Genomic DNA, 106,015 nt, shown 5'->3' with positions numbered 1-106,015 from the left:
ACTTAGGGTAGTCCACACGGGAACGCGTCCAGGTAGGTTTTCAAATTCTCCAGAGAAGGAGACTGTGAACCACTGAAAAGAGCCTGGCCCCCTCCACTTGACACCCACACCTCAGATATTTAGACATTGATCAGATCCCCTCTCAGTCTTCTCAAGACTAAATAGCCCCTGAGATCTCAGTCTCTCTTCCTAGGGGAGATGCTCAAGTTCCCTAATCATCCTCATAGGTATTGTTGGTAGGTATTACTGTTTAGGTAACCTGTCCTATGACTTAAAAGTAGGATCTGTTTGAGGAACAGAGCAACAATTAAAGCAAGCACCCTGGCTCTTACACTACGCATCTCTATACTGTGGTGCTGGAGTCACCATCCCTGGAAGTGTTAAAAACCTGAGTAGATGTGACACTTGGGAACATAGTCTAGTGGACGTGGAGGTGCTGGGGAGGAGGTTGGATTTGATCTTAGAGGTTTTTTCCATCCTTAATGATTCTATGAGGTGTTAGCTGTCCTAGCTAGTTTCTTTTACCTCTTCCCATTTTACTGTCTATTCTAAAATTCCACTGATTTGCCCCAACAGTATTTTTTACTCATTTTAAAAGACATCTGGAACTCTGCATACATATTACATAATAAGCTCTGTCACTGTACAGAACTCTAAAGTAGTGCCAGAAGGACACCCTAGTACTCAAGGTACTTGAAACGAATCAATGAGTTGAAATACAAGCCACAAGTCCCTACCTTATCTCCATACTGCAGGATAGATATTAAGCTTTCACAAAGCATAGAAATGCCTGCTTGTTATTAAGCATCATATTCTTTGTACCTATCATCTAAACCTCTTGTCATAGGACTTTTGCCTTCTTTTACATACTTGGTAATCTAACCTCTGAGACCAAATCCTGACCTCAACACAATTCCTAAACTGTCTTATTTACCCTAATGGCATATGAACCCCCCCACCTTTATCTTTACCAGCCACTTTTGGGATTAATATACAATTGTGGTACAGCAGCTCCCAGGGCACAAGTAAGACAGTGTATTAAGTTTTATTTAAATTTATTAAACCTACTTCTCAGATGGAGGCTTGGTAACCAGGACATCACATGGAAAGGACACAGATGGGAACATGAAAGACCACAACGGTTCTCATCCTCATTTCCTTTTAGCAATCTTACTTGGATTGTGTCTATAGTATTCTACTCACAGTCATTGCATCTCATTTTGTTTCCACCTTAACCTCTGCTAAAGTGAACATTAAAGGAAACTAAATAGTAAGGTGGTAGTTTTACAACTTCATGCCGCTAGCTTAGTAGGCCCCAACTCAAGCAATCTTTAAAGATTTTTTGCTCTCTCAAGAGGAATTTAACTAAAACTTTAGCTTCACAGATATCTTCAGTCATTGGCTAAAAATCAACAGAAGTAGCAGCTCAACCTGTATTTAGCTGTTAGGTGACTGAAGTCACTGAATGCAGTTCCGTTGCTGTATATGCAGCACTGCAAGACTGCATTAGACTAAGGAATGTACAAAAGGTAAAGAGATATGACTTGTAAGCAGGAGCAGCAGATCAGTGGAGTAAAGTTGTCCTGGACAGGTTCAAGCAAGAACACAACACATTCAGAAAAATGTATCAAGAGCAACAAGAGGTTTGTTTTGCAAGCTTTACTTCCAAATAATTACACCTGGTACAGACTGAACAGATGCATTAAAAACTTTCTGTTACTGTACCCTTAGGAAGGACCATTCTATTGAAACGAAAGAGCTGCTGTACAGAAAACTGAGTCTGCATAGTTTAGTAACATGCCCTGTCCTCAGACTCCCTTTTGAAGTCCACAAGGTGTGCACGTGCATGCCTGTGTTAGCAGTCAGATTACACATTGAAGCAATAGCACTATCAAGTTTGCTGTTACAAGGACAGTGGGTACTCTGAGAGTTCAGCAGCTTCTCATACAAGTAGTCTCCTATTTAACTGCAATGAAGAGCCTCAAATACCCCACCTGTGGTTTCACCTGCATTACACAGAAAGACCGCCCATTAAATACAGAATTTGCTTCTGTTCATGACCACGTAACGAGTACAATAATATAAAAAGACATTGTCTTGAATGTCTAAGTCCGCATCCTAAGAGAGTAATTTAAGGATCAAATTCAGGTCAAACACTAGCTGTAGGTATTTACTTGTATTAGGGCAGAAAACTATCGCAAGTCAAGAGCTTCCTGAGTTCTCTACGTATTGCCAGTCCTTAGTTTCACAGTGCAGAGATTACTGGTAAACACATTCATAGCTCAGGTTAATAGTAACAAGAAGTTTGGAACTTTAAGGCTGTATACTAAAAGTTCTTCTACACATTTGTCATATTGTGGATCCCTTCAAGTGCTATTAAAGCTGACTGAATAAAATATATCTTTTTCATAACTAAAAATAGTTATACTTCAGGTAGTCAGATTTTTTTTTTAATCTTGTGGGTAATTACAGGACTTAAGGCAAAGACGCATTAACTTAACAAAACGATAATCATGAGTGTCTTGCATCAAACTACTGGAAAAAATTATTACTGCATTAGAATAGTAAGTGAAAGGAAAACGGACTTCAAAGAAGTAGGAAATTTATTTCCTACTTAAAAACCTACACAAATTGTAACAACATTAGGCAAAGAAGTCCTGCAAGTTATTTATATTAATTTAACACATTAGAGATGAAGTACCACTCACAGCAAAAGGAATGTAGTGAGACTGAAGTTTAATATCTAGCATTAAGAAACTGACTTCTAGAGAAACAGAAATGGAATGCTGATTTCATAAAAATATACATATATAAAGTAATCTTTGTGCCTGAATTCCAGAACAGTTTCTCCAAAGTAGTGCTTCTAGAACTTTCAAGTTTTAATTATATTCAAAGTATTTATCATTTGAGTAAAGTTGGCAAATTACATTCTTATATTAATGTTTTCACTTGACACCTTCCTAAATAGAAAGTGTCACTAATTCAGTAATGGATCACTCAAGAATGGAAATTTTTCTTTTGCTCTCCCAAGAAAGCAGCGGAATTGTTACAATTTTAATATTAGAGTGAAACCCATCTGTTATTTTTTTCTACTACACTTTCCTCATCCTTTTAATAGAGCAAGCTAGTCAAAGGTAATTTGGCCCAAAAAACACCATTAAGTCAACAACATGATGAACTGGGTTTCGGTTTCCGATGAAGGTTTACTGTATCTGTTTGAATAAAATGATCTGATCTATCTTCAGAGGCTAGAACTCTTCTAACTGCTTCTTCAAAGGCTGCTGCAACGTTAGTGGCATCTTTTGCACTGGTTTCAAAATATGGGTGGTTGCCATTATTCCTGCACCAGTCTTGGGCTTCTTCTGTAGACACTTGCCTTTCGTCGATATCAACTTTGTTACCCAGTATCACAAATGGAAAATTTTCAGGCTCCTTGACATCTGCATAATAAATGAATTCTTTCTTCCAGTTGCTTAAGTTTTGGAAGCTTTGAGAGTCATCCACGCTGAAGGTTAGCAGGCAGCAGTCAGAACCTCTATAGAAAGGAGTCCGCAAGCTCCTAAAACGTTCCTGACCTGCTGTGTCCCATATCTGCATTGTAACAAAATGTCCATCCACTTCCAGCTCTTTATTTAAGAATTCCACACCTATAGTATGAAATAGCTGTGCATCGAACTTGTTGGTGACGTATCTGTTCATAAGAGAACTTTTACCAACTCCACCATCTCCTAGCAGTATTACTTTAAGGAGCGATGACTTTGCTGCCATTTTTATAGGAATAAATCCTCCTGGCTTCCCAGACCTGTAAAGATGAAGAAAAATCACTTAAAAAGGAAAGAGCTGTAAGCAGAAAATTTTACACACAAATATCCAGAAAGTGTTGAAGCTCAGGTTACAAAAGCAGTAAGACTATGTTAAACAGGTGAAGCAGATATTCACAGTAAGAACACCCACCCAAGAATATCGTGTGTTTAAGAGGTGCCTCTGCCACAGACTGCAGTCTAAGCAGTACACTGCATGAATTACTAGTCTGCCTCTTGTAACACCTAAAACCCTTCAATGTTTGTGCAGAAGAAGGATCGTATCACGTTCAGTGGGGACAGTAATTCATTTGTGGTCACTGAAGCGATCCACGGAAGAAAGTGGAGCAAGACAATGCTACAGAGCACATGCCTTGAACTAGTCATGCTTATGCCATATTTCTTTAGCAAAATTATTTAACATGCAAACTTGAAAAGGAAGATTTAGGAATAAAGCAGGACACTATTGATTACACTGGAGTAACTGCAGAACTTCACTAAAACTTGCAACCAGACAATGTATTTCAAATCAACTCAAGAGGGAACAGACTTACGTACAGAACAAATGTAAATGCTGTAATTTTATTTTAAAAGTCAAATGACTAGGTGTTGGTACACAAACATTCGGTATTTTACAGTTTACTCTTTGCAGAACAGCCATGATGGATGGAATACTTTTACAATTACCACAAAAGAAAATTCACTGTTGCTACTTCAAATGGCACTCAAGATGCCAAACACCAGTGCCAAGCCTACACTTAGTAGGTGTCAACTTCCCGTGGTAAAACTGTCAAAAAGCTTGGAAGTGCCAGTGAAGAGCCTGGCTGCCAGCACAGGGATGGTGAATTAGTGGCATTAATGAACCTTTTAAACTGTCAGAATTTAGTGTTAAAGCATTCTTTTCTTTCTTCTTTTTTTTTTTTTTTTAAGAGTTAGCTCATTAGTGCTTTGTGCCAGCCCAAGGTCCCCCTCCTTAGAGTAATGCCATCTAATACTGTAGAAAAAGTGTTTTACTTACTTGGGGGTAATGCTCTTAAAAGAGCCCAAACTTATGTTTCTGTATGAGGAAAACTGTGGTTCCTATACCTACCCGTTACTGAAAGAGCTCGAAGTACTCAGCCAAAACAGGCTTCTCTGAAAATAGCACCTATTTAAAATGGAAATGGGTCATAGGTTGCCTAGTCTGTCTCTTTCTCCGAAGGCAGGAATGCTGTCTTTCTAGTTGTAATTAGCATTACTGGCATATACATCACCCACAGAGTATGGTTATGGAATTAACACCTGATACAAACTGGTGTGAGAATCATATGACTCCTGTGCTGCCTTAGAATCAAAGCCTACAGCGGAAACAGAAAATTTCAGGAATTTTTTGTCTTCAGCTTTCCATCTTTGAATGCTCATTTGTTAGACAATCTACAACTGAAGCCTCAACACAAAGAAATCTAAAAATTAAAAGCAAGATCAGCTGCTTCTATTAAAAATTTCTTCAGAAAAAAACCCAATCCATTCATACTAAGTAACCGAAACCAATATTTATAAATCCTTAATATCTCTACAGGTTTATATCACAACAACATTACAACTGCTTAGGAGCTACAAGTGGATTGTTCACTTAGTTTTCACAGAGCTATCAGATACTTGCTATAGCTCAGAATATGCACATACACCTCCTTACGTACATGGAAAGTCTTAGAGTCACCAGCCACCCTGCACATGATTTTCAGGTTAATGCTGACATATTTTAAATGGTCCAGTGTCTTCACTTACCTCCCTAATTCCTACTATTGGGTAATAAATAAGTTATTTGAGCTACATCATTAGATAGCAGCATCTTCTTAATAAATGCATTCATGAGAACAGAGAGTACCAAGTTTTTCCTTGTTCTTCCACTGCAGTGTTGCAACAAGTTACAATTTATTTTTTTCTGTCCTACTGAAATCACAAGTTCCCTAGAAGACAATATGAATTGAAAAAACTGACTTAAGTACATTTATTAAATGCAGGGGATCTAAGCTATATTTGTTTCATTATCTTCTGCAGTTGGAAGAACTGCAGTTATCACGGAACTCTCCAAGAAGCCACATTTTAAACAAAATACAAGGAAACTCTGTTGATACTATCTTGCACTTTTGAGCATCCAGAACCTAAAAAGTTAATTCATAAAATTTCAACTATGTGGACCATTACAGTAAGGTCTAGGAGACTGATGACCATAAAAATACTTTCACTGGATGGACAATATTAGATCAGCTGCAAACCATTTTCCACTAGAACCAAACTTGTCCTTCTACACAAAGGCTACAGAAACAGTCTTCCAAGACTGATAAGCAAGTATCTCAGTGTGGTGTTGCAGGCAACATCACTCTTCAGGACATTAAGTTTCCATAACAGAAGCTGTCATGCTTAGCTAGCAGTTAATTTTTCTGTAAACTTTCTTATCCAAAATATAGTTACTTACAAGCTGGAACTGAAACAGCAAGAAACTGTGTTTAAAGGCATTAAGAAGCATTTTTGTTTGGAAGCAGCTGAGTCTTGTATACAATTAGTTTTCCTGATTATATAAGGGACTCATCTGTAGCCCCACTGATTAAGCAGTTTAGAGTATCTGCAGAATCAGGATGGTAGCTTTCAACAGTAGGCTGCTGGGTTTTTTCCAGTTGCACATCATAAAAAAAAAAATCTTACCTTATTTAAAGAGAACAGTTTTTGTAATTGTTTTGGTTTTCCCTCTAAGTTATGAAGCCTTAACACTTCAACAATAGAGTAACAATAAAATCCTTAAGACGCCTGGAGAATTAATGTTGTATCTCCTATTACATACTTTGAACTTACCTATGTAATGTACTTTTTGACAATGATTTTGAAAGGAACAGTCAATATGTTGCTGGACATGAGCCGACAATGCGCACTTGCAGCCCAGAAGGCAAATGGCATCGTGGGCTCCATCAAAAGAAGCATGGCCAGCAGACAGGGAGGTGATTCTTACCCTCTATTCTGGCTCTGGTGAGACCTCATTTCAAGTATTGTGCCCAGCTATGGAACCCCCAAAACAAGAGGGACATGGACCTGCTGGAACAGATTCAGAGGAGGGCCACAAAGATGATTAGAGGGTTAAGAGTTTGGGCTGTTCAGCCTGGAGAAAAGAAGGCTCCAGGGAAACCTTATAGCACCATTTCTGTATCTGAAGGGGACCTACAGGAACGATGAGGAAGGACTGTTTATAACAGGACAAGAGGCAATGGTTTAAAACCAGAGCAGGGTAGATTTATGTTGGACATAAGGAGGAAGTTCGTTATAACTAGAGTAGTAAAATACTGGAACAGGTTGCCCAGCGATGTAGTTGAGGCCCAGTCCCTGGAGACATTCAAGATCAGGCTGGCACTGGGCAGCCTGACCTAGTTGGAGGTGTCCCTGCTGACTGCAGAGGGGGTTGAACAAAATGACCTTTGAAGGTCCCATCCAATGCCATGCTATCTGTGAATCTATGATATAATATTTCTCAAATTTATTACCTTAACAGTTCAATTTATATCACCACACAGCATCTAAAAACAAAGCAAAAACTTAACTTCCAGTATGCATCTGATTGTTTTAACCAACATCAGGAACTGCAAGACACCAGAGAAATACATATAACTATTTGCTCCAGTTATTTCTTACATTAAAACTAATTGTGCAGCACCATAGAGTACTCTCAACGTAGTACATAGAGGAGTCTGCAAAGAAAAGAGTTTTTCCCTCACATCCCTTTAATATTTCAATATTCAAAGAAACTTGGAGCAAATAAAAAGCAGCTCCTCAATGGCCCACTTTGATAACCACCTCTGAATTTCCTTGAGGGCTCAAGCTCTCAAACCACTGACCTGGAGAAGGAAAAAAATCCAAGGTAAAGCAGATTCAGGTCTGTTCCAACTAATCACATCCATTTGTGGACTAACATGTTTTCAGCCAAGACTTTGTTAAAAAGAGAGGCCACTTTTGTTGAAGATTTAAGAAAAAAACCCAACAAGTAAGTTTCTGACAAGCAAAATTATTAGTTCCATAACGAGCCTAACAGTAACACTGACCATGTTTTGTAACTTCCTATCTTCAAATGTACATACACAACACATCCAATTCAGCTATGAAGCCTACTCATGTTTTTTTTAATTTTTGCTAAACCATCTTATTTTGTTAAACCACAGGTACCAGACATTCACAGTTTTAAAAGGCACACAAACACTTCTAATATTTTGTCTGACAAAAACACTGGCCTTTCAATAACAATGTAAATTTACTCTCTGATAAGTATTTTTTTCTTAATACCAACAAAGCATTTAACAATATTTAGCAGGCTACCATAGAAAAATATTGTTTCCTGTGTTGCAGTGTGTAACAGTGTGAGAGCTGAAATCCCTCCACACAGACAATGACCAGGCTAGCTCAGTATGAAAGCTGTATTTACAAGCAAATCTACAATCTATGATGAAATGCAATTAATATGTACAAATATACATTATTCACAACATTTACAAATATATACAATCAACAGAAAAGCACAACCAAGCTCTCTTTGCTTCCCCCAAGGGGTCTCCCCCCCCAGCCAGAAGGAATCCCCCCAGGCCCCTCTGGCAGAAGGCAGAGAGTCAAGAAGCAGAGAGGCTGTTAGACTTAGCTTGTCAAGGTCAGTGTGTTATCTTCAGCCAGAAAAGAAGCAGCAGCCAGACAGAAACTGACCAAGCAAGCCGAGTCCCAGACTGCCCAAACTCCCCAACCTTGTTTTGAGTAATAGTTCTTAAACATTTCTATCTCTCCAATGGAAGTGTTTAGAATAATCATTATTTTGCTTTCTTTCACCCAATAGTGACTTATTTACATTCCTTCACCTTCTCTGCTTGAACTTTGCAAAGAAAAAATTAAAAAGATAGTCTTAAAACCATCACACAGCGGCTCATCAAAAAGTGATGTAAACAGCTTCTCTGTAAGATATTTGAAAAAGGGGTTCCCCAAACTATCAAAGTTGCAGAACAAAAGGCACAATTCAGAACTATGTAGATCTGAACACTTAAACTTACTGTTTGTTGAGTTGTTACATGTCTCAGCCTTCCATCACTACAGAGTTGTTGTAAATGTCACCTAGAGCAGAACTGCCAAGTTTCCAGAAATCTGAAAAGGAGGGACAGGTGCAGATATTCTCCCTTTTCTCTGCTTAGCCAATCCTCGTTTGTGTATTTAGAAGGTACTGGTTTACACTCTGGCCAATTAAGTGGCACAAAAAAATTACTTTTTTGTTCATAAGAGGCCACAAGCTTATTTGACCTTTAAAGATTTTGCTCTCGATTCAAAAAGAAACATAGAGATACTGAGTCAAGATGCTACATGCTTTGTACTTAAGCGCAGTACAAGCTTGGACTTTAATCAGCCTTCAAACTGACTCTCCCCTCCATGGGGTACTGACAAGAGTTACGGGTTAAGAACACCCCTTTACTGACAGCCATCTGCGAACTGCATAGTTCCACAGAAGCCTGGAAGCCCTTCAATCATATGGTTCAAGCTGCTGAGATCCTAATCATCTTGTAAGTCTTCCTCCCTTTACCTATGATTTCATCATTGCACTGTGAGGGTAGTTTGTGTTTTCTGTTGGGATAGATCTTTGATAGCTTGATGACCGGTTGTCTGAAAATTGTCTCCAGTAGCAAGCAGCTTAGACACACTTTGCCTAGCATCTAGCACCAGAATATCACTAGTTTATTAATTTGTAGTATGAACACAACCCAAACTGAACTGACACGCAGCTGCTGCCACTCATTTGTGTACCAGAAAGTTGTGGTTTGTAATTTCCTTTATACATTTATAACACCTACATAGTTCAGGGCTCTAATTCAAACAGTTCCCTGGCATGACTCAGGACTATGAAAGTAGCAGCAGCCAAGGGAAGGAATCCTTAAGTCTGCATAATCATGAAATCATTCCAGTACCAACTGCCAGAATCACTTCATTTATTCTAATATATCTAGCCACAAACTCAATCAACAAAACTTTTCCGGAGAAATATCTACAAGTCTGCTAGTTTAATCTTGCAGAGACCTGGCCCTCACTTTCCATCTCCAACTATTAGTTACGCTGATTTAATCAAAGTTGACATTTCTCAGCAGCTAATAGTTAAGCATTTCTCACCTTAAATATTCTATTATTTTCAGCCAATTTCTTAGGTGCTGCTGCTTTTGGACCAACATTTCTAACAATTCATAAGTTAACTGACATTATCCTTGCAATCTACTTCTGCTACTGCTTCCACTCTTTCAATAACTTATCAAGCAATTATTTCTGCTCACATGTTTTCATCTTTCTCCCTTTCATCAGTTGCATTTTTCCTCCAGGGACTCAGCGATAACAGTGTCTATTGGTCAAGCTACATTGTGCATTCATATTCTCCCAATGTGACTATGTGATCAAAGCCCATCCCTAAGGGATTAAGTGGGTTACACTGTACCAGGCCAACAGACTGTCTACACTATTAAAGAATGAAAACAAAAACCAGAACATCATTGATAATGAAAAACAAACTTAAACCAAACAAACAAAAATTAAAGAATTCTTACTAGCTTCTTTACTGGGAATTTTTTAATCAGTGTGAAACATTTATGTAAAATTACAATCCCAAGGAACTGAAGTATTTGTTTCTCGTGATTCATTATTCCTCTCATTATTTGCCCAGAGAGGTTGTGGAGTCCCCTCTAGAGGCTCTCAAAACCCACCAGGAAGCATTCCTGTGTGGTCTCTCCTAGGTGCTCCTGTTCTGGCAGAGGGGTTGGACTAGATGATCTCCAGAGGTTCCTTACAACCTCTACCATTCTATGATTACTAAATTGACACAGAACACAACTTGACATCTAAATACCTTCTTTGACCCTCTACAATTTTTTCCATATATTTTCAATTTAAGGAAACTGGGTTTTTTGAGCACTCAAAAGCAAAAGAAGAACTGAGAGCATTTTTGTTTGTTTTAAACTACACATTCCCTATTTTCAGCATAACAAAAAAGTCTTTACTAACATTAGCGCGAACACAAAGAAAAACAACATTCGTTATAAATTCTGCAATGATACTGAAACACATATAGCTGCACCATCCTTTGATTAGATTTCTCTAGAAAAGGTTTTAATTTATTCTGGGTATGTCTGAGAAACAGCTGTGTCTCCTAACTGCCATTACAGCTTGTTACCTTACAAGTTACTAAGTAGTCACCAAAAAAAAAACAAAACTCCCAAAACCTCAGCTACACACAACCACCCTTGCTCTAAAAACAGGAAGCACTGCCAACTTCAGTGTTGTACAACAGTTTAAAAGTAAAAAACAAATAAGCCCCACATGCTTATTTAGTAGAGCTGTAAATTACTGTGGACAAGAAGGAAAGAGGGAACACACAAAGTGGCAAACTGCAGTACAGTTTTTGGAAACATGAAAACATTTTAATTCCAAAATCTAGCCAAGGAGTTCTCTCCTTGCCTATCCCACTCAAGTCAATAAAATTAAGTGCTCTCCATGTATCTAGTTACGTGTGACCTTGCTATAAAGGCCACTAGTATAGTGGGGTTTTAACACTAGTTTTATTGCACTCTTCTGTTATTCCTTCAGTTATTTTGCACAATTTACATTTAACATGGAATACTTACACTGAAAACTACTCATTAACGACTCATTAACCACTCGGACGTAAGCAGTTCTACAATCCTAACCTAATCCTTTTGGTTCTCCAGCTATCACCACATCTGAGTTTGCACACCCATCTGCTATGATTAAAGAATCAACCGGCCGTTGCCGAGCAGAGCTAAATCAAGTCATTGGTTTAAAAACGAAGAACTAAAAACTACACCGCTCAGGGTCCTTCTTCAGCAGACAGCAACATGAAAAGGCGATAAGGGCTTCTGGTTTGAAAGGTGTTGAGGGTACAGGTAGGAAACCAAGTTTCAACCAAATAGATCACATACTACTACTACTATCAGCACTATGGGGAAGGAGACTGCCCATGCGCCGGCTGGGGATGGCCTGGCAGGAGCAGTTTTCCAAAGCAGCCACCGCCTGCCCCGAAGTCACGGGATCCCCGATCACGCCACACTTTGCCGCCCGCCCGCACGGGCTTTGAGGAGCGCCCGCGGCCCTCTCCCACCCCACAGCGGCCCCAACGAGGGGCGCTCCGCTGCGGCGGGGGCAACGGCGGGGTCTCCCTTCCTACTCCCCGGCTGCTTCCTGCTTGCAGCCGGCAGCTACCGAACAAGCACCGGGGAGCTAGCCCGGGAGCCGGCAAAGCTCAGACAGCGGAAGGGGGTGGAGCAGGGAAGGCAGCAATAAGCGGTGAGTGAAGAGGAAGAAAATAACAAAACCCCAGTCAGCAAAACACCGCTTCCCCCCTCCCCCGCCAAGGCTCCCGGGGTAGCTGCGCGGCGCCGAAGAGAGCGACCCCCTCAGACCCCAATGGCGAGCGAAGAGAAAGCCTTCGTCCGGGCCGCCATCCCCAGGACACTAGCCCCGGAGCCAGCGGCCATTACTGCGGAAAAAAGGAGAACGCGATTCCGCCACACCAGCCGATACCTGCCCGCGGGAAGGGAAGTGCCGCCGGTCCCGAGCCCGGGCTGCACCGTCGCCCGAAGTCGCCGCTGGGCGCTGGGGAAGGAAGAAACAACATGGCGGAATGGGTGGGGGCGTGGCCGGCGGGCACCCAGCCCCGCCCCTGGTGTGGTGCACCTCCCTTCTTAGGCTCCGCCCCAGCCGGGGACGTAGGTGGCCCCTGGGGACGGAGACGCGCTGTGGTCGCTGAGCACTGGCGGGGAGGGGGAGACAGGGCTGTGTTTGTTCAACCACAAGGCTGCGAAAAAGTGTTAGAGCTGGGAAGCAGATAAGGGGAGCAACCGGCGCACGGCATCGAGGCGTCCGCAGAGGGCCGGGTTTGTAGCGTATGTGTGAAGAATCAGGGTTCCGTTACGAGAGGGTTAAGACTTGTGTTTGCTTTAGAATGCTCTAAACTATTACGCGCTAAAACGCCCATACAGAGTATCTGCAGGTCAGAGTTATTTATTAAAGGCAGTAGTCTCACTGTGCTTCACGTCAAGGGCCCCACCTAAGCAAACTGATGACTAGAAGGCATCTTCTCTTCACCAGTAGGGACATTTGAAAATATACATGGATTGGTAAAGAAACCAACATAAAGTATCCTATTTAAAAAGAGCATTCAAACACCTTTTTTTTTCTCTGTAGTAATTCAGAATAACGCTAACTTGATTGTTTAAACAAGATCACAGGAAAATAAAAAGCCTAAAGAAGCTCGAGATAAGAGTCTTTTCTGTGCTCTTAAAACTCATCACGAGGATAGGGCAAAATGTAGTTAAAAGAGCAGAAAGTATTGAAGTATACTTAAAGAGGTTCCCACATCAAGAAGAATAGATGATGACAGGCTTAAGGAAAGAGCATTTGAAATACACCCATTTGCTTGAGCAGTCATCACATGTTTCTCATCATAAGGGAGATGCAATCAGACTGGAATTGGCACTTGCAACGTCATCTTGGTTTTGGATCAGATTTACCACATGGCCCAATGAATGGGAAACAAGATCCTAGTATCACCATAAGAAAATGCCTCCTACTGACAGAGAAGGAATACTAAAAGGCAGTCCATGCTAGAAGCAAATCTGATGATGCTAGACCCGATCTTATTTAACAAAGATGGACTTTGAACATTTTTAAGTACTCTTTCTTGGGATGTGCTTTCCTCCAGTGCTAAAGCAGACTAGAAGTGCATGCAAGAGAGGTAGAAAAATGGCCATTTGAAGTTACGGTAATTCTAAGATATAAATTCTGATAAGTTATTACATTATTTTGTGATTTTAAAAGAAAAAACAAACAAACAAACAAACAAAAACCCCTCCCCCCCCCAAAAAAAAAAAAAACCAAAACCAAACAACAAAACAAAAACAACCCTCCATTTAGAAATGGAGGAAAAGAGTGGAGGAAATAATTACTCTGTTGTGCACTCGATACCTTGTGGCATGCACTACTATCTTTTATTTTCTTGAGACAAGACAGGTTATAAGACATTTGGATACATTTAAGGAAATTTAGAATCATAGAATAGCTGGGTTGGAAGGAACCTTTAAAGGTCAGTGAGCAGGGACTTCTTCAACAGGACCAGGTTCCTGAGAGCCCTGTTCAGCCTGACCTTGAGTTTCCAAGGATACAGCATCTCTGGGCAACCTTGGTTGGTGGTTCACCACTTCCATTGTAAAAAATGTCTTCTTTATATCTAGTCTAAAACTACCCTCTTTTAGTTTAAAACCGTTAGCCCTTGTCCTGTCACAATAGGCCCTACAAAAAAGTTTGTCCCCATCTTTCTCATAGGCCCCCTTTAGGAATTGAGACTGCAATAAGATCTCCCAGAGCATTCTCTTCTCCAGGCTGCACGATCCTAATGCTCTCAGCCTTTCTTTAGAGGAAAGGTACTCCAGACCTCAGATCATTTCCATAGCCTCTTCTGGACCTACTTGAGTAGTTCCATGTATTTCTCTGTGCTGAAAGCTGTAGAGCTGGACACAGTACTACAGGTAATGCCTCATGAGAGCAGAGTAGAAGTACGGAATCAGCTCCCTTGACCTGCTTGCCACAATTCTTTTCATGCAGCCCAGGATATGGTTGGCCTTTTGGGCTATGAGTGCATTTCATCCAGCTTCTCATCTACCAGTACTCTCAAGTCCTGCTCTCAATCACATCCTCCAACCTGTACTGATACCAACGTTGCCCCAACCCAGATGCAGGACCTTGCATTTGGTGTTGTCCAACCTCAAGATGTTCACTCAGGCCCACTTCTCAAGTTTGTCCAGGTCCCTCAATTTTTTAGACTTCTAGTAAGAAACAAAATTCTTAAAACTTCTAAAATGTAGTTTTATTTCTTTTACATGGGACCATAAAAGAAAATAAAGAAGGACCATGCTGTAGCCATGGCCTATTATGCTTATGATTTTATAGGCATAATGAATAGACTTAGTCTTATGGTAAAACACATGCACATGTGCTTTAGAATCAGGAACCGAAGGCCCTTGTCCCCATGTCTTGCTTCTGTTATTCATGTATGTAACAAAGTCAATAGTTGTAGAACAATCAAAACCTTCATAACAAATAAAGCTTCATGTCACATGAAGCATACCTGCCAGTTCTTAGGAGCACACAGAAAATATGCCCAGCTGAGATGTAGTTTGAAACACATACACTGAAATCACTCCTGATGTTAACTCTGCAGGCAGCAGTGTCCTGATCATGAGTGCTGTGGGCTGTGCCCCTGCCCTGTGTTGCTTGCTTGACCATCCTGGTGAGTGGTGACCATGCTGGAACAGTGCTACTGGGGCATCTGTCTCAGTGTGTGCATGCTGCCAGCAGAAGCTACGTTTTGGCTTCATCTCTGTCGGAGGCTAGTGGCCCCAGTCCCACACCCCACCTCAAACCCCAACCCCTCTCTGACAAGCAGACTCATCGTGGCATGGCCTCTCCCCACAGAGCTGACTGATGCTTACTGGAGTTTTAGCTAAATATTTGTCACTGAATCTCCCCTGCTCTACTTGTTTGGGTGCTGTGGGACAGTGAACTTTTTTACTGAAGTCACTGTGTTCCTTGTCACCTACCCTCTGCTCCTGGCTCACTTCCTCTTGTACAGCAACCCACCCTTGTTGCTCCTTCATGTGCATATTCACCTGAAAGCTGACTTTGCACCTTAAGGATTTTATTCACAGAGCTATATTCATGAAGACATAGTTGTTATGTTGTGTGCTAAGGAAAGGCACAAGTAGCATCCTGATGGCAAATAAAGAGCAATTTTTTGTGTCTGTGTATGAGAAAGTTCTGTATCCGCAAGGCTCATATAACAGGACTTGTGAATAATGCCTTTTACTATCTGTGGCTGGCAAGGAGACTTTGTCCCATCCTGGCAAGTGATGACATGGCCTCAAATAAAACATGACTTTGTCACCTCCTGGATGAATTACAGCAGCACAAAATAAGGGGATATGAAGTCATCTCTGCCTTTATGTCTTTGTTAATACCAAAAAGCAGCAAGCCAGCCCCCAAGCAATCCAAGAAATTATCAAAGTGCTCTTGTTTCTTTCCTTATCTTCCAATGAACTCAATGAACTGGGTCGTTACACTCTGAAGATTCCCTGAAGAACGGTAATTCAGTGTTTGCTCCTTAACACAGCCTGTTACCAGGTAACTTTGCTTTTTGTCAGAAAAAGAGATGCTATTTTTTTTTCATTTAAAGAGTTGCAATTATTGCCTTTAGTAGCAAGACTGAAAGGAATACGTTTAAAATAAGCAACAAACAGCAACAATTTACTTTTTGATTGGAAAGGAAGAAAGATTTACAAACAACAAAGGGCAGATGAGTACCTCCCTGAAACCTGCTATGTGCTAAGAAGGTTTTGAAGGAGATACAAAAGGCCTACAACAAAACAGAATTAAATAGATCCAGCAGTGGATTTCCAGGAACCAGATGAGGTTTTGTCACTGGTGTTAAGGTAGCAACACTGACTCCAAATAGAGTACTTCTCAAAATAATATCTTTGCTTTTACGTTGAAAGATGTGTGACATTTATTTTTAATTTAGCTCTCACCTTCTTAAGACACATATTACAAGTTCTGCAGCTACAGGATGCTTGAGCTTTGGGTGCAATCTATGTTTAAGACCTTATTGCTACTATCTAAATCATAGGATTCAAGAAGCAGCTGAATTTATAGCATATTTGGAAAACCCAGTGAAAACAAATGCATGCCTTATTTAGCACACGTTTGTCCTGTGTCTGTGTGGGTGACTTCTAATGTGATGCTCTTTTGTGGACTAGCATCATGGATATGCTAAACATTGTACCAAAACTCATTGTCTCTGCTTATAAAAAATTGAGGTATCTTTTTCCCATATGGAACAAACTGGGAAAAGAGATGACTTCAGCAACGTAAATGAATCTTACTTCTCAAAGCATTGCTTTTATTCTTGTTTCTGGACTCTGATGCTCCCTGTACTTCAGTAATCCAGACCCTCCTGCTGGTGCATATATGGTGTATGTGTAGTTGCAGGTTGACTTTTCAGAGCCATTTTGAGCAAAGCACACAGTCTTATCCAGTCAAACATTTCAAACCTGCACAGTTACACAATCTAGGTAGGGGAAATATAACCCATTAACGAACTGCAAACTGGAGCAGCAGCAGTTTGCTTAGTGAAACCATGATCACACTTTTTTAAGAGCAATGGTTTTACTTGAATGCCTCTCATACTTGGCACTTCATGTCTGTAGACTATTCTGATATATAGTGACACATGACATCTGCTTTCTACTAAACCTTTGAGCAACAAAGATTGGATACAGACACAGACAACGGAATGGCCAAAGTGGTAATTAACTGTGGTGAAAATAACCAATGGCTTAAGATAATCAACAAGGTAATACATAATTCATGATTTTGTAGAGAGTTGCATCAACTGTTAAATTTGAAGTTATGGGCATAATTAGGAATACAGTGAAAATTATCCCAGGCAAGGAACAAAGCTTCATTTCCTATAGATTTGTGTCTTCAGCATACTTACAACAGGCTCTGTTCACTCTCCCTGCCTCCCAATCCTTTCCATTCCTTTCTTCTCCTCCTTGTCCCATACCATTATTCTGGACAAGCAGGAACACATTTTGTGCCCAGCTTTTAACTAAAACTAACAGCCTAACAACTACGAGTGTATTGAACGAGAAGCTAGCAGCTTAGACTAGGTAACTCCTAAATAAAAGTAAGGGCTTCCTCCTTCTCTTTCAATAGGAACAGAAAATCTTTTTATGATTGCTGGATTTTACATTCACAAATATATTCTCAGCTTTTTATGTCTAGCTTTAACTAGATTTGTTACAAAGTCAAATATTTGGTTAGGTTTTATTGGGAAGGAAGGCAAGGGAGGAATGCCTGCTCACAGTATATTACCATTGAAAACTACTTTAAAATGGTGAGTTTACAAATGCGAGGGTAGTAAGGATTTGCCCTAGGAGTTTTGACTCCTCTCAGTTTAAAACAGATGGAGGAATATTAACAGATAGTTGAAAAGGGCACATGTTTACAATATTTTTTTTTTTAACTATTTGTAGTTACTGACAGTTGTATTTATACTATGAGTTGCAAGTACAATTGTTAGTAACTGGATTTTATTATTTTCACATCCTAGAAGAAAGGGCAAGATGTGAAAGGTTAGAACCAACCTTGATGCTGCAGGCACAGCTCACTCAGATCTGCAGCAAGGCAGAATTGTGCAATGATTTGAACAAGTTTTAAGATATACACTGTTTACATTTTCTTAGCTGCTTGGTGAATATTGGTCTGTAGAAAATCCCAGTCATGTAGCTTAGCAGTATACATTAAGTGATGGGCAGTTCAAAAGAAAATGGTGTTACACAGTGTCACAAATGTAGTCAGTAACATGGCTACAAATTTTACCCTTGAAACATATTCTGTCAAAAACACTGTCCATGCCTTTAGGATTTCTCTTTGCCAAAACAAAACTTGGGTGAGCTGTACATTACTGGAATGACTTCAAACCATGTGCAGGCAGAAATTATTTATAAATGTCTGCTGCTCGTAGCTAAAATAAAGTCTCTTACTACACAGTGTTCTGACACAGCACAGTACTGGCATGCAGCTCTCCTCAACATGACCATGACCTCCAAAACGAAAGCACAAACATTGTGGTTACTGTGAATCAGTAATACAGAAGCATTTGCTTTCCCATAGTTTTATTGAAAGCTAAAACTAATAATTTAAAAAGAAGTATTTCCAGTTAAATAAGCAGAACTACATGTAAGCACCAATTCCACCACATGGGTAAGGGCTGGGAAGGAAAGTCAGATATTAACTGCTTGGTTACACAGTTGAACACCGGGGGCTTGGCCTAATGCCTTAATATTTGTTTCACATCAGTGCACTTCTACTAAAACACACATTTTCACGTGACAAAAATATAGGTAATCCCATAGTAAATCACAGCTCTGGAAGTTACTGTTAACATTTCACAGAATGGAAAAGTGCTTTCTTGTCTTTTTTTTCAGTAGGATAGTAAACGTGGAGAGGGACCTGGGGGTCCTGGTGGACAAGAGGCTGGACATGAGTGAACAGCGTGCTGCAGTGGCAAAGAAAGCCTACAGGATGCTGAGCTGCATTAATAAGGGTATCACAAGCAGGGATAAAGATGTCAATGCTTCTCCCATTCCACTCAGCACTGGTCAGGCTGCCCCTTGAGTACTGTGCAGAGTTTTGGTCTGCACTACACAAGAAGGGTGTGGACAGTCTGGGAAGGGTCCAGAGAAAGGCCACAGAATGATCAGAGGACTGGAAGACCTGTCATATGAAGGAAGGCTGAGAGAACTGAGTTCAGCCCTGAGAAGGCTTAGGAGAGACCACACAACCATGTACAAGTACATAAAGGGCAGTTATCATGAGGAGGGAGACTCCCTTTTTTTAAAGAGTCACATAGTAAAGACATGGGGTAATGGGACAAGTTAATACTGGGGAATATTCAGACTGGATGCCAGAATTTTTTTTTTCACCATTAGAACTATTAAACATTGGAATAAATTCCCAAGGGAGATGGTGGATTCCCATACATTAGACATTTTCAAGGCCCAGCTTGACAGGATGCTTAGCCATCTCATTTAAACCATATTCTTACCCTGAAAGGTTGGACTAGATGATCCTTGAGGTCCCTTCCAACCTGGTATTCTATAAATCTATAGATTTATAGAGATAAAACAGAACAGAGATTATTATTAAATGCCTGTTTGTTACATCAGGTTACAGAGGTTTCACCATATAAAGGCCTTTTTTCAGTCCTGGCTGGCTTTTAGTTCACCAACAACTGTATTTTCTCATCTCATGCCCCAAACTCCTTTCTCTGACAGGTCATGTGGCTGGGGAGCTCCAGGATAGTGCCTTAAGCCCAGGGAAGCTGACCAGCTTCAGCTGTGCTAGAACTAGGTGGGTGCTGGAACTGTCCTTAATTCCTCCAGCAAATACTCACCAGGTTTCCCTGCTCAGCTAATGCATTTTAGCCTTGAACTGGAAAATGACTGTTGTTCATTTGTAAAAGATATCTCCATTAATGCCAAATACGCAGTTTTATTGTATTTAGACAATAGGGTGAAACAAAACACTTTGTGCCTAAAGCATGATTCTGGAAAGTTATGGACCCATTTCACCATCTTGCCTGTATTGCAACAAACTTATTATGAAGGCTGTTTCAAGCAGCACTACTGCTTTGCTGCAAGAACCCAACCTCTCAGGCTGGGCAGACTTCTTCACAGCATTTCCTTAGATTCCTAAGCCGACACATTTGTGTGTTCACAAAATTAAAACTCAATGCAAGACTCATTTCCTCTCATTTAAACATTTACAGTAACTCAAAGCCAGTGAAGAAACCAAAACAGGGACACAGCAGGATGAACAGAAGTCTTCCACAGACCAACAGATAGCTGCAGGAGATACCCAGACTCAGATGGTTTTTCAAGTTCAGCAAAGAATACCTCCTACATTCAAAGTACTCAGCTGATTCTGAAGCAATTTAAGTTTTCCAGTAAAACACAATTGGGCTATTACTTAAGTGAGAAGAAAGCTAAAGTGGTGTTTTTGTTGTTGTTGCTTTTATAAACAAATGCTTCGAATATTTCTAGTACACTGGAATGAAAATGTGTATAAGAATTGGATTTCCTTGTATTAATATTTTTTCTGGGTAATTCGCTCTATCTAAAAACATCAATTTGCTCAGTTCAGGACAGGTGTCCCAGTTCAAGAGAGGGTATCCATTCACAAAGTGATTGACTCCTGCTGACTTCATATCTTTATTTATTAAGTAAAGATAAATTTAACAATGTATTTATGTAATTTTCAGAAATAAACCATTGTCTGATTCTGCATTAATTTCTTAACAGTTGCAGGACACATCATCTTGCCTTGCAAATCTGAACTGCAAACTGTCACAATCCTATTTTCCTCCCAAAAGCAAAAGCAGGATTTCAATTTTGCTTTCATTTGGTAGCTGTCTTCTCCTCATTTTTACACTCTATTTTTCATTCTTTTTTTGCTGTTAGGTATTACATCTGAAAGCAGCTTCATAATCTAACAGTTACTTGCAAAACATGAATCCATGCCGAGCATTCTGTAGTGCACACAAGTATGTGAACTGTGGTTTTGGAAACAGTTTGTTTATTGTAAATGAAACTTATGTTCGGTGAAATAACATCCACTAAAGATAATGAGAATTCCAACTACTCAGTACTTCGAGGTGAAAAAAAATGCATCACTTGGCATATTTTTAATGGCTTTACTAGTGAGTATTCCTCTCTTGGACACAATGTTACCATTCTCCCCCCCCCCCATGTAAATTCTTTACATATGGACATTACCTAAAAACACAGATTTATTCAAGGCGTCTCCTAATATAGCATTTTTTTAACTCATTTTGCACTTTTCAGTGGCATCATCTACATAATATCAACACATGATTTCATGTTATACAGTTTCAACAGAGATACCTTCTCATGTCTGTGTTTTTTAACCATTTATTAAAGAGACATAGCATTACAAACAAATCCATCTGCTGTGATACCACTGTTCCCCACATTTATTACAAATCACGTAAGTCAACATTTGTTCATCTGGATTTGTGCTTCGCACCCACCCTGGAAGAAAGAGAGTTCCTCTGGCAATCATTGTGACAGTGCAATCAAATTTTTCACAGCGCCTACATTTAATTTTGTTTGTCTGTGTGCCATTAATAACTTGTGGAAGCTGATGTTCCTGAACAGATGATTCTGTGTACAGAGCCCTGAGCTGTTTCAGTTCATCACTGGCCATTTCCATTACTGTCATCTCAGCAAAAGCCTTTGGGCTCAACATCCCTGAAATAAGATTATGCTTTAAATGGCAGCTTTTAGGGTTCTTCAGGTTAGAAATTTTGCTCCTGATGCAATTTTTATACTTTCTTTCACTTTTAGCATGAAGAACAAAAATATGTACTTCAATTTCTTTAGCTAGCTCTAGACATTTACCAGTTTCTCCTTCATCTTTGGCAGAACTAGTCAAAGCTTTATAAAGAAGATCTGTACATTTACACCTCAGAGCTGTCACTGGATCCTGCTGCAAGCTTGCTTCATTAACAAGAGGTTTAGAATCTTCATTATCAGTGTGCTGTTCATCTAAAGAAGAAAGCTGTTTCATGTTGCCTTCTGTGTCATTACATAAGTCAACATTTTGAACAGTCTGCAATGGGACCAACATTTTGTAACTTGTAGCATCCGATGGCTCCTGCTGACGTGGTCCTTCAGACAGTGACTGCTCTCTGGGGATCACACTGAGATGTTCTGTTTCCTCTTTCACATGCACAGAAGCAGACTTTTTAACTTGTGTTGACTGAACACAATTATTCTTGTAAAGTGCTTTCCACCTTGATAATAACTGCTGTGCTTTTCTTTTCAACTCTGCTGAAGGGCAGCTCTTGAGTACTCTGTATACAGCCTTGGCAACTTCTGTCCCCTGAAGATATTCGACAGTCATGTGAACATCTTCAAGTTCTTTAAGATGATCCTCGATATCTTGGAAATTGTTCTCAGACAGCAGTTTTTCAACACAATGGACTCTGTGTACAATAGTTTTCTGGTCAGACATTTTTAAACCTGAAAGCAAAAAAAAAATTATTGCAGTTACAATATTCAATAATTTTCTGCATAGTCTCAAAATACTTTAATTTTATGCTATTTTACACTATGTATACATCACTGGTTTTGCCAGCTTTTTCTGGAAATGGTAGTAGAGTAATGGGTAATGGGTAGTAATGGTAATGGGGTAGAGTTAGTGGAGCAAATATGAAACGTAGAGGAACCTGGATCCTGGAAAAATGGAAGTGTGTATGCTAGTCTAACTCATGCAAGACTAACAGTGGCTGAAAGGTAAGTCCACAGGGACCTCTGCTAGGATAGAGTTAACAATTTTAGAAGTATGGTGTGACACCAAGTTTTAAGGAAAAGCACAGTGTCCTGCCAAAACCCACACTAACAAAGACACTGGTAGCATAATAAAAATGTTTGTCACACTTGTTTTTCTACACATTCATAACACAACAGAAGCTCACAGGGAGAGTCTCAACCACTACAAGAAGGTAGATTGTTACACAACCACTCCACTGTATGAGATTACAAGCAGACTTTGTAGTGTTTGTGCTTTAGTAGACTCTAGTACCAATGGACTACCAAGAAGCAATGAGTTCTGAAAATCCAAATTTTTCAGCAAAAGCACCAGGTGATCATCTGTCAATGTTTAAAATCTAGACGCTGTTATCAAGTTAGATACTTTCAAAAAAACTAAAAGGAGGTTTTATAGGCATCCTATCTCTCCCACCTCACACATACAGAGAAACAATAAAAACATTGGTAATGTTTTTACAGTATTGGTTTCATCAAATAGATTTCAGTAAGAATCCTGTTTTCAGAAAATCAGTTTGGTTTTCCATCACAGAAAATGAAGTGTATTAAAAACTGTATCTGGGACTTCCTGCTATGGCAGGTATTTGAATAACATAACAATCTAACACTGTTCAGTACGTAGCTTCCTGATAATGTCCACAGGCAGACTTGTAAGGAAACACTGCACTAATTTAATCTGAAAGTTGCAATGACATGGAAGTTTACTGCAAGACTCTAAACCTGGGAGATCATTGCTGTCATCTTTCCAGAATGCATATGCAAAATAACCTTCCTTGGAAAAAATGACTTGTGTCTCAGTTTTTGGAAACCTGTGTTTTAAACTTTTTACTCCTGTTTTTCACAGTTTTCAAACATCTGACTAAAAGTGAACTTGGTATGATACAGAACAGAATCATAGAATCGTTAGGGTTGGAAGGGACCTCAAGGATCATCTAGTTCCAACCCCCCTGTCATGGGCAGGGACACCTCACTCTAGGTCAGCTTGCCCAGAGCCACATCAAGCCTGGCCTTAAAAACCTCCAGGGACAGGGCTTCTACCACCTCCCTGGGCAACCTGTTCCAGCGTCTCCCCACCCTCATGGTGAAGAATTTCTTCCTAACATCCAATCTGAATCTACCCATTTCTATTTTTGTTCCATTCCCCCTAGTCCTATCATTACCTGACATCCTAAAAAGTCCCTCCCCAGCTTGCTTGCTTTCTTTAGATACTGGAAGGCCACAATAAGGTCTCCTTGGTACAAAGCACCTCCACATTATAAGGTGCTTTATTGCTTGCTGGGTCTGGGGGGAAGGGGTTTTGGGGGAATGTTTGTTTGGTTGAGTTTTGTTGGGGTTTTGTTTGTTTGTCTGGGGTTTTGGTGGGTTTAGGGTTTTTTGGTGTGTTTTGGGTATTTGGTTGGTTGGTTGGGTTTTTTGTTGTTGGTTTTTTGGGGTTTTTGGTTTGTTTTTTTGTTTTGTTTTTAAAGCAGTCATTCCTATAACTATACCCTAACTTAAGATTTTTTCACAAATCCTTGTAATAATTGCTGAGATGTTTGGCTATCTATGGTTTTGTTTTTAATAAAATCTGCAAGTTTCCACTCAGTTTCTCATAACAAACCATTTAGTGAAAATCAAATACACGTGTTTTGGTATCAGAAGACTAATTTGGAGTAGGCAGCAATATATAGCACAGCTATGTTTTTAACAAATTTGTTAGGTTTTGCCACTACATGCAGTTGCCTGTGTAATGGAGAACCATAGACACATGCAAGAATTAGATACAGGCATTAAGAATGACCCACACAAAGTTAGGAAATTTAAGAAAACTTGTGTACTCATGTTAGTTAATTTTAACTTATACAGCACACAGATGAGATGAATTGTTTTTTCTATTTCAGACTTGTCCCTCAAGTCTTTTTTACTTCAAAAGAATAAAATTAACCAGCTAACAGTATCTAACCAAAACCCACTGACTTCAGTGACTTTTTTAAACACTTGGAGTTTGTGGAGTTGTCAGTTTTCAAGCCTTCTGAGGAACTTTGATATTAGGGATTTCTTCAATTACTACATGAGTTAACACATTCAACTTACTAGGTTAAGTAAATGAGCCTGACATAACTTAGTGGATATTAAGGCCAAAATGTCATTTCAGTCCCTACACGACCCTCAACCTTCCACTGGCCATGCAAGAGATCACATTGTATCTCTTGTAAAAGCTTCTTTTTATAGAAAGAGAAGGCAGAAGCAAGCCAGACTAGGAAACTTTTAACTGAGGTCCCTACAGCTACCCTTCCCCTTGCTAGCTCTGACATTGTATTAGTTTGATTATCAAGCTGGAAAGTTCAAAAATAGTGAAACCTACAAAACAGTTTCAAAACAATGACCTCTACAAACTCCTAGTTGCTATTTTCTGAAATTTGTAAAGCATGCTCCTATATATTTTGACACATTAAATGAAAAGAAAAAGTGGCTTGAACATGACTTCCTTCTGATTTCTTTTTTATCAAGCCTTTTGATTAAAAAAAGCTCCGTGCATTGCTGTGTGCAAATTTATATACAAAAAACATTAATACTGCTAACATTATTCTCCTGCTTGCTGGTAAGGAGAATTAAATGTAGAACGCAAAATTGAATGTTAAGTGTTCATCTTTTCTTAGGATCCTGTCAGTCTCCTAAATTTGTTCACAAACCCAGTGTTCTGTGTGAAGATGCACACATCCCAATTCTACACCAGAATAAACTCACCTGCCTGATAGAGACTCATACAAGGCCAGCTACTCATGTCCATATTTAAAGAACTCGCAAGCAGATTTCCTGCACCATCCCTGCATGTGTTCCATGACGAAATCTCCCGAGAATGGAGGGAGAAGAGGGACAAACTCTTCTTGGTTACTTTGCATGTTTTGTCAGCCAGCCCAGCTAACTTACTTTCTGCGTGACAGAAATAAGTTCCAACTTTAGTAGTGCTTCAGAGTTCCGCAAAGGCAGAGAGAGCAAGAGCACAAATCTTCGTCTGTTTCTATAATACTGAACCACAGTCCAACCTGACCACAGTGAATGCTCTCTGCATTCACTTAACCTATATCATTCTTGACTGACATTTTGAAGTCCTGCAGCATCTCAATTCCAGGAATGGATGCACTACTCAAAGTTTCAAAAGAGAAACAGGATGAATTTTTTCAATGCTTAAGTTGAACTTCATGCATCGTCATATTGAAAAGCACATACAGTTGCATCCACTCTTCTGTTGCTGGAACACACAGAGGCTGTCAGAGTGAGAAGAGGTATTTTCTTATGTAGGGCAGCCACTACTATAGCAGAACAATTCTGTCTCCCAAACACTGGCTGACATTCGACAATTATGGTCTGCTTATTTACTGCTTTCCATGCAATCTAGGCTCAAGTAATCCTATGCTCTAGAATCTCTTTCGCTCCTTCAAACACACTCCGAAATAATTTTCTTCATTTCTTATACCTACCTATGTATGTACTGCATTATGCTATACATACCATAAGATATATTTATCAAAATGCAAGATGTCTTCATGATTTCTCAATATTTAGTATGCAGGACTGTGGACATGCAGGGAAATCACTGCATGTACAGTGTTTTGTTGATAATTTCTCATGCATATACTTTTACTCTGTAAAAAAAGGTGAAATATTTTGATCCTTCACTGAGGACTATGCTTTACAGAAAGTCTCCTAATATTGCAGGGTAAGGATCTGTATATTAGAAATGGTGCACAAAGTCCATGGAAATTATCTGCTTTATAGTAGTGGTCCTTGCTCATGGTTATCCACCTGTCCCTAGGCAGCCCACCAGGATAGTAAGATGAAGACATGCCCTTCTCTGTGGTTAGTCTGGCGCAAGAAAATTATATGGCTGAGACAGACTCCTTCAGCTCTACAGCTCTAAGTAGGCATTGGCAGCTGTGGTGACTAACAACAAAGCCTCTGTGAGGAGCTGAAGCCCAGGTGTTGGCATCTGCAGCAAGAACACAGCCACACATTCACTGTGAACTACCTTATGCTTACTAGACACCTACAGCTACTGAGAAGGAGCTGACATGCTAACTCATCATACCACCACGAAAACTTTTTTTTTCTAACAGGCAGACCTAAGAAAATCTGTTTTGTTTTTTCAACCCTCTAACAAATATGTAAAAGCCTGGTTTAGACTAGATTAAATACAGTATATATGCTCTGCTTTAGGACTTTTTCCACACATTCACTAAGTCAGGAAACTAAATAATTAAGAAATTTTAATGTCTTCTTAGTCATGCACTGAGTTTCAAGTTTATGTAACACTAAATACATCTACGTAAGTGTAGTGGTAGCAGTTACCTACACTGAAAACAGAATATGAACATCAAAATATGAACAACAATTTTAAAATACTTTTGGAATTCCAACCATCTAATAGACTACTCACATTGAAGTCAAAACACTTCTAAGAGAATGCTTTCCTCAACACATACAACACACAGCAAGAGATAGGACCGAGTGTCTCCTTTCAAACTTATTAAGCACATCTAGGTAAAACCAACAGGGAAAAAAAAATAACAAAAAATACATGACAAGAACAAAACCAAATCCGTAATTAATTACTTTGATGGAGTGAGACGTTCACTGGTAACTTGCAAAAGCACAAGAAACAGCTACCAGATCCTTCAAGATGAGAAGAAAATACATTTTCTAGGCAAAGTTCATTGTGAATCTAAATATAGCAAACCCGAGTTCTTCCTGCTAAAGCTCCTGTTCCTTGAAGCTCCATGTTTCTGCTCTAAATGAGGGTTTTGTGGAATGATGGCAAAAGCTCCAGGTATGTGTATGTTTTACTATGTTTCTTTGAGGAAAGAATACTGGAAGTCTGTGATAGCTGAGACAGCTGCCAGATCTCTGCCCACTGACAAGGGATTTTTAAGTTTTCTGCTATGTCAGATAAGCAAAATCATTGACTAAAATAGAAGTTACTTTAAAAATAATTTAGAAGTAAGCTTTAAAAATACTTTAAGGTAGTTTAAAAATATATATCATTCTAGTTCTCAGATGACACAAGTGAGGCTTACAGCATGAATTGATATGACCAAGATGGTTCAATAGGTCAGCTACAGAGCAAAGATCATAACCATATCATTTAACTCACAGCTTTACTTCCCCGATAACCCCACAGCCCTATGCAGCTGTCCATAATGTTCAACATTTGAGGAAAACCAAACCAAACCAAATCAAAATTTTAAAAAATGGGAAAAAAACCCCCAAACCTCTCACAAACAAAGACAAAGCTGGGGAAAGTTGTTTTGAAATTTTCTGAAGCGAAAGCAAATGTTTGACAGAACATTTCCGTATGGGAAATCACTTTACCATGTGAGGGAGCTGTAAGCAAAGCAAACCTATGAAAGCTTTTCAAATGTGCATAATGAGAAACTCCAGCCTGTTAAAACAAAATAATTTTCCTAAAACCTTTAGGAGACTTCTCATTTTTAGGGTATCTATTTACCTAAACTAGACAAAAAGTCCCGGTAAGTCCAAAGGTGCTGGGATACAGAAAGGATGGAAAGAGCTTGTCCCTTATCCAATCATTGTCCTCTACACTGCTCTTTTATTTAACCTTTTTTTAAATTTGGAAACTGACCACTTTTCTACCTGGTTTAATGCTATTTGGCAAATGCTGCTGAACAAATATTTGTGAAATTACCTGACTGTTCTGCTGCCTTCCTAGTTCAAGGGCAAGAAATCCAATTAAATGAATCATAGATTGCTGTTATTGTAGAGATGCAAGAACAAAAGTACCAATGATAGTATCACAATTTTGTGCAGTAGAAATTAAACATGCTAATTTCTCCTACAACTACACAAGGCGTTTTCATCCTGCTTAACTTCAGCAATGCAAGAGAACATTCACTTCAGTTCCAAGTGTGTATTGAAGGTTACAAGGTAGAGGTTGACTCTTATTTCCAATGAGACTCTGTAACATTGTGCTGGTATTTTCTTGCCAAATCATTAAAAACTCTTACACTGACTGCACATGTGTATACAAGAATAAGTGATGGTGATCAATAAAAAATTCCTAAGTCAGTTTGCTCCTAAGGAAAAAAAGATCAGGCTACCTCAGGTTTAAAATATGGTCATCCTGTAGTAACACCAAGTTGAATCAGAACTTTTTTAAATAGTAAAATGACTAAGGGGGAGCAAATAAACTAACCAACCCGCCCAGCCAGAGACAATTGCTGCTAACTGCAAAGTCAGCACCTGGGAAAAAAAACGTTTTGGGTAAACGCCTTGTCTCTGCTACATGCCTTATCTGGTTCAAAGCCACAGATAACTAGCTCCCACTGACAAACCAAGAGAAACTCAGAATGCATACAAGTATGTGCTGATGAACGTCTTGGAAGAGTAGAGAAGGCTGAACATCAGTCCTCTTTTCCCATATCCTCAGCCAGAGATTTTTTTTCTCCAAGGAACTCTATGTAATCAGAAGAAAATCCAGACCACAGCCAAAATAAATATCAGAACTCATCAAGTACTTCTAACAGTGCAATAGATTTTTTGCCAAAGAAGTGATTAATACTATAGCAGAGACAGTGCATAGTACAGTTCTGGGAACACCAGATTTTTTGCTCTGGGCAACCTAAATTCCATATAAACAATGAAAGTACTTAAATGCTACTTTAAACTCAGAGCCTAAGAGCACATCAAGAGTTCTCACAGCCAGCATCCAAACCACAAAAGACATTCCTTTATCCTATCTACAGTGGGAGAGACAATATCAAAGATGTCACAAAAAAAATCATTTTGGGGGGCTTTTATTTAATCTTGGCAAAAATTCTCTCAGCAGGATATCCTTCTGTCTGTAAAATGTTCTGAACTACACAGAAAATCACCTTTGAAGAATAGCCACAAAAGCTAAGTTACCACAGTAATAGCTGAGAAAATATAACAGTACTATTGCCAGATGTCTGTGACCACTGATGCCTCTCTGAACAAGAGAGTCACCTCAGTCACAGATCCAGAAGCAGTGGAGTACCTGAGCTCAGGATTACTGATATCATTCCCCCAAAATCTCTACTTCACCTATAGAACATTATCACTGTAGTGCCAGAGATAAAATGCATCTTTCCTTCTCTGCATGTAACAGAAGAGAGCCACAGTAAGCAAGGAAAGGAAAATTAGGTATGAATACTACATAAAACACTGTTTCAAGAAATTTTCCAGGACAACATCTGGTGGAAGACTTCGTGCATAATGGAAGATTGTCTAATAAAACCATACCTTTGTTCTGCATCTTTATTTATCAGTGACTGCTTGAACTGCAGTGCTATTAAATAATCTGGATCTACACTGTGCTTCTCACTGGAAACATTCTCTCACAGCTTTCTTCCCAGGAGAGACAGGAATTTTGCAGGGGAGAGAGGGCAAGGTACATTGCATTTATGTGTAGCCTTTTTTACAAGGCATATTTTTAATCCTGATTTGGAGTTAATTCTCCTAGAAGCGACTTCCTCAAAAAATAATTATATATATATAAAAAAATCAATACACTGCATAATGAAGCTATCAAGCTCCAGGGATCGACCCCAAAGTAGAGTCATCAGCACATTTTTCTAATAAGATCAAACAAACATGCATGGATTGAATAAGATAAGCTGTCGCCCTTAGCAGACTCCTTACCCACTGGCTTCATTTGACCTCTGTACATAAGCTGGAGCTCAGGAAAAGATGCACCAAACAACCTCTTTAAATTGTCTCATGGCGAAAAGCTGTGAAAATTGTTTATTAATTGAACAGCTACAGCTGTTTTGAGTTCTAGGAGGTCCAGCTGATGTTATAGTGGACAGACATATCCCAGCAAATGTTACCTTGATAACAGTTTCTTTTAATAATTTAGTTTAGAACTAAACTTATTCTCACTGGAAGATATTGTAGCTTTTCTTCTATCTTGTCTACCTTACCTATGTAAATTTTTCTACTGAACTGACTGGTTATCCAAGTTAGACAAACAACTTAAACCTTAACAATGTTAAAAGTAATGCATTATTCCACTGATGTGACATCCTTATTTCTACTGGTACAGCTGACCTTTTTAATAAAAAACTTCTAAGGAGTCAAAAAAAAGGACAAAATTTAGTGTTAACAAGTTACAGATGGCAAGCATCAAGTGAAGGTATTAGTTTTGCCCACTATAGGATAATGATGCAGAATCAAAATACATTGTAATGCATTGTTATTCAATGCATAAATGCATAAATCATTCAGTGAGAATTGTCATTAACAGTATCATTTGAAATGATGTATAAATAACATCTGCTTCTATTTGCTTTAAAATTTGGACCATTTCACATAAACAGTTAACACAATTTCTCTCATCTACAGCCAGATGATTTTTGAGTGTTAAACAACTTTATTCAAAATTACACTTTCAAGTTTGGGCACAAATTTCCCATGGAGCTCTCTTTTCAGATTTTTATAACAAAGCTGGCAGAGTATGTTTTCTCTCAGCCACTTCCCCACTACTTGCCAGTATAAGGTTCTAGCTGGAGCATCCAGCAGGGCAAAAGTCAGGCTTTGATCACACAGGGTACATTTTCTAAACATGAACCAGCCACAAGTGACAAGGACATATAAAAAAAAAAAGATTGCTGAATGACATTCAAGTAGAAGATTCAGATGTGAATTAATGCTGCTTAGCTATAGCAGGGAACACAAATTGTGACAAATGCACTAATTAAGCTGACCTGATAAGAGTGAAGCTTACCAAGGATTTCAGACTTTTTGGGCACATGATTTTTCATAAATGACACAATTATTTTTATGATTATATGTTAAAAGTCTCTTGCAAAAGTCTCTTGCAAAGATTACATATTCTCATCTGCACAAAATGACTAAGTTTATTAGAAATACATTTGACTTTATCCCAACGTGCCTCTGTCACAAACAGCAATGCTTAACCTGAAACAAGTAGAAAATGCTAATACCATTCCTGTAATATCTCTACCTTAGTTCCCAATCAAAACTTTGCTGTGTGAAATTTTCTTTGCACTTAGTGAAACGATCACTTCATTTCCCAACATTCAAGTTTTTCCAACAGTAACAGATTTTAAAACATAATTATTATTGTTATTTATTACTATTTCAAAGATGGGATGAAGAATAGTTTTACTATTTTCTCACAGCAAGAGGATACCATAAACATTCTTCCACACTCAAGAAATATACCGGCCATGACCAGTATGACTTAAGCACCTTAGTGTCATCATTTATTAACTAATTCAACAGAGTCTAGTCTCCTAAATTGTTCATCTGGATGGACACAAATTATGATATTCATACTTCCAGTCACTTAGGACAGCAAAACAGTTGAGTAATTTCAGCAAGGCTCTGACATCTTCCTAGAGGAGATGGTTTCTTCAACACACAGTAACTGCTTGCCTTACACAGGCACTTACTTCAGTTCATGAAGTGCTCTGTCTCCTCTTCCCCTTTGGACTGTATCCAACATTCAGACTGCTCCCTCTACTCAATGTCTGTGCAGGAAGAGCATTCATAGTGCTGTCCTCCAAACACTTGGAAATCGTAATTCAAAATCTACAATACACTGAGGTTAGCTTATACAATGCAATGCTTTCATAAGTAAAAACTTGGGAATTCTTTTGCATTTATTTTAAGGCTGCAAGGCTCTATTGCTCTTGTCTTTCCTCCACAGGCAAATTCATTAACCTACTTTTTTCAAAAAGAAAGGTTACGCTATCATGCACAACATGGCTCCAAGAACCAGTATCTGAAGAAATCAAGGTTTTGAGCATTCTATTCTAACTGTAAAAGAGTGACAATACTTTCCCTGTTCACTTATAAAAATGATGACATTACCTCTCACGTTCCTGCTTAGTATTAGTGCTTTCCTTCACTATTTTCTATCTTCCTCTTTTTAAAACCTACTGAAGTGAATAACTTGTTGTGAGCTGTAGATTTGAAACTGGCTTTTAAGTGACAGATCTCATCTGACATTCTTGCACATCCGCTTATTTTTCAGTCCCCATACTGTTAATATCATCTGGCAAATGCACTGATTTAAAACCTAGACAGCTTCAACCTAAACAAAGCATTCCTCAGTTGGATCACATATCCTTCTTTCATGGGATCATAGAATTGTTCAGAAAGACCTTTAAAATCTAGATCTAAATCTCTACCGGTACATCTTAAAGCTATTTCTTATAGTACTACTCCTTTTTTACTTGGCAAAAGTGATTAACACCTACCTTGCTCCAACCTCCTTTCAGGTCGTAAACAGCAGTAAAGTCTCTCCTGAGCCTCCTTTTCTTCAGACTAACGCCAGCTCCCTCAGCTGCTCCTCTGAGCAGACTTGGCCTCTAGACCCTTCACTAGCTTAGGTGTCCTTCAGTAATCTGCATCAGCACAGAACTCCAACCAATCAGACTGGCTTGCAGATGGGAGCCTAAATCATCAAGTGAAAACGTACTTAAGCATAACTATTCAAAGTTCTATTTGTTGATTCAATATATTAGAAACAAAATCTGAATTTTGGAAAAGAACAAGGAATTCATACCCTTGAACAGATTTCTTTAACGAAGTATCTTTAAAGATTATTTTTATTTGTATAGAGCTAGCAAAAACTTCAATTCTTGCATGCTACAGGCAAAAATGTTCAGGCTGCAATGTTTTTTCATGGTAAATGGTGCTGCTAAATTAATACAAAAATGGAACATGTAAGTAATAAAAACATGTTCTATGAACTTTGTCGAGTTGTTGGTAATTCGTCAGATGAACGCAGATTTTATACTGCTTTAAAGTTCAGTTTCTAAGTTAAGCCTCAGCTGAATATTATTTCTATTTGTCATTCCACACTTACATTAGATAGTGCTCTACCATTCTTTTACAGGTTTGCCACTGAAAACTGGTATGACTTTTTCCTTTAAAGAAATCCTTTGTATGCAGAAGAGCGCACGTTCCTGACCCCTCCACAGAGAAAGTGTATGATATAATCAAAGGGTTAATAATAAGGTTATTACTAGTGCCTGCTAGAATTCCTTCTGCTAAAACATGAATATATAAATAAAAAGTATTCAACATCTAAGAATTTGAGAGTCTTCATCAAGATATCTGATGTACCAGTTGAAATAAGATGTGAAACTGGTTTGTATGTATTTAATTAAGAAACACAATATAACATAGAAAACATGAATGTTCTGATTCTTTTCTATATTTGTATGTTTATCTGAAGACATCAATGCTGCATGGACAGCAATACAATAAACATCTAAAAAAAAAATCCCCTAATACTTCCATCACAGATACCCATCATCCAATTCTCAAGGTCAACCTCTTCTGCAAGTAAGAATTATGGGTACCTATGAAGCAGTACAGCCCAGGTGTATTGATTTGTCTGAAAGCAGCTGACGCTTGTCTGACATAAAAACCAGCCACAGATGCCAGAATGTCTGGAGTCAGTTTCATGACGCCAGCACTTGACCGATACGACTATAACCTGCATGTTGGACACGGGCCTGAGAAACTAGGTGGAGATTAACCTGCAATCACCCCCATAAAAACGGATGGGCCAGTCCACGCAGTAACTGTAGTCCAAAATGCCACTCACTAATGCCACGGGTACAGCAACTACTTTTTTTCCCTCCAAATCCTTCATGAAAACCTTCTCAGGTCAGTTCTTGCTACCCATCCCATCTTAACATAAGTTTGATCCACTGCTGTATGCCTTAGGGGCGAAATGTGCCTCCTCAGATTCTTGGCACACCCCAGGCAAATAGAAGCAAGCAGGGACCTACCTACCAACGCCCCCCAATCCTCAGGGAGCTGTATACCGCTGCACCCGTCGCCCTTTGGCCCCCGAAGCCAGACGGGGCTGGCATGGCGCTAACGGGCAAACCGGAGCTGGGGAGAAGCAGGGCGGTTTGTGTCCCTTGGCGTTCGAGGCCGTGCGGGAACCCCGGCGCCCGCCGTGGGGAGCCAATTGATGGCGCTACAGAGGGGTCCCCGCACCGCTCGCTCCCGCCGCACCCCCCCGGACCTAACCCCCAGCGCCAGCGCTTGGGAAGCGTCTCCCGGGTATCAGCTGACAGGCAAAAGTGAGGAGAGGGGAGCTGCGCACCTCCCCCCAGCCAAACACACAGCATCACCACCACGCCTGTGCCCACCTCGTACCCTAGCAGCGGGACCGGGGCCGTTACCTCCGCAGTGGGCCTCAACGTGGCACCGCCCTTCCGCTTCCTGCTCCGCGCCGGGCGAGAGCGCGGGCCGCACTGTGCCGGAGGGTAGCTGTGCCCTGCTTCCATCTCGCAGCTGCTTGTGAGCCCCGGCGCTAGCGGAGCGTACTGGTGCGGACACTCGCCTCCGACCGTGGGCAGATCCGTTTGTTCCCTCGGGGGCGGGAGCTGACCCCTAGCTGAGAGGCCACGTCTCCCTGTCAGGCAGCCATGGGCGTGGAGAAATGGTGGGGTGCATTCACTGTGAGATCGCCTGGGGCCACTGGAGGGCTGAAAATACCCAGGAGAGAATAGCAGCCGCGGAAATAACGTGCCTCAGGAGTGAAATCATAGCTTCCACTACGGCTGCCGCCAGGTTTTGGCCATACCGTTTCTTGCACCTGAGATGGCCATGGGACGAAAAGGGTGCCGGGATGCTGCTCTGGGGGTTCCTGTCCTGGGCACGACCTCCCATCAGTGCTGGGCTGCACGGTGATGGTAGCACCGCCAAGCTGATGGGGTAGGAGCAGGCTACAGGCCTTGTGAGCAGGGCCTTGTGAGTGCTCTGGGAAGGCTGGGAAAGTTGTTTGGCGCCCTTCAACCCTAAGATGAATGAAAAAGATTATATTAAATGTGTTTTAAAAACATACTAATGTGATTTTTAGACATATTAATGTGATTTTAAAATACAACCTCAGTCATTAACATTGGTCCTTGAGCAAACAGCTCAGAAAAGACAGTGCGACACCCCAAATGAGTATTATACCCATGGCTAACAACAGAAATAAAACCCTGTAAAATTAATTTTAATCATTGCATTGCATTACTTTTCATGTACCCAACTAGTCTTTTGGATAACAAATGGAGCTACGGGCATATGTAGGACTAAACAAAATAAATATTATGAAACTTCATGAGGTAACAACTTGTGAATATAATGAAGTGTGCTGGACATGCCAGATTCTGCAGTAAACACCTAGAAGTTGAAAGCAAAAGTATTTGTCATTGCCTTTATTTATTGCAGTGCTTTCCTTTTTCATACATGTTTTACAGAAGGTATTTGTATAGTTTTGTAGAAGATTGATAGTTCTGGAACTATGGTTTTACAGCAAATGTACCAGTGTATAGTGCAGTTTATTCTCAATTAGAGTAAAAAGTTTGTATATTTTAATATTTTGGGGTTTATTCACTAATGAGATCTATATAGCCCTCTGCTGACAGTAAACTGATCTTACCTACTTGAACTTGCCAACTGTGTTTCCACATAAATATCATGTATAGCAGGCACACCTTCTTTTCCCTATTTTTACATAATAAACATCACAAAGGAAAAAAAGCTTTGCATTGCTGTATGGGATATGAAATATAATGTAAATGATTGTTGTGGTTTGGGGCCAGACAGATCCTCTCTTGCCCTGAAAGGGACAAAAGAATGAGACTCACACAAACAGATTGGAGAGTGATGGAAAGTTTAAATGGAAAAGCAATTGGTGAAGCTACAGAAGACTACAAAGCATAGTGGCAAAGAGTATCCCAAAGCGTACAGAACCCCTCACAGAATTCCCAAAGCTTCCCAATCCTTCCATTCTCCCCACCTGAGGGTAAACCCAAACCCCCCAGGGCTCTTTCTTCCCCTTCCCACTGCTAGGCAAGTCTCAGGCTGGCCAGGTCTGAGACTGCCCCCCCCTCCATTCTCCTCCTGGCATTAGGCCTAGACAGGCCTAAGAGGCCTTGAGGATACTCCCCCGGCATTACCCAATAAGAGAGGACATCTCCCATGGGATCAGAGAGGGAAGGAAGAGGAAGAGAATGACTTTGCAGATGGCCTTATAGGGCGCAGGATTTATGGGTAGAAATACGCCGTTTCCTGTGTCCACCCCTACTGGGTGAGCACCCAGGACACCAGAGGTGTATCTCATGCAGCAGTGGCAGGGGGCACCCAGCCCAAACTGCCACAATGATTTATTAAATTATTGTAATAAAGGAGGGATCAGTGTTTGTTGTTGAGGTGTATCACACCTTTGCTTGCTAGTGCTGCAGTGGTTGCATTATATTTTGATAACTGAAGAATCTTAAATGACTGTTAATTCTGTTTAATATTTAACCCACAATGTATTTATGCCAAATTCACGATTTCATTAGTCATTGAATGCTTGTTGCCAACGGTTAGCTCTGGCTAGCTGCAGGCCACTGTTGAGGTTAGGCTTTCTTTTTGCTTCATCTTTACGACTCACACAACAACAAAGTTGCGGACAAAATGTCCCAAAGAGTCTGTAATTTTATGAAATGAGATGAATTTGAAACAGATGTCATGACTTTCCGGAACTGACACAACAAAGTAGTAGCAGAACACAAACACAGTTAAGTCTTCCAGGTCCAAATCTAGCATGTAATCCAATGGCTTACTTTACATATTTTTAAGTGGGTTTTGTACTGTATGTATGACATGAGCTCAGCAGCAGCTATCATAGCAATATTCAAGAATTTGCAGTTTAGTCTTAGTTTGGCACTCCCAGGATAAGGCTCTTGAATATTAGTTTTCTTTAACCTTTTTCTGTCTGTACAGTTGTGAGCACGCTACATGTAGGCTTCCTTGTATCCTTAGCTGAAAGTGCCTTGCCTAATGCACACATGCAGAGCTGCCTTGGCAGGAAGGCACAAGAAAGAGGATGACTGGCATCTGGTGATAAGCCTTCTTTTAAACAGGGAACAGAAGTGAGGAGGCCCCTCCTGGAGATGAGTTCCTCACTCAAAGGAGTGTTCAGGAGTCTCCGTTAAACCATCTTTGATCTAATGTATAAGAGATCATTGTTCCAGTTTCACATTTACAAAACAGAGACAATGATGCTTTCTCAATTACCCTTGAAGTAAAGCAAAAAAAAAAAATTTTTTTTAAAATCCATTATATTTACACATGTGTATATATGTGTAATGATAGATAGATATATCTCTGTATTTGCTTGGTTTTCCAGCATAAAATTGTGCTCCTCTAACAGTTGACAACTTCCTTGAGACTTCAGTTATTGGCTGTAATAAGTATCTGTTTCTCTAAAAACAGGGGCTCCTATTTAATGACAGTAAGATATTCTGCTAGGTGATAAAGCATTACATTTCCACAGAACTAGTTGGAAAAATGTTGGTCATCTTCAGGTTCTTGTGCAAAATAGTTTCAGGTAAGCTTCCCTAAAAAAGGTGGGGTTTGTTTGTTTGTTCGTTTTCCCTAAAATAATGGTCCTATTGAAAGAAAAACAAAAGCACAACAAAATGGTTGGGTATTATTTGTGTCTTTGTGAAATTTAATTTTTTTTTTAATTATGTAACATCATAATGTCATAATAGACTGCTGTTTTATTGTGTAATTTACTGCTTTATCATATAGTCCCACAGTGGGGAAATAATTTTGGACATGCTATAAAAATTTAACATTTCTGAGTTTACATTTTCTGCATGTGATCTACATAAAAGACTGTGTTAGCCTAGGAACACATATGAAGAGTTCTGGCTTGCCATCTAGCAGAAAGTGGTGTGCAAAATTGCCACAATATTTTCTTTGTTTATTTATTAACTTATACCTGTAGCTATGAAAGAGATCACAGTCACTGTAAAGGGAATCAGTGATATGCAGTTTCTTTTACTAAAATAAAAACTCTACTTTTTTAACCAGTTTTGAAGATGTTGCCTGTTGACAGTACATTAGTAGTGACATATTGCAGAGATGTACTCCCAGTCACAAAATATTTATAATGTAGTTATTTGAAACAAAGTATCTGTGAGTTCTCTTAAACTCTTCTTTCTTCAATTTGTTTTTCAAAGTATAAGCTTTAGTATCACCTTTTTGTTGTCCATTCTTGGAATTGTAACAACAGTTCCTAAAGAATAGCTCAAGCGAAATGTGTTGTGGCAGGAAGGACTGATGGATAGGCATTTCCTCTAAAATCCCTGGGTACAGGCACTGGAACTATGGTTTGAACTTTCTGAAACCTAGTGCACAGGTAATGGCAGCAGCTGTTCCTTACAGAGTGGAATCAAGGAAATTGTATCCTCCCTGAAAACCTGAAACAAAACTGGTAAGTGGTCATTTGCTAGAAATGATCCTAGGGAGGGAGGCAAAGTCTGTATCAGCTCTCCATAACAACAGCATAAATCAAAGTGTCTAGTGAAATCAGATGAGTAAAAGATTTGCATAGGCATGGCTGAGAACAGAATGCATCTCTGCATCTTTAGCAAAAAGCTTGAATGACAAAGGTGTAATAATTAAAAAATTTTCTTGCTTTCTGACTGAAATTAAAAAAATAGAATTACAAATATCATTATTAAAAATATCATTAATCCTATAGAAAAGCATAATCTTTTTTATTTATGTCTCATACAGCTTATTTGTTTCATAGGTTTGTAACGCAGTGAATTGCTCAAGGGATATTTTGATATTAAGTCTCCATGATAATATGACTGTAAAGATTACATGAAAGGTGGCAACAGTTCAGAAACTCTTTATTAACATGGCTGAATAAAATGGATTTATTCAGAATTATGAACATTTTTTGGCACTGAATTTAAAACATGATTTTTATTGTGTTTCCTGCCCAGGAAGAATTAGATCACATTATCTGTGAAAAACTAGAAAACCAAGAGTGATTAATCATGGCACTGACTGACTAAGCAGAAGAACCCTGAGATGGTCTAATGGTTGGGAAAGGATGTTCACAGAGTAGCATAGCAGCAGCAACACGCAGAGCATCAGGTACTGCAAATAACAAAGTAGTGAAGCTGGAAATGTGGGAGGCTACTAGGAAAATAGCCTGCAGTGATTTGGTAAACCTGTTTCCAACAGCTCAAAATCCTATGAGAATTATGAGTGGCAAATATGTTCATCCCTCAATCTGTCACTGGCAGGAAATTCCACATCTTTGCAATTGTAATCTGTCTCCCAAATCCAACAGATACTAGCCAGCCTGATGTTAGTTACTCAAATACTAATTTGTTGTGCTAGCTCTGGCTTTATTTCCATACACAAAGTTCTTGAAATAGTAACTAGATGTTAAAGAGAGCCTCCAAACTGTAATGACCACCAATAAGTCCCTCAACTCTCCTCCTGAGGTAACCAGCAAGGAAATAAACTACAAAGTGGTCCAACTACAAAGTGTACTCCAAGTCCATCCTGCAGACAGCAATGTCAGCACAGCAAATACTGAAAAATGTATGGGATCTGGGTCTGAACTTGGGGCATTTACATACTTGGTATGGGGTTTTGGGTGGATTTTTGTCTTTTTGAGTGCAAATGAGCATTTCAAAGGATGTACTGACTATATAGATACAAAGAAATCGATTCATTCCTATTCCATTTGCAGTCACCCACAATTAATTTCCCATCTCATTTTCTTGTACAGTCACTCAGTATCACAAGATTGTTTTCAGCCAGCTTTCAATTTGACTGCCTAGAACCATGGAGGCAAACTTTGTCACACTGCTATTCACACTTTGACTCATGTTTTCAGCAGTGCCTGTAGTTGGGCCATTCTACAAGTGCTCCCTTGCCTCTAGAAAAAGGTGACTATTTTAACATTCTAGGAGTTTCAAAGAAGGCAAAAACAATTAGGGCTACCATATGTTTACATCCCGGGCAGGAAGGTGATGCTAGTGAGTAATTCACTGTAAGTGAATATTTGGCTTTCTTGAGTACTGGATCTGCTGCAGCTCTTTTGAAATCTGCTGTGAACGTCAGTTTAGAATAAAATTAGTGCTTGAAGGAAGCATAGATCTTTTGGGGTGTTTTTGAAATAGATTCTGATAACTTTATGTCATGTATTTCTCATAGTTTTTTTGTCATTGTTTTCTACCATTTTACAATGTTGGCAACTTCTGGGGTCTTTACAGTATTATCTAATTGTAAATAGAGTTACGTGTTCAGGTGAGAAGAGAGCACTACATGAAAGTGTTGCATACTAACCTATCAACTATAGCAAGAAAAACTGTAATACTGCAGTGAGTTAAAACAAAGAGATTATGAGTGTAACAAAATGCAATCAAAACTGCTACCAGTCTGAAATCAAGGGCCAAATTTGAATTGCCTGCTTTACCTGCGTAAGCTGAATTTTCTGACTGCACCCCAGAGGTGTCCAGTTCTGCAAACTGAGCTTCCAAGTAAAGCACGAATGTTCTCTGGTACATCCAGCAGAAAACAGGGCAGTGAGCTCCGAAAGTGGATTCAAAGTGCCTGAATGATCACCTAAGTTTGCTATTGTCTGTGTCCAGAACAACAGCAGGAAATTAAACATTCTACCTCCTCCTCTGTGCTACAAAAAAATTGGGGCTGCTGCATGCAAACTGCCTCCTAGAAGTGGTTCCCGGAGCATTTTGACACCCAAACTCTGGGCATCATTTGAGGGAATGCTTGGACTTGGGCCCTGACAATGCATTTCTATGGAGCTATTCAGTGGTCTTGCACACCATTCAACTTATTGGAAAAGTACCATCTTTGCATGGAAGTAAAAAAAAAGTATATGAAGAAAAAAGAATGAAGTGCTATTTTAAGGCAAGTCTAGGGAAATTCTGTTTCCTGTAACTCAGACCTTATTTGTATTGGCATCAAATACACCAATTGTTTATAATTTATTTATCACTCTTAATAATATTTAACTTTGAAATATATGCTTTTCATGTTAAAATTAATTAATAAAATACTTTAATCCAAGGGCTTAAAAGGATAATTTTAAAAATTATTCCTCAAGTCTTTCTAAGAATATTCTTCTTAGGGGTGTATTTGAATACAAATTGGTATAATGCATTACAGAAATATTAAGAAAATGAGAGATTTTCAGATATGGTATTAGGGAACATTCTAAAATGTCTTTCTTATCCATGCTTTCACACTGAACCACTGAAGCCTATACTCCAAATGAAAAATTAATCGGAAGGTAGAAGGTCAAAAAGACTGAATGTCGATATTTGTTGAAATCAAACTGTAAAGTCAGGTATTTGAAAGGTTAATGATTATCAAAATCAGAAATTTCATTAGAATTTCATTAAAATGTCATAAAAATCTTTTGCTGTGGTGAGCTTTTATGTAACAGTAGATATATGACCAAATAAACTATTACCCACTCTTTCATGTTATTTATCTTTTCATTGTTATATTGTCATGAATTTCGATACCTCCAGTACATGCTCTTTCCTAAAAAATAGAGCAATTATGAAGTAAATGTGAGTGGCAATCAGTAACTGAAAGCATCTCTCCACTGTCTTCATCTTTATGATCCTTAAAAATTGCAGTGGGGAATCATTGTTTAATAACATCTAAAAAAATATCATCTAATAGCTGGAAAATGTTTAAAGTTCCTTTCAGTTGCAGGTTACAAGATAATCATCTTGTGGGAGCATGCCTTAGCATTTCCATACATTCAAGGCTGACAAAATGAAGTGTCTCCTTTAATTCTTTTGGCAGTTGAAGAAAAGCGATTGAAACCTTTTGTTAGACAATCTTCAACATTAAGTGATCAAATCTGTCGAGTAGGTTTTGAAGGATGTAGCACAGATTTGCATAACATTTGCATAATTGGCTAGAAGTCCTTTGTTTTTTCCATTACCATGTAGGCAGAGTACTGTCTCCAAAGTTTATTATGAGATTTTTGAGTTGCAAATGTTATCAAAGTGCAAACCATTTGATTATAGCATACTTGTAACATTTTCAAATACTCCCAGTGCAGTTTCCTTGCTGTCTAAAATAATCAAGCAGATAATGTATTTCACATTTCACAGTAATAGAAAACTGTCAGGAGCATTTTGAGGTGTTAATGGCTGTGGGCATAATATGCTCTGTAACTGTTTTCTTCTGAAGGGGAGACATGAAACTTTTGCCCTGAACAATTGCATCTTTTGAATGAATATTATAAACAATATCAATTAATTTGCTGATGTGCTGGTGTGATTTATACAAATATCTATACGTAAGGGATTTGTTTTGTTGCTTCTGAAGAAGCTATCTTTGAATGTATCCAAGATAAATATTTTTGGGTTTGCTTTTCAGATATTACTATGCTAGGAATATTTTTTCTGATCTGCTGTGATGCAAGCTATCTTGCATCTGACCATCCACTGCAAATAAACAAGAAATGACATCTAGAAAAAGCCTTATGGCAGCTATTGCAGTCTGTACTCATCTGTGCAAATAATTTTCTTACTTGTTCCATGTAATGCAAAATCTTTTCTTTTTATCTTGTCATTTGGTCGGAATGCTATTATTAAAATTATTCTCATAATCAGGATTCATGGTGGGCTCTGATTCAATCTAGGAATATCAGCATGTCTGGCTCCGTATCAGATCATGTTCATTGTGTTTACTCCTATTTTTTGTGTGTATTGAGCAAATAATCTTTAGATATTATGCCTTCCATAGGCAGTATTCATCTTTCCATGCCGAATAACTGCACATCCAAGAAATGCCTGGTTGCAGCTTGTAGGTAGATTTGGTTTGCTCCACATACATATTTCAAATTTATCATTTACATTGTAATGCCCAAGACTGTAATGATTCTTAAGACTTCTTAGGCTCTAGGGGCACTGTGTATGTGTAATTGTTGCCATGTGAAGCTAGACACAGAGTTTTATTTCAATAAAATTGAGCTTTCGTTTTCTTGGTCTTCAATAAGGGTAGTCCAACTTCAGAGAGTCAAAAGAGGAGGAGTCCAGAAAAATACTTGTTTCACTTCACTGCCTCACTGCAACTAGGTTCTCCAGGGATCCTGAGATCAGAATCAGCATGCAGTCCACTGCTGAGGGAACTTGCCCCTCACTTTGAGAGTCACAGGGTCTTTGTTCTGATATTAAAGAGAGTTTGGTTTTCTCAAGTCCTTACTCTGGAATTTCCTCAGCACCTCCAAAGACACCAGGAAAGAAATTCATACATTACTGCTGTGGTCCATGTACAGTGTTCAGAGCACCTGTATTCTAACACAAGCAAGTTCTGACAAAGAACAAGCATTTTCTGATCACGTAGCTATCGTAAACTTGCCAGGTATTTTCAATCTTGCTTACCTTTTCCTCAGCTGTGTGCAAAGTGGAAAAATAATGTGTTTCAACAAGAAATGTCTGAAGGATTCCTGACTTGCTTCATAGGTGCAGTTCAAGGTGTTTGAACTTTCATAGTGGGTTTTTGTTGTTGTTGTGGAGGGTTTTGTTGTTGTTTTGTGGGTTTTGTTTGTTTGTTTGTTGGGTTATTTTGCTAAAAATCTTAGGTTTGTATAGGCTATAAAATTCAATGCGGTTGTTTTGGATGTCTCCTTTTTCATACAAGAAATAAAATAAAGATCATCACTAGTAATAAACAGTGAGCAGTTGACCTAGAAGGGGATATGCAGGGCTAACCAAGAAGAAAATGTACGCACATTTAACTGAACATTGCCTGAACCAGGGCTTCTCTATGGGCTTCTCTTGGGATTCAGACCATTAGGTGCTTTCAGAAGAGATTATGAGACAGAAGATGGTCTTGCCCTCCACAACACAGTCTTTTGACTTCTTTTGAGAAAAGGCGGCACCTGGATTGCAGACCTTCCTCAAATGCATATGTTTATGTGCATGTGGCGTGTGCATGCATGTGTGAGCAAGGGGGTGGCAGGGTGGCATCTCCTGGGAGAAGGTTCTGCTCACCTTCCTGCTCCTGGGGTGGTGGATAGTCTCCATCTCATCTCTTTTGCTGAAGTTGGAAGGGATATGAAGGAACTTGCAACAACAATATGCTTTTTCAACTGTTGTAAGATAGAGCCTTATTATGTGGCCACTAGGCTATACTGTCTGCCAGAAAAATCAAACCCATTCTTTCACACCTCTGTTGGGTAACTAGGCCTGTAAACCAGCAGGAACCAATTCGTTCCTGAAGGTCAGTACATAATGTGAAGTTTCTTAAGTGCTAATAATAGGTCGTTCTTTTTGTTCCTTTTTTTTTTTCAGTGCTAGTTGGTAAAATCATCTGTTAATGATGGACACTAAATACTTACAAAACTATAATGGGACCATTTCTAAACAGCACTTTGTGTGACTTGAAGACACTGATGACAAACAAGCTATTTTACATACTTTATTAGTAAGGAAAATATTCCTCAAAGACACAACTCCACTTACAACTTGCTTATATCCATCAAGAAGGAAATAAAGCTTACTTGGTTGAATAGATTGAGTTTCTACACACTAAATAAGAACTAAAATTACATCACTAGAAGTACTAATATAATCTTAAGGACTACTTTATGTTCTTGCAGCATAGAAAAAAATAAACAGAAGACTTAGACTTGAAAAGAACTTTAAAGAATAAAAGCATGTAAAATTTGTAAAAAAAGCTAGATGACTATTACTTTAGGAACCCTGACCTTGAATTATAAAAGACAGTAAACGCTATACTCAAAGCATGTGTTAGAACAGCTCACCAAAAAAAAACAAAACCTCTGCTTTTGCATGTCATTTTTTTCTGTGCATTACTACATTAAGTTCAAGACACTTTTTAAAATGATTTTGTGGGATTTTTTTAATAAAGAACATGACACAAAAATACACTACTAGTATGGCAAAAATTAAAAATAGGACTAAATCCATGTATTCAGATGTCCATTATCAGTCATCTTCTGGACATTGACCAGAAATTAGTATAACATTGTCCACTCCAATCTCTCCAGTTTTTCCCTTCCCACGTTCTGATTCAAAAGTGATCTGTCATGAGAGAAGAGATGTATTAATAGTGAAAACGTAGTTTATTCAACTGATTAGCAATTCTTAATGTTAATTAGTTATAATCTGAGGAATGTTTGATCACAGTAGAGGACTTAATGACTTAAATCCTTGCAGCTTTTAGAGTTTCCTTGTATTATCTGAACTAGACATAATCCTCTTACAATACCAAAGGGTTTCTTTAATAAGATGATTATTTTGGCCGTAAAAAGAAAATGCAAATTGAGTGAAGTACTATTGCAATAATGTAGCTTTATCACCGTATGTGATGTTAGTGCACTTTATTTCTTGAAGACATTACAGCTGTTGGGATTTGATCTATTTGGATCCTTAGGTTTTGAATGTAGTATATACTACACATATTTACTCTAGTATGTATTTAAATATATATACACACACATAGTATAGTATGCATACTACATAGAGTAGGTTCATTTTTATGAATAGGATATCTGGAGTTTTATTTTATACTCTGATTATCATTTATGCAAAGGCTTTTCTACATCATTCCAGCACTGCAAAGTACCTTGAAAAGGTTCATTTTTACTCATGGTATTCAATTATACAGTGGAAGCCTTTACAAAGTATGTATGTGCTTTATGCACGTATTTTCTGTCACATAAACGAAAAGCAGACCCTGGTATTTCAAGGAGAATTTTTCTGAAGCACTTGTTAAGTCATTTCTCTGTGGCCAGTGTTCCTTCTTGGCTAGTATGTTGTGTTCCTAGGGTGACTGCCCGCCCTTCATTATACGTGATGTCCCCTTTTGCAATGATTGTCTGATTCAGTGTGGTTTGAGATTATCTTCTTCTGTGAAACAGGGATAATTCTCATTTTTTCCAGGAATATGTGCATGCTTCTGTTGCATAAAATATCAAACAGAGACTTTCATTGTTTATGTTAATTTATGATCTGATACAGTTTTAACAAAGGATTACTGGTATCAGTGTTCTGACCAATTGGAGCAATTCAGTTCTAAAATTACAACCAGATAATAACTTTTCTGCTTCCTAAAGTCTGTGCTTCTGTTTCCCATTACAAATAATCCTTTCATTTGCCAGTCAGCAACGCCTATGAAACAGTTTGTGGACATTTGAGGATTAGAAAATTAAGTTGCCGGTTATAGTATTTGGCTTATAAATTGGGTTATACTTACACTGTTGGTTGTTTCACCCCCCTGAAATATCTCTATTTTCCCAGTTCTCCACCTCTCATCTTTTCCTTTGTCCTGCTCCCAGATAGGAGCATGTTTTTCGTTTGTCAGGAACACCCGAAGCTTCCCTACTCTCTCGCCAGCAAGCCGGTAAGAGAAAATCAAGCAGTAGCTGGTCTTTGGTTTGAGTTCAGTGAGGAGCAGTTTTAGACGTCCCATATCCTCCTTGTGCCCCACAAAACCTGGAACTGCCATGTAGTACCCATCACCTTGTAATTAAAAAAAAAAAGAAAAAAAAAGGGAAAAAAAAAGAAAATGCGTCTTTAATGAACTTGTATTATTTATTAACAAACCGAATAGATATTTGCTAAGGAAATATATGGAAGCTATGTTGCTTGAATAATTTAAAATCAGACTGGAGAAAAGCAGCAGGCAGTGTACTTTTCAGGGAATAAGCTTGCACTGTTGGAAGTCAGATCAGTTTACAGAGGCCATTACTTCGTATTTCAGTGGCAATTGCAGTCATTCTTCCTTGCAATTTCTTTCATAAGCAAAACCACCTCAGTTTTTCAAATGCAACGGCCTGGAACATGCTGCTGTGCCTCCATGGTCAGACAATTTCCAGTATTTTAGCTAGCTTCATACTCTCTGCTGTTCTCTGCAGTGATGACAAAGTCACAAATGAATTGATATCTTATTCCCCAAATCCCAGAGTACCAAAGAAATGATAGAGACACACAAAGAGATAAAGGGATAAAATATTTGGGACTTGTCATAATCACCAGATATAAGTTTGGGGAGACAGGATAAGGTCAGGGTAAGGTCTTCCTGGGAATGACAGTACAGAGAAGAGACTTGGGGAAAAGGAAATACATGGGGCAGGAGAGAAGGGATTAGTGAAGAAAGACATGGCTGGAAAGAGGGAAAAGGGAGAGAATGTGTGTGTAGGAACTGGAGCAAATGGCCGGCAGGATCTGCCAGTCCCTACTGCAGGAGCTTCTGCAACATTTCCTGTGTCACAGGGGAGTAGAAATCCTTTCATACAAGTTTCTTCAGCCACACCTTTTTATATACACTGCACAGCAGTCACATGTTGCATTCATGAGGCTCTTTCTCAGATTTTAGCAAGCCTACTGTTGGTACCAGGTCAGTTACCAAGCGTTCTTGAATAGCCCCTTACACTTAGCCCCTTCTGAGGAATACCATCACTACTTTGTCTTGCAGAGTTTGAGTTTTCTGAGCTGTCAAAGCCATAAGTGACAACATTGCCACATCCATCTAAAGGGCAGATGTGTGTGTTAGTGATGGGACAACTCTGCAGCCATAACGATGGACTATGATCTGTAGATGTAACCGATGGACAGAGGCTCTACTGTAATGTTACTATCTTTTGTCTGTGGATGTGACTGCTGGACAAAGCTTTATTCCTATGACTATGTGCAATGTTAACTTAAAGGGAAGAGATAAGAGGAAACAAGTAGCGGAATGGATCTCCACCCACATTGTGAAAGGGCTTTGTGCCACTGGATCTTGGAGGGTAGGGGCAAAGTCATTGTGTAAGCGATAAAGAGGAGGGGGATGAAGTAAGTACCCTCAAGGGTACAAGACAACCACCCTTCTATCATAGCACAAGTGCAGGGGTGTTTTTACATTACATAACCAAGGGGCATATTTTGCCCACCTCCTGGCACATACTTGCCCTACGTGGCAGGATGCATCTCGGTATATAACAGATCCAGAGCTGTGATACAGTGTGGCAACCATTTGACCACCATTGTTGTTGCAGGGATGCAGCCTGCTAAGAGTTGGTCTGAAGTCTGGATTATGCTCCACTGAGTACTATTCTATCTACTGGGGCTGACACAGGTGTGTAAGTATTATGCTTTTGCTGAGATAGGTAGTAAATTACTTTTGCTATCATAGTGTAGTTAATAAATTACTTATAAAATATATAATAGTGTACATGTGTATATTTTCCACTGTGCCTCATCCTTCATGAACTTTTAATGGTAACAGTGTAGGTAAATGTCCTGTGTCTTGGAGAGACACAACACATAACTAATAAGGTTTCTATTGCCTTGTGCCTTGAAATTCTGAACAGTTATTCTAATGGTTTTTCTAACCTTTTGATTCATTTGTGTTGAAACATATTGCTGGAATTTTCAAAGAAACAATTCCCACTCCTGGCATTTTCTGCCTCCTTTCTTTTATAATCAACTGATAGGAAACTTAACTTTTGATTCTACGTTCTCCCTCCATCTCTTTTTTTTCTTTTGGGGGGGGATGAGCCATCAAATCAAAGCATAGCTAGAAGACAGACATTTAAATACCTCTATCTCGATCAGCAGGATTCCAGTCAAAGTCATCATCAGTATCTTGTTTCCAGTCACAGACTCCTCGACTGAAACTGCAGTCAACTGGAAAAAAATAAAAGGCAATAGAGACTCAAAGATAAGAGGATCACTACCTCATAAGTACTGATAAAAATTGGCTCTTTATTCAACTAGTTATTAATGTATAGGTCATTCTAAAAATTATCTGCAATCTGAATTCAGAGTGTGTTGATTTCTATTAAATTGCTAAAAAGCAAAACATTAGAATTTATGTAGTAATTCTTCCTTTGACTCACAGGAAAATCTGTTGTGTCTTCTTATTGCCAATCTCCCATCTGCACCTGAGTTTCTGTGCTGTGAATTCTGTACATTGAGTGCTTGCTAATGATTACATATAGTTCAAGGTGTTAATTTTTACCTCTAGCATCATAAATTGTTTGAGATCTGCCAGCTTTAGAGCTTTCCTCTTTATATGTGTTACACTGTTGTAATCAGCTGAGATGCTCAAGCTCCAGTTCTATCCATTGAAGGACAGAAGCTGGCCTCCCATGAATCTTTTACGTCAGAACTCTACTACATGGAGCTGGAAATAACCCAAATCAGTTGACCTTTAAAGCACACTGAAAAAGAGAGTCACTCAGAGTACACCACAGACTTCATGACTGTGCAGATGAAAAGCACAACATGCACAAAAAAAGGAATGCTGTGTGATGTGAGAGTGACAGATCAGATTAAGAACAATATGTCAGCCATCTGCATTTCCTGAGAAAGAAGCATCTTTCTTGTTCTTTTAATTTATTTTATCATGAGGCAGAGAAGTATAGTGCATGGCATTTAGAAAGCTTTACTGTATAAATCCATTGTTTCTGAGACTATTGTTTTCTGAATTGGAAAAAAACTCAGTTACTTACCCTCAATATCAGTCTGCACATCTATCTGTTTTGTTTTCTTAAAGATTTGGAAGCATTAGTTCTAAAAATAAACTCAGCTACACCCAGTCCCAGCATTTCAGACCCTGCCCAGTTGGCTGGTAACTCCCCAGGAAGATACTACTGCCTGTAAATGCATCAGCTCAAGACAATCTCTCAGCCCCTCTTTCGGATTCTGTTTTCCACATGGTTATCATAAGCAGGTCCTTATAGTTAGCTTTATAATTCTGTCCATCACAGGGAAACTGTTTCCCACCATGAGAGGGGGGAGAGTGCCCTTTGATCTGCCTTTCACGCTCTTCTATGACCAGTGCTAGACTAGTGCCATGGTTCCCAATGGGCAGTGAAGCTTTCCATTTGAACTTGCCTGAATCAGTTTCATAATGCATGGCAGAAACTTAAGAAGTGTGCATAAATCGATGGGTCTTGGACTTTGTATGTTCCCTTGACTGATTTTGCAACACATTTTTAATATGAGAAAGAACAAGTGGTATCATCTTACTCTGATATCTACAGGACTTACTGATTAATTGGGAACTATCATAAATTCATAGCCAGGCTCTTTAAGATTCAGGGTGAATATTTATTTAGCCTTCTTAAGGGGAAACTCCTACTGACTTCTGACAGAGGACTAGGAGAAAAACCAAGATAATGTAGCTGAAAGACCTTGGCATTTTGTTGCATACTATGCAACTCTTCTAGTAGGGTTTCATTTTTATAAACAACAGAAATTATGATTATGAAAAAAATGAAGATAAATTTAATTGTAAGTCAAGCCTCGACAAAGGGTAACTCTGTGTACATGGCATATAACTAGTTAAAGTTTTTTTTTAAAAGGACAAAAAGCCAGCATCTCACATTCCAGTGTGAGAATGTTTTGGCCAGTTACTGTCTCTAACACACTCACCAAACTTTTGTTTTTTGTTAAAGGCTTTTAAACTGGTTCTGGCTTGGCTAATACAGGTTGTCATGAAAACATACAATATACAGGAAAATAAACACTTTAGAATAAAAATAATCTACCTTCTTGCTCTGGTCTTGACACTGGAAATTTCCTCTGTGCCAGGAGAGGGCCAAATGCAGCTGCTTCTTTCAGCTTAGGAACTAGGGAAAACAACTTGTCAAGTGCTGAGTCATTATGGGAACAGAAAATAGAACTTTATTCCTTTATACCAGTTGCCATCCCTTTCTAAAATAACTCAATGTATGTGTTTTCCACTCCATCATCAAACTCACGTTCCTAGCCTAAATTAGATACTAACTCTCAATTTTAAAGCTTTGTTTCAATGAGTTTTCCACAGCACGTGCCTTCTAAGCTGTGGGCAATGGAGCTACAGGACTCACGAGGTCATAAAATGTTGAACATGATCTTTCTTTGGCATGGTGATCTGCTTTCTGGATGCAAAAACTCAACTAATGATCAAAGCACCTGAATTCTACCAGACAGTGAAGACAATGACTCAGTGGTTTGGCAATACTTTGCCAACAGCAGCCTCAGAAAGTGAGTAATATCACAGATTTTGTAAAAGCCTTAAATGTTGGGGGACCAATGGCCTACAGCTCTGTATTCAGGTAGGTAACAGCTGGTGCTGTGTAACAGATACCCCAGGAAATCATTTCTCTAAAGCCATACTGTCTGCTGGGGTGTATGTCCTCCTGCTAACCTGGTCAGTTCTGCTGTCTTTTGAGAAGGAAGGGTGTAGAGACTGTCTTACCTCTTTCTCACCCTCCCTGCAACAGCTGGCAAGCACAACTGGATAGCCCATCCTGGTGCAAAACTTTGCACAGTTCTTTTGTAAGAATCGGTTAATGTGTCTTGTGCCAAACAGGAAGAGTCAGCACAGCATCACAGTCAATGAATGTTAGGTGCATTCTTTACAGGACTGGCCTAAAGGAGGTAGCTACTTCAGTAACAACCCCAGAGACTAAGGCAAAACTGTCTGCAAGCTACAAAGGTACAGAAGTTTGCAAACACTTATTTAAGTAATACTCTAAAATGCTCAAGTATTTTTAAAGTTCTATGTTTAAGTATCTTTTGTATTTAGGTGATTAATAGAGAAGTGCACTCACTAAAAAAAAAAAAAAAAATAGTTGTCTCAACTTCTTTGTGCAAAGCCTATCTAAGTAACTAGCACCCGTGAGATAAATGGAAGGTCTGCTTTTGCTGGCAGAGGATTCTATCCTTTGCAAATACATGTGCAGATGATATATGCATAGATACCTATGAAAACAGGAGGAACTTAAATATATCATTTTAGAGGAGTAAGGGAATATCCTTTGGACCACTGCCTACAGAAGGTGTTAAAGAAAAGACTGACTGAAGTTCGCTTTTCAGCTGCACCACATGGGCAGCAGTGCTAAGAAAAGTTCAGACTTCCTCAACAGTGCCAGAAATTACTTTTCCCTACTCAGCATTGCTAAGTACATGCTATTAAAAAGCTGCAAATGCCAAATACTTTGAAAGTCATCACTTTCACATCACGCACATTTGTCAGAGGGGAGTTTGTTATCATGAGATCCACTGAGCTAGGACTTTCCATCAAAACACTCCACCATACAGCCTTAAGCACATTCTCAATTTTAAGAATATACTTACAAGCCACTGCAATCCAGAGCCTCCTAGCACCACCATAAAGACTATGCCAGCTACTTAACCTTTCTTCTTCTTCAAAACCATCAAAAATTTCTCTATGAATACAGTATAGGAAATACACTCATGAGAAGCCCTGAAGGCACTTCCAGAGGTGCTGAACTGAGCCGAGAAAGAAGAGTCATGCAATCTTGCAAATATTCTGATGACTTGCCAGGAGCATGTCATCTCTTGTTGCCCTTGCAGCCTTCCTCTCACCCATGCCATTGCTTATATCACCTGGATAATATTCTTACTTAAGGCAAGGATTAATATATCTTTCTCCAAATTAATGTCTACATATACACATTTAGAAACAGGCACATAAGATAAGGCGTTAGGTTTACCGTCATGCCATAAACTTGGCCTTTTACCTAATGAAAGAGGCTCAAGCTGTGAAAACCCTTGCCAAATTGAGGAGAGCTATTAAAAAGTGATCAGTTCTGAAAAGAGTAGAGTGATTTAACAGAAGACAACAGCTGCCAGAATGATTTATTTATTGTACTGAATTACACTTGAATTCACTTGAGGGATATACATGCAGGTGTAGCTGTGTGCTGCAGATCTTTCAAGTGAAGAACTGTCATGCACAAAGGAAGAGCCAATTTTATATCCAAATCAATTTTTGTTTTCGGTGTCAGGCATTACATTTAATGGAAGATATCACCTGTATATTATGAGATGCTGTAAGCTTCATCTTTAGAACAAGGGGCAATGGATATAGACTACAGCACAGGAAGTTCCACCTCAACGTGAGGAGGAACTTCTTTACTGTAAGGGTCATGGAGCGCTGGAACAGGCTGCCCAGAGGAGTTGTGGAGTCTCCTTCTCTGGAGACTTTCAAGACCTGTCTGGATGTGTGCCTGTGTGACCTGCACTAGATTCTGTGGTCCTGCTCTGGCAGGGAGGTTGGACTCGATGATATCTGGAGGTCCCTTCCAACCTCTGACATCCTGTGATTCTATGATTATCTTAAAAAAAGGCTTCCGGGAAACCTTACTTATTGGCCTACATTTTGCATCAGACCATCATTTGACATAGCCAAAATCCAAAGTTTGCCCCTCTGAAGTACTAGCAAAGAGTCAGCATTGATCTTTTCAGCAATTCTGCTGTCAAGTGGTGTTTGCAGAAATTCAGCCCTCATTTCATGCTCTCTAAGAATGTACTTTCACCAACAAAAGCTCGCATATGTCTTACTTAAGGCACACCATACTCTCTTTCTCTACTGTACTGATAGCGCCCATCCATCTACTTATCTGCAGCACTGGCTACTCTATAATCTCTACATGTAAAACTCTTTGTCTAATGGTGCCAGACATTTTTAACCATTGGTGCCATCATGACACTCTTATGAGGTAAAATGGGTTGATCTTATGAGTGGGAATTATAGACAGAGTGAACTATTGCCCAGGTCTTTAGAGGTACCTGTGTAACTAACTACTACCAATTTCCATAGGAGTTGTGTCTGTGAATGTTTGTGATGATCTGAAAATAAGTAAATTGTTGACACTCAGGTCATGAGGATAGCCACTGTGGCTGACACAGATTCTTGCATCTGCAAAAAAATAATTGTTGCTATTTGTGGCATATATCTGAGTTTCGACCCTGTTCTGAGTAGGGTCTGAGCCATGTTAGATGCAGTTTGTCAGTTGTATTATATATTATATATATATAATATATATAATATATAATACATATATATATATATATGCAGCAAGGAAAGATGCTTTCGTCAAAACAGAGCAGGCCCAGCCAGATCTGTCTGGCTAAAAGCACTTCCTTAAAAAACAGTCTGACTCACATAAAAAAGACTCTGAGACTACTGAAGATGTCTGCACTCACGGAAATGCTTCTTAGCAATAACTTCAGAAAGTGAAATAGTAGTTCTGAAAAGAAGCATTGGAATGTTACTCTAGTATAAATGTGCCTAAACAGAGTGCCATGAGGGGAATTTAGAAACAAATCTATACATGAAACTAGAATTCCACTTCAAAAATGCCAGGCTTACAGGGTGCGCTGCACATAATGAAATAAATATGGTTTGAGAGCCTCCTCCTAGCCATTTTCCTACCCAAGAACCTTTAGATAGACTAAAGAAAGATAACAGACTACCACTAAAAGATATAGCAAAAGACTTAGCATATGCTTTCATACAGTGCATACCAGTGTCCTCCTAGAAGTGCAGGCAGACACGAGTTCACTCTGCCTGTCAAGCTGACCTGTCACTCTGCCTGTTACCACTGATCTGCCAGTTGTGCCAACTCTGACTATATGACTCTTTGGAATTGGCTTGCACCTGGTTGCTTGGAGCACAATTGGAGTGAGATCAGGTTTGCCTGAAAATTACCAGGTAAAATATACCCTCAAGTCAATCTATAAGTCAAATGAGGGCCAATGAGATCACAAAAGCAAAGGAAGCTTCAGGAGCACATCTGGAAAAGAACTGCTTGGACACAGCTGCTATATTAAAAGGTTCAAAGGTCTACAAAAGCAACTGGTACATGACTCTCTGGTGCTAAATGAGCTTACTAAAAACACTGAAAGATTTTCTTTTATGTGCACTTGGTTTCACCTCTCTGCCTTGCCAACTGCCCTGTATGAAATTACTTACAGAGCATTTGGAAATGATATTTTTGGTCTGCAAAAATACAGCTTGGTATAGAGCTTGGAAATAATTTTCTATTTGGCTGAAGTAATGCATGTGCTATCCTTAAAGCTTTAATTTTTTTTCTGCTTATAGTGGGACTATGTTTCTTATAAATCATTTGTGGCATCACACTGAGCTGTTGCTGAGGCAGCTATACTGGGAGAACAGATATATAGCAGAATATAAGCACCCATGTACTTAAGTTTGCTAGTTGTGGGCAATGTTTTGGCTGTTATGTTCTTCTTTATCCTGGAAAATGCCTACACCTGGTTTTGCCTAGGTAGCCTAGTTAGTCTAGAGGTCAAAATAAAATACAAAATTGGGAAAAGTAACTCACTGTTGGGAATTCTAAGACTTAGAATTCTGAAGTGTCTGGAAGTGCAGCATATAGGAACTCTCATAAAAATGGTACTCATCTTTCTAACACTGCTCTCTGGTGTTCAAGGTCCATAAACAGCCCAAACTAGAAAACTGGGGTGAGCACTGTAAAAAAATCAGGCAGAATATAAGAGACAGTAAAATGAAGACTAGCTTCCCAAACATACAATATATCACTATATTGGACTCAAAGGAATATGCCACATTTCTGCTACCACATCCTCCTCTGAAACAATTGCATTTGTCAGATGTCTGACGTCTTTTGAGCCTTTTATATATAGCTGTGGACTGAGCTGTGGTCTGAGCATTATTCACTCATAGAGTGGTCTAATTATGAGAAAAAATAAGATTAACTGAGATGGCTGTCTTGTTCAGAATTAAGAGTCTAGAAACCATAAGGAAAACAGTCTACTTTCAGTAGACCCAAATAAACCAGAAAACAAAAACCTCTTCATTGTACAGAAGAGGCTCTGTAACTAACACAGATGATACTACATGATACTAAGAGAGTGTTTTAAGCACAATATGCATTTCATAAACCGATGAAGTACCAAATAATTGAATGTAGTTGCAATTGGCAAATACCATTCTGGATTATGAACAGTACATGAAAATGTTAGAAAATGACAGAATTAGGGTTGTGCACTATAAAGTCACCTCTAATTTCAGTGTAGTGTCTGTTCAGCCATTGCTTATATAACCAAGCACATTGATTCACCTCTCTGTGTCTTATTTCAGGTACAGAACAAACATTTCTCACACAGTAAGGAGCTCTCTGATACTTTGGTTTACTCTTAACTGTCTATACATCTGCAACTTTTGCATTCAGGAGGAGAGAGTCCTATTTACTAACTGCACCTTTCTCAGCAGGACAGGTCCCTCCTTCACACTGAACAGGGTAAGCAGCACACAGAAAGAAATAATTTTAAATCATTACAGACTGCATTATCAGGTATAAAAATACAAGAAAAAAAAGTAAAGTTTTCACAGATTACCTTAATTTTAATATTTCTTAAATGCTGGGGGCTTCACTTCGCTATCTTTAACTATTGTGTTTAAAACAAGTCTGTGAGTAGTAGTTTTCACAAGGTCCTGTATTTTGATAGTTGGCCTATCTTAATAATTTCAGTCTCCAGATAATATATTTTTCCCTTCAGTATTTTCCTATGGCTCCTTATATATATTGAGGAAGAAGTTCTTCCCCATGAGAGTGGTGAGAGCCTGGAATGGGTTGTCCAGGGAGGTGGTTGAGGCCCCATCCCTGGAGGTGTTTAAGGCCAGGCTGGATGAGGCTCTGGCCAGCCTGATGTAGTGTGAGGTGTCCCTGCCCATGGCAGGGGTGTTGGAACTAGATGATCCTTGTGGTCCCTTCCAACCCTGACTGATTCTATGATTCTATTATTTACTATGTAGTATAATTATTGTGATAAAATAATACATCATTTAAAAAATAACAATTCGTATCTCTGAAAAGTGTGACCTATCCATTTTTCCTAATTACCTGCTCTTCCTGGAAGACAAACAATACCAATATTAATAATACAAAAATCATGTGTATGGGAGTAATTGAACAGATTGTGTGGGGGAACATAACATAGTAAAGGAATCACTGCTGAACAGACATCGGCAGAGGAGGACAAAGCCCACCAATGTGTAAATTTATGAGCTCCAAATTTGAGCTAATCTTGTGAGCCAAAAGATAATTCAGTATTATTAAAAGTGCTTTTTAAAACCAAACAGGTTTCTAAGAGGCTGCCTTGCCACACAATTGAGGAAGAAGGAAAGCTCACAGTCTTTTATGGCATAGAATTTTGGATACATGTATGTAACTAATAACAAGAATGTTTATAAATATTTAATTTATTATGTACCATAAGTATGAACAGAACCTATTAGTACCATGCTCCTAAAAGTGACAGACCATCACTATTCTTGCAATTCTGTTTGGAAAGAAAAGCTTTTGTCCTTACAGAAATTACAACTACAGGGAAGCACACTTGCTGAGGGTAAATACCCCTTCAGGTTCCATCAGTATTCCACAGTTAATTAGTCAGCCTTTTAAAGTCCTTCCCAGTCTAACCACATTTAGCTAAACATACCTAGTACTACCTGTGCTGGTCAGTTCACACCATTCTCTTGGCACATGCGAGCTCTCCATCAACTTACCTTCATGAAGAAGTCTGAGTACCTGAGAACCTAGTTTTAACAAAAGTCACCATATATATGGCAACTGCCTTCTTCTCACTTTCGCTGTGCTTCCTGCAAAATTATGGTCAGCTTTGGTTCAGTTAGCATGAATGGGAAGAGCTGTGTCCTTAGGGATAATATTTTAGTGGAATTGTGTGTGAAACAGAATTATCTAATTATAGAAGTATGAGATTACCCATCAGAAGACCAGGGTTTTATTGCTTCCTGTGAGAGAACAGAGACAAGACACTTAATCCTTTGGTTTGAGGCTCACAAATGTATTTGGTGGTACTCAGCATGGTAAGGCTGAACCCCAAGGCAAAGGTAAATTCAACCCCAATTTGGCTTCAAGTTCTGCACCTGTTACCTCTTTTTGGTAAGTGGTTTATGAAGGGATCATTAGAAGATGGATAGGAAGTGGCATAAGCTTATCAGGACTGAAAAGCTGAGTGAAGAGATAGGCTGAGGTGTAGGTAATGAATCTGGTGTGGCTTGCCAAAGTGAGAGTGGCACCCTGAGCACGGGATCTTCAACTTCGGAGGCATGGCACCATCAGCCAGAAACTTCACATTTTGGATTGGTTTAAAGCTGTAATTAAAAAATGTATTTCTACATGTGGCCAGGTGGCAAATATTTTGGTATTTTGGAAATATCACTGATTCCTGAATTGGGAGCTTATGTGCTTACAGTACCAGAGATGCATCTAAGTTTCTTCCAGGATGCAGTTCTACGCACACTGGATACCACTTTCCCCCTAAACTGCTTTGAAATGCTTAGCTGAAAGTATAGAATTCATCACAGAATCATGTAGATTGGAAGGGACATCTGTAGGTCACCTAGTCTGATCAGGAAGTTGCTCAAGGCTTAGCTCAGTCACATTACAAATGTCTCCAAGAATGAGTATTTCACAACCTCTCTGCACACCTGTACCAATTTTTGTTGTATCTAACCAAAATTTTGTTTGTTCCTTTCAACTTGCATTCATTACTTTTTGCCCTATTGCTGTATATTTTCAAGAAGAGTCTGACTGTGACATCCCTATAACGTTTCATCAGATAGTTCAAGACAAGTGTAAGATCCCCCCTTAGCCTTCTCTCCCAAACATGAATAAAAGTTACTCTCAGCCTGTTCTCACACATGTTCTCTGAGCCATTGACTTTGTTGGTGCACTGCAGGTTTGTGCCAGTATGTCTTTGTTTGTTTCGTAATGGAGAGCCCAAAACTGGACACAGCACCTCAGATGTGGTCTCACAAGTGCCAAACAGGGGTGAAGAACCACTTCCCTTTTTCTGCAAAGCTTCTTCCTAAGCAGTCATCCTAAGCAGGCTGTAACGCTGCATGAAGCTTTTCTTTCCCTTTGCATTTGCTTTTGTGGAGCTTCATAATGTTCCTGTCAGCCCATTTCCACAGCCTGGCCAGGTTCCTCTTAATAGAGGTTAACAAAAGGGCACTGCCCTTAGCATATGGGTTGCTCTCCCCAGCTCAGTATTATCAGCAAACCTGAAATATGCTGTAAGAACTCACTGTTAATATTTGCAGGAAGGGAGGAGGTTGATTTACAAAGACCTGACTTTGCTCTGTTTTGTCAGCTCACTAACATGATTTGGGGAAGCAATATTCGTCTGAACTGAAACAGGCCAATTACTACTAAAAATGAAAAAAATGCAAGTATGCCTTGGCAAAGAAGCTTGTATTCTCAAATGCATTTAGGTGAATAATAGCATTTTTTCTTGGTTTTCTTATAGTAGCAATATTGCAAACCCTTTTTTTACAGAGGACTTTCAAATTATCTTTCTTTTAAAAACATGATACTTATGTGTCTTTTCAAATGAAATAACAACAATTTGAATGATAACTTAAACTTCATTTGTGTTCATTTATATTAAATTATATGAAATCTAATTTTAATTATCATGGGATAGTGGTTTTTTTATATACATAGAAAAAGAGTAAGTATCATGAATAAACTACTAGCAGGGTGCATTTTACATATAGGTTTTTGCTACTACCTTGAAGAATGTTTGACTGAGCCAGATCTACTAAAAAACAACTAGAGTGCATTTGAAAGCTTTAAAGATCACAGCAAGAAATTGCATGTCATACAAGATAATAGTTGGAAGGAAACACCTGAAAGCAGACTGAGGAAATCTATCATTTATCATTCCTGATAAATGACTAATGTCAGAAATTAAGCAAGAATTCTGCTCAAATACCATCAAATGCCATAAATACGAGAGTATCCATTCAGATAACTCCCATGTTTAAACAAAAGACATAAAAAAAATAAAATCCCTCTGTGACATTATACTATTTGAAACACAAGGACATCAAAATTTCTATTTTTCCTCTGAACAATGCACACTCCTTAGGATGATGAGTGTGCCTATCACAAATCAAAGCTAATTATTGCATGTTACTTGTAATGAAGCAGCACACTACCTTGTTTTGCTGGAGCTTCTGTGAAGAAAATGAGGAGAAGCTATGTGCTATACCTAAACTGTGCTAAAAGCACAGCCTGCAGAGCACCTGTCAGGATGGCACACTCTTTTTCTGCTCACACTGGCTCCAGACAGATTCCCCTAAAAGGGAGCTTCACTAATTTTAGTCTCATCGGTAGGTATGTTAAGTTTTCATTTTCTACAAGTAAATTCTAATTAAATGGCTGTAACATATCGTGATGAATCTGTTGGTGTTTGTATGTGTTTTTACACTGAAACCAGATGTTTTTTAATATGAAGAAACTTACAGAAGACATCTCCTCTAAGGCTTTGCTCATGGTCGGCTTGATTCTCAAAACCTTCCTTTTCCTCTTCATCTGAATCTTCTGCCACTTCAGTTTCTTTCTCTTCCTCACTGTAGCTTTCACTACGATCAATACCATCTTCATAGTCCAATAACTGTAAGTGGGTCTTAGAAGGTGATGTCACAGCTGCTTCTGGAATCACATTCTTGATTGTTTCATCTTTTTTCATGCTGTTTTTATGTGCAAGGAGTTTCTTAATTGTGTCCTTAGCTGTTCCAGAGATTCTTGCAATTTCCTTCACTGACTTTTCAGGGATAACTAGAACCAAGAAGAAAACATTAAACATTCATCTAAGGAATCATTCAAAGTCAGTTGAGATTATTCAACTCTGTAGAACAAAAGAAAATACCTGAATTTTGAGTTTTCCCTATTATGAAGTATAATGAAGTCAAATATCCTCTATATCCAGGCAAAAATCTCAAAACATTCACTGGTAAAAGGACAATTTTTCATTTACATGGCAACACTGATTTTGAAATCATGCTTTCCTGTCAATGTATTAAGTTTTAAGACAAAAGCCTTTTATCTCTTTTCTATCTATCTATCTATCTATCAATCAATTTCTCTCTCTCTAATCATCAAACTGTGTGTGGATGCTTGAATGAAGGACACATTTCATAGGAACACATTTGAAGATGTTTTTCTAGGGATGTGGGGAAGAAGGGTTGGTTTACCACCAGTGGTGAAACCCAGTATCAGCACAAAGGGCTCCTTTAAGACAGTTACGTTGGCCAGATGTTCTTTTAAGGTAGAAACATTACCAGGTTACATGAAATAAGGAGAGATTTTAGTTACATATTATGAAAAACTTGCTTACTACTCTTGCTATAGGATTGTAAAACGAAGGAGCAAACCACTTAGATTATTTGAACTATGTGCTGGTTTGGGGCCAGCCAGAACATCTCTTGCCCCGAAAGGGACAAAAGAATGACACACAAAAACGGACTGGAGAGTGATGGAGAGTTTAAATGGAAAAGCGATTGGTGAAACTACAGAAAACTACAAAGCATAGTGGCAAAGAGCATCCTAAAGCGTACAGAGTCCCTTACATAGTACCCAGAGGCTTCCCAATCCTTCCCTTCTCCCACCTGAGGGTCTACCCAAACCCTCAGGGCTCTTTCTTCCCCCTCCCGCTGCTAGGCAAGTCTCAGGCTGGCCAGGTCTGAGACTGCCCCCCCCTCCATTCTCCTCCTGGCATTAGGCCTAGACAGGCCTAAGGGGCCTGAGATACTTCCCCGGCATTACCCAATAAGAGAGGACATCTCCCATGGGAGCAGAGAGGGAAGAAAGAGAAAGACTATGACTTTGCAGATGGCTTTATAGGGTGCAGGACTTATGGGTAGAAATACGCCGTTTCCTGTGTCCACCCCTACTGGGTGGGCACCCGGGACACCAGAGGTGTATCTCATGTAGCAGTGGCAGGGGGCACCCAGCCCAAACTGCCACAGAACTATCACTAAAAGTTTTAAAACATTGTTAGGCTACCATCTGTCATCGATATACTGGATATGATCTGCCTCAGAGCAAAAGAACAGACTAACTGATCTTTAAGTCCCTTCCAGATGTTCTCCTCTGTCATCTGACAAAGACTGATGGCTTTTTGTGCTGATGTCCAAATCATAACTGAGGATTAATGCAGGACAACTTTGGATCAGTTTGTTCAAGGGATGTGTACAGTACAAAGCAAACTCAAAGGACAAATTACGGCAGGTGTTGCTTTTCATTGGCAACATCAGTTACTGATCAACATCAGCTGAGGAGCACCACTGTGCCAAAACTAGGTCTGTAAGGGTTTGTGTGACAAATATACAAGTTTTAGAGAAGATACAAATCTGAGGAGTTCATCCCACCATAAGAATCCCACTAAACAAATTCCCTAGCTGTCACAGTACCCACAATGTTGAGGAAGAGGGTATCCTTGGAGTTTAAAGTCCATGGCAATGGACTTTGAGGCTTGAGAAAATGAGGCTCCTGTATCAACTCAGAATTTCATGACTGTTACGACATGACCAGTCAGTATGCAATGATACAGTCTGCCCTCTAGTGTTGGCCACAGCCTGAACCTGTGTGGGTGAGAAAGGACTGAAGTAGGAGAGCAGAACCACATCATAAGCCACTGACAGCCTTCTGCAGTTTGAGGCCTTTATGTGGAATATGCAAGAAAAGAGAGCTGAGCAGTCCCAGTGCGTTGTACACTGGGAGATGGAAACTGTTTCCACCAGTGAGTTAGAATAGCCTTATATGCTGCTTCCCATCTTTGATTCTCAATCAGTATTGAGAATGAGCAGTGCCTATGGTCTTTTTGGATTGCAATAGTGGGGCAAGGCAGCTATTTTTATTTTCTTCTGCTTTTGCTGTCTAGTAATTGCATTATCAGAGCAAGAATATGTTCCCATTTTGCTCCTCACATTGTCATAATAACTTTATAGTAGTATTTTCAGACAAAGGGACTGGACTTGTAACCTTGCGTAGCCCTTTGTGTGTGTTTCTTTTAAATACTTTCTATTGGTATAGACCTTTAAGATCATTGAGTCCAACCATTATCTAACTCTACCAAGTCTGGTGCTAAACCATGTCCCTTAGCATCAAATCTCTGAGTCTTTTAAACACCCCCAGGGAAGAGCATTCAACTGTCTCCCTGGAGAGTCTATTCCAGTGTTTCATTACCCTTTCAGTGAAGAAATTTCTTCTACTATCCAATCTAAACCTCCTCTGGTGCAGCTTAAGGCCATTTCCTCTCATTCTATCACTACTTCATGAAACATGGCAGAGGAAAAAACATTTAGTAAAATAGAACTTTAGTCTAGTAGGAAAAGGGGGAAGTTCCCTGCATATATGTACATTACTGGAAAATAAAGATCTACCACTGTGAATTTGTCACAAATGCAAATGTAACTACATGCTATTTAGTATCCCAGCAACAGAATTGGACTCTCTTGGTGTGCTCACTGGAGCATTCAGGTTTTTTGAAGCTGCAGTTGGAAGTATGAAGTAAATGGATGCCAATAAAAATATGAAAATAAAACCCCTGAGGATTTTGGTTTTCTTTTCCTTTGGATAAATTTTGTATCCTTGATGGTCAGGTACTTACAATTAAACTCTTTATTAACACTGCACTAAGCAAGCCTTTCCTCTGGAGGATTATGTCATGAAGGAGGTAAGGTTCTCTAGGTCTAAACTGAGAATGCAGCAATAAGAATTAATAGGAAAGCTTAATTCCAAACAAATTTCCTCCTAAAAATCAGTAACAAGAAACTTCAGGCTGTTAATAAAGAGGCTGTGGAGATTTTCAAGCCAGGACTGACTGCTCAGCAAACCTGAACATCTGCTTTTAGTTTCTGCTTTGAAGTCTTCCTAGTGAAATGAGAAATTCTTACAGCTCTTCTTACAATAACCTCTGTGGTGTCAGAAAACCAATCTCTTTGTATGTGCAAAACTAAGCAGTGCAGAAGATCAGCTGACAGGAGTGACAAAGATAGAGGATGAAAGCATATAAATCCCCACATGCTTACAGATTCCAGTTTGCTGCTGCAGTATGAAAATCTTCAAGCTCATAGGGACAAAAAGGGACTAGACATCAGTCATGTTTCAGAGTGTATCATTAGTATCCTTCTAAACTGCATTGAGCTTTAGAGTAGCCACAGGTGTGGATTTAAGGCTTTTTACATCTGTCCATCGATTGCAGAAGCCATAATCCAGCGTAAGAACAGACCACCTTAAACTCAGTCAGATCTGTTGAATCCACTACCTGTGGAGTTGTCTGAATAAACAGCTCACCTTCTCTGACAATCTGGGGTGCTACAACTGAGGCAGTGATTTTTCAGGACTATCTGCACCAAGACATGTATATAAATCCACAGGTGTTGCTCACAAACATTTGTGCATTCTTCCATTGTGTGGCACCATGTAGTGCATTTCATCCCAGCTCTCATCTGTGTCCTTTCCATCAAGAAAATGCCTCCTGCTTTTACACAGTTCATGTATATTGCTCACGTATGAAAATATCTCAGCTTTCAAAGATATTTTTTTTCAATTAGATAGAATTAAGGCAAGAGGAGGAAAAACAAAAGTAAATAGTGTCTGTGGGCTAAACCTAAATCTTTTCTGTCACCAGTTGTTGTACAAGATTATAAGACCACAGAAATGGCTTAAGGTGCGATATCTAATGATCAAGTTGTGAAAGTTGAGTTGGAAAAAAATATATTGAGAGCAGATGCTAACCCCCTGTCTCTGTGCTGCGTTGTGTAATGGGAAATACTCAGGGGATCAAACAGGCGAGGGACAGACAGTGATCTGTTTCCCTCCCACACACCTGTGACCACAGCCAGCTCTGGCTGGGACTCTGAACATAAGGGGGCTGTAATAGGAGATAGTTTGCTCTGCATTCCTGCAGACACCACACTTCTTCCACCTTCATCCCTGACAATATATTTTAAAACCCGGTGAGAGATAAGTCTCGGAGATTGGCTTACAAATGCTTTTGTAGCTCCCTTTATAGCTTTTATATATAAAAACTCACCACTCTTAGAGGGAGACTGTAGATATGAGTAAAGATTAGATCAGCAGGACATAGTTTCAGAAATAATTCTAAAAGTTCTCAACCTCTTTTAGATAGTCATAAGACAGTCTGAAAGCTTTCATAGCTAGGTTAATATACAGATTCTAGACTATTATTCCCTTTGAAAAGCACTATGGAATATCATCTACCAATATATATTCCTAGCCTGCCTTATTTCTGAAATTCTTACTCTGTCATCTAGGGAAGGATGCTTTGAGAATTCAGGGCCAGTTCATCATGCTGGACTGTGCTCAATACGTGACTACACCAGCCAGAAATGCTTCCAGTAGGAAATGTGGGAACGACAAAAGCCTGAGTATTTTTCATTAAAGGATGACAGCAGTATTTGGCTCCATGATGAACTGAATTATAAGAATCTCACTAGTGATATGACCAGAATTGCTTTTTAAACTTTGAAATTTTATTGTGTCAAATTCAACTTTTCTTAGGACTGATAAGACAATAGGAAAGAAAAATCATATATGGGGCTTAGGGGTTACCTCATCAGCAAAAAAAGGAACACAAGAAATAAAAAGGCATAGAGGGAGTTGGCATGACTTTGTATTATTGTTTAGTTATCCAGCAAAGCATAACAAAGAAGAGTAACATCTGCCTCTATCCAGAAAGTAATGAGAGTGTCATTATTGAGGTCCTTAGAGTGATGTCTGAAGGCTGCAGGCTGTAAGATCGTACTGGTTTTTCCTGTAATTTCATAGTTTCCTACCAAAGAAAGTGAATAAAAAGTAGGTTCATTTTCTCCCGAGGAAACATAATTGCTTATGGAATCTTGTGAGACTCTATTCTTAAATAAAAGCTGAAATACACATAGAAGTATGTGATGAGGGAAATGTGGTTTTTCAATGCACAATAGGAAATCAGGAAACACATGAATCTGAGAACAGCAACAGATTGCAGCAAGATAGAGGCCAGATGTGGGAATTGCTAGGACCCTTTTAGGGTGTATTTGGAAGGTCACATCTCTATGGATTCTCAAATTAATTGCATGCTAGAGAGTTCAGAAACAGCCACCAGCATTTCATGCATATAGGTGCTGAATGGCAAAAGGATGCCTAAACGATCTGAGGTCGTATGCATACAAGCAGCAGTGTTTGCAGCCTGCTGTTTTAAAACCTTTATAGCAAGTTAGTATATTGACATACAAATTTCCTCCACCTTCTATGCAAAGGTGAATTTTACATTACCTCATTAATGGGTTATCTGGTAGCACGAGGAATGGTCAACATAGAAATTTCATTATAAACGATGTGTGTAGTTACTCTCATTTCATACTCTGAAACTTAAGCTATGTATTAACATGTTTTTATTTGTTATAAAAATATAATACTGCTGACAGCAAAACACATGTCCTGTCCCAAACAATTACACTAATCAGACTTTGTCTGAGGTTTGCAGTAAAAATGAACTATTGAAACATTCAAGATTAAAATAACCTCCTTCTCTCCCCTTTAGAAAATGGTGTACACGTAGGAATTGCCATCAGGGAAAATAGTCTCTTTTTAGCACTACAACTTTTCAGGTTTTACCTACCACTGACTTTGTATTTTTCCCCTCTGTTTTATACATCTTTCTAGATATGCCCTTGTTTTTGACCTTCTGTCTATGGATCTGATTTCTCTCATTACTGTGTTATTCCTCTGTTCTTTCTTGACTGTATTTCTGTTCCATTTAGTGTGTTCTACTAAGTTCATGAATGCACAGCTAGCTCCTTCCTCTCCTAAATAACTAATGAACTTCAGTAACTGGAAATAGGAGATGAGAAAGTACGCAGAAAGAGAGAGCAAACAATTTAATAGAAACACCAGCGAGAAGATAGAAATCATTTGTCTTCAATGCCGATTTTACATCACTAGACATTAAAACATGTGTCACAGCCTCTCCACAAGCTAAAATGTTTCCTTTGTTCATATTTAAGTAAGCATTCCTGTTAAATTGTTTCTAATTGAGGAATGAATATTTTATACATAGATTTGGTCAAAAGGACATTTTCCCTCGAAACCTTCAGCTTCTCATTTTAAACCAAACCAAACCAAAACCAAACAAAAAACCTCCAACTCCAGACATTTTCACTCAGGGATGCATTTGTTTAACATTTTCTATGTGATACATTTTGTTTCAACAGAAGCATATCAAGATATGATTTGTCATTTTCCTGTGATATTCACTCATATCTTTGCAGTAAGCTGCAGTGACGTATCATAAGGAATGTGGTCTAGCAAGGAAACTGGCTCATGACATTGAATTTGAGCAGCTCTGTTGTGGCAATCTATGTCCCAATCAAACCTCTCAGTACCAGTCAGGTTTGTGTGTTTAGTTTTTCTCATTAAAAGTCAACATTTTGTACTGGAAGTAAAAACTTAATAGAAATTTAACTTACTGATGTGATATAGGGGGTTTCAATTACTTTTATAATGAGAGTAGGAACAGAAATAATAGAGAGACTCAATAGAACATCTGTGACCATGAAGTATAACCATGATACCTGTCTGATTAAGGATTACTTGAAAAAGACCCAGGAAGAAAGGCTCATATGTCATGTAGACTTCATCTGTTATTGAAAAAATTTTTTTAAAATGTTTTCACAACATCTTTTATTCCAAAAATTTGAGAGGACTTTGCTGAAGAAAATGTCTCTAATGTTGCTGCAGGAGAAACCTCTGCCAGGTTTCCAAAAAGAAAAAGGTTTGTTTTACATATAAAGACAATGACAGTCTGTCTTTCTTCTTGGAGGGAATCATTCTGTTAGAGCCAGGCAATGACATCTTTATAGGAAGTTATCAATATTCAACAGATAAACAAAGTCAAGACTGTAAGTTAAGGTAGTTTACCACAGAAGTAATGGCTTTCCTCCCTTCTCTCATTTTTTTGCTGAGTTTAAAACTCTTCTGGAAAGGACTGCACAGCCCTCCAAGGGGCTAGCAGTGGGAGTTCAAGGAAAATACACAGTAGACTTATTAAAGCTATTTCCTCTGTTTCTTCAGGACGAATTCTATTATCTGTTCTACTTGCAATTCTTAGTTACACTATGAGACTTGGGGACTCATAGTCAATATGAATTTGAACAAATAATACTTGCATTAACTATGCAATGACATGTACAATCAATGTATTATTTTGTGGAGAGAGTTTGCTTGGTTGGTATTGCAGCACTGTTCAGCATGTTTTTTCCTAGAAAATGCCTTATAACCATAACTTATTGGGAAAAAAACCCAACATAGTAGTATTCCTGACATCCAGTGGTACTCACCAGCACAACTGAATCCACTTCCTCGGTAGCCTTGTTTACATTTGCACTTGAAGGATCCTTCGGTATTGAGGCACTCTGCATGGAGATTACACCTGTGTGTATTTGTCACACATTCATTTACATCTAGGGAAAGATATAAATGCTTCAGTGAAAACTGCACTGAAACCCAAGCTTCACAACTGCCTGTGCCTGCCATCTATTTCTGAGTATTGTAAATACTAGTGTTGGACAAAGATGGTCCAGAGAACATTTGAGGCTGAAGAACTCACACTAGGAGAGAATGCTTAGGGTCAGCTCCAGCTGCAAAAGTACTGGCGTATGAATCTATGGAAAATGTAGGGCATCTCAGTAAAGACAGAGAATGCAGCAATTTTCTGACTGAGAACAGGATTTAAACTGTAGGTAGTACATGCTCTTGTATTAACAGAACGCGAAAGGCGCTGAGAGAATGTGTGACATCAACTAAAAAATCAACTCGCCAAAACTATCTGATTCTTTCCTTTGCTCTAGAAGAAATGCAATGGAAAGTAACCCTAAACAGGCCAAGTTGTTGGGATCTTCTCTCTGTTTCTGACATTTCAGCACACATATGATGCTGAATGCAAAAAATATGATCAGGAAAAGTTCAGACTATATGATTTTAGAGTGGTGGCAAAATCTACAGGCATCAAGAGTAACACATTTTGTTCTCCTTTTCCCTTCTTTTGCTACATCACAAAGATGTTTCTGATTTCTCCCACATGAGGAAGCCAAGTTGGTGCACAAATTTTTGCACCACTTGCATTCTATGCAGATTGTTTCATTTGTAGAAGTTGATATATCCACTCATAATCTAAGCCATCTAGGAGACAAGTAGCAGGAAGTTTGACTCAAAAACGTCTGAGAGTGAGAATCAGATTTGCAGATAAAATCCTGATTACTGACACCTCTCCAGTTTCCCCCCATGCACACATATTGCATGAAAAATAATTTTTTCCATGTTAAGACTCTCAGGGTTTGCATACAACAGGAAATGCAAACTTGATCTCCAAAACCTGCCTCCCACCTCTAACTCCCAATACTAAGCAAATGTAAACAACAGCCACAAATTCTCTTTTGTATGCACTACCTGAGGTACTTCCAACACTTCTAGGCCTTCATGTAGTCAATTGCTTGAACAATACTGCTATAAGTGCCTTCTGCAGTAACTTAACTTTGCTGTTCTTCCACCATTCAACTAAAGGATTGAAACAGGACTAAAGATGTTTTAACATTTCTTTTAACACATAGGCACGTCAAGATAATTTTTGCATGCATTTATTTTTGTTTGAGAGAAACCTAGGCATGCAAGAGAGACCTGGAAAGTAATTAAAACCTGCTTTTTTTGTTTGTTTGTTTTGAGTTCTGTATTGTCCATCCAAGCAACTGTTTTTACAGTCAGGAAGGCACTTGATTTACATATGACACACATTTACAAACACACACACACACAAAGATTGTGGGACTGCTTGTTCATCACAGGTAAAAAGCCAAAAGGATTAAAAATGGCTCTACAACTAAACCTGCACCAGAATTAGCATTTTCTGGTCAACTGCTGCTAACTTACAAGCCCTTGTCCATCTTGACTTGGTACAATAAGATGATTTAATTTGCAAGCTCCAGTGATTTCTCATAAGGCCACAGAGAAAACCCTGAGGAAAAATTCAAGTGCCATCAAGATGATTCTTAGTATGACATTTTTCATCCTTTTCTGAGACAATATCCCCAGACTCGGACAACATCCTTCAGGCAATGACAGGAAAGATGCAGTAGGGGAATGAAAAAGAACAAGAAAGCAAAATCCATGGGCTAAATCTTACCTACACAGTCATAATGGCCACTGACATATTTCAGTTCATAACCAGGCTGGCACTTGCAATAGTAGCTTCCAAATGTGTTGATGCATCTGCGGTTGTAAGAGCAGACAGCTTTGCCAGAAGAACATTCATCAATGTCTAAAGCAGGAGAAGGGATGCTGGTCAGATCCATGAGAAGGTAAAATGAAAAAGGAAGAACTAGTTGAGAGTTGCACAGGAATCGTTTGGTCCTGGCTATCACAAATTGTTTCGTAAATCAATCCTATAATTTCACATCTGGAGATGGCTTTTGCATGTGCTCATATGAATGAAGCAGCAAAATGTGAACTACCTGTATGGAAGATTTTGAGACTTGGCTTGGTAAAAGCTAGGGTAACTGGCTGTAAGGTTCTCCCACTGGAGACAATGATTTGCCCTGAGGTGGAACGGGTTAAGGGGAAGTCCATAAATTCCATAATTTTCCTGAGAAAGGAAATGTCAGAGAATAGTTCAAGAGAAAGCCCCAGAAACAGGAAGCTAAGAGTAGTCACAGCTCTCCTTCTGAATCTCTGCATCTCACCTTGCTGGAATAAGTCAAGATTTAACTGGGGGAAAGTCTCCAAACTGTGAGTGGTCAGCCCAGCAAGGTAGATGAAGAGGGACAGATATTTTTGGAGAGAGGAGGAAGCTCAGTATAGGAGAACCCAAAGAACATTATTCAGCAACCATTATAATTAAATGTTACTAATTTGTTTTGTCATAATACCAAATTTAAAGCAGGGGTGATTATGATATTTGTAATTTGTCCTTCCCTGTCACATTTTCGCATGTATCAGTGACTTTGTATGTAATTTATCATGTTGTGCTGCTGCCTTTAGAACCACCTTAAAGTGCTGCTGGACACCACAGTTGGTCTTTTTATAATTTCTGCCATTCTTTTATAGTGCATAGGTGATCAAAGGGAAATGGACAACAACAGAAAAACATTTGAAGAAACCTGTAGTCAAAATCACTCTTTCTGCCCATGCTAAGCACTTCTGATGTATACTTCTCTGTGCTAGAACCTGCAAGGCATTCCCAAACCTCTCCAGGTTCTTATTTCCTTGTGTCTCTGCCAGGACTGAGGTGTCTCACAAGCTAAAGGACAAGCCTGCTGCACTCAATCCTAGTGTGAGGTTTATGTCTGCAGTGAACTCTGAAGACTCACTGTACTTTTAGAAACAACAAGTTTTGTTTAATTCTAACTTTTGATCTATAATTGTTACTTTATTACTTCACCTATGCATGTGTAGAAGAGGAAAAGTGAAGCATATCAATGGGCCGCTCTATTCAGGAATAATCCAGCTTCTTAGGAGGATTAAGCTAGGACTAATAGTCAGGGATCTTCAAATGCATATCAGTTTATAGTATTTCTGTGACCAGTACCAGAGTATTAGAGTATCTTGTAATATATTAAGTATCTATAATGCCATACAGTAGGAAGATGCTATCTCATTTTAGAGATAGAGAAATGATGATGTACCACAATTAATGTAGAAAGAAGGTTCTGATATTTCCAAACACTGGACATACTTATTTGTCTGTTTTACCTTCTATCATATGTATCAGCAGTCTTTCAAAGCCATATGAACAGGGAAGGTAAATAAAAATAAACTCAATATAAAAGAATAAAAAGAGTTGCCTGAATAATTCTATAAGAGATTTAAAAGAACTGCTTATTCTGTCTATTGTATTTAAATACATGTCAATGTATGTCTACAATGTTTGCCTTCACATAGTTCTTAAATCAAAGAAAACCATGACTGGTGGTAGTTCAAGAGCCTTGCTGATTACTCAGAGCAGGACAGTTCCAGTTACAAACTAATTTCATTTGAAAGAAAGAAATAAACACCATTCTCTTGTTAGAGTCTTTATAGTTTGCATGTTGAGCCAAGTATCTATATGGGTTTATCTGATAGCTCCTAAAAGTGAGTCTCAGGCCATACAATCTTCATATGTAACTTGACATTACAGCTGTGTGCTAGAGAAACCAATTCATAAAATAACTGTCCTTCTGCATAGCAGTGTCTCCTGGTTGATGCACTTAATCTTCTGTTTGAAATGTTTTGGCCACTGGAACTAAAATTATTTTTTTTTGTTTGAAAGTTAAATCTCTCAACACCTGAAACATTTTTAAGCTGTAGAAATCATTCAACCAGTTAGTATTGGTAAGAAACATCTGGAATGTATTTAGCTACTGTTAACTATTCTTTGGTATCATGTCCAAGCTGCCCTTAATTTTCTGAAGGACTTGCACAATTGTGATAGAAAGAAAGTAAAATATATGAAATCATCAATATTATTAGGTATGCTGCCAAAAACATTTTGTTAAAGTTTATTTCACAGAATCACAAAGTGGTTGAGGTCGGAAGGGGCCTCTGCAGATCATCTGGTCCTACTCTCTTGCTTAAGCAGGGACTCTCCAGCACTTCACTGCCCCTTCTTACCTAGTCATTGGAGTGAACCCTGCTTTGGAAGGTCTGTTTCACATCTTTGGGTTTTGAAAGATGCTCATTTAGTTTCAATATTAAAATGGGTGTGATTTCAGCACTGTATTATGATGCTGCAGCACTGCTTTGTCAGACGACAGTGTAAAATGGTATCATAGAACAATACCAACTGCTATAAGCAATGCTTTCTTCATCACAGGAAACTCCTAGGTAAAGTGATGTTGAAGCTTCTAAAAAGGATCTAAGTCTGTATTGTTGGTCATTGCATTAAAGGAAAACTCCATCCAAACACACACCCAGATCTTATGATGCATTATGTCAGTAGGATAGCTTCCTATTGTATTTAATGGCCTCATAGCATCAGGGAAAAACTGAGTCTGTCGAAGACTCCAAATCATGTCAAAACATTCAGGTTGTTTTATTGGGGATGGGACTTGCCCAAAGAATTCCACAGCCAATATTACAAGAAGAGTTATAAAACAAACAAACAAAACAACCAAACATTACATCACACTGCAAGGAACAGTGAGGAGGGCTAATTACTTCTTAACCTTTCCCCAGAATCTAAGTTTTGCTGGATCATATTGAAAACAAGCTGAGAGTGAGCTCTCTAACCATACCAATGCATGTCCTTCCGTCTGGTCCCAGCTGAAGGCCACCTGATGGACAAAGACACCGCACCTGTCCTTTGACTTCTTCACATCCATACTGGCAATTCACCATGGCACATGTCCTAGAACCTGAAAACATTATTTAAAATAGTAAAATAATTCTAAACTGGGATCACACACTTTAAAAAATAAGTTAGATGAAAATAAATGAGAATAAATCAAACTGTTTCCACATTAATAATTCAGGAGTCCATGAGATAGATCTTAAGCCTTCTCTAACTTTGTTCTTCTCTTATCTGTCCTTATCCCTCTTTTTTTTTTTTTCTCTGATCCCGATTCCGTGACTTCTTGCTACTACCTTTTATATTCAGAGGCAGAAATGCTCAAAAGTAGAAATAAATGGTGTTTTCTACATTGAAACAGTCTTATCCTACAGAAAACTGCTGTTTAATAGTGAATGTTTTCATTGCTTACCACTAAATGTGCTTGTAGTCTAGAATTTGATTTTAAAAACTAGCCTGAGGAACTTAGAAACTGCCCTTTATTTTCACCTGTTGTGGAACAGGTATCTGAATCTAACAATGTGCTTGCTAGTACACGAGTAATGACTGCCACAGGTTGACTAGAAATCTGAATTGTCAGAGATTATTTTCATTAGCCTCTAAACAGAAATGTAGAGGTCTAGATCCTGTATGAGAGACCTATGTGAGACTAGAAAAGTAGGAGAAATTGATTAAATATACAGGGAGACATTTCTAAAATCCTGAAGATATCCAGGAAGCATTGGTGTTATGATGCCAGGGAGAGACATAGCATTTGGAAGTGTTAACTGGAACAGATAATAGCATGTGCAAAAAAGCATTACCAGCTGGTTCACTCTGCTTGTGTTCAGAGAGATAGGACTGCATATAGATTCTTTGTAAGTGGGAATCCTGGAACAGTTGTCACTTTATTAGAGACAGAAACCAGCTGCAGGAACTCAAAACTGGCTCACCACTTAAGCAGAAAAAAAAATAGAGATTTTATTTTAAAATGCAGCATATTATTGTCAGAGGTACCAGCACTTTCAGAACAGTGCCTAATAACAGAGTGTACAGAAAAGATATGTGCAGGTGCATACATAGCTACAGTTGTATTATTTGTGATTTGAATATAAAATGTAATGCATATTAGTCCTGTGTGCTATTAAAATTAACCTGTTTAGTCAGTGATAAAATTATTTTTATTCAGCTGGTTTGTTTAGAATCTGTGGCTAAGTGTTGAATATTCAAGACCAAGAATTTACTCTATTTACAAAGGAATTATCTTTTGTATGAATGAGAGTATACAAGAGGTATCAATTAAAAGAAGGACTGTAAATCATTATACTTTGGAATAGTATCTACTTCTTAAGTGGGAATGAAGAGACTTACTAAAAGTTATTCTTCTCTAATTGGCAATTGTCTGTTTTTCTTTTGTTTGACACTCCTATTCCTGGCTTTGGCTTACATGAACTGCTAGTCAGATCTAGAGTAGCAATTCTTGCAGAGTTTGGGCAATTCTCTCTTAGGTATTAACCTACTGTTTTAAGTAATGGTTCTCTGTGGCCCAAAGCCACATTCTTCTGATACCTTTCTTCCAGCTTCATGGCTCCTTGGTGTGGTTGTGTATTTGTAGATAAGCACTTGGACTAGGTGGACCTCACCTTGCTAAGGAGACTACATCATGATGAACTTGATTCAAAAGGAGCATCAATATACACCCAAGTGTTTGCCTGAATAAAATTATGATAATTATACAGCTGGTTAAATAACCTAGCATTTCATCCAAGCACAAGCTTCAGTTAGCATCAGGTGAGATGGTAGGCTACTAATCTTAACCAAGAATAATTTCTGCTTGAACAAATAATTTACTACTTCATTTCATGATCGCCATTTCCACATTTGGTAGAAATTTGGTACAAATACAAAATCAGAAAGCAAGTCCTGAACTAAGACTGACTTAAAACTAATGCAGCAGAATTACTAAATCTGGATCTGGTTTTCTGACTTCTTTCAGAAATGTGGCTGCAGCAAGCATTTGCGGTCAGAGGAGTGAGGATCATAGAATCATAGAATCAAGAAGGTTGGAAGAGACCTCAAAGATCATCGAGTCCAACCTGTCACCCTAAACCTCATGACTATCTAAACCATGGCACCAAGTGCCACGTCCAAACCCCTCTTGAACACCTCCAGGGATGGTGACTCCACCACCTCCCTGGACAGCACATTCCAATGGCCAACCACTCTCTCTGTGAAGAACTTTCTCCTCACCTCCAGCCTAAACCTCCCCTGGTGCAGCTTGAGACTGTGTCCAGGACAAATTTGCTGCTGGGCTCAAGAGGTAAGTTTCTTTTGACTCTAGTTCTGGCTTCTGTCAACTTCAAGTGTCCATAAAACACCTGAAGCCTTACTGAAAACTCTTTGGTGTATTATGTCAGCAGATACACAAATTATCTTGCATACATCAGAAGGAATATATATCAGTTTCTCAGAGATGTCAGGGCCCCACAGCTGTTGCTTGCTGTTGATACATGCCATGCTTAGTGATGCAGGGGCACAACCCTGAGCTGTGAAGCAGGGAAAGGAGCGCCTCCAAAAGCTCTGTCCCGAGATCCTTTAATGGCAAATTCAGTCTCCCTGCCATAAGAGAGAGAGAGTACACACTCTGGTTTTCCTATCTGCCCCAGAGCTGCATAACCTGCACTCCTAAGAGTGTTTCCCAAGGCTGAGTATTTTTCAAGTTATTCCAAGACTGATGGCAAACTAACCAGATGGACACCCTGTCTGAAGAATGATTGTCTCCAAGGTTTGGAACTCAAAGCCTTTCACAATTTATGCTTTTTTGTCATATTCCCTGTGGCTAGGTCCATTGGTTTAGGACAGACGTCACAAGCAGAGGCCCCAGCGGAGCCACTGCTGAGACCAACTAGCTTCCTTGTCCAGCTGATGCATCTGCTGCAGTCCAGTGGACTCCATAAGAGGCTGTCACCACGTTACCTAAGGTTTGGGAAATTTGGTGCCAAAATACCCATCTGAAATATCTCAGGTCTGAAAAATCAGGTTGGCTAGAAAAAGCAGAATGCTTTCCATTACATGCTGGATTAAAGATAAAGAAAACAGGTAGAAATACAGTTTAGATAAGCCTTAGTTTAATGAACAAACAAATGTTTGCAAGAAGCTGGCAGCAGCTGCAGGAAGCATATCAACGCACAGATAAATTAGTCAGGGAGCACAGAAAGGTAAAGTAAGGAATAATGGGATGAAATTCAGCACGTTAGAAAGTAGTTTATATTGGTGATCTGCTTGGAGACATTCATTTATCCTTAATCAACAGATGAACTGTCTGGACTATACACCAAGGTTATACTAGCTGTCCTTTCTCTGAAGTAATGCTATCAAAGATTTTTACTTCTAGGAGGACAAAAAATTCCTCTTAAGATCAAAATACATGTATGATCTAGTTTCCTTCACCCAGGTACCACCAAAGAGAAAGTCTTTTTTCAGCTGCTGCCAGTACCAGAGAGCTGAGGCAAAGACCCTATCCTGAGTAAATCCATTCATCACAAGAAGCAAATCTATTGGGATCAACTATGACCAGGTGATTTTGGTGTGCCTGTCCTATCAGCTCTATTACTTACTTGCACATGTGCCATCTGGCATAAGCATGTACCCGTTGAGACAATAGCACTTGTAGCTGCCATGCGTATTCATACATCTGTGTTCACAGGGTCGTGGTTTCAGTCCACATTCGTTCAGATCTGCAGAAGCCGTTGGAATGAAGTGAGTGCTGGGTTTCTATACATACATTCATACATAGGGGTGGATAATATTGCCTAGTGCCTCGAATTCCCCACAGTAAAATTGCCTGGATTGAAAATGAGCCAACATCTCACAAGATGAGAGTTCAGCAGACCATCTGTCAGAAAGACTGCTAGCAAAACTAACATATACAGACTTCTACAGCTGAGAAACCAATGCAGTCTGGACACATCTGGCAGCTTGTAGGAAAACATGGAGGAGTGAGGAGAGAATTGTAGTTACTCTCTTTTATGGGAGTTATTTTTCTTGATTTCTCTGATTCTAGCTGGATACTTTAGCCCTCTGGTTGACCTCTGTAATGTAAAGGCAAAAATATGAGACTAAGAACAGCAAATCAGCTTGAGATAAAGTGAAACAAAGATTTTTTTTTCTGAGCTACACATTGGCACCAGGGTTATCAGTAGCAGAAATTAAATATATGATAAGAATTATGTGACTTTAAGAGTAAAGGGAGAAATTAAAAAATTCTCAAAATCCTGAGAATAAAAGCATACTAAATAATTTTTGAAATCCAGGATTTAAAAGGCTTTGCAGAAATGAAATTAATTTCAAATTCCCTATAGCTATATTTTGCAGTGAGAAAACTAGAATCCTAAAAAGTTTAATTTGGGTGGTATAGGCACATATTGTGCTGACAATGGTACTGGTCCTGCGACAAGGGGAAAACATTTGTGCTTGTGAATTCTGTGAGCTGTGACCTCCAGGACTCATTAACAGAATGCACCAGCATATACACCCCATTTCACATGTGTTCAACGGCACACATGACTAATATAATTTCAATAAAGATGCAAGCCTCCAAGTAAGCACTAAGCTTGTGCAATCCCATTTCTAATGGGAGAAGAAACTGTTCTCTTGTGAATGTGCCCTGTAGACAACAGAAAAAACTCCATATCATTCAAAGCCCAGGGAAGAAAAAGAAGGTTGCATTCTATTATTCTATTCTATTATTTAAACATAGGGTCTGTTTGAAAAAGGACAACCTATCAGCTTGCAAATCACATTGGATTTTTGTGCTACTGTGGCTCCACTAAATAACCAAGACTCACTTATCAAAGAAACTAGAGAGCAAACTGGGGAACAAAAGCTATTCCACTTAGACTACACATTTTCAAAAGTGCTTATCTGCACCTATCTTGCACAACGCACAGTAATGCACAGATAACGTACACAGCTCTAAAACAGAACCTATGGAGATAAGGCTAATTTAGCTCAGACTTGGTGGCAGACTAATACAGGCCTCTTATCTCTGTTGTTTCAGTTAGCTCATGTTGAGATTGTTCAGCAGGGTGTTCTGCTGCAAGGACAGACCACAGCTACATCTGCCAGTAATTAAAAGTGGCTCTGAACATTTCTGGCTGCTGGAACACAATCACCTCTATGGCTATACTACTGAAATAGCTCTGGGGCATTTCTGGTCTGTGCCAGCCACCTGGCCGTGCTTCAGAAGGTAGAGCAGCCCTGGGAGCTAACAGGCAATTTGCACATGTAGGCCTGTGCAGTGATTCCACCCAGCCACAGGCTCTGAATCTACAGTAATGCTGAAGAACTGATCTGCTTGCCTACAGAGGGTATATCAAATGCAGGTGGAGCTACTGCACATGTAACACCTAAAAGCTGAGGGTTTCTCTGTTTCCTCTTGGTAACACATAAGCTTCCAAACAGTTTTTGAGATTAAATTAGGTTTAGAGGGTGATACGCACTTATCTATTACACACAACCACAGCTGCTGTTCCACTTTTCTGGTACTGAAGAATTGACTTCTTTCACTGTGAGCAACATCAAAGGTGCAAAAGGATGGAGTTTTCCAAAACACTTAACAGTATAGCTTTATAGTATATTGTTTGAAAGACAGTATGTAACAAATGAGTTGTTTTGACTCTGAAAAATGTGACTGTGTTAGTATGTCAATGTAATGTTTTCAAGCAAAGGTTGCAGGTGCTTAGGAAGGTAGCAAGGATAGACTCATCCATTCATGAATGGTGGCCTTTATGTAATGTGTCACTTACAGCACCTGCAATTCACTCATTGGCACTGCAGTAGGATAGGCTGTCTCCATGCAGTGAACTTCTCCTTTCATCTGATCCAACACAGGGGTCTCATATATTGGAACAGGTAAAAAACCCCATCCCAGTTCTCACCATTGTGTTAGCTGAAGTACATGCATGTCTAATTGCAAGTTTACAGAGGGAAAGTGGTGCATTCAAAGTTTCTGAATACACGATTCTAAAGACTCACAATTCTGGTTCTCAGAAATACCAATCAGCATATGCAAACAGATGGCATTGAGCAGACAGCTTGAAAAACACATGTCTAGCATATAACTGCATGTCTTTCTGATGAGAAGGTTAGTTAAGAAAGTAACATGGGTTGCTGGCTAAGAAAATAACATGTGTTCTGGATTTGACTTCTGTCTCTTCTAGTAATTTCATATATAATCTTTCCATGCCTTAATCCTCTGACTATAAATGCAACAGTTTCCCCTTGCCATTAGCCTACAGGAGGTACATGATATAGGTTCAAACTTCTGTGTGCTCAAGGAAGCCTAAAACTTGCCTGGGATGCTAGAGATACAAAAGCCTTAAACTCTAAGCTCTTCTATGTAAACAATAAAAAAACCTTGTTTTACAGCTTTGGAAAATGACACAATCCATAGCACAAGATAAAGAGACAGAACACCAACAGTTTGTTTTTTGAAGCAATATCCCCATGTCCACAAACCTTGATTACAGGTTTTCCCTGTAAATCCAGGGAAACATTTGCATTTGTTTGGTCCCATGCACTCGCCATACTTGCAGCCATGTCCACAGATAGCTGGTGGAGTCAGGCAGAGAAAGGAGAGAGAAAAGGTTAGAAATATTCTATTTGAGAAATTTTGCCCTGCTTAGTTGACAAAAAAAATGGTGCACAAGTTCAACGTCCTCCATACCTTTCCCTATAGTTCAGATTTAATAGCTGTTGATTGGCACTTTCTGCTTGAGAAAAGAGACACTAGCACCAATTGCATGTGTGCTTTCAGGCTTGTAAAGACCTGAAAAATAAAGGGCTTCTTTTTTGCTCTCTCTTTCATGCTTTTTCTGCCATGCTTAGGATTCATGTTTAGTTCTATATGCTTGTCTTTTTCTTAAGAAGCCTATGTGAGAAGCAGCTAGCCAGCAGCTTGACTTGCAATACTTGGCATCTGGAGTAGGAAAGAGGCAACGGCATTCTCTCACAGCCAGAGGAGACACACTGCCCTACAGGAGTTTTCCAGTCTTGAATCTCCTTGGTTACAGATGAAGAATGCTGTCTATTCCATGGTGGAACATCCAGAGCACATCTCTCAGTCAATCAGGCAACTGTCCTTACCACACATGCCACTAAGTATAATTGCATCATGTTTACAACTATTTGAGAAGGCTGTGCTTATTCTGGATGCATTAAAAAGTAAAAGTGTTCTAACTCAGCCCTCTGGATCATTAGTCAGAAATTAAATGCTAACTTTTATAAGGCTTAAGGCTCCTGAAGTTCATGTGTTTGTCAACATGAGGGTTATTCAGGAAAAGCAAACCAAACACACATTTAAATCAGGACTACCTTTGGAAAAAAAAACAGAGAAAAGAGTATGCACCAGGAGGTCCATCTCAGTATTAAGCTGCTATGCAAACTGTAGGAAATAAGAAAATCACAGTGTTAGTTACTACAGAGTGAAGTGCTTAATTAAAACTCATACTTCTTAATTCAAGTATCTTCCCTATATTTAAAGATTAATTCAGATGTACCAATCCACTAACTCTGCAGATTGAGGCATTTTTCAACAGTTTTTCTATCCCTGAATGAAATGTAGTGCACTGCAAGACTAGGAGAGTGTTAGCACTGAAGCAGAGAACAACACTGCATCTGGATTTACAATGTAGAACTACATTGTATTTGGCTTAAAGTTATCTTGCCAGGTAAGAATCTTAAAAGTTAATGAAAACTGTTGCTTTAGTATGAAAGCAACCTATTGCTTTAAAACAAGATAATCTACTCCACTGGCTGATCAAGGTTACGTTTGCCAGTCGTATATCTCCAGGTATTAATTTTCATCAAAACCAAAGTGCTGTTAAGCAATGCCAATTTTCAGTAAAGAATGATCCAAAGCTTCTATTCAAATTCACCAGATATACAATGGCAAACCCTCTGGGACAACAGGTGCAACACCTGAAAAAAGTTCCTAAAGCATGTATTTTATTATTTTGTTGTGTTTTGTCCATGTACAGCTAGAGAGATTCCGCATCATCTTCTCCTTGGGCTCTGTAGACCTTTCACAACTTAGCAATGTCTTAAGTGTCATTGACTCTATTATGCCAATGATCCATAGACCAGAATGCTGGCTGGCTACCCATGCTCAAGTCAGGTGAATGTATTGCTTGAGTTTTATTTATATTTCAGAAAGTTAAAACATCCTGGTTCTCATAAGCTGTATACTCTGAAGATGAAGGATAACAACTGGTAGAAAACCATTTTAGGGATCCCTATGTAACATTAGAAAACACTGCCTTTTTGGCAATTACTCAACACTGTAACAGTATAGGCACTGACCAGGGCTGTGCAAGAGGTTAGAACAGCCAGTCCCTTCTGGACCTAAGAATTTTTCAATATGTATTTTATGGTTTGGTGCTTTTACCTAAAGCTCTGCTTTATTTGAGGAGATGGTCATTCAAATATGTTTTATGCACTCTCTCACAGTTAAGAGATTTCTCCCCTCAGAAGGCTTCTTTTGTAGCTTCTGGCAGACATATATGAAATCCCTTTATTATTACCAATTACACAGTGGTGGAGAAGAAACAAGTATAAAGTGTTAACGTTACCTTCACAGTGGCCCTTGTTGTTCTTTTTCCAGCCATAACAGCAATCCAACCTAGAACCGTAGTGACACACCCCAGGCTGGTTCACACTCACCAGCTGCCCATGAGCTCTTGAGCTGTATAAGGAAGGACAAACACTAGCTCCAGAAATCTGTTGCTCCATATATTCCTTTGTACCTTTCCCTTATGTTTTATCCACCATCATGCATTTTCATTTCACTGAGCCTAGGGCAGAATTCCCAGAAAGGAATGGAAAGTTGCATTTTTTTGGAGAAACAGGGAAAATGGGAACATTTCACCTGCCACAAATTAACTGTGTAACATAAATTCTTTTTAATGAGAAACATGGTAAAGGAAAAAAAATACGGTCAAATCCCCTGCTACAATGAGTCATTTTTAAAATCAGTGAAGTCAATTGGGCTGCTCCAGCTTGCATCATATGAAGAATCTGGATTGAATATATGATGCCATACCTCACTGCTTTGGATGTACTGATTCTACAGAAAAGAAGCTTTCTGAACATCAGTCAGCCCCATAAAAGCAAATGACTTACAGGCTCATAGACACTATGTATGTGCAAAGGGATTGTGGAAGTGCAGTCTTGTGTAAACTGGTTGCACTGACATTACGAATTAACAGTAATTTAATCTGCTAGTAAGCCCAGGGGATTCTAAATCACTGTGCAAATCAACAGCTGCAAGAGTTGGAAAAAATGCAACATTAATTGCCAAAATTACAAAATCTGATGGAAATACACAACTGTGTAAGTCTTCTAGACCTACTCTGTGCTGCAATAGGTGCTGTTTCTCCAGGTCTGTTCTCCCTCTGATCGCTGATACTTAAATTCTCTATTACCATGTGCCCATCCTCTTTACAAATTTCTCTTCTTTATCCAAAATCCTCTGTCCTTACTGCTTTTTCCAGGCCATAATTAAAAATGCACTTTCTTCAAAGAGTCCAAAGTGTTTCTGACACACAAAATATCTGTGAGAACTTTGTAATAAGTGATTTGGGACATTGGAAGGCCAATGCAGAGCAACAAATATCCTCATAGTGAGAAAAAAAAAAAAAAGAAAAAAGTCAACTGTCCAGGAACTTTTGCTTTTTTTTTATTCTGACATGATAAAGACATTGCTTTATCACCTTACAGCAGTGCTTTGCACATATCCTCCTGTGCTTATCTGTAAGGGTTGCACTTACACAGTTAGGGCAAACTGGTAAATTAAATATATGCATACACTTCAAAAATACAAAATATTACTTCACAGCTTTCTTTAGTAGCAAAATCGTTTGAAAGAGCAAGGAGTTCAGAGCAAATGCTTAAGCTTGTGTATCTGAGATACCCTGAAAGACAGATGGTTCTCATGTCACCTGGCTGAAGTAAAAATACTTCAGTGTTGGAATAAATTGTTCTGAAGTCACCCAGCCTTTGCCATCAAACCCAGTGATGCATCTTACCTATACCCCATCTTCACACATGAGAAAAAGCATATTGAACAGCTGTGACTCCTGCATGTGCATCTGTTAGAAACTGGAACACTGCCTCTTGATTTTAGACAATAAAACAACCTTTTTCCATTTTCTTCATTCAAATGTTGATATCTTACATCACTTGCAAGTATACAAGTTAAGAACATATGTTCTTTTTGCATGCTAGAAAGTGCCCTTGAATTCACCTGGATAGTAAATGTATATTCTGTTTACATCTCAGAAAATCCCCTTGAATGCAGCTGGATAGTGCTGTGACTCCCCTGGAAGGTTAAAATGCCTAAAGGTTGGAGGGAGCAAGATCTCATTACTTTCCAAAATGTTGTTTTCACAGGAAGACAAACACATTCAGTAACCTTTAATAATTCACTTCAAAATCAAATAATGAAAGTAAATTTACACAGTGTACAACATCTCACAAGATTTCAACACAAACTTGCCTTAAAAAATGGAAATGCTCCATGAAACCGCAGATAAAATCAATCTATTTGAACTTTACACACAGTGCCCTAGACAAGATCCTTCTCTTGTTCTGATTTCCACAACATACATCAAGTTAAAGCCTACCTTTGGCAGTGGGATAGGTCAGCTAGATCATTGAGAGCCCACCTGGATCCCAAAATCTGGGAGAAAACCCAGTTTTGCCAGGTCTATCTGACCCACTAATAAAAACCTTCAGCTCAGCAACTGCTGTCAGGAATTCAGAATTTTATGCAAAAGTAAGAAATTTAAATGGAGAACATCCTTTCAGGTAGGAAGATTCTTTCTTAAAGAATGTCATGTGGGAGAAGTAATGCAGACTGAAGGCACAGAATGCTTCTGATCCTATATATTCTGATCCCTCCTATATATTTGTGTAGTATTTCACAGGGAGTACCTAGAAGCCCAAATGAGATTGCTGTGCTTGTCATGATTCATAGTGCAAAAAATAGCCGTGAAGAACTTGCAGCATAAATATGTTATTGAAGAGAAAAGGCAGAAGGTAGACTCTGCAGGTCAGATTGCTGTGTAGGTCAGTGACAAGAGTGGTTTCTGCATTTCTAGTGAAAAACCCTCTCCTTTCAGCAGCTTGCAGCGCTGGTGCTAAAGGTAGCAAGTGGTAGACTGAGCCATTCAGGGTGCCCAGGCAGGAGAGAAGTAACTGACTTTATGTGGCTTTGACATTGCTGACATGAGTAGGATTGCATTTAGCAAAGTACATTGAAGATGAATAATAACTTCCACTATAAGCCAGGGCCTTTCTGTTGCCAGTTGAGGCAACAGAAAGAGATGTTTGTATTAGTCGTCACACTATGAGCTACTAGCACCACTATATACTAAGTGGGACCTTAAGGTGTTTCAGTTAAAATTCCAGGAAAGTTTTTGCTGCTGCCAATTCAGGTTGTATTATGCACAGTTCTTAACATCCGTAGTGATGAAATATTAATTATATATAGTATGTATGATGATAAAAGCTATGAAGAATGACCTGTCTTACAGAGGAGAGGAAGAACTTGGCTTCAGCTGAACAAACCAAAAGCTGAGAGAACTCATTGCTTCCTACTTTGTGTCAGGCAGCTCCAAAAGGGAGAGAAGAGTTGTGCCAATTTATATCCACTTGCTCTTGTGCTCCTGTCCATGAATACTCTGAGTAGGATACAAGAGTACAAACACAGCCACAAGAGAGGTAAGAATCTTGAAGAACACTGAAGAACCAGGAGAACAAGTCCTACCTGATTTTAAGATATATACTCTCTCTCACAGAAGAACATCCAGTGTTGCCCGTAGTAATATGAACATAGGTATGAATGAAGTTAGATCCCATTTAATCAGCTGTTACGGAAAAAAATTGTTACTCTCTGGAGTAATATGAATATTATAAATCAGTTCAGGAAAAAGCATTCAGATACTGACCAGGGCCAGCCAAGTATATAACTCTTTACCTGCGGTGGCAGAAGTAGCAGACAGAATAAACTGGGTGTGTAATGTGAAGACAGACCTTAAACTACTACTGCAATACTTTAGACTTGTAGTGGTTTACTCAATTTGATATCGAAAAAAGAAAACATGCATTTACAATAAAATGTGTTCAGCAAGTTCACCTGCTCCACTGATCAAGTCTCTAGGTAGACCTTCCAGTAAAGTGAGGTTGATTGATAGGGTAGACTGATATCCTCAATAACTTAAATACACAAACAAGTGCAAAGGAAAAGATTACAACTACGAGTGAGAGAGGGAAAAGCTTTTTGTCAGCTCTTGCACACACAATATCTGCCTGCTGCTGGAGGTGGGGGTGGGTGGGCAAGGTTTCAGGCATCGTGAGTTTTTCATTGTGGTGGTTGGATTTTTTGTTTGGTTTGTTTTCCACAAGTTTATTTGAAGGGTGACTTCCTTCTAGAAAAAAAAAACCCTTCACCTATAGTCGTATTAATTAAGATCAAGAAAATCCCCTATTACATTGTAATAACTGTGTCCTAAGATATCTCTTCTGCCTGTTTCAGGCACTCAATACAACAACAGTCCTGTGTCACTGTGAATCCCTCCCAAAACACTAAAACAAGTTTAGCTTGGGCTTGCAATGGTTCTTTCTTTAAGGCTTCATGTGCCCACTAAACTCCTTAAAGGATGCATTCAGAGAAGAAAACTTAAAAGTCCAAGTATGAAAGCTACACTCCTAAGAGACAAAATAATCACAATTAGTTCAGTCTTTCAAAATTGATTCTAATTTTTACTCTTTCCTGTTCCTTCTTCCTTACTCTGTAAAGAAAATAGGATTTCTTGTCCCTTTAAATTAGAATCCCTTGCCATGGAAGACTTCATCAATATGTTTGAAAGTATCTTCTTTCTCCTTCCTCCCAATGGAAAAGGCAGAGTGACAACGTTGGTAGAAAACAGAGATGCCACTATGATCATCCAACATCAACTTGGACAAGACAAGCAGTAGAGCAATTTGGCTTAGGTAGGTTGCAGTTTCCCAACTTACTGTGCAATAACATCATTTTTACTGAAAATATCACTGTTGGTTTCAGCTAACTCTGAGCCATACCTTCTTCTGGAAGCAGATAATGCTCTTGTTTTCTGGTTTTACACCTTTCAAAGTGTTTGAAATGCAAATACACAGCATCAAGAAACAACTAACTCAAGCATTTAAACAGAGCTCTTCATTGAAAGCAAACGTGTTTTCTCTAAGAGCAGGTCTGGAGTTCATAAACTTCTAGTTCCTGAGGAGCTGACCACTCGATCGCTGCTTGGCATATGCTGGAACAACACACCGACACTTGTTGATTACAGACATTCCCACTCACAAACCTGATACTAAACAAATAAACCACACAATGTCTTGAAGGCTTCATTTCTGATGGCTGTGAATTCTCCTTTTACTACCTACTCTCTTGCTGCAGCACTTGTGGCCTTTTATTCGCTTCTAGAGAACCAGGATAGGGAACACTGGAATGATTTCATCTGGAGTAATAGCTTTACTCATCCTCTCTCAATAGTGGTAGGTTGATTTTAAAGCATCTGCTTATACAAGCAAACCAAACCCTAGAGAGACTCGCACCTTTCTATACGCGGTGCAGCTGTTCTCACCGTTTAAATCTCCACCAGTACACTGAAGCTACCTTTTTTCCCCGGCGTACAAAACCCCCCGCAGCTTTGGTGCGGTGACTCGGAGGAAGGTGGCACCCACGCCGGCGGAAAAGCCTTACTCGTTTCGCCAGCGGCGTTCAGCACCACGGAGCCGCGCTACCCGCTCTGCAGGGAGAGGCCTGGGCTGTGCAGCGTGGCACCGGCAACTCTCCACGGTCCCAGGTGAAGCGCAGACTCACCGACAACGGCGGCAGTCCCCGGCACGGCAGGGTGCGTACGCTGCTGCCCAGTTCGGCCACCCGCCGATGACTCCGACCCAACCCCAGGTCTGCCTGCCGGGACCCCACACGGTGCTGCCACACAAGGCCCCAGGTACGCTTCCGATCCCCTTCCCCGGTGCCCCCGCTCACCTGCTCGCGGTTGCCAGCCCGGCGGAGAGGAGGAGGACGAGAAGGACGGCGAGAAGGACAGCAAGCAGGGCGCCCTTGGGCGCCGGCACCATCGCCCGGCCGCGGGGAGGCGGACCCGGTCCTGGCCCCGCGGCGATGAGGCAGCGACTGGCCGGTCCTTGGCGGCGGGGTGGGAGGATCGGGAGCAGGCGGGCGGCAGGACGGGGCTGTATAACCTGGCGGGGCGGGGCCGGCCCGCCTCCGGCCGCGCTCGCAGTGCGCTGCCCCACACGTCCCGGGACTGCGTGGGCTGCGACCTCCGGTGGGACAAGAGGCTCCGTCGGGCGAGCGGGACCGGGGCGGTTGGAAGAACGGTCCAGCCGTGAGGAGGGCAGGCTGCAGCCCAGGGAAACCCTGCCCGACGGGTACGGAGCCACGGCGGTGTTTCGCCTGGGAAAGCCGTAGCAGCCTGGCAGGCAGTACGGTCTCAGCCTCCTCTCTGGAGCTTGTTCCCTCCAACAGTCTGCGCTGTCCCGCGGGCTCGGCCTTCTCAGGTACCGGCACCCGCCGCTGCACCCTTGCGGTCATTTCCATCACAGGAAAGTCACATCTGCGCTGAAAAGTTTGGAGGTTTTGCCTTCAGCTGCAGGACCTTCTGTGGCCAGACATTGCCATAAGCTGCTAAGGCAGCTGCCCCTGCACGAAGTCTTTGTTTCAGCTGCTAATGTTCAGTGGTTACGTTATTTCATGCTAGCTAAGTCCTTTGCTTTGGTGGTGCTGCCACGCTATGTGAACTGCCTCACTCCCTTGTGTGTCCTCATAGGATAATACTTTGGGGGTGCCAGGTTTCATATTAGAGTTGTTTGTTTGTTTTTTCCAGATTAATTAAGAACACTATCTTTTTGCAGTGATGGAGGAACTTGGTTAAGGTGTGACAGAGAGCCTGAACTGCACACCAGTTGGTCCCTCTAAAATAAAGCAATAATCCTACATTATTTTGCTCACCAGCCACATTAGATAGCCAGCTAGCAAAAGGCCTACTAAACAACTTTGTCTGCATAGTCACCTATACATCTTAGATTGGCCAGCCAGCCAGAACCCTACATGATTTCGGCTGTACATCCAGGCAGATCCCTACACTGCTTTGGCTCAGGAAGCCAGCCATTAAGTGATTTTTGTATGTCTAGCCAGCCATGTCTCTAAACCACATGCCCCCATCAAACAGCCAGGGACCTATACCACACTGGTAGGACAGCCAGCCAGTGCCCCACAGCACTTTGAGTGGCCAACCAGTCAGAGTCCAAAACCACTTGACTAGGCTGGTCAGCCAGAACCCTATACCACTTTTCTGACTGGCCAGAGCCCAACATCACTGGGCCTCCTGCCAGAGCCCTACAGCACTTTCTCTGGACAGCCAGTGAGATCACACCATTTAGGCTGGACAGCCAGCCAGAGCTCTTAAACTGCTCAGCCCCATCAGACAGCCAGAGCCCTACACCAGCCTTAGATGGCTTGCCTGCAAGACCACCATAACACCCTTGATGGCCAGACAGGCAAAGTCCTAGTACACTACTTTGGTTGGCTGTCCTCCCAGAGTCCTATACCACCTGATCTCAGACAGAGTCCTACATCACTTTCCCTGGCCAGCCAGCCAAATATGTAGACCACCAGCTGACTCAAGTCAGCAGTAACTCCATCCTGAACAACCAAGAGATTGAATTGGTTCTTGTAAAAACAATGCAGTATGCAAAAGATACTATACCTCTCTGTCATCCTGCCAGACATTCACTAGCTCAGCAGCGGGTCACCATGGCAGGCCACCCAAGAAGTTGGTGAGCTAGAGGCCACTGACTAGCTGCTTGCAAATACTGGAATATGCTGAGCAATGTCTCATGGTGCATACTTCCTCATCACTTGCTCACAGGGCTTGTTTACCTGTGGCCAGGCCTTCAACACATATATGGAAATGGAAGAAATGACAGAGGCCAGGTGAGAACTTGCCTGCAGAGCAGTACCTGTGTCATGAGTACTCACAGCAACTCCTCTGTTTATATCAGTTGCTCCTTTCTGTCTTTTGCTTGCACAAACTAGGGGCAGACATCTGTGGTTACAGCAGGGCTCAGGTGGAGCATGCAGTTTGCTGGGTACCTTGCACCCACTGTCCTTCCCTCAGCACCCACCAGCCTCATGGTCAGAAGCGCACAACCCCAGCTGGTAACTGGTTCTGCTCATGGCTCCTTAGCTCAGGCCTTTCCAAGAGCCACGAGGGAAAGAGGTGGGTCTAAGTGCACAAGACATGGTGGCACCCACAAGCATAAGTTGAGCAGCCTTTTCCAGGAAAGGACGCAACAGGGGACTCTCCTACCTTGTCCTTCCTTGTGTTCCAGGGAAGAACATGCAGCACCAAAGTAGTGCTTGTGCCATTTCATTGTCAAGATGTCACTGCCCAGAGTGCTACAAGTAAGGTTATATAGATTTTGAGTCCCAATACACATATCAGATTAGATACTAGAGGAAGTCACAGTTTTTATAATGACATCATAAGCTATCATGATCATCAGTGGCAACCCCTGTTAAACTGTGACAGAGGTGCTATAGAACCATTTTCAAAATCTCTACAGAAAGATATCTCTGGCTTTCAGAACCTAAGGTTTCCTAGGGTCCAAATTTCAACCATACCTTTTGAAATAGCTCCTAAGTAATTTTTTTAAGGGACAATAGAAATACACAAGCTTTCCTTTTATTAGTAGCTAGTGGGAAATTGGTATCTGTAAATCTGTTTCCTACTTAACTGGCAACTCAATTGCTTTGGCAGAGGTATGCAAAGGTCCTTATTGACAGTTCTTGCCAGAAACTGGTCAGATTTCCTAGTGAATAAAGAAGCAGTTATTATTTTTTGCAGATTTTGCCCCTCTGGCTTTCACGTTAAATGTCTTTCATTGGTCCATTTGAATGGTAGTGACAGCAAACCAAAAAAAAATCAAAAAGATAAAGCAAAATTAAACCCAAAGCTGATCATTTTTAAGAAGTGAAATTATTTGAGGGCCTATGTTCCAAATATGGGCTAAAGTAAACTATGGCAGTTACTCTATCTCCCAATGACCCCTCCTCAGCAGAGCAGGGGAACCAGGAAAATAAGCAAAGACCTATGTGTTGAAATGAAAAGGGATTTAATAAAACAGTCACATTAATAGCTGTTGTGGGTTTAAGACAGAGAGTAGAGTCCTCCAGAGGGACTAGATAGTTCAGGGGTGGACACCAGAAAGTGTAATCTTTTGTTATTTCATTCCCATAACCCTGCATCTATTCCTCTGTATTAACTGGCACAATTATTTGTTCTGCCCTTGTGCTCTCTCTGCTCTCTTCTCAGCATGCCGAACTCTTTTCTCTCTGGTATTTTCTTGGGGCAGTTGAAGCTTTTGGCCTTAAGCGGCCTGGCTAACTTTTGCTGCATAGTTTGGGCCTGGTTGGGGGTGGGGAGCAGGGAGGTCCTGGGGGGGCATTGAGGCCTGGTGTTTTGGCCTGGGTGGGGGAGAGGTTTTGGAAGGTTCTGGACTGGTGAGGTTTGGTAAAGCCCAGGTTGAAGAGAACTGGGCAGAGGCTGAACATGAATTTGTGCACTTTGTATGTTTTTGTATTGTTGTATACAGTTGTGAATAGTATTTTCATTTAAATTTCCAATCCTGTGTGGAGTATTTTTCTTTTACTGCTTTGGGAAGGGGTAGAAGAGCTTCCGTCCACTCTAAACCCACAACAATACCAATGTCAAAGCAAGATATATAAAGCCATATTTAGTGAAAGTGCCAATGAAAATGCAGCAGTCACAATCTCCAGGAAGGCATTCCTGAAGAGCAGAAAGGATAAACAGCAGGAGCAGGAAGGTAGAAGACAGAAAGAGGAACATGAGCAGGAGAAGCCCATACAGGAAACTCTCCTCTCCTTAGCAAACTTCCTCCTTTACATTGAGCATGATGTTTATGGTATGGGATACACCTGTGAGCCAGCTCAAGTCAGCTGTCCTGGCTGACTCGGAACTGCTAATGGCTTGTAGCCTATGGCTGGTCTATGATTCTGTACCAGCCAAACCAGCACAAGGCCTTCTATGACTGTCAATATTCTTGCTGTCTTTTCACCGGGATTTAAATGTCAGCTATACTATAAGGTAGTTGTGGTCATTATGAGAAGATCTGTATCTGTCACACAACTGCTTCCTTCTCTGCATTCTTTGATTCCGGATTCTGGGTGGAAAAGTTATTTCTTCAGCTTGATATACCTAGGCAATTAAGATGCCAAATCTCCTCGTGCACTTGGGTCTTCACATGGTTTATTTTGCAAAGTGCTCGGAAATCTACCAAATCTGTATTTGTTTAGGTTTTTCCTACTTTTCCTACTTGCTTCTTCCTTTCTGAAGGTCACTGGAGAATTTCTTTGTAGATTTACTCACCCTGAAATTTCCCTGCAGAGGGGGAGATTAAGTCTTCACAGCATGCTGAAGGTACCTGAAGTACAGAGGCACTAATGTGACTCTGACTGTACCATGATTTGCTTTTTCCCTTGAGGTAGTAGTGCTTATACACAAAGGGATGGAAGGGTGGACTGGAAGATGGCTCACTGAGGTTATGGAAGAGGTGAGCAAGGTTTGCTCCTTTTTTTCACCACACTTCAAGTATCCCTTCCAATAGAAAGGAAGGGGTTACATTTTTCAAGTAAGCCTTGACTCTGAAAAGTGCTAAAAGTCCTGCGTGAAGAACCCAACACCAAGTATCTAAAATACAGTGCCCCCAATGTGAGCCCTTGCTTCCCACCAGGCCTCTTTAAATGGATACCTCTGCAATTCTTATATGTATCAGGGATTGCTATTTACAACAAATTTATGAATTAATGTAATAAGAGCTCACTGTGTGGTTTTTACTGTGGAATTTTATAACTTCCTGGCTTTTGACATGATTTTCTTTGGTTTCAAGTCTCCTGCCAACAAGATTTAGACTTTTTTTTTTCTCTTTTATTCTCTACATACCAAAGCACAGATCTTTTGGTGTTTGAATACATCAGTCTGTAACAAAAATAATTCACTCACTCTTGATCCTCTTATACATAACATTTTCCATATGGTAGCTGTATAACATGGTTCTTAGTACTTAATATTTTCTTTTCCTGACAAAACTGCCAGTGATTTTAAAGGTTGTTCAGTAATACTACATTTTAAAAAAATGAAATGCTTATATAATGTATACCTTTCTTTTGTCATATTAATAAGTGTTAAATATTAATGATTGTCCTGTAGTTTGGTACTTCAGAGCTTTAAAATTTAACAATTCTTCTTTTTATTTGAAATATCAACGTGTGCAAAATAATGACAAAAAGTGAGTATTAAGACAGAAAGAGCTAGTCTGAAGTTTTCATCAGTCCACAGATGCTGCTCTTCAGATTTTGTGAATTTGCTGCTGCCCTTTGAGATAATTGTATGGCAGTAGATTCCTCTTAACTTGGCTCCAAAAGAGGATGCATCCTCCTTTGCTCCTCTTGAGTATCTCAGTACTGGCATGCTCAGTCACAACAAAAAAAATCTTAGCTCATTTGGGAATCACATACCATCCTCCATGTAATAATTGTTATTTTATAGAACTGTTTGAGAGGAAGAAGACTGTAACAATCTGAAAGTTGTAGGTCTGACATTTTGTTTAATTTTTAAAATCTCCAAACACTTTTGATTTTCTTGAAAATCTACAGTGATAAAACTCTGTTAGGAGTTACTACTTCTACTATAATGGTTGCTATTGTTTATCAGCTCAGCTGCAATATTTCTTTAAACCCACAACCATTCGTAAGATACTTTACCAATTGTATCACAGGAAGCTCTGTGTACCTTAGTCATACCAATTCAAACATTTAAATAATCAGACCAATTAAACAATTTAAATTATAAGACAGACTTAAGATTAGTAATTAAGTTTTTTTTATCTCTCAGTGCTTTTAAAATGACATCTTCTCTTCAGATGAGGCATGTGGAAAATTCTAAAATTACAGCTACACCTTTTCATGATCATTTTTAGAGAAGTCATGAGGTAACCAGGATGATAGGAGTCAGAAGAATGAGGCAGCTGGACTCTGTATTTACAGGAGTAAGTCCAGGGTCTAAAGACTATTTTCTACCTGCATTTGTCTAAATGATCATATCTAGCTTCAGAGTAGTCATGTGCTTGAGAGCCAGAATACAGAGCTGCTTTGCAGAATTCATCAAGTCCCACTCTGTGTGTTAAACTACTCAGTTTATCAGTATCAGATATCAGAAAATATCAGAGCAGATATTTTCTCATCTGCAGCTGAAGTTACCTGGAGACTAAGTGAAGGCCTATATCTACTAGAACAGTGAAATCCCATTCATTAATTGAGAAAACCAAGTTATGTATAAAGATCATCTGCAAAGCCATCTAGCTTTGTACAGAAAGCTCTCTCTATAGCAGAGCACATCCATTTCGAGAGTGGCTAGAGACTGTTTTTCCCATGATAAGGTTTGTTGTTGTTTTTGAGGATTATCATGGTTTCACATCATAAAGGCAAATGCCTTAGTCCTGTGTTCTCAGCTGACAGACTGATGTAGTAACAATGCTAACTGCCAAGACTACACTTCTGTTATCATGTGAGTTGCAAGTAGGTGTGGGTTTAAGATAATCCAGGTAATTATGCTGGAAATATCAAATATTTAATCTCTAATTAGGAATTGTGAAGGATCAATGATCTTGAAATAGGAACACTTTAGCTAGGATATTTATATATATATATATTTATTTATATTAAGCTTTGGGCAGAGTGAAAAATAGCTCAGAGCATTAAAGACTGAAATATTGCTATAATAGCTATCCTGACTATGCCCCTGTTTTTCTTAGGTAACTGAAATTTCCATTTGCATTGCCAAGTAGTTTCAGATAAAGTAATTTTACAGAGTTTTTGTGCAAACAAAGAATTAAAAGCAAAGTGTTCATTTCTTGTTCCCATGAATCATTCTACCAGATTTAACAGAGCATTTTGAAACACAAAAAAGTCATGAGCGAATTGGATTAGATTTATTATTATAAAATGAATTGTGCTTACTTTTTTGTTTTAGCAGACTGTGTCTTAGAAATCGTTCATCGAGCTGGGACTGTTTAGCCTGGAGAAGAGGAGGCTCAGGGGTGACCTCATTGCTGTCTACAACTACCTGAAGGGAGGTTGTAGCCAGGAGGGGATTGGTCTCTTCTCCCAGGCAACCAGCACCAGAACAAGAGGACACAGTCTCAAGCTGCACCAGGGGAGGTTTAGGCTGGAGGTGAGGAGAAAGTTCTTCACAGAGAGAGTGGTTGCCCATTGGAATGGGCTGCCCAGGGAGGTGGTGGAGTCACCATCCCTGGAGGTGTTCAAGAGGGGATTGGACGTGGCACTTGGTGCCATGGTTTAGATAGTCATGAGGTTTAGGGTGACAGGTTGGACTCGATGATCTTGAGGTCTCTTCCAGCCTTCTTGATTCTATGATTCTATGATTCTATGATTCTATGATTTGGTGTTGCTTCAGGCTATCTTGAGAAAAAAAATTAAGTTGAAAGTTGAAATTCTTCCAGTTTTTAAATTATGATTCAAGACTTTAGGAAAACTACCAAATAATCAAAGATTTGTGAGACCTGGTAATAATGCTTCATTGAGACTATGCATATAAGAAAAAGCTGGAAGACTAGTTCGTTAAAGGTAGAGCACCAGTACTAACAAATACCTGCAGCTGGAACTTCAACCTTCTTTTCTATCAGAAATTACAAAAAATCCCTTAGAGTATTTGCATCCCTTTAATATTTGATAACATTTTTAAGATTGCTACAGTGAATAAACCCAACCCTGTAGTCCACAGGGCAACACTTGTCTTCTGTGCAGCAGAAGATACGAATCCATTGACATGATCACCATGGATCCCAGATACCCCAAAGAAGGTATGAGTACATCTCACCAAATTATGATTTTTATGAGGGACTCCTTATTTCTGGCCAAAATAATGGCAAGAACAAAAGCTTAGTGTTTTGGAAATGCTTTGTATTTTATTATATTTAAATAGCTTAAAATGATGTGTTCAAGATGGTGGATGACCTAGCACAACATTAACAAGAGCTCATTAAAATTAGACCATCAGGCGGTAGTCCATTTTTCTAAACATTTAAGTGAGAAGTTTCACATATTAGGTTTATATTCCACAGTTTGGATTCCTAAGTAAGGTTATGAAGTTATTTTGTAGTAGAGAATGAAACACAGGATACATATGCGTTTTTGATGACTTGTTTAGGAGAACATAAAGAAAAATTTAGTAAAAGCTGGCAAAGTTTTTATTTTATCAAGACAAAGGTCATTAAACAAAAGGAAGACAGCATGGAAATAATGAGAAATGTGATGGGATCATGGATCTGTCTATTCAAGGTTTTCTTTGCTGTAGTCTGGTTCTCTGGCATGGACATTGATTACTAGTTGAATTCCATCAGGTATGCTCTTGGAGTGCATTTTAAACTAAAATCCATGAAGTTCATTTCATGAGTGTAAACCTAAAAATGCTTAACAGAGTCAATCATGAGATCTACTTTAGAAGCACAATTCTAATTTGAACTAAAATGCAGATGTAGACACACCATGTCTGCATTATGGACTGTACTGGTATTATAATAAATAAATACTTGCTTTTTGGAAAAATTCTTTCTAAAGGGATTCTTTCAAACCCTCATTTTTTTTTTTAAATCTAGCCAGCTACCCTTGTCTTTATGTTACTTTTTTCCTGAGCTCTTACCTTTTCCCTAGACCTTAATTGCCAATGCTTAAAAATGTAGCTGTATAATTTTTCTGAAAATAATCCCCTTTCTTGTCTCTGCTCCTAAAACATATTTCTTGTCATATACATGCGTAGAACATTTTGGTCCATTTTCACTCTTTGTCACAGAACAGAGAGTACACATTGTTTTCTTCTGGATGAAAAAAAGATTTCCTGTTTTGATTGCTTTTCTTGTCAGACTGAATAATCTTGATTTTTTTTTTACTGTTAGTGATGAATCTGTTCTTAAGCAGAAAATGGCATTTCCAGTAGTGTATCCTGCTTGGAATGGGATTGTGCATCCTTTATGTTTTGAATAATTTTATATGTCTATAAACTCTTCTGGAATGAGATGCTTCATTCTTTCTGTTTTGTTTTGTTCAGGAATATTGAGTTTCTAGCCCACTGACATTATGTTTCACCCACTGACTCTCTGCTCTTCAAATCCAATCATACAGCTCTAGAAATTACACTTTTGATGTCGTAATGGTTTGAGCTTTACCCGGAATCCAAAAGCCCAAATGGAAACAGATTTAGATTCCCTTCCCTTGCTCCCTTTTCCTGGCAAAGTAAAGCAAATTAGGCAGGAGAAAGGAGAGGTAAAATCACAAAAGAAAATGGTCTGGAATTGGTTTAGAAGTAAAAAATGTAATTTTTAAACAAAACATATACATAGCAGTAACAAGGAAGGTTATAAAGGTATAAGGAAAAGGGTAAATAGAAAAATACACAAAATGGGGCCCAGCTGGCATTGGATTCCCTTGATGCAAATAGATTCAGTTCTTTAGAAAGTGAGGATGCAGCATGGAAAGGAAAGGCCCACCATGTGGTAAATGCAGGAAGCATCAGATGACCTCTCTCAAGCAGGCAAGGCAGGGAAAAGAAGAAGAAGAACCGAATGCTGTTTGCCATTAAATAGGCTTGCTGGACAGGAAAGGGGAGTGGCATAGACCTTTGTCCCAGGGGACCCCTCCTCCTAGGAGGGGGAAAACCGAACCTCTCTGTCTGCTCACTTGGGTGAGGTTTCTTTTGTCCACCTGGGGGCTGGGTTCTTTTCAGCACCCATCAAGGATGGGCGTAACCTGGGACAGATGTTAATCTTTTACTTTTGCAATGATATTCTTGTAATTTGTTTCTGGTTCTTTGCTAATATTACAGAGGTCATCCCAAACATCAGGCCAGAACAAGAATCGTCTCTATCTGAGATGGTTTTGGTGCATTGTTCTGATGGGTGCTTAGTCCTTTATTCACTTTTATTGTGGGCAGAACAGAAGTCATTGATTAATATTTTGCCTGCTTTCTCCTTCTGATTTGGCTCAGGACATTTTCTTATTAGAATCATACTTTGAAAGGAAGTGTCTTACAGAGATTTTGTTGCTTAAACACTTTAGCCACTGTCTAGCAGCCACGCAGGAATCATTCAGGAGCCTGGAGTCCAGTCAAGTAAGGTACTGTAATGTCAAGTGAGAGTTTTAGAGATGTTCTTAATTTTTACCTGAACTTTCAGATTTCCCTCAACATTAGATCACTGTTCTTAACCTCCTTTTCTCATAAATGTTATGACTATTCCTGCCCTCATACAAATCTTTATAGAATCCAAAGACTATCCAACAAAAATAGAAGTGATACAGAATTAAGTTAAATGAAATAATGTCTAAGTAATATTTTATAAAACTTTGCTATTCTGTAGTTAACATATGCATTCAGTCAATATAGTTTGATATTTCCAAGTGCACACATTTAATTGTTTGTTCTGTCAGTACTTTTGAAACTGTTGTAATTGGCTTTGGACCCAGTTTGAGATGCAGGTAGAAGATGTCTTAGCGATGTTGCACGCACAATCAGCCTGTCTTCTTGAAGTAGATCTGCTATCTTGTTCCTAGGGATAGAAACATTTGCAAGTTTTTGGAGTTCAAAACTATTAACTTCCTTAGGTATACAGACATCTTTCACCACTCAGCTCTTCTGTACCATGTGACTGTCTTCCAGAGTGGCAATTCATCTTACTCCTGCATTTGCATTGCTGAGTAGACACCCATCTCTTTGGTCTTTACCATTCTGTCTTGAAAATCTTTTCTCCAACATGTACTCCTACTAAAATTTCACATGTGAGCCAGTTATTTCTTAAGCTTATATGTGAAGATGTATTATTATGGGTATTTTTACAACAAACATCTGTTTAACATCTCATCTGTTGCTAATACACACGTTGTAAAGCTAAGTGTATGTCTCAGGTCCCTCCTGGAAAATATTTTTCCTGTATATTTTTTTGCTTCTCAGCTGTGTACATGTTTTAAATAAATTTGTACTTTGAAGCCATAGTGTTTATGTCCAACTGCCTTTCTCGCTAATACATCCCTCCTTTCCTTTCTTTAAAGGTGGCTATTCACTAGTATCTGCTTTCTATTACTCTGTGTCAAACAGAAAACAACCAGAATATTCATTAAGAAGTTTCCATATTTAACCTTTGCATGACAACTTTCAGAGAAAGAGGACCTCCCAGTTTTTTCTTGATGAGCTTTGTTATTTTCTCATCATAAACTCTCAAGAAGGCTTTCAGCAACTCTTCCATGATGCTTGGTTGCTTGCCTGAAAGCAAAGCCTTCTGAAATACCCCATTCTTATACTCTTCAGTCTTCAAGTCATGCTGTGTGGTGTGCTCACCACAGTAACTGGAAAATGACTGCTGTTAAAATAAGAATTGTTGTGGTTTCAAAATTTATGCAGGATTCCAGAACCTCCTTGTTCACACCACTAACAACTAGTTTGTTCCCATGAATGCATAATGTGGTTCTAAATTAACCAGCCAGCTGATGAAAGCTTGAAAGCAATCAATGTTTCAGCTTGTTTGATAGGTTGCTTTCATTTCATCTGCAGGTGCTACTGGTTTGGGTTCAAGAAGCTGGAGAAGCTCTGCTCTTTCTCAATGTCCAAGACATATTGAGGAATGTGTGTTATAACAAAAAGTCCTTAATAGAAAATGAAGTCAATAACATCATATTGATGAATATTGATTTCCAGATTACTTCATTTTCTGATATAAAGGTTTTTGAGCTCTTTTGAACCGTTATAGGATGTCACTCTTGTGGGCATGGTGGCTGTACAGTGTTAGTATAGATGCTTATGCAGTGAAACTCATTGGTAAATGATGCAGCAAAACAGATCAGATCTCAAATGAAGGGGAAGGTGAGAAACATTTGCAAAAGCTCCAAGTAAGCTGATTTTACTTGTGTTTATTCTCTCAGTAATTGTCTTCACTTATATTCTAAGTGTATCTGAGTGGCACTGTGTGTGACACAAAGGACACGGGACATTGGTTACTCAGTTCTTGTCACAGTTCTGGAATTCTTCAGGACTGGCAGTGATGAATTAGTTTTTGGAAAATATTTCATCTCCATCTAGGAATAGCATTTTACTGTTATTCTTCTGTTGTCATTGCAAGAGGGAACGGTGTATATGATGTTCTGAAGCCTTGTTGCCACCCATTCTCCTGTTCTCAGAGCATCTTCCATTAATGGGTTATTTCTGCTGTGTTCTTACCACACTGCACATTTGTCTGGGTTTGACACATTCCTCAGCGTGACTCACTGAGTTTTCTAACCCTTACTCTGCTGTTTCTTCTAGTGCTTTCAATCTCACATGTTTTGTTTCATATTTAATCCTTACCAACCACAATACTTCTGTTACAAGTCTCTGTGTCTTGGTTACAGTTCTAGGGAAAACTTAGAATTACAGCTGTGTGGGATTTAAGCATTGTGAATAACTTGTGCTCTTCCCATGCCTGACAAGTTGTATGTGCTTCATTATGAGAACACACTATGCAAACACCCCAACTCAGAAAGCTGTGTAACTCTAATGCTTAGAGGAAAGCAGAGTATAACCAAATCCCACACCTGCTTTTACCTATAGCCACATATGAAAAAAAAAAAGTACCAGTGCAAATGCAGTATCTGACAAGAAAATGCTATCTGTCTCCCATTCAAATGCTATCAAGTCATGTGTGATAATGCCAAGACTGGAAAAACTTTCAACCTGCAACTTGAGGATTATCTTCTGAGGACAAAAGGAGTGGTATAATTGTCCCTTGAGTACAATGAATTATTTTATTTTTTTACACTTTCAGCATTGGCCTGTTTCAGAATTCTTGCGTGAAAAAACCCTACATTTATTCAGCTTGGTAGGTGCTGCTTCTATGCCCTCATTTTTATCCCTTTGTAATAAAGTGTGGGATTTTGATGCCATTGTGTTTGAGGAAACCGAAGCTTCATAACAAAGATTTGAAGAAAATAGTCAATGTAGCTCAACAATGGGAGGCAATAATGACTGATGGTAGGATTGACTAGACAGATATAGACTTGCAGGTTTTGGTTTGCAGTGTATCTCACTAGTACCTTCTATGCTTAAACATGCAAGAATGTTCAGTTTTCCCGTTCCTAATGTGGACTGGATTCCTTTCCTCTCCTGGTAAGACTTGCTCCATTTCAAAATCTGAAGTACTTCTCCATTGCACAGCATTTAATATTAACTCTTCTGTAATTCAGTGCAGATGGATTTATATGTTGTCTGGCTTTTTTGTTGTTGTTGTTGGTGTTTTTTTTCCAATTCAGATTTGTCTAAGCAGACAGGTGGAGGTGGATAAGTATACATGAGGGTTGAATGGATGCCAGATATAGGTTTGATATCTATGACATAATCTACAGAGCTCAACAGTGCTAGTAACAAAAATGGACTCATAGCCCTCATATCAACAGTTACAACAATTTCCCCAGTGTGATGTGATGGGGCAATGTGTTTTGTGTATCATTATTCTTGACTACACATAGCAACTTCAGATAGTTTATGAGTAAAGGCTAATCCTGGTCAGTTAAGCAAAAATGAATTGAGGCTGTCTGGAATTTATAGGCTCTTTGTCACTGCTATGTAATTGCGTTTGGCTGTCATATTGCCCTGTACTGTGTAATCATAGTTCTCCTGGAAGTGGCTGCTAGGCTGCCATTCAGTGGGACCTGGACAGGCCGGACAGTTGGGAAGGGAGAAATTTAATGACATACAACAAGGGCAAGTGTAGAGTCTTGCATCTGGGAAAGAACCACCCCATGTACCAGTATAGGTTGGGGACTGACCTGTTGGAGAGCAGTGTAGGGAAAAGGGACCTGGGGGTCCTGTTGGACAGAAGGATGACCATGAGCCATCAATGTGCCCTTTGTGGCACATCAATGAATGGCGAAGAAGGCCAGTGTGAGTTCTGGTGAGGCCTTATCTAGAATATTGTGTCCAATTTTGGGCCCCTCAGTTCAAGAAGGACAGGGAACTACTTGAAAGTGTTCGGTGCAGAGCCACAAAAAGGATTAAGGGAGTGGAACAGCTGCCATATGAGGAAAGGCTGAGGGATTTGGGTCTAGCTTGGAGGAGACTGAGAGGTGACCTCATTAATGTTTATAAATATGTGAAGGCTGAGTGTTGGGAAGATAGAGCCAGGCTCTTCTCAGTGATGTCCAATGATAGGATAAGGGGCAAGGGGTGCAAGCTGGAGGATAGAAGGTTCCACATAAACATAAGGAAAAACTTTTTCATGTTAAGGGTGACAGAACACTGGAACTGGCTGGCCGGGGAGGTTGTGTAGTCTCCTTCTCTGAAGACATTCAAAACCTGGGCGTGTTCCTGTGCGATCTACTCTAGGTGATCCTGCTCTGGCAGGGGGTTTGGACTAGACAGTTTTTCGAGGCCAACCTCTAACATTGTGTAGAAAAAAATGGATGGAATGTGAAGTAAGGAATAAATAATGAGCTTTTCATTCATATTGCTTTGGCTTTGAGGTTTAATTGCTAATAGCCTATGCGCAGTCATACATTTAACAAATTTAAAGTCAGCAATGGGATAGCTGAAGGAAATCACTGTATAGGTCCACTGTAGAATAAAGATTGTAAGTAAAGATGCACAGTCTAAAAATCTTTTAATTTACTTGTACTGCAATGAGAAGGAGCCTATCAGAAAGAGACCTCCTGAGCACCTATTATCTGGATATAGAAATGCTTTCTGATTGAGTTAGCTGCTGAATAATCAGATAATCACTTGGATAACCACTTGGCATTAGTTGTTGGGCTCCCACACACTTTTTGTTAAATAGCCCCCTATTCCTGACTGATGGGTGGTGGTTTAACTCCTATGAAGTTGTATGGAAACACATAATTAGATACTTAACTCTATCTGACCAATTTCAGGTTGGGATATGTAGCTCTCTGTATGTGACTATGTCCTTCCTACAAAGTGAACCAAGGATGACTAGTGTGTGCATAGGCTTTTAGACATCTCAAGTAAGGTAGATGACTATCAGCTACCTCTCCTTCATTGTACTACAGAAACTGTCTCACATCATCTACTTACAAAAAGCAGCTGAAATCTAACTTTCTGGTAGAAGCAATTCATCACTATCTCAATAATCAGATCATAGAATCATAGAATGGTTTGGGTTGGAAGGGGCCTGAAAGATCATCTAATTCCAACCTCCCCTGTCATGGGCAGTGACACCTTCCACTAGAGCAGGTTGCTCAAGGCCTCATCCAGCCTGGCCTTGAACACCTCCATGGAGAGGGCATCCATGACCTCCCTGGGCAACCTGTTCCAGTGTCTCACCACTCTTACTGTGAAGAATGTCTTCCTAATATCCAGTCTAAATCTACTGTCCTCAAGCTTAAAGCTACTTCCTCTTGTTCTATCATAACAAGCCCTTGTAAAATGTCCCCTCACAGCTTTCTTGTAGGCCCCATTCAGGTACTGGAAGGCTTCTACAAGGTCTCCCTCTCACCTTCTTTTCTCCAGACTGAACTGCCCCAGCTCTCACTGCCTGTCACCATAGGGAAGATGCTTCAGCCCTCTGATCATCTTCGTGGTCCTCCTCTGGACCCGCTCCAGCAGTTTGATTTTGTTCTTATGCCAGGGGCACCAGAACTAGACGTGGTACTGCGGGTGGAGTCCCACAAGAGAAGATTAGAGGGGGAGAATCACCTCCCTTGTCCTGCTGGTCACACTTTTGATGCAGCTCAGGACATGGTTGCCTTCTGGGCTGCAAGCACACATTGCCAGCTCACATTGAGTTTGTCATCAACTGACATCCCCAAATTGTTCTCAAAACTGTTCTCAAGCCACTGCTTGCCTAGGCAGAATAGGAAGTCCTTTACAATGAGACTGTTGAAATACCGGAACAAGTGCCTAGGGATTGGTTGAGGCCTGTCCCTGGAGACATTCAAGATCAGACTTGATGTGGCCCTGGGCAGCCTGGTCTAGTTGAAGCATCCCTGCTCACTGAAGGGTGGTTGCATAGATGACCTTTGAGGGTTCTTTCCAATGCAATACAATCTGTGAATCTGTGAGATCCTGGCGTCTGTGACACACACATCACTTGCAGCTTATTTTTGTAACCTACCTTGGTGCTCTGTCTGTTCAGAGTCATGCTCAGAGGTATGGATAACAGTGACCCTGTGAGATGCTAATGTCACTAATCCAGAAAAGGATTGCTGTCATAAAGTGGAGAAGCCAAATCTAAAATGGACCTGGAAATTTTGTATATACCTAGAAAGATCATTGCTAGTTTAACTAGAAAAACATCATATAATTCATACTTCCCACATCAGTCTGTGAATATCCCCTTCTTTACACTGTTGCCTTGTGATGGCTGGATACCTGAGAGGAGTGAGAATGGACTGTTAAATATTTTACATGTGGGAAGATATGGCAGATGTTTCAAATCTGTATCCATATATGTGTGTACATCTCTTGCAGACATAAGTTTAGTAGTTGTCAGTTTCTCACAGACACATTCATACCTTTATCACTATTCACATCATCTTGAAATTTAAAGCCTGGAAAGAATGTGTTTTATAACAGCAAATATCCTTCCATCTCCAGGTGCAGAGGAGTGTGTCCAGGAATGCTCAAGGGTAAGTGCTTTTGAAACTGCATTTTTGTTGCCTTGGAAAAAAAAGAACTGACCGTTGTTTAAGGGAGCTGGCTAGAAGCTGTCTTTAGTTCATCTTCTGCTAAAAGGTGTGGTGTAACTCTGGGCAAATCAGCAGGAACCTGTCTCCTGTGTAGACTATGAGGAAGGGGGAGGTCATACTGTGATTCATATGACTTCATTCAGTACTAGACCTGGGTGATATTTTTTCACAGCTTAAAAAATGTAACGATCAGCACTGCTCAAGGCTGTTTCTTCAACTGGTATGAAGTTCCAGAGCTAGCCAAAAGTGTTGTAGGTGTGTCAAAGAAGCAGCCTGGGAGAAATTACATTTTCACAACACTCAGCTGATGTCAGAGGAGCTATGCTGATGTACTCTTGCTGAATAGTTGACCGGTTGTTTTGCAAGTAACTTGCATATTGTCAAGTTGGGGTTTCATTCTTTCCACCCTCTCCCTCTTTTAAAGAGTGAAGTAGTGATACCTATTTTTATCATCTACCTTGTTGTCCTGAAATAGAAGCTAAATTTATAGTGATTTTATCTGAAAGCATTTTTTCTATTCTTCTTCTCTTAAGATCATTACACTGTCATATAGAGATAGCAATTTACTTAAACAGTCTGACATTTACAATAGCAAATTACCTTAATTTCTGTCCTTGAGTATCTTTCTGGCTTTTGCTTTCTAGTCATTGTGACTTTGTAGGTCTCAAGGGATCTTCTTTTACATAATTTCTGTATTCTATTGCTGTAAGGGCTAGGCGGAATATTTAGAAATTGCACGTTAAAACTTGGGTGATATCTGTTGAAACCAGAAATACTTGTTGGTTCTTCTAAGTATCACCTATCATTTATTTGGGGGGAAAAAAAAAAAAAAAAGAGGCTTGTGAAAGATAGCCCCAATTTACACTTATTATTATTGTCTCCTTGCCATATATATTTTACCACCTCAGTTATAAATAGGGATCTGGCAGCGGGGTTGGACTAGATGATCTTTCGAGGTCCCTTCCAACTGCTAACATTCTATGACTCTGTGAAAAGCAGCACCGGGATCTGTCATACTTGAGCACGTGAAGACATCTTCATGGGAAGAAGAAAAAGCAGGTGAAAGATAAGGGAGCAGGAAACTGCCTGAAGTGGATCTTACATTCATAGATGAAATCTGAATTCTTTCAGAAAATTATTTGCTGTTGGAGTTTTCTCTTTGTGCATTTGTCCCATATGTCAAATCCAGTACATGCCCCGAGGGAGCAGAAATAGTCATTAAGGGGGAAATGAGTATCATGGGAATAGCTGAAAATGATTGTCTGAAGGCAAACTGGTGACCATTCATGAATATTACAATCTTGCTTTCTGTTCTAATTGAAAATCTGCTTTTTAAGATTTCTTTTTTCATGAATTTGTGGGAAATTACTGAAAGCCAAAGTATCTATCATAGTTCTGAATATCTTGTTTTGGGAATTTCTGCCCCCAAACCTACTTTTCTTAGAGAATTTAAATGTATACATTTACACTACATATATGCTTGGAAAAGGGCTTTGGAAAGTTGATCAGACCTTGGCAAAAAAAAAAAAAGTAATAAATGGAAATGAGGAGATACCATGACTA

The 106,015-nt window shown here is 39.5% G+C and overlaps 3 protein-coding genes across 3 annotated transcripts; all 3 read right to left on the bottom strand.

Annotated features, from left to right (window-relative positions):
• Positions 1-1,659: 1,659 nt before the first annotated feature.
• Positions 1,660-12,412, bottom strand: RAB9A (RAB9A, member RAS oncogene family). The gene is made up of 2 exons (XM_054381712.1): positions 12,372-12,412; positions 1,660-3,802 (listed from the first exon to the last, which is right to left on the bottom strand). Exon 2 carries the CDS (start codon positions 3,766-3,768, stop codon positions 3,163-3,165), a length of 606 nt encoding a protein of 201 aa, XP_054237687.1. The 5' UTR covers positions 3,769-3,802; positions 12,372-12,412; the 3' UTR covers positions 1,660-3,162.
• A 9,004-nt stretch (positions 12,413-21,416) lies between these two features.
• On the bottom strand, positions 21,417-22,508 carry TCEANC (transcription elongation factor A N-terminal and central domain containing). The gene has a single exon (XM_054387688.1). It carries the CDS (start codon positions 22,500-22,502, stop codon positions 21,417-21,419), a length of 1,086 nt encoding a protein of 361 aa, XP_054243663.1. The 5' UTR covers positions 22,503-22,508.
• A 23,110-nt stretch (positions 22,509-45,618) lies between these two features.
• On the bottom strand, positions 45,619-88,228 carry EGFL6 (EGF like domain multiple 6). The gene is made up of 12 exons (XM_054384769.1): positions 87,396-88,228; positions 82,200-82,312; positions 80,089-80,181; positions 77,187-77,306; positions 73,538-73,657; positions 70,453-70,587; positions 68,615-68,737; positions 60,735-61,049; positions 51,171-51,251; positions 49,216-49,302; positions 46,889-47,154; positions 45,619-45,714 (listed from the first exon to the last, which is right to left on the bottom strand). The coding sequence occupies exons 1-12, from the start codon at positions 88,226-88,228 to the stop codon at positions 45,619-45,621; spliced, it is 2,382 nt and encodes a 793-aa protein (XP_054240744.1).
• Between the last annotated feature and the right edge of the window lie 17,787 nt (positions 88,229-106,015).

Source organism: Indicator indicator, chromosome 1, assembly GCF_027791375.1.
Source record: "Indicator indicator isolate 239-I01 chromosome 1, UM_Iind_1.1, whole genome shotgun sequence".
In the NCBI taxonomy this organism is placed as follows: Eukaryota; Metazoa; Chordata; class Aves; order Piciformes; family Indicatoridae; genus Indicator; species Indicator indicator.
Note: the sequence above shows the minus strand (reverse complement) of the source record. Positions and strands in the feature narration are given on the sequence as shown.

What these genes read in the sequence shown, in the direction of transcription:
- RAB9A (XM_054381712.1), bottom strand. Translation starts at nt 3,768, where the DNA reads ATGGCAGCAAAGTCATCGCTCCTTAAAGTAATACTGCTAGGAGATGGT.
- TCEANC (XM_054387688.1), bottom strand. Translation starts at nt 22,502, where the DNA reads ATGTCTGACCAGAAAACTATTGTACACAGAGTCCATTGTGTTGAAAAA.
- EGFL6 (XM_054384769.1), bottom strand. Translation starts at nt 88,228, where the DNA reads ATGACCGCAAGGGTGCAGCGGCGGGTGCCGGTACCTGAGAAGGCCGAG. An exon ending in GCGGGTAGCGCGGCTCCGTG is followed by an intron (nt 82,313 to 87,395) that starts GTGCTGAACGCC and finishes TTCCTTATACAG; the next exon opens with CTCAAGAGCTCATGGGCAGC. An exon ending in GCCAGATGGCACATGTGCAA is followed by an intron (nt 73,658 to 77,186) that starts GTAAGTAATAGA and finishes TAATGTTTTCAG; the next exon opens with GTTCTAGGACATGTGCCATG.